The sequence below is a fragment of the Parasteatoda tepidariorum genome, chromosome 8 (genome assembly GCF_043381705.1).
Source record: "Parasteatoda tepidariorum isolate YZ-2023 chromosome 8, CAS_Ptep_4.0, whole genome shotgun sequence".
Classification (NCBI taxonomy): domain Eukaryota; kingdom Metazoa; phylum Arthropoda; class Arachnida; order Araneae; family Theridiidae; genus Parasteatoda; species Parasteatoda tepidariorum.
In genome coordinates this window covers 58996967-59141145 of record NC_092211.1, presented here as the reverse complement: position 1 = coordinate 59141145, position 144179 = coordinate 58996967, and the positions used below count along the sequence as shown (strand labels likewise).

Below are 144179 nucleotides of genomic sequence, written 5' to 3'. Positions count from 1 at the left end.
TAATAACTGTGTTTCATGCTGTGTTGCATGACCGTAAAATACTAAAATGCTAAATTTATTAATACTTTTCACTTGTTTTGAATTAAATTGGCAATGAAAAAGTGTAAATAATAATGAAAAAGTGATGAAAAATACGTTTAATAAAAATTCTGCGTCAAAGGATGAATAAGAAGAGAAATTATTTTCATAACATTCACAACTTTTGTTTGAAATCAAATTTTATCTAATAATCTTATCGAACATGTGCTTTGTTTTAAATTTTTAACTAAGCATCAATACTACCTGTAACGAACGTTTCTTATCACTTGCATGTGACAATTACATTGTATTAGTTGATGAGAATGCAATCAATTTAATTCTTTTTCACTATAAAAAAGGATAAAAAAATTTCGTTTTCTACCTCATTACCTTATATTACTTATCTGGAAGAAACAAATAACAGATACTTCCATATTTGGTATTGTGAAGAAAAAAATGAATCAAATTCATTAATCAGAAGTCATTTTCGCTCGTGGAAATAAATTTTAAGCTTTATTTTTACTATAATCTAGTCAAGATGCGTTGAAAAATGGGTGCTAAAGGTAGCGAAAAAAAAGTAGCGTATAGCAAAAAGTCGCCAAATCATCCACCACCTTTTTTTTTAAATATTTTTTATTTCATTTTTTAAACACATTAAAAATTAAATAAAATGAAAAAATAATTGAATTTCTTTGCACCCGGCTAATCAAAAAGTATCGCAAAAATGTCGATGCCTAAATGAATAAAGTTTTGAAACTATGCTTGAAAATAACATTATTCTTGAAATAAAAATAAAAAAGACAAAACATTAAAAAAAAGCAATTTAAAATAAAATTGAAATATTTCAGTACTGTTACTGTCTTCAACAAATTTCCACAAATTATTGTATAGCATAAATTAAAAAAAAAAAAACTTAATATACAGGGTGCTTATAAAGTCCCGAACCCATTTTGATGTTTAATAACTCATAAAATAATAAAGATAGATTAAAATTAATAACATAAATGGTTAGATAGATTCAAAAAGTTTCATGACCCTTATCAATAAACTTCCACGTGTGCCCCCTTCGTTGCACGGATAATATCAAGTCGATAGTCAATTTCTCGCCAGTTAGCGGCAAGCATGTCGGCATTCACAGAGGCCATTGCGGTTGCAATTCTGGCTTTTAGGTCATCAATGTTCGACACGATCCTCCTGTAAGCTGTTGTTGTTGTTGTTAATTTACGTCGCACTAGAGCTGCACAATGGGCTATTGGCGACGGTCTGGGAAACATCCCGGAGGATGATCCGAAGACATGCCATCACAATTTTGATCCTCTGCAGAGGGGATGGCACCCCCGCTTCGGTAGCCCGACGACCTGCGCGTGAAGTCGAGCACTTTACGGTAGCACAGTTTAACGAGGACCAATACCGCACACCCTCGGCCTCCTGTAAGCATTGTCCCTTATAAATCCCCAAAGAAAAAAGTCCAGCGTCTTTATATCAGGTGATCTGGGTAGCCAAGGAATTGGACCTCCTCGCCTACAGAAAAGACGGTCTCATCAGTCGTATACTTAGACATCAGTCGTATACTAGTTGTGGAAAACTTCGTATTTCCACAACTAGAAGAGCTTCAGCCATATGTCTTTTTGCAACAAGATGGTGCACCACCTCATTGGGGTATCATCGTTCGTAGCTCTTTGAATAACCATTTTCCAGGAAGATGGATTGGGCGAGGAGGTCCAATTCCTTGGCCACCCAGATCACCTGATATAACGCCGCTGGACTTTTTTCTTTGGGGATTTATAAAGGACAATGTTTACAGGAGGATCGTGTCGAACATTGATGGCCTAAAAGCCAGAATTACAACCGCAATAGCCTCTGTGGATGCCGACATGCTTGCCGCTACCTGGCGTGAAATTGACTATCGACTTGATATTCTCCGTGCGACGAAGGGGGCACACGTGGAAGTTCATTGACAAGGTTCATGAAAGTTTTTGAGTCTATCTAACCATTTATGTTATTAATTTTAATCTATCTTTATTATTTTATGAGTTATTAAACATCAAAATGGGTCCGGGACTTTATAAACTATAAACATCCTGTATATCTGAATTATTAATATCCCCTATATTAGTCCCTGACTATCCCTGTGGAACAAGTTGTAAAACAACAATTTAAAAAGTTTTAAACCTTTCAAAGTTTATTATTACTATCCTTCACAAATTTTCTGTCAAACATTCAGTCATAAAACGGCATTTAAAAATATTTTTTTACATGCTAATATTATTACTACCGTATCTTTAATAAATTACAGATGAATTTTGTAATCCAACAAGTCGAGAACAATCCAAGTCCTATCTTGTTCAACAGCATATAATTTTTTTTTTAATATTGTTATTAATTCTGAACGAATTCCGCTAAATTTATGAATCCACCAGGACTTTTAGAGTTAGTTATTAATAAAATGACAGTTATAATCTGTGTGATCTGACTGTTATATATACGTATCACTCGAAAAAATTGATGAAGAAAGCAGAATTATTTTATTCTTAAAATTGTATTTAAGTATGTGTTTCATAAAAATATCACTGATGAACAGTCAAAAGACTATGTGTCAGTTCACAACCTTGTTGGGATAATTTTTTTTAAATGTATTCATTTATTAAAAATAAAAAAATAAAATAACTATCAGCCTTCTTATAAAGTTTATTAAGAAAAGGAATTTACAGTAGTTGATTAAAAAGGTTCTAATAAATTATTTTCTATTAAAAATGCAATAATTGTTTTTTTTTTATTAATTAAAACGTTTAAATGATATTGGTTTCCTTAACATGCCATAATTTTACGGCAAAATAGTATATACATAGTTTAAAATTATAGCTTTGTAACAAAGTTTTCGATTTTCTTTGGCGATAAAGCTTCAAAAAACAATGTTAAATAATACACAAATGTTTTATTTTAATCCATTTTATGCCAACATTCAAATATTTTATTTTTTAAGGCACCAAATTAAGAAAATACAAGGTATTGTGCTAAGAATAGAAATTATCAATTTGAACCTTTTATATTAAAATAAATGTAGAATCCTGATGATGGCAAAACACGAGTACATATGTAGAACCTTGGCGTATTCTTCCTTGGCGTATCACGTATTATTTGGCCAAGTGTAGAACACATAATTTCCGATATCATTTATTTCAACAAGAATTGCGGATGTGTTGAAACCACGTTCTTCCGAAGTTTCTGTTTTAATGCTGGTATTATTATTTTGGGGGGATAGAAGAAGGAGAAGAAGAAAAAAAATTTGAAACTTTAAATAAATATTTTTAACAAATTCCGCTTTTAAAAAAATCCATTCGGTTCAGAAAAAAAACTACTATAGAAAAAAAAGAAAGAAAAATAACTTATTGAACCAAAATACAAGCCTCTTTTTTATCATTTTGTTAATTTTTTTCCCCGCCTCGTTCGTATTCTTATCAGCTGTACAACCATTAAAATAATAACTTTCATTGCCATAAAAAAAGATAATTATGGCAAGAATCCAATTTTTTCCTAGTACGAAGCTTGAACTTTAATATTTTAAGGCTCTAACCCTAGTATGAATTATGCACCAGTTTATTCCAGTCAGTTTATTAATCACGCAAGTTGTTATACACGATTTAAGGAGTAAGAAAAAAATGAATAATTCTGAAGTTTAAAAATGTCTGTTTTCTGGTGGTTTTTCTTTAAAATGATAGTAAAAGAAATATTCTTTATTTTTATGTTATGATTTTTCATCCCTTACTGAATTGATTTTCGAGCTTCTCACTATAATTTGCACCCTTTGTTAAAAAATAAATAAATAATTATTATAATTATTAAAAAATGAAAAAAATAAAGTTCTAGGAATTCCTTAGAAAAATGGGTTTCATTTAAGTTAAATATATTAAGTACGTCAAATGACAGTAAACATATTGGTTTTACATACAGAACTGCTTAAACACAATCTTGGATATAGAACTTCGGACAGAACTGTCCTAAACAGTGATCACATACCCCTACTTGAAATAGTTATACCTCGTTACCATAGTCACCGCCACCGGTCCAGACGAATGGCTAGGGGAGTTCTTACTTATAGACAAACTATATAATCTAATATTATCCTGCATTACCCTTTATAAACTTATCGTAAATCTCATTTCAAATAAATTTGTCTGACTGAACCGTGGTGACTCAGGGGATAGAGCGCTCGCTTCCTAATGAGGTTACCCGGGTTCGAATCCCAGCGGAGGCTGGTCTATATGAATTCCGCACCGGCTCGCATCGACCGTGAAACTTTAAATAAATGTGACGTAAAATATCCTATATATCCAGTGCTTACGTAAAATATCCTCAATTGTAGACGAATCATGGGTTAGAGTCCCCTTGCCATCAGGCTAACCGTGGAAGGTTTTCGTGGTCTTTCCCTCCATGTAACGCAAATATAGATTAGTTTCCTGAAAAATTTCTTCACGGAGAGGAATTTCTCCCAATTCTTTATTTAGGAGTTCCTTTGTCTTCTGAATTGGATTAAAAACTACAAGGCTACGGAGTTGAACAATTAGTAATCGTAAATTCAGAATTGGGTCAACTGTTCTAAGTCGGTCATGAAATAAAAAAATAAAAATATTTCTGACTGATTTGGATTTTAAAATTGAAAAATATTCAGGAACTTAAAATTGTCTGGAGTATAATTCAAGAATTTGTAATTATCTTGAATATATTAATCAGAAACTTATAATTATCTTGAATATTGTTCAAGAATTTGTAATTATCTTGAATATTATTCAGGAACTCATTCTTATAATAAAAAATAATTTCAATTTTGCATACCTAGAGCTATTTAGATACTATCGTTATACAGGACTTCGGATATATTCAATAAATAATCTAAGATTATCATCTATTAGCATTCATAATCATTTTTCTGTAAATCTCATTTTAAATAAATATGACTGATCTAAAGTTTGGCTATTAATCTTGAATGTTATCCAGTTTAATAGCCAAACAGGATTTTTATTATCTGTTTTCACTGATTTGTAATTATTATTATCATTATCTTCTCAAGAAATGAGAAAAATCTGTTTATAAGTTTCAGTACCTGTATGAGGACAACATTTTTCGATTACAATATATGGGTTCAAACAAGTTTTAAATGCTGACTAAGTTTTCATTTCATTTCGTTTCAATTAAGAACTATATTTTCGCATTTTCTCGTTCAAAAATAAATAAAAGAATGTGTGTTCCAACATTCTTATTCTTTTAAAAATGTTCCTGTGAAATAAAATAATTTCATAATTTCATTTTGTTTTGACATAATTTCAGGGTTTCATTTTTACATGAAAATTTCTGCTCTTATTTTTAAAAAGAAGCTAAAAAATAAGAATACAAATTCAGTATTTATTAAAAAGAAAAAATATGAATAAACAAACTTTTGGAATGTTATTTAATAAGTGGTAGTAAAATCATGTGAATTCTCTATTTCTTCTCTGCTTCGAAAGAGTTTGGGGAGGTATTTTAAATAATTAAAATTTATTTCATTTCGAAAAATATTTCAAAATTAAATTAGAATGGTTTAATTTTGTAATATTAACCATTTCAATTAAACGCTTCAAATTAAAGGTTATTTTCATTAAAAAAAAATTCATGAATTTAATTTTTTTTTCCAGCATCTTTTTAAATGCCTGTTCAATAATTAATATCTTTAAACCATCGTTTAACCAAACGATTCTTAAAGAGGCGTTTTTGTTTAGAGTGAAAAGAAAAATTAAGCTCGATTGACATGACGTCAGAAGTGTTTTTACTTTCGTGTAAAGGTCAGAAGAGGAGGACACGTCCGACTGCCCTATTTTTTTTTTCTACTTTTTTTTTCTTCAAATTAGCGCTATTTTTTATTTACCGTTTACGGAAATCGAAACTATGATAACTTTACAAAACTACATTGCCTGTTTAAACTTTGATGCCAATGGTCTAAATCATGAAAAAAGAAAAGAAAAAAATTAAGTTTTCGTTTATATTCCTTAAAATTATTTATAAAGTAAAAGAAATATATTCAAGTAATAATTTAATTAGATAATATTAAACTCTAGTTAAAATAAAAATAGCGGCATTACTCTGTGTCTCCCTATTATATATGGTAATTTTAATAATTTCATTAATTCTGCATTGAGAAAAAAAGTTTAATCAAAACTATCATGAGGTAAAATTTACCGTGCTTCTAGCTCTATAACACTAAAACCTTTTTAATTTTTACTGAAGCACTTAGGTAATATCATCGTACCTTTTGGTAATATCATATTACATTTGGTACTTATCATATTACTTTAGAGCATGGCATAAAAATCATTCATTCGGTTAAATTTACTTTCACTTTTGTATTTTTTTGCGAAATGTGTGGTAATAAGAAGTATAATTTTGGGAACAAGGATTTCCGGTAAACAATTACCACACGGACGGAAAAATTACCAAATGAATGCTTTTGTGACTTGATTCTTTAGATATAGAAAGATAAATAATATTATGTAAATTTCTTTAGTTGTAATAATATTTTAAACTGTTTGATTCTTGATGTTATTTTTAAAGTGATTTATGACTATCAACTATTGTGTTGATTGTTTGACTGTAGTAACTTTATTTCGATAGCAAAAAAGGTACTTTACAAGTTAAAATATTTTACATGTTACACACAAATAGGTACTTCCCATGTAAACACACATAGGTACTTTACATGTAAAGTACTTTACATTTCAAGCAATCGGTTTGCATCAGTTCTAACATAGGGTAAACCAACCAGTGAAGGAACACTACCCAGTGAAGGAACATTTCATATATATTGATTAAAAATAAGAATTTGAAAGCTTTTCTTTAGATGATTGGTAACAATAGCTTACTGCCAAACAATAGGAAGTCATCTAGCAATGTTTTGTATTACCTGGTCAAATAGACTTCTCTGGAAAAATGTTTGAATTTGTTATTATCTCCGCAACACCTTGTTTCTTTGAAAAAATTATAAGGTGGGTGTTTGTATTTATATGTTTGAAGTGCAATTAATTGCATGTAATAGTTTTATTTTTCTCATTGTGAAAAGGAGAATCAAAATATAGTTATTGAAGTTACGTTTTATTTTTTTTAAAGCATCATAGAATAATAAAGTACTGAGATAAGGGGGTGTTTATTCACTGGATCACCAAACGATGAAAAACCAGTGAAGGAACAAGTGTTACTTTACTGGGTTTTTTTCTAAGTCAATGAAAATAAAAGATAAACTTTTATTTTCTTGAACCTTTAGTGATGTTCCGCATCAAAAGTATGTTAAAAATACGAAAAACAACTTCTAACCAGTGAGGGAACAGTTATGCTCCTTTACTGGGCATAGATTTCTCAGTGAATGAACAGTATGTGTTAATATGTTGACACTTTAATTTCCAATTCATGATTACAAAAAGAAGTTAAAATTTTCCAAGTATTTATATGTTATAATTTCAAGAATAGGCTTGTTTTTAAATATTTGTGTGGCTTATAAATTCATAAAGTGCATTAAAAAATAGCCAAAATTAAGTGTTCCTTTACTGGGTGTTCATTCACTGGTAAGAGCTGTTCCTTCACTTGGNGTTGACAGAATTGTTTAAATCCAAGATAAAAAGTAAATTTCTAACTTCAGGAGATTTTCAAATATTTTGCTATTAAAGTGACAAATATGAATAGTAAATAATAAATAAGGTGGGAAAAAAAAGAATACTGAAGTCTTGGTCTTGAGAATAACAACCACTGTGTCATTTTTTAAATTTTTTTTTTCAAACTAGGTAAGCAATACTCAAACTCAAGTGTAATTCCATATGAAATTTTTCCTGTAAAGCTGTTTTTGTATTTTATGTTTTACTTACAACATTTTTAAAAGATGTTTATAATTTTTCATCTTGATGGAAGAGTTAACTTAAATTGTGTTATTATGAAGAATACTGCGAACTAAAATATATTAGGCCCGCTAACTAAAATATGTTAGTTGTCATTTTTTGCGGACAATTTTCGTAAAAATTCTATACGGGTTTAAAATACTTTTCTCGTTAATAAAAACCTAATTTCTTCGTTTCTGTAAAATTTATCATACCAACGATGCAAAAAAAACTATTTCTCAGGTTTTGCATCCTAGAAAATATTTATTCAAATACAGAAATCATTGTGTATGTTGCTCTTTTTTATTTCATTTTTTTTTTGTATTTTGTGAATATAATTTAGCATGTGCGTATCAAAACTTTTCTCGAAGAAATTCGCCGATTTAACTCTTTGAAACATTTTGGATACACAAAATATTTACACACACATTTGTAAATTTTAAATTTAAAATGTAAATATCGATTCTCTGGTGGTTGCAGCAGACAAACCTCAATTTTCTCATTGAATATTTCGTGTGCTACTATGTAAGTTTTAATACCTTAACAATTAGATAACATATACATTAATTGTTTAATGCATAGGTGCACATTAAAGTTATTGTATCCCGAATTTTTAGTATTTATTTATGTCTTTAAAATTATTATTAATAACAATTAAATATTTTTAAAAATCTACTTCTTATTTTAATTTGTAATTCAATACTTTTGTTTTGTAAAACTTGGTAAAACTCTGACAGTAATATTTAATGCTTCTTCAAACATAAAAGAGTCCTGCATAAAATTTTGATAAAGTTGCGGCCCGCCATTCGATTTGTGTTTTTAATGTGGCCCCCGGCCTCATGTAAGTTGAAAACCCCTGGTCTAAATCATAAAAAAAGAGAAGAAAAAAATTAAGCGTTTGTTTACACTCTTCCTTAAAATTATTTAGTTAAGAAAAAGAAATTTATTTAATTAGATAATATTAAACACTAGTTAAAATAAAAATAGCTGCATTACTCTGTATTTTCCTATTATATATGGTAATTTTAATAATTTCATTAATTCTGCTTTGAGAAAAAAAGTTAAATCAAAACTATCATAATAGGGTAAAATTTACCGTGCTTCTGGCTCTATGGGAACCCCAGAAACTTTTTAGTTTTTACAGAAGCACTTAGGTAATATCATATTACCTTTTGGTAATATCACATTACATTCGGTTTTTATTATATTACTTTAGAGCATGGCATAAAAATCATTCATTCGGTTAAATTTATTTTTCACTTTTGTATTTTTTGCGAAATGTGTGGTAATAAGAAGTATAATTTTGGGAACAAGGATTTCCGGTAAACAATTACCACACGGACAGAAAAATTACCAAATGAATGCTTTTACGAATTGTCATGACTTGATTCTTTAGATATAGAAAGATAAATAATATTATGTAAATTTCTTCAGTTGTAATAATATTTTAAACTGTTTGATTCCTGGTGTTATTTTCAAAGTGATTTATGATTGATTTTATCAACTATTGTGTTGATTGTTTGACTGTATTAACTTTATTATTTCGATAGCAAAAAAGGTACTTTACAAGTTAAAATACTTCGTATGTTAGACACAAATAGGTACTTCACATGTAAACACACATAGGTGTTTTACATGTAAAGTACTTTACATTTCAAACAATCGGTTTGCATCAGTTCTAACATACATGATTAATCAATATATTTGTTGCTTTAAAGGTGAGTGTTTCAAATCGAGTTATAAAATTTTTTTATTCGAAATTTTGAAAGTTAACTTATCACAAGTGTCTGCAACTTAAAGATGAAAACCTAGTTTTTTTATCAAGTAAATCTAGTTTTTTTTTATCTACTTCATTAATGCTTTTATAAGTGCTCTTTCTTTACCTGTTTTTTTTTATTTCAGCAACAAGTAAGCAAAATAAATACTTGAAGGCGAAAAAACTTAGTATATAAATAAAAATCATATTATTTGGCAAAATTTTGCACAAAGAAAAGAAATTGTCAATGAAGGTATTTTTAAATAATGAAAGTTATCAACGAAGGTAATAACAAAAGGTATCAACTAATCAATACTGTAGAAACTGAACTAAATCCCGTTTTTGTTTTATTGCCATTTCTAGACATTTTAACAAAGAAATTGAAGTAAAAGTAATTACTCTAGTACCCCACTTCAAGCAAGGATAAAACATGAGTTCTTTTATGTCTCAAATGCAAAACTTTAGAAATTTCAGCTTTGATATTTATAATAAAACTGGCGAACATTTGCCCAACTATGTAAAACTTATAAAACATATAACCATAAAGTAATAAATATGTGAATATGCTAGGTTTTCCTTTTCCAAAATATTGTCAAACATGCTTGAATTTTAACGGCGTTAAAAAAAAACTGTTTTTCTTCTTAATGAAGAGAAAAGAATATTTACATGACCTTTTTTCTTTTCTTTCTGTTCTTTAAAAAAAAAAAAAAAAAAAAAAAAAAAAAAAAAAAAAAANTGGGGGAGCATTTAAATATTCATAGCAATGTTTGCACCTCCCACGGTTTGTTTTTATCACCAACTTAAACTTTCTACGCGGAAGCGATTATCAAGTTTATACTTCCTATCCGAATTGAATGTTACTTGTTAAAGTATTTGAACTAAAACTCGTAAAATAAATTTAACATTGCAACGAAGCTCTAATCAACTTACTCACAGAGTTACAGTTAATCAACTCCTCATAGAGCTAATCAAAATCTAATCAGCCTATATACACGATTGTTATAGTATCGCGCAAATATTTTAAAAATGAATGCAGGCTTCGACACTTCGTGATTGCTTAGATTTACGAGTAAAACTGTAATAGTTTATTTTGATTAACGATTACAGGAAATCAATTTTTCTTTCAATCGTGATTACAAGTAATCAAAATTAACGATTACAACTTTAGTCGTAAATATAAACAGTCCAAGTAATCAAAATTAATGATTACAGCTTTACTTGTAAATATTATCAGTGATGAAGTCTTAAGCCTGCCTTAATTTTTAAAATATTATGCTTTTTTTTGTATCGACCAAGCTATCATGGATGCATTAATGATAGTGTTTGGATATGTATCTATAAATTGTGAAATATAGAAGTTTTTTTAATATTACGATACCGATATTAGAAATTGTAATTGTGATATACCGCAGATACTATATTTCATGCTGAATATCTAATATAAGTTTCGACGATAATACCGCAATCATTATTAACAATTTCGATTATAACTAGATTTTTTAGCTATGGTTAAAGTTATCAAATTGTTATAAGAAAGAACAATGTTTTTTTTTCTGAATTACGGCAATAAAAATATTGCCCAATCGAAAAATTACATAAATAGTAAAATTAAAAAAATACATTGATATATCGTTAAAATACAATGTTCAACGACGATATATCGTAATATTCGGAGTCGGACTTGATTCAGCGCCTTGCAATCAATCACCCAGCTTTAGATCTATCGATGCCAGTTTGTCTGTGAAGTAAAGGCGGCTTGTGAGCAATGCAGATTGTGACTGATCACATCTCCACACTCATGCCGTTATACTCTGTTGCAAGTTAAGAAAAATTCACTATCCCTATGGAAGCCTGTTTGCATCTAAATGCCAGCTAAATGGATGCAAAGCTCCAAGCGCGATCGACGATCAACATAACATCGCCTACTCTTGAAACGACGTAGCTTTCATATTGGTTTGAAAGCTCAATTATATAATTTGATAGCTAAATAAAACAGAATTATATGCAGTCACGCATGATTACTTTAATCCTATACCGTTATGGTCTTTTCTTAACTTGCAACAGAGTATAGTCACGAAACTGTGGAGCCTTGAACTCCATGGCCTTAAGCTCCTTGGCCAATACTGGCCTGTTGTGGGAATATTTTACTTTATATCGTGATACTAAAATTCCAATATCGGCAAGCTCTAACTATAAATTTTGGGTCAGGAACATATATTTTCGCAGCACATAAAATGTATGTCAGATGAAAATGCATGTATTGTTATGTATTCAACATTAAATATAACCTATGAGTTGAACTTAGAAGTAGCAAAAAAATAGTGTTGCGCATGTTAGAATGCATAAGGTAGAGAATATTCTAAACTTTATTTGATGTAACTTTGGCATGAAATCAAGTTCCCATTCGGGGAATTGCAACTTCCGTGTGCAAAAATCACTATTTCCGAGTTTACATACATAGATAATGTATGCAGATACAAACTCTTATATTCGTATGCGCTTACCATTACCGCTGCGCGTAAATAACTTCTTTTTTTCCCCTTTTACCTCTCCTGAACGTTCTAAAAGTTCCAACACGACATGTGATTTGTTGCCAGTCAAAAATAAAAATGTGGACTCCTGCTACTGTTTTCAAAAGCTCGAAGCTCCCTTCTAATTACCGCAACATCCATATCTTTTCTTAGCATTCGAACAACTTCCGGTAAATATAAATTGTGAACGCGTGCAACACACCGTCTCCCGAAACATTTCCGGAATGTTGCCGACAAAAATGTCTCTGTTCTCGAGAACACACGTGAGGATGTGAGGGATTTCCTGGAATTTGTCGGCATCCGTCATTTCTTCAGCAGACAGAATGTTGTGGTTTCCATATTCCTCTTATTTCGTCTTTTTCTATTATTATTATTGTGTTTTTGGAAATTAAGCTTTGATTGCTTTTTCATAAGCTTGCTTTTATAGTTATTGTGTGTTAACATTTTCTATAAGGCGTGAGACAATAAACTTCCATTCTACCAGAATAATTTTTGTCTTAACTACGCAATTAAGAACTTTTCATGGCAAATTCTTTTTCACCTCCATTGGTTTTTTTTAAATTTAAAGTTTAGTTTGGAGAAAAAGGAGTTTAGGTAAACCTAGAGTAAACGCTGAAGTTTCAAATGATGAAAAAATGTTTTCACAATTTAGTTTAGAGGAAAAAGAGTTCAGGTGAACCAAAATGCTGAAAAAATGTTTTCACAGTTTACTTTAGAGAAAAAAGAGTTTAGGTGAACCAAAGTAAACGATGAAGTTTCAAATGCTGAATAAATGTTTTCACAGTTTAGTTTGGAGTAAAGGTAGTTCAGGTGAACCTAGAGTAAACGATGTAGTTTCACATGCTGAAAAAAATGTTTTCATAGTTTAGTTTAGAGAGAAAAAGAGTTCAGGTGAACCAAAGTAAACGATGAAATTTCAAATGGTGAAAAAATGTTTTCACAGTTTAGTTTAGAGAAAAAAGAGTTCAGGTGAACCTGAGTAAACGATGAAGTTTCACATGCTGAAAAATTGTTTTCAGAGTTTAGTTTCGAGAAAAAAGAGTTCAGGTGAACCAGAGTAAGCGATGAAGTTTCAAATGCTGAATAAATGTTTTCACAGTTTAGTTTCGAGAAAAAAGAGTTCAGGTGAACCAGAGTAAACGATGAAGTTTCAAACGCGGAGAAAAATGTTTTCACAGTTTAGTTTAGAGAAAAAAAGAGTTCAGGTGAACCTAGAGTATTTCACATGCTGAAAAAAATGTTTTCACGGTTTAGTTTAGAGAAAAAGGAATTCAGGTGAACCAAAGTAAACGATGAAGTTTCAAATGATGAAAAAATGTTTTCACAGTTTAGTTTAGAGAAAAAAGAGTTCAGGTGAACCAGAGTAAACGATGTAGATTCAAATGATGAAAAAATGTTACCAGAGTTTAGTTTAGAGAAAAAAAGAGTTCCGGTGAACCAGAGTAAACGATGAAGTTTCAAATGCTGAAAATTTTTTTCATAATATCAAAATGCCAGGAAATGATTGCTGGATGTATGCTCCATTCCGTAATTCTGCAATAATTTGTTTGCATTTCGATATTTTAAAAACACTTTTTTCTGTATTTGAAACTTCGGGATTTACTCTAGAGTTACCTGATCTCACTTTTTCTATACTTTAAACTTTAAATTGCCACTAAAAAAATTTGCCATAAAGAGTTTGTCCCTCCGTAAAGAGAACAAAGAAACTTCTTTTTGCCAGCTTTATTTGAGACAGCAAAGTGCATTTGCTCTCTTTTTGTGGGAAAAAAAACACGCAAACCGTTAATTCCATTACATTAGAACCATGATTCATCTACCTTTTCCTTTCTTCACATGGAGACAGTTATTAGTATCAGTTTTGTGGTCAAATAGCGGGGGAAAGGGGGATACGTGAGGGAAACCCACAGCATCACTAACCAAAAAAGTGCTTGCCTCCTTAGAATTTTTTTTTTTTTTACTCTATCTTTAAAAGTTGAGATTCAGACAATTTTTTTATAGATATAGGGATTGTCTATAAATGATGTCATTCTTTCTATTGAAATATTTTGACCCCCTCCTGACATTTGTCGCTAATTATCAATTCTGCATACCTTTTTGTCAGATGTCATACAATATGATATCTATAAACATATGTTTTATTTTATTTTGAACAAACGACCCAGTTTTGGGTTAAGACTATCATTGTTCAACTCCGTAACCTTGTAATTTTGAACCCAATCCAGAAGACAGGGAAACTCCTGAATCAAGTATTGGGAGAAAATTGCCTTCGTGGTGGACTATTTGATAGAACTAATCCGCAAATGCGTTACATGGAGAGGAAAACCACGGAAATTTTCCACGGTTAGCCTAACTGCAAGGGGACTCTAACTCATGATCCTTCTACCACTGAGGACATTTTACGTCGGTACTGTGGTCGGTGCAAGCCGAATGGGGAATTCGTATCGACCAGCCCTTGCTGGGATTCGAACCTGGGTCAGCTGATTGGAAGGCGAACGCTCTATCCCCTGAGCCATCACGGCTCTATAAACGTATGTTAGCAGTTCAGAGAAAAAGCATGTTATCGATTATTTTTCAAATTTTATTTTTAAACTATAACTGAGTGTTTTAATGATATTTGTGAGCATAACAATAACAATGGTTAGATGTGTGCTTATTTTGTTGTAAAAAAATATAAAACAAATAATCTAAAAATAATTAATGAAATATTTTTTTAAAATCCAAAATATGAGATTCTACACTTCTCGTTATCTCTCGCTACTCCTTGTACATTCTTTCTCTGTATCTCCGCCTTTTCCTCCAGCATTGCATCATTCATGGAAGATCCATTAGAGTAATTGTAAATATACATTTTTTATGTAATTATTAATTATTTATTTATTTTTATTAAATATTTAATTATTTTTAATAATTAAATACTATTAATTATTAAGAATAAATGATTAATAATATTTATTTAATAATAAATATTATTTATTATTTATTTAATATCTTATGTGATTATTAATGATATATTATTATTAATTATTTATTAAATAATAAATTAGTTATTTTTTGTAATTATTAATTATTTATTTAAATAATTTATTTTATGCAATTATTAATTATTTATTAAAATAATTTATTAAATATACTTTGCTCAAAATTGGTCAAATAGTTCCTGTGCAGTAAATTTCGAATTTCGACTTTTTTTTAAAATTATTATATCTTAAAAACTATTTCACAAATTTAGCATAAATTTTCAGAATTTTCATTGTGAAATTTTATAGTTTAAGAGTTTACAATTTGTGATTTCTTCCGATATTAAGAAATTAAATAATATTTTTCAATACAATTCTGTCTACTTTTATTTGTTCTTCCCTTGTCATAGAATGTACTATCCTAGGCGTACAAATATTGGAGGGCAAATATTAGTAAACCATAAAAGAATTTGTTTTTTTTTAGACAAAATGAAACGGGGATTGCTACGGCATGTTTTGTGACATACCCCATCTTCTTTTAACATTAAAAATGTATTGAAATAAATCAGAAGAAAATCTTTTGCAATATAATTTGTTTAACATTCTGGCACATGGGAAGGAAAGCGTTTGTTTTTTCATTTTCTAATGAAACATTTAAAAATTAGCTTTTAGTTTTACACGAAAATTATTTATACAAAAAATATTTATTGAACTATTATTTTTCTATTGAACTATTATTAAGGAACTATTTTTTTTTCCCGTAAAACTCTAAATCAGTGTTCCTCAACATTTTTATCACCGCGGACCTGTCAGCGTTTGATAATTTGACCATGGCACTATGGGGGGCGGGGACGCTGATTGCTTTTTTTCTAGATTATTTTGATTTATTAATTTAAATTTAATTGTATTATACATGCCTTCAAAATAAAATAAAATTACACCAAAAAATAAATATAAAGTGATTTAACACTTTAACTTACTAGAACGTTAAATCAATGAGAACCCTGAGCTTGTTTCTTTGAAATGAGACGGTTCCATCTGGGGGTAATCGGAGACAATGATATATTATTATCATCAAAAAATTTATGTCACTACCTTCGGGGCCCCCTTTTTTTTTAAATAAATAAAATTTTAATGGAACACAGATATTTTTAATTTGGGGTATACGCCTAGGAATTTAAATTCAGTTTCAATAAAATGGGCTGCCCAATACTATTTGATCCACGGACCGGTGCCGGTTGGGGAACACTGCTCTAAATGATTTTCAATTGATTCAAATGGCAGAAATATTGTGATAACACTTGCTTCCCCCCTTTACCCCAAATGACACAAGAAATTAACTGATTATCTAATTCCCAAAACAAAATTAGGAAAATATACGAACGTACAAGTAATCACTTTACGAATATATATATAAAAAAAACTCCTTATCCGGAAATAGAATCCATCATTTAAGGGGAACATTTCTTTCTGAATAACAGAGACATGATAAAGTGAGATATGAAAATTTGCTGACGAGACTTGAGGAGAGGAGAAGAGGAGGAAGGGATGCGTCGGTTACCATGGACACCGACCACTGAGGATGTTCTGTGAAAAGCTTCGACTTTTTGTAGTAGTAAGCAACTCTGAAGTAAAAGCGAGGTGAATGACTCAGCTGAGAGAAGTGAGGGAAAGGTCAGTTCGCTGCGGATAGAGAATATTCTCCCCAGCCTCAAGAATGCTCACATGAGGCCAACTGGTAGTTAGGCTAAATTATGGGATGTTCTGGAAAGGGAGTAGCAGTGCAGTAAATACGAATAAATACAATATGAAAGAAGCAGTAAAAATAAATAAATAGATACAAATTTAAACAGAGACTACTGACAGATTTATTATTGATTTTTATTTATTATTTAATCTTTTACATATTTTTTTTACCTTTTTAAACAAAAATTCTCACTCAAAAAAATCAGCTCAACGCTGAACCAACTTCTCGATGCCTTGAATTCCTCGCTGGGTACCTTACTATTTGAGCGTCATTTTCGTTCAAGTTGTAACAGTAGTTATGTGCATTTAAGTTTAAGAAGAATGATAATATCGTTTAAATCAACAGTATAATAAGGTTGCAGAAATTTTTTACGATATCATGGCTTAAGCCGATTCGAAATTTCTAAACTTTTAACTGTTGGAAAAATGCAATTTGCTGCAAATTTAAATTGGTGTATCTATATGGTTCAACTTGAATGGAAACAAGGTGCAATTTAACACCTTATTAAGGTTTGAGTAAATTTGCTCCGCATTACCGTTCAATGTGCAGATATTATGGTTCAACGCTGAACCATAATATTTTTACCCTAAAGTACCATTAAATTTAAAAACATTCGTAGGATTACTTCGTCAGTTATACTAATTAGATGCTGGATATAATAATACAACTTACATTTTTTAATGTGATTATCTCGAATCCACGTCTCTCAACACCTTATTGAGGTTTGAGTCTATTTGCTCCGTATTATCGTTCAATGTGTAGATACTATGGTTCAACGTTGAACCATAATATTTTTACCTTGAAGTACCATTAAATTTACAAACATTCGTAGAATTACTTCGTCAGTTGTACTAATTAGATGCTGGATATAATATTACAACTTACTATCTTTAACGTGATTATCTCGAATCCACTTCTTTCAACACCTTATTAAGGCTTGAGTAAACTTTCTCCGTATTACCGTTTAATGTTCAACGCTGAACCATAATATTTTTACCTTGAAGTACCATTAAATTTACAAACATTCGTAGAATTACTTCGTCAGTTGTACTAATTAGATGCTGGATATAATATTACAACTTACTATCTTTAGCGTGATTATCTCCAATCCACTTCTTTCAACACCTTATTAAGGCTTGAGTAAACTTTCTCCGTATTACCGTTTAATGTTCAACGTTGAACCATAATATTTTTACCTTGAAGTACCATTAAATTTACAAACATTCGTNCTGAGATATTATGGTTCAACATTGAACCATAACATGTTTACATTTTAGTACTGTTAAATTTAAAAACAATCGTAGAATTACTTCGTCAGTTATACTAATTAGATGATGGATATAATAATACAACTTACATTTTTTAACGTGATTATCTCGAATCCACGTCTCTCAACACCTTATTAAGGTTTGAGTAAATTTTCTCCGTATTATCATCCAAGGAGCACTTAAGATAGCATGTATATATAAGGTGCAATTAAGATATCAACTGAGATATTATGGTTCAACATTGAACCATAACATGTTTACATTTTAGTACTGTTAAATTTAAAAACAATCGTAGAATTACTTCGTCAGTTATACTAATTAGATGATGGATATAATAATACAACTTACATTTTTTAACGTGATTATCTCGAATCCACGTCTCTCAACACCTTATTAAGGTTTGAGTAAATTTTCTCCGTATTATCATCCAAGGAGCACTTAAGATAGCATGTATATATAAGGTGCAATTAAGATATCAACTGAGATATTATGGTTCAACATTGAACCATAACATGTTTACATTTTAGTACTGTTAAATTTAAAAACAATCGTAGAATTACTTCGTCAGTTATACTAATTAGATGATGGATATAATAATACAACTTACATTTTTTAACGTGATTATCTCGAATCCACGTCTCTCAACACCTTATTAAGGTTTGAGTAAATTTTCTCCGTATTATCATCCAAGGAGCACTTAAGATAGCATGTATATATAAGGTGCAATTAAGATATCAACTGAGATATTATGGTTCAACATTGAACCATAACATGTTTACATTTTAGTACTGTTAAATTTAAAAACAATCGTAGAATTACTTCGTCAGTTATACTAATTAGATGATGGATATAATAATACAACTTACATTTTTTAACGTGATTATCTCGAATCCACGTCTCTCAACACCTTATTAAGGTTTGAGTAAATTTTCTCCGTATTATCATCCAAGGAGCACTTAAGATAGCATGTATATATAAGGTGCAATTAAGATATCAACTGAGATATTATGGTTCAACATTGAACCATAACATGTTTACATTTTAGTACTGTTAAATTTAAAAACAATCGTAGAATTACTTCGTCAGTTATACTAATTAGATGATGGATATAATAATACAACTTACATTTTTTAACGTGATTATCTCGAATCCACGTCTCTCAACACCTTATTAAGGTTTGAGTAACTTTTCTCCGTATTATCGTCCAAGGAGCACTTTAGATATCATGTATATAAGGTACAATTAAGATATCAACCAAGATATTATAGTTCAACATTGAACCATAGTATTTTTACCTTTTAGAACTGTTAAATTTAAAAACAATCGTAGAATTACTTCGTCAGTTATACTAATTAGATTCTGGATATAATAATACAACTTACATTTTTTAACGTTATTATCTCGAATCCACGTCTTTTAAATTGGCCAACTCAATGCTTGACTAACCAATGGAGCGATTTGAGTAAAATTTTATCAAGATGTTCTAAACATACACTTAGACAGTTTTATTCTGACTCATATGCGAATTACAATTACAATAAAAATCAATGAATCTCGTGAAATAAATGAATAAAATGGTTAAAATTATTTTTATAGCCATTTTTTTTCACGCGTTCACCATATTTGTCATTTGTTATATTAGTCAGTTTTTAATTTATATTCAGTTTCCATCATAACTATTAGAGAGGGAATAATAACAATAGGTAAACTAATTAATAGGTGATAAAAATTAATTTTATTGTGAAAATTCGTTTTTTTATCCACGCATTCGACATTTTATTATTTGTTATATCAGTCAGTTTTTTTTAAAATTTTATTTATTTTACTGTGAAAAATCGTTTTTTTCCCACGCATTCGACATTTTATTGTTTGTTATATTAGTCAGTATTTCTAATTTTATTTATTTTATTATGAAAAATCATTTTTTTTCCATGCATTCGACATTTTATTATTTGTTATGTTTGTCAGTTTTTTTAAATTTTATTCATTTTATTGTGAAAAATCGCTTTTTTTCCACGCATTCGACATTTTATTATTTGTTACATTAGTCAGTTTTCTTTAATTTTATTTATTTTACTGTGAAAAATCGTTTTTTTTCCACGCATTCGACATTTTATTATTTGTTATATTAGTCAATTTTTTTAATTTTATTGTGAAAAAACATTTTTTCCACGCATTTCACAATTTATTATTTGTTATATTAGTCAGTTTTTTAAAATTTATTTTCAGTTTTCATGATAACTACTAGATAGGGGAAACCACGATAACTACAACTGTCCAACAAAAAAGAAAATTGCAAATTTATTTCTTGTTTTAATTTTAATGTATAAATCTTTTTATTATTTCTTAAAGTACCTGAATACCTTCGGAGGCTAAGTTTTGAAATATATAGTTTAGATTTTTTTTGCTTTGATTTATTTATGCATTAAGTACTAATATCGAACTAATATCGAAATCATGTATCGAATTCATTCGTGCATCGATTTTTGTATAATTGTGGGGGACTGAGAAGAAAATAAGATTTTTTAAAAGACCAAAAATCAGTTGCAAATTATTATTTTTAAGTATTGTTTGCTCTGTAGCAGTGACGCCCCCGCAAAGCGTAAAATTGATAAAATTATGCAAAGATATTTTAAAACAGTGCGATTAATATTTGTTTTCCATTTCAGACATTCTATTTTATAATTATAATTTATGCTTCATTCATCATCATTATATTTGGCACGACAATCCAGGGTGAGCCAAGGTCATCTCCTGCAGATTAACAGCAACCGATTTTTTGATCAGGACTGTCAATCTTTTATCCCAATCATTCTAAAATCTGAGTCCACAGCCATTGTTGTTTTGGCCTTTCTCTTTTTCGAAGTGATGGATTAGTTAAGTTTGTTGTTACTTATTTTTTTTTTTTGTATATAACCGTCCTTGAACAGCCGACCCAATTTTAATGGTTTACAACTACTAATGTTTAACTCTGTAGCCTTGTAATTCTGAACCCAATCCAGAAGACAAGGAAACTCCTAGATCGAGTATTGAGAGAAATTTGCTTTCTGATGCAGCTAACCCGCATTTGCGCTACATGGAGAGGAAGTACACGAGAACCTCCCACGGTTAGCCTGACGGCAAGGGGACTCTAATACATGATTCGTCTCCCACTGAGGATATTTCACGTCAGCACTGTGGTCAATGCAAGCCGGATGCAGAATTCGTATCGACTCGTTTCTATTCGTTTTCTAGTGAAGGGCTTAGACATAAATATTTTCTTTACTGAATCTTTTTCATACATTCTAGAAATATGAACAGCCCTCTTTTAATTTTATTACTCTTGATGATATCGGGCTCTTTAAAAACTCTATAAACTTCCGAATTAAAACATCTTTGCCAAAAAGCCATTTTCTTTCAAACCAAAGAAGGGTTCTCAGAACCTTTCGTTCCAAAAATTTGTACTTTGTGTTCTTATTTACCCTTATTACTTTTAAATTAAATTCTGAATCGCGATGTGATGAACCATGATATAGTAAAAAAAAATTTCAACCTTAATATAGTGTTGATTTAAACGTTATGACCATGCTTCTTAAACTCGAGTACCACAATACTGCAATTCAACATGAGCGAAAACGAAGTTTCTATTTTAATTACAATACTCAAATTAATAACTATACTCAATTTCAAATGAAAAAAGTAATATAACGATTGATATTTTTAATAGTATAACGTATTTTTAATTAAATAAAGTTGTGCTTGATTAGTAAAACATTTTTACTATAGTACCACCACCTTATACCCTTTTGTGTTAAGCTGTGCACTATCGTTCCAAAACACTTTCCTTTATCTAATAAACGAAAAAAAGAAAAAGCTACATTAGTTCGGATTAAATTTTTTTTCCTTGAGAGCTTTCGTCTATGAGACTGTATGGTCGAATAGTTATACTAAAAAATATACTTTAATTCAACGTTTCTCAATATATAGTTAAAAAAAAGTAATCGTCGTATTCACGTTTCGTGTATTGTCATCGGACAGAAAAATCACATAATAAACTGACCATTAATAAACTGACCAGATTCCCAGCTTTCTCTCTAAGCGATTTTAGAAAGGGCCTCCTGCGCTTTGATTCCGATAAATGTGCCCCCTTTTTTTGCCCGATAAATGTGACCATCCCTTAAAAACACTACCTTTTTATTTTATTTTTTCAGGAAAAGGTTGTTTTCTTAACCACCTGTTTCAATGAAAAGTCCACTTCTGATTTATTTAATTATTGATAGTTATTTAACTTTAATTTTTAATTTTATTGCTTCACATTTGTAAGGTTTTTCTTGTGTTGTTTAGTTATGTAGTTAACATTCGTTCGGTGCCAGAGATATTCACGCATTTTATTTAGGCGAGGGGGTGTATTAATGAGTTTTTTAGTGATTTTAAATTTTACCGTTTTCTTTTTTTTTTTTTTTTTTTTTTTTTAATGAATACCTTTTACTTAAAAATGCACTTTTAAATGTTAAATTCCTTCCAATTTTCAGTTTAAAAAATAAAAAAAATTTCAAATTGTTTGTAAATTAATAAATTTTTTTTTAGTTTACATTTTTTGAAGAAAATTTATGCACATAGATTTTTTTTTTTTTTTTAAGCTTGCATTAATTATTTTTCTTAAACTTCAAATTTTTCTGTTATTTTAATAATGAGTGAGAATTACTATGGGAAATATGCATAAGAGGGTAATTAAAAATTAACGATCAAATTCAGTTATTACATAATATTACACGTTTTGATACATTTTAACGGTGGTAAGTGAGTGCCCTTTCAAAACTCAAAGTGCCCTTTTCTGGGAGGAGCCCCATTCCCTTTTTTATTCCCAGGGAGAACTCTGGATTCAGATGTCTTTGCCATCGGCATAGAACTAATCAAAGTTACTACAGTAGTTACCTATAAATTATTTACATACTCTAAATTTAACAGCATTTCTTATAGAATATCCTTTCTTAATATTACCCTCTGCTTTTATTGCATTTTCTTTATTGATTATTATACCAAAATCAATGGCTTAGTGCTAAAAGTGTTGTTCTCTTATTATATTATAAAGTAATCTTATTTTGGAAAAAAATTAGATAAAGATAAGGAATTACCGTTTTATTGCATTAAACCATAAATAAGTTATATTTAATTTTCAATACTTTGTATTTTCTTTGAAAATACATTTTATGTCAGTTCAGTTAAGGAGACAACGGATGTTCAAAAGAAAAGAATGCAATTTTTATTTGATCATTTTCAAATTTCAATAGAATATTGCAGTAGTCGAAGTCTGTGTGCAATGTTTTAGAAGAAAAAATATTATTAGGTTTTAAATTATAGCCAAAAATAAGGCGTTTAATTGTTGATAATTAACGAATTGAACGTTTTTTTTAAATTAAAATTTACCCAAATACGTTGTTTATAAGTATTTAAATAAATTGAAGTGCTTCTGGTAACCGTATTAAAATATAACGTAACTAGGCATTAAATTTTTATTTTGTCACCACAAAATTTGTTCAAAAAAAACGAATTATGTTTGTTCGATCATTAAAAAATTAAATTACTCTATTCATTTAATCAAATGTGTTTAAAATTAAACATGACACTTCAAAAAGTAACTGAATTTTTTTTTATAACAATAAAATAAAAAATGGGGAGTTAGAAACTTTTTTGAAGTTCTGAAAACATTGAAAAATTACGTTACGAAAAAAAGCAACTTTGTCAACGTATGGCTTTATGGGCTTTTACAAATTCACAATCTTATTACTCGGTAAGAAAACTACTATTTAAACACTGTTTGTTCCCTACTACTTAGGAAAGTGTGATTCTCAAAAACCAAATAATGGATTTTTGAAGGATTTTCTCCTTATGGGCTTGCAGTGTCCCCTTAACGTAAACTATTAAGATAATAAGCGCAAAATAAAACAACTATTTAAAATTTCAAAACAGTAATAAGAATAATCTGTTAAATCTAGGGGCCGGGATAGCCTGGTCGGTAGGGCGCTGGGCCCATATACAAGAGGTCGTGGGTTCGATCCTCGCCGGCCGAAGACTCCCCGTGTAGTAAATGGTGACTGATGCACGTTAAATCTGTCGAGTCTCAAAGTCCTCCATGTTCCCACAACAAATCAATACCTCTGGGGGTACTGATCCAGGAGTTTCCTTGTCTTCTGGATTGGTTCAAAATTACAAGGCTACGGAGGTGAACGTAAGTAGTCGTAAACCCATGAAATTGGGTCGGCTGTTCAACGACGGTTATAAAATAAAAATAAAATCTGTTAAATCTGCCGGGATAGCCTGGTTGGCAGGGTACTGGACCCATGTCCAAGAGTTCGTGGGTTCGATCCCAGACCGGTCGAAGACTCCCCGTGTAGAAAAATGGTGACTGATGCACGTTAAATCTGTCGAGTCTCAAAGTCCTCCACGCTCCCATAACAAATTATTACCTCTGGGGGTACTAATCCGGAAGTTTCATTGTCTTCTGGATTGGTTCAAAATTACAAGTCTACGGAGTTGACCATTGGTAGTCGTAAACCCATAAACTGGGTCGGCTGCTCAACGACGGATATAAAATGAAATCTGTTTAAAAATATCTAAAATAATCGATCTAAAATATTCTGTTTAACGAAAAATATTTAATGGGAAAAATTAAATATTAATGAAGAATATTAAAATATTTAATGATTTTGATAACCAAATATTCGATAGAGATTTAAAAAAATAAGTTTGCGAATGAAGATGCAATGGCAACCAAGAAAATAATCAGTTTTAAATTTTATCCTAATGAAACCTGAAACTAAATCTACAGAACCAAAGAAGTGTTAATACAATAATAAAAATCGAAATATTTTTACCATATAATTTTTAATTTCGATAAAACATTCTGTTTATCGCCAAGAGAGCAAAATAACTGTGAGAATCAACTGTGGAGGAAGGGGCTTCGCAGGGAAGGAATCTTCAAAAAATAAAGCAAAATAAATAAAACAAATTATTTTCTTATTCATTTAATCTCAAACTTAATAATTGACAGACTGATTTAACATAAAGTTTTAGCATAAATAGAAGTTAATCTCTCTAAATATAAATCATTTATGTGAAAAGTGAAGGAAAAAAAATAATAGTATATAAACTCAGTTTAATAGTCCGGATTTAAATTACTAGAATTCAGACCCTTTCATATCCTGCTGAGGATTTTAAAATTATTTCTCAGAATTACAAATATGAATAATTGTAGGCCCAAGGCAAAGGTCAAATATTTCCTAGAAAACATTTCACAACAGAGAAAAAAAAAGCTCATCGACCTCTCGGTTTAGTACGTTATACTAAAGGAAACGTTTTTCCGAACATTTAGGGCCTAAACGTTTTTTCTTTTTTTCCTCTGTTCAAGGACGTATTAGCATAGGTGAGAGGAAATGATCGGTTAACGAGATTATTCAGAATACCGCCTTTATTTTCATCGAAATCGTTTTCAAGGACACCATATACTTCTTTCCTATATATAGTAGGAAAATCAAATGTGTGGCCCGAGGCCTACGATAACTCCGATAAAAGTAAATATTAATAAATTTATTCCACCCTCATTTATCATTTTGCTTTTTTTTATTTTCAGCGATAAAACTAAAATTAAATTCATAATAAAACAATTAAATTTAATTAATTAATTATGAGTTAGTTATTAAATAATTAAGTCCTCCAGTGGACTGATCGTAAGGACACGGTGCCCAGTAGAACACCGAAGTTAAGCATCAGTGGCTGCGGTCAGTGTGCTGGTGGGTGACCACTTTGATCAGCCTACGTTGGGACCGAGGGTGTGCGGTATAGGTCCTCGTTAAACTGTTCTACCGTAAAATGTTCGACTTCGCGTGCATGTAGTCGGGCTACCAAAGCGGGGAAGTCATCCCTTCTGCAGAGGATCAAAATTGTGATGGCATGGAACATCCTCATGGATGTTTCCCAGGCTGCCGCCAATAGCCCATTATGCAGCTCTAGTGCGATGTAAATGAGGTACCTACCTACCTATTAAATAATTAAATTAATTTTTAATTGAATTAGAAAGATTTAACGATATAATCTATAGATATCCGAACATCTATTTAATTAATTTAAACAGATAATTTTATTTATTAATATCTAAAAATCAAATTTTCTTTATGACTAAAATCTGCATTAAACAATAAGTAAGAAAATTAGTAATGGGAATATTTCATAATGGGGCAACTTTCTAACGAAATCCTAAGTTAGATTTTTTTTTTAAATTATTAATAAAAGAAAATAGAAGAATAAATCGAAGAAAGCTGATTTTTAAAACTTTCTTTCATATTAAACTTTCTATTGTTTAAAAGAAGGAAATAATCATCGCAAGCTTTAAAAAAAAAAAAAAAAAAAAAAAAAAAAGAATCGTTGCGCGCGTTTCTCTACGAAATGAAATGTTTATTTATCGTGTTATGTTAACGCCTCCCACATGTTTGCTGATTACTTACATGAAGTCAGACATTTATCAGTCTAAAACGGATTTCCCAGTCTCGTTAAACAAATGAAAGCTCTCAATAAAAATAACGTGTTCGTCTATTTAGAAATAACAGATGCAAGCATTTAGTTAACAGTGATTTGTCGTTGTAACCGAGATATGTAAAAAAAATTAATTCACCTTCATTTACTTTGTTTTAATATTAATTTCAGTTTGATTAAAAGCGCTACAAATTGTATTTAAAAAAATATACTTATTTGTTTTCTTTATACCTTAGGACAGATATGGCTCTCAGCTTCACTACCCACCTCTGCCGGTCAACCACAGTAAATCTAGCTTCGGACCAGCTCACTGGTTTTTATTATTTTCTCCATTTTCCTTCATGTTAACATGGGTATTTGGGTCTCCCTTTTTTTCCTTTTGCCGTCTGGCGTCCACGTTAATGGAACTAATATTGCAGCTGGAAGCGTTCTTAAAAATTGAAAACTAATTTATTAAAAACATATTTTTACATGCTTTTATAAAAACATCTACGTTTTTGTGTGAAAATGAATAATTGTCTTAAGATAATTGTTCTCTTAATATTTTAGCTAGTGTGTGAAAAAATATTTCTTTTATTTAATTTTAGCAGTTTTATTTCAAACGTGAAAACTATTTCTTCAAAATATAGGACTCTATTGATTCACACTATCAATGATTTGACATGTATACAAGCTGTATGTTTGGCAATACACGCATATGATTGTTAATACATGTAAAGCTCCACACCTATGCCTATGAAATGTTTGGCTACATCACTCTACGTGAAGCTTGATACCCATACCTACGACCCTGCGAGATGTTTGGCTCAATCACTTTAAGTGAAGCTTGATATCTATACCTACGACCCTGCGGGATGTTTGGCTAAATCTCTCAACGTGAAGTTTGATACCCATACCAACGACCCTATGAGATGTTTGGCTCAATCACTTTAAGTGAAGCTTGATATCTGTACCTACGACTCTACGAGATGTTCGACTCAAACACTTTACGTGAGGCTTGATATCTATACCTACGACCCTGCGATATGTTTAGCTAAATCACTCAACGTGAAGTTTGATACCCATACCTATGACCCTGTGAGATGCTTGGTTCAATCACTTTAAGTGAAGCTTGATATCTATACCTACGACTCTATGAGATGCTTGCCTCAAACACTTTAAGTGAGGCTTGACATCTATAATGAAGCTTGGTATCTATACCTACGACTCTACGAGATGTTTGACTCAAGTACTTTAAGTGAGGCTTGATATCTATACCTACGACCCTTCGAAATGTTTCGCTCAATCACTCTACATGAAGCTTTAAACCTATACCTACGATACACGTATATGAGCTGTATGTTTGGCTCAATCGATGGTTTGACACATATACTTACGAGTAAACATATACAGTACACACTCGATTATTCGTGCTGGGATTATCCGGCTTACGGATTATCCGTGCTCATTCCGGAGTCATACAAAAATTATATAAAGAGAAACGTTTTCAAGATGAAAAAAATTTGATTCATAAAGTTATAAAGCTACCAAATTTTTGGAAAATAATATCCGTTATTGGATTGCTGTATATGAAATATCAGCTGCATGGTCAAAGGTAAAATCGTCGGCGTTATCACGATCGTGGAGAAAGATCATCGATGAACAATCTTCTTCAGATGTTCAAGAAGAATATGATAACAGTATTCTCGAACAAGCAAAATAAATCTAAAGTTTCGAAATTCTTGATGAAGAAAATTTAGAAGATTGATTTCAAAGTGTGAGCCTGGCTTCCAGTTTTTGACAGATGAAGACATCGTTACTTGTTGTTGTTGTTGTTGTGGCTTCTCCTCCAAATGTCAGACAAAGTCAGACAAGGTCCATCAGACCGCCGACCCTAGAAATCGAGGACCAGAACAGTATATTCCTTACTTGCTAAATCAAATAGTGATGATAGTAACTGATGTAGAAGATGTAGTAAATGAGGGAAATACAATTTCTCATTCTGCTGCTCTACAATCTTTGGAAACGTTATTAGATTATATGAGAGGATTTGATTACGGTGACATTACTGCTGTTCGTAAAATATGTGTCAATATATGGCGCATTACACATTTTTTTAAGCATCAAATGTTGAAAGGAAAATTCCTAGTTTGATGTTATACAGCATGCAAATGTCAGTAATTTTATATTTTTTGTACAGATATGGATTTTTTCTTTAAGAAAAGGGAGATTTCGGATTATCCGTGTTTTTCGATTGTCCGTGCGACCTGTCCCGGTGATTAACCCGGATAATCGGAAGTGCACTGTACCTACCTACGAAATGTTTGGCTCAATCAATGCATGTGAGGCTTGAAGCCTATTCAATTCGCTTAAATATGCAAATTGTTTTTTAATTTCAAACTAAACAGCTATATACTTTAATAATTCAATTAAAACAAAAATTTATGTTTGATGAGAACCAAAATTTATTAAACTTCTTAGTTTTAGAATTATTTTCATAAAAAGCTATTTCAAAATTACTTCTTTAAAATTATTTATGTTAATGCGAAGAAACGTCACAGCGAAATCCTTTGCACAGAGAAAAAATCTACCCTTTCATAGGAACTATCCTAAACCTAAAAAAAATTCTAATACCTAATCCTACTTTAGATCCTAGATCTAATCCTAAAAATTAACCTATTTCTCTGCGAAAAGTAGTTTTGATAGTATGTGTGATTGCTTTATAATTTTTTTTCTTCACGAAGATAGGAATTGTAAAGATCTAAATTCAGAAGATCAATATTTTACCTAAGTGCAAGATAATTGACTCAGAATATGAACCATTAATCAAAGCTATAAATAACGTCTTCTGAATGCCAGAACTCTTAAAGATAAAAAAAAACTGCTTAATTGTCTTTATAAGTGCCGAAATAGTTCCTACTTGTGCCTGAGGAATGTCGTAAAGCCTGTACCAGCGTCTCTAAACTCCAGATATTATTAATGGTCGAAGCATTCCTGGATATTTTAAAGGTCCACACCTATGTCTGACAACAGTTTTACGACACCACCAAAAACAGAACAAAACGTAATCAGTGCGTAGCCGATGCACCTCCGAGCAACTACATGAGAATGACACTTATGCTCGACAACTCATCTTCACTTTGTCTTCTATAAAAATGAGGATACATAAATATTTATGAGCAATCAAAACAGAACTTATGATTGGTCTTAAGAACTATTTCGCTGCCGTTTTGGACACTTAGAGAGCAAATAATTTAAACGATTTCGACGAGATGGCAATGTCCTTGGTTTATCATGTTGATATTGAAATGAGAAAGTCTTATTTTAAGAACGGAAAATAAAAGTAATTTTATTCACTTATTGCCTCCATTTAACATAATTTTTTTTCTTTACAAAATGGAATACATAAATTTATTTAGTATAATGTATTGAGAGAACTAGCCACTTTGTTTCCAGTCCATTGGAATCAGAGCAATGATTCATGTTTTTTAAAAAATTGGTATAATCTTGAGCTGTTCTATAAAATTGGAAATAAATTACACAGAAAACAACCGATGTCTTTTAAGGAAAACAAAGCCCTCTATTAAAACAAAATGATTCTTAAATGCAAATTTGAGGGTAGGCAAATGCTATGCAACAGAATATGTAAAAGAGTACTTGCAACTAACCATATGCTTGTGTTTTCTTCACGTGGTGTTGCATAGCGTGTTACGACTTAAGGGCTTGGGCATATTACGTGATAATATTCTATTCCATATTAAATTTAATTGGTAATAACCTGTAAGTGACGTCATGAATGTGTGTTGAACTTGATTGACTGACTGACCCATGCTTGATGTCGCTTGCAAGTATTCAATTGAAACTTTTGCAGGCAGCATTTTTAGAAAATATACAATGTTAAAATTTTCTGAACGTGTTGAACTACAACATTGTTTAAATTTGCTTCAACTTTAATATGGTGCTAAGTTGCACCATATTAAATTACTATATTATGGCCCAAGGTACCAAAATCATGTTTCATCATTGAACATACTTCCTGGGTCTAACAACAGCCTGAAATATATTTACAAAACCTCCTTTATTATTATTACCCGTTTTTGACGAGCTTGGATACATTTTAAAATTATCTTGTGAACATATAAACTTTATTTATTTATTAATTGAGACTTTAATTAATTATAAACTCTAATTAATTGAACTTATAAACTTTAATTGTATTCAAGGCAATGCACAACGCATCAGCACTGCCTAAATTTTTACTTCAGATAACATACCAAAATGAACCTAAAGAAATAAAGAAACCTAGGGTTTAAGCCATAATATCTTTTAAACTTGCTAGAACCCTAATATAGTGTTAATAGGATGATTACACAATACAAAAGATAGAGAAAGAAGTGATTTCTAAGTATTAATGGTGAATCATGAATTACCAAAAATAAATTTGATTCATAGGCGATTGAAAGGTTATTGGTGCGGAGTTACTCTTCACTCGGAATGTCACCTGTTCAAATGTGCTTCATCATTTCACGCAGCATTCTTTTGAGTCACGGCGATTACATGTCCTAAAGCACGAAAATGATTCTGGTTACATTCACAATTTAGAATCACATCACTTCGTTTATTTATGATTTTAGCATCCTCGAAGATTTCCTTTTTTCTCTTCAACGAGTATTCTGAAACGATAAAATTGAAATAATAATAATAATAATTGGTGTGTCCAGTGGAAGAATAAAAGACTGTGATCAAGATTGAACCTCACAAATCTATAAACCAACGTACTTTAATTTTGAATCTTAAAAAATAATTAATATAAAATAAAAGGCATTAACATGAATTACAAGATGAATTACAGATTAATATAGAAATGAAGATTTCCCTTCAACGTGGATTCTGAAACAATAAGATTAAAAACATTTAAAAAAATGATAATTATTATTAAGTAGTCACTGTATCTAGTGGAAGAATCAAAGACTAAGCACAAGATTGAGCCTCACTAATCTATAGACCAGTGGTGGCCAAGCTCCTTGATAGTCGAGCCATTTTTCAAAATTTGAAATTTTTCGCTAGCCGCAATTAAATACGGATTTAAAAGGTGTGAAAAAAGGTATTAAAAAATTTATTTTACATAAATTATATTTATTGAGAACATATAAGTAGAAGTACAAAATATGTGTATTGAATGTAAATATTAAAAATTAAACACATTTATTTGGCTTCTCTTGATAATTCTTTGAAATTTGGTGAGTAATTGGTGACAGCACTTCTCAGTAATTCTTTGAGATGCTGGTTAGTTAATACTGATCGGTTTTTGGATTTCACGACTTCTAAAGTGGAATAAAATGATTCACATAAGTACGTTGTTCCGAATATTGAAATAATTCTACAATCAGCCTTTTTTAATTCATGATGCTTCGATTCTGGTACAAATGTCCAAAATTCAGTAATCGGCGTCGACTTATATTTTAATTGTGGAGCTTGATCTTCTTGCATCTCTATTAATTTTAATTCTCCAGATGCTTTTTGGTTCATAATTATATTGGAAACGGAAAACTCACCTTGAATTGAACAACGTTGCACTTAGTCTTTCATATTTGTTCTCAGTAATTTAAAAGACATTTTGAAACACATACGGAACGATAATAATTTTCCAAAACATAATAGCACAAAAATTAAAAGGGAACTCGGGTACATTTATCGAGAGCCACAAATAATCCTTCAAAGAGCCGCATGCGGCTCGCGAGCCGTAGGTTGGCCATCTCTGCTATAGACTAACATACTTCACAAGATACTATCACAAGATGAATTACAGATTATTATAGAAATGAAGATTTCTCTTTTCTCTTCAACTTGGATTCTGAAACAATAAGATTAAAAACATTTAAAAAAAATGCTAATTATTATTACGTAGCCACTGTATCTAAAGGAATAATCAAAGACTACGCACAAGATTAAACCTCTTTAATCTATAGACTAACATACTTTTATTGTAAATCTTAAGAAAAGGAATCAGTATGAAAGTGAAGGCATTAACATGAATTAAAAGAATTACAGATCATTGTAGAATTGAAACTTTGCCCTTTCTCGTCAATGAATGTTATGAAACAATAAAATTAAAAAAATAATAATAATTGTTGCATAGCCGCCGTATCTAGTAGAAGAATAAAAGACTACGCACAAGATTAAACCTCATAATTCTATAAACTGACGTACTTTTATTATAAAACTTGGAAAAGAAATACATGTAAAAACAGTTGCTAACGTCCTGGGTCACATGTGTGGGCATCCGTGATTTCCTTCTTGAAGTGCAAGTACCTAATTGAAATGTTAAATCTTAATAGTTAATATGATGCAAAACATAATAGCATTTAAACATGTTATTGTTAAAAACAATACTTAAAATATCATAACCGCTTTGGATAAATTCTGTATTTGAAAGTAGAATTTAAAGGATGCATAAAGCGTATTGCCTTCATAAAAAATGATTTCTTTAAAAAGGTTATCTGAAGCAAACATTCTAAAAAAATCTATTATCAGCAATATGATTTCTTATTAAAAAATCATACAAATAAAAAATCATAATAATTTAATTCATAAAAAAAAAATTACAAATTTGAAGTCTATTGCAATTTTTTTTAATGAAAAATATGCAGATTTCTGAAAAATGTGAGGCCTTAAAGATGCCAATAATATAAAAATGACTAATCTTCATGATCAAGTTACGAATTCCTTGTTCTAAATCTGATGATGCACTGCTTGTGAAGTTCAAGATTAAGCTAATTCTAAATAAAGGAAATAAAAAACAATGACCTACATTTTTAAATATTATCATCCATGCATTTTAAAGAAAATTCTGATTAATGCGATTATCGACACTATTCCTCGATTTTAAAAAGCAAAATTAAGGAAGATTGATATTAATTTGCTTAAACAGAATATTTGAACAAATCATTAATCTTGAATAATGCATAAATGAAATCAAATATTGAAAACCGGCTTAAGGGTGTGTAATGTTTGGAAAATATCTGATAATAAATTCTCATATTAATTCAATAAATAAATAATTAGTTTGTATCTTAAAAGTGAAAAAAAAATTTTTTTCTTCGATAATTTGTTTTTAATGACGTATATAGATTAAAAATATATAATAAGTTAAATTCTTGTCTTTTATAAAGCATATTTGATTTAATGAATCATAAAATCCTGTTTTTCAAAAGTTTTTATAAAATTAGGTTACATAGTTTTTAGAAGATAATTTGATTTGATCAAATATTAAAAATGTTGTTTTTTTAAAAAAAAGAAGCAAATAAAAAATAAATAAAAATAAATGTAATAAATTAAAAATAAAAGTATAAAAAATATTTCTTTTCTTTCTATAAAGGAGATTTAATTTGATCTATTATTAAAAATACTTAGAATAAGATACAGTTAAATATTGGTTTTTCTTCCAAAGATCTTTTACTTCGATTTGTCTTGAAAAATACTTCATATACGCTTTTCATATGTCTGTGATCTCTTCTATTTACATCAAAATTTTTTAAATAAATAAATAAGCTTCAAATATATTATTGATGTAGTTTTCATTACATGAAGGATTTTTTAAATGTTATTTTGTATTTAATGTTTGATATAACTCAATAAACGTTTACTTTTATTATGTTTTTCGTTTAATATAACACCCTTTTGTCAACTATTTTTTTTAAAAGCATGGGTGCAATAGAAACTACATTAATAACTATATTTCTATTATAAACTATATTTCTATGTGTAAGAGAAATTACATTAATAATCAATTTCATATACATGATATTAAATTCCTAATTAAAAAAGTTGAAAATTCAACATGTTATCGCTCTAGTTAGGAGTGCCTTATGTTATTAACCATAATTTTGCAGAGTTCAAGCTCACGCGCATTTCACACAGTTAAAATAGTTTATTTATAAACTATTTCTATAAAAAAAATTATGTTTTTATTTAAACAATAAATTTTTGAATATTTTTAACTATAAGTAAAATATAATCACGCTTTTTAAGAGTTATTGCAAGGTAGTTTTAAAAGAACGCTGTCGAAATACTCAGTTTTATTTGAATTTTTTCACCTCTAATCAAGATATTTGTGCCAAAAGGTTTAATGATCTATTATCTAATTATTCTTATTATAAAAGTAGCAAATCAGATAATGGAGAAAATGTTTTTATTTATTTATTAAAGAATGAGGAATATTGGGTCAATATACTTTAAATCAGTTTGGCAACGCAAAAAAATACTACCATTGTCATTATCGCCTTACTGAGGCACATCCTTTCTTAAAGCCTTTCGTGTCATTTTATCTACCTAAATCGCGAATTCTGTTAATTGAAAAGAAATTTATATGTCGACCTTACTATCGTTTCACTTGACTGGCGTTTAGAAGGTCTTTTACCCCCGTCAAAAATGCTTTCGTTCATCATTTACAGTTCGAAGCAAACAATGCCTATCTTCCAATCGTTTGAAATCGCCATTTTTTATTGATTCCAATCACCGTTGCTTAGCAGACGATGAGAAGATTGTTGCCATTTCGAAGTTAAAAATATGCCATAAAAATCGTTTTCTTTCATGTAAATCGTCACGAAACAGTTAAATGAAGAAAAAAAGAGCAAGAATTTTATAAAAATACTATTTTTTTCCCTTCCATCTTAACCTATTTGATAATTATCTAAATTCGTAAGACAAGTGTCTGTTTTATTCATTTATCCTTTTCTTTCGCCGAGTATTAATCTTCCGACCTCATTCTGTTCAGTTTTATTAATTGATTGCCTGTGTCTTTGTTCTATTCTTATTCTCCAATTAGAGATAAGCTTTTATATTAGAGAACTGTTCGATTTCGCGGTCTCACAGTCAGAAATAGCGAAACTGAAAATCATTAAAATGTATCAACAGGAAATTAAACAATGATGCCTAATTTTTTATGCATGTTTATTTAAATATGAATTAGGAAAACTGATTTAATATTGGTGAGAAACTTGCGAATCTCAATTGTTAATAAATTTTAAATGTTTAAAAGTGTAACGCTACATTAAGAAGTGTAATCGGCTTAAAAATTTATGAAAACTCGAGAAAAGTAATTAAATTCCTCCTTTCGAATATAGTATTAAAAATGACTAAAAAGCATTTTTGTTATTTTGTTACTATTGTATTTTAATGGATTTTATAGTCTTACGAACAATACTTTGAGTACTTCTATTATTGTTAGAATTATTATAAGTTCATGCAAAACAGCATGCGTATAAAATGTTTTTGATGTTTAATTCAGCTGAGCTCTTAAACGAAGACTTACTACATTATGCTGCCAGAAGTAATAGTTTTTAATTGTTATTTCAGGCATGTAAGTCATTAATTTTTGAAAAAACGTTAAGCAATTAGTTATGGAACCCCAGGAAAACATAATCAATGGTACTTTTCGGTTAGTCAAGCGAAAACTGTTTTTAATATTTTTTTACAAGGAATTTCTTTGAATTTCATTTAATTTTTTTTTCTGATCGTCCATTTTTTTCGGTGCTTAAAAAAGTTAAAAAAAATTTTAAAAAAATAGTAATAAAAAAAAAATTGATGGTGGATCGAATTATTTTGGCGACATTTTGCTTCGCCCAGCCAACCGAAAGACAACCCATCAACAATTTAACAAACATAACGAGCATAATAGTGTATTAAAGAGCCGTGGCTGCTCGAATGATAGAGCGCTCGCCTCCCAATGAGGTGAATAAAAATAATTAATTTAAGCAATTTATGGTCCATCTAACATAAAGGCTTAGGTTGCGAGTTACTAACTATTAACTTAAACTGACTGTTTTTTAAACTTCTAAGCTGATATGTCATTTTCCTGGCATTCAAGATTTGGTGAATTTCTATTTTATTTATTTTTTCTCGAACAAATGTCAATAAACTACACTGCTGTCTGTAAGATATTAATAAGTGTAATTAAAGAAGTATCCAAAAAAAAATTTTAGATTATTTTGAAGACTTTAAATTTGAAGAAATTTTTTGGTCCGAATTGTCATGTTTAAAAAGAATCACTCATGTATATAAATATTCCTGCTTGTAAATCAAAAGATTTAAAAAAAATAATAATATGTATTGTGATGCTAATAACTTATTCATATACTAATCTTTCATTTTCACAAAAACCCTACGTGTCATCAGATCCCCCCCCCCAACGGAACGATGCTAAATAATCCATTCGTACAATCGAAAATAGTGTGCTGGCCAGGATAGGCTTTTCTGTAGGAAAATGATTAACAAGAAATCCTGATCTCCAATCCTATAAAAATGTTATGCTCTCCCCCAGACAGTATGTAATCCCCCCACCCCATTTACCTTCCACTGAATCATTCTTTCAATGCGAACGATCGATGAGGATTACTCAGATGAGTCACACACCCTCCTCCTCAGATATCATAGCAGAAAGGGGCCATGGCCAAGGGCGCCATTGTCAATGTGGGTGGGGCACCGGATTTGAAATTACAGCGGAATCCTATCGTTGTCTCCATTATACATTTTCATGCATTTTAAAACAATCTGATTGAAAATATATTGAACTGAGTTTCGATTAAATAATAGGAAAAAAAAACGTATTTGAGTTGATTTTGACTGTTAGCTCAAATGTAGAGTTTCATTATAACTTTCATATTTCAGTTAAGTACAGTTTAAATTATTAAGTAAGTTTAAATGTAAATAGCTGATTGATAATATATTGAATGGAGTTTCTATTAAATAATAGAAAAAAACGCATTTGTGTTGATTTTGACTCCTAGCTTGAATGTAGAGTTTCATTATTATAACTTTCATTATTTAAGTTAAGTACAGTTTAAACTATTAAGTAAGTTCAAATTGAAATAACTGATTGATAATACATTGAATGGAGTTTCTATTAAATAATAGAAAAAAACGTATTTGTGTTGATTTTGACTGTTAGCTTAAATGTAGAGAGTTTCATTATAACTTTCATATTTAAGTTGAGTACAGTTTAAATTATTAAGTAAGTTTAAATTGAAATAACTGATTGATAATACATTGAATGGAGTTTCTATTAAATAATAGAAAAAACCTAACCGTTTTATGTTTCTTTTGACGGTTAATATAAATGTAGAGTTTCATTATAACTTTCATACTTAGTTAACCCTTTGAGGCACACGAACATAAATTTTCATATTTTTTTAAAATTGAGAAACTAATTATGATGCTTAGGATCTAAGAATGGGAAAATGACATTTAAAAAAAATTCTGATTCATTGCACCACACAGGGGGTGGTGGTTTCGGTGGTTAACCAGTGTCCACATAGAACATTTTCATGTGAAAAAAAAATATTATCTTTTTNTCCATTATACATTTTCATGCATTTTAAAACAATCTGATTGAAAATATATTGAACTGAGTTTCGATTAAAATAATAGAAGAAAAAAAACGTATATGAGTTGATTTTGACTGTTAGCTTAAATGTAAAGTTTCATTATAACTTTCATAAAGTTAAGTACAGTTTAAATTATTAAGTATGTTTAAATTGAAATAACTGATTGATAATACATTGAATGGAGTTTCTATTCAATAATAGAAAAAACGTAACCGTTTTATGTTTATTTTGACTGTTAATATAAACGTAGAGTTTCATTATAACTTTCATATTTAAGTTAAGTACAGTTTAAATTATTAAGTAAGTTTAAATTGAAATAACTGATTGATAATACATTGAATGGAGTTTCTATTAAATAATAGAAAAAACGTAACCGTTTTATGTTTATTTTGACGGTTAATATAAATGTAGAGTTTCATTATAAGTTTCATATTTAAAGTACAGTTTAAATTATTACGTGAGTTGAAACTCGACAGTTTGCTGGGGAATCGTAAAATAAAAACATCAATATGTTTTAGATTTAGGCAAGGCCCGACTTACCTTGATTGGGGCCCGGGGCAAAAACTCCTCTTGCCCCCCCCCCATTTGCTTCCCTCCTTCAGTAATGAAGAACCGAACTTTATGGACGCATTTAAATTTTTCACCTCATTATAGATATATAACAAGAAAATTTACTATAGCCTTAAACAGTTATAAAATCCCCTCCACCCCACCTTCACTCGTCAGACAAAATATCATTCTGTCCATTTCATTGATTTTCTGATTATTCTATGTCCATCATTCGAAGGCAGTTTCCGAAATGCAGTTTTCTGATGGTTAACTTTGTCATTTAGCTGCGAAGAATTCATATCCTTGCTGACATTTAGGCGGAATTCAACTAAATTTTCACAATTACGATATTAAGCCAATCAGAAGCCTGTATTTTTGTAAACATATCGCATCTTGCGATTTGTAAAAATGCAGGGTTTTGATTGGCCAAATTAGCTCTAGAAAGACAATGGATTTACGAAATAAAGATTTTTTGTGTTCATACGATAGATTAATAAAGAATCTAACATACATAGAACTGACGGATTTTACACTGTTCTGATATTTTGTTTAACGAAAGTTCAATAAAGAAGGAAACATAAAATAAATTTTCCATTCGATTTGGGGCCCCCTCTGATAAGGGGGCCCATGGAGGGGGCCCCAGGGCAACAGTCCCACATGTCCCTGCCTTAATCAGGATCTGGATTTAGGGAAACAAATGCTAACTCCGGTTATTTTTCCACAAAAAAAAAAATATTTTTTAGCAAGATACATTTTCATGTTGTTTTTACGTTAAAAACACAGTTTTGAAAAAGAAAACGTTTTAATACGAAAAATAATGTAGAGTGCACACGAAATAAATAAATTCAAAACTGACCACTTTAAGCAAACCCCATAAGCAAACAAAATACAAAATTTGAGCAAAATCGGTCGAATAGTTACTGGGATATCGAATTTGGATCATACGACTTTTTTAAATTTCGATTTCTCAAGAACTATTTGACCCATTTCGTTCAAATTTTTTATTTTGTAGTGTAAAATTGCATTATTTAAAATGATATTAAAAATTGCATAGCTTACAATTCAAAATTTTTTCGAACATTAAACGAAATAATAAAAAAAATTGCCTGCAAAAGTTTTTTAATTCGCTTAAAATGTTCTCGACATGTAGCAAATTGAGAAAAAAATAAAATCTAGAAACGTTTCGAAGTGCAAGTGTGAAAAATAAATTTCTTAAGTGTAACGCAAAAATTCAGTTCTTTTACACCAAAAATTGATTTTGACTACAGTTTTCGGACTGAGTCTAAGTTGAACTTTCTTGGAAAAAATTCTTTTTAATATTTGTTCTTAAAAACCAGAAATACATATCGAAAATTTTGAAGGTCAGAAAAGGGTACATTAAGAATGTTTTTATATCTTCCTCTGAATAAATTATACTTCAATCGTCTGCATTCCACTGACTTACTGCTCTCAAACATGCTTCAATGAACTTTAATAACCAACAAAATCGTTTTTTCTCGCTCTTCATTGCAGACGATTTCTTCTTTTCTCTTTCAACTCAACTTCGCTCAGACAGTCATGATATACGAGTATCTTTTCGGAGGAGGGGATTACAATGTCACAGTCTGTCACTTCTTATATTCCGAATAACCTATAAATGTTAAGATGCGACTTCAGGGTATCCTTTTTAAGGATTAATATCGTCAAGAATGCATTGAAACCCTCGTTCTAACTTGCTAAATGAACTCAACCATGAACAAAAACTAGAAAGAGTAGTCGAATCAATATAAATTGACATAAAAATGTTCATTTTAGGCTTCAGGGAAAAGTGTCTCTGTTTCATTTTGAAGTTTTCTTGAAAACTTTATGCCTTGGGGAACAGAAAAAGAAGAACTGAACAGATTGTTTTCTTGTCGACATCTGGTTTTGGAAGCTATCCAAACTTACCTGCGTACGAACATTTTCGAATGAAATGTAATGGAACGGAAAGTATTTTAGTGAAAAATCATTGCGAACAAAAATTTTATCTTCTATGGGAAAAACATCACTAGGTTTCATTTCTTATAGAAAAATTTTGACAAGAATCGACTTTCGCGTTTATCATAACAATTTTATTGCCTGAAAGCTTTTAATCTAAAAAATATTAGAAAACCCGTGCTTGAATTATCTCTACTATTTTGTTGTAAAGAACGGTATTAATTTTAAAACGAGAAAATAGTCCATATATTTAAAAAGTTATTAAATTAAAAAGAAACCCGCCAATTGAGCGATATTTTAATTTTTTCACTTGCGTTAACGAATATTCTCAATTGTATGTTTTTATGAGTTCAAACAATGAAGCGTAGCAGTTTAAAATATTTTATTTTATTTTATAAGTGTTTAAAAAAAAGTCGATCAAATTTTTAGTTTACGACTATCAATGTTATACTCCGTAGCCTTGTAATTTTGAACTCAAACAAGATAAGGGAACTCCTGGATCAAACACTGGGACAAACTAGCCTTCGTGGAGGACTTTTTAATAGAACTGACCTGCATTTGAGTTACATGGAGAGAAAACCTTCCACAGTTAAAAGAAAAGTAAAGGGATTTTAACCAATTATCCATCTACTACAGTGGATATTTTCAGTCAGCACTGTACTCGGTACGAACCGGTTGCGGAATTAGTATTCGAACTCGGTTCACCTTATTGGAAGGCGAACATTCTATCCCCTGATCCACCTTGGGTCTCAACCAATAATTTTATGTTATTTTATAACCGTCGTTGAACAGCCGATCCAATTTCGGGTGTACGAACTACCAATGTTCAACTCCGTATTCTTGTAATTTTAAACCCAATCCAGAAGACAATGGAACTCTTGGATCAAGTATAAAAAAAATTTGCCAGCGAGGAGTACGAACCCGGATCACCTCATTGGGAAGTGAGCACTCTATCCCCTGAGCCACCACGACTCAATGCAGCAGAATAGTAACTTTTCAAACATCGAAAAATGAAATCCTTTTGAGTAATCATCTTCACAAAAATGTAGCTTTTCCTCATGTTGATATTTTGAGTCCCTTTTTGAGAAAACTATCTAGAAATAGACAAACTAAACTTAACAGTTTTTAACAACTGTTACGAACTTGCAACACTTATAAAAAATATCACATTATTTTCTGGAAAAAAAATGTTTTTCATGAAGCGAAAGAGACTTCGAAGAACAACTGGTGTGCTTATAAATTTTTATTACTATTTCATTACATATTCAATGAGGTTAAACGGGTTCAAACGGGCTCCTTTCAATGAGGTTAAACGGGTTCGAATTTCAGCGCTGACTGATCGATACGAATTCTGCATCCGGCTCACACCGACCACAGTGCTTACGTAAATCCTCTCTATATAACGCAAATGCGGATTAGTTCCTTCAAAAAGTCCACCACGAGGGCATATTTCTCCAAAACGTGATCCTGGAGTTCCCTTGTCTTCTGGATTCGGTTTAAAATTACAAAGAGAGTGGACGGAATTTAAAATGCCCCTTGACTGTGAGTCAAAAAAAAATTGTGAATTTAGAGACGCATGTAACTAATATTTAAGGTAGCCATTATGAATAATAGATAATTTATCACTTTGGTCACACTTTCTCAATCGAAATGTTTACTTGTGAAACACTGATGTTATTTTAAAAGAAAAGCAATATATTTTCGATGTACTTAATTTCTTGGAGGAAATAAAAGAGCATTAAGCCCTTAAGAAAATTGCTAATATTTGATTATCTCCTAACATTTCTCAAATTAAATATTCGCTGTCGAGAAAGGCATAAAATGTTGAAGGTTTTCTGAACTAATTATCATTTTATACTTTATAACCGTCGTTGAACAGCTGACCCAATTTTTGGGTTAACGACAACTAATGTTCAACTCCGTATCCTTCGAATTTTGAACCCAATCCAGAAGAAAAGGGAACTCCTCAAGTATTGGGAGAATTTTTTTATTCAACATGGGTGTAAATTAAGTTCTCCAGCATAGTTCGTCTCCCTAAATTAGGACTTTTTGATGAAACCAACCTGCATTTGCGATACACGGAGAGGAAGACCGCGAGAACCTCCCACGGTTAGCTTGACGGCAAGGGGACTCGAACTCATGATCCGTCTACCAATGAGGATATTTCACGTCAGCACTGTGGTCGGTGGAAGCCGGATGCGGAATTCGCATCGACCAGCCATCGCTGGGATTCGAACCCGGTTCACGTCATAGAATGGCGATTGCTCTATCCCCTGAGCCATCGCGACTCCTACTGAACTAATTGAAAATCAAATATTTTAGGATACAAACTGGCTCATGTGATCATGAATAAATATTTATTAATAATTCCTCATTTTTAATGCAAGCCAATTTTTTTTATTCACAACCATTTTGAACATAGGTGTAAATTAATTTCGACAGCAAAGTTCGTCTCCCTAAAAAAGTGAAATACCTACAAATTTCGATATTAGTTTGTAGTCACTATTTTTGGAAATAATGTAGTTGTAGCTATATTGTTAACTATATTTGTAATGCAGTAGTTGTATTTGTAGTAAACTACATAAATAATGTAGTTTTTCCGGCCACTGGTATAGAGCCTTACGAATAATTATATTATTTGATATTTATATCAAATAATATAATATTATTAGATTTGATTTATATAATATTTTATCTTCTACCCGTAAATATCTAAATGCTTTATGGCTTTCAAAATCCAAGCAAAGGTAGCTAGAACCAACGCATTTTATTATTAAATAAAAATAAAATAAAGAGTAAACTATCCCAATATTCCTCTTCAAGAGATGGTTCAAGGTTTCAAAATAAACCCCCACGCACACAGAAGACGGCGTCGCACTTCCCATAATAGGCTTTGAAAATAAATTGGGTGAAGCCTCGATTGAGGTTGCGTAAAGAAGTAGTTAGGGTGGGGATTTAAGCAAAAAAGAAAACGATAATGAGTATCGATGAGTACGCGCAAAATGCAATTACAAAATTTCATAGTTTCTAAATGCTGTAAATTAATATTTCGAACTATCGATATTACATGAAGTGCAGAATGAAAATTTTTAAATTATCTATCTGCACTTAGATTTAAGATAAACAGTGCTAAAAAAAATGGAAGACCCTGAATAACTTTTGATCTAATGAACGGAACTTCACCTTCTGGGAATCAATTTTAAAGGTTCAAGGGGGTGACCTCAAACATGCTAAATAATTAATGCAGACGATATTATGAGTTACGAAATCATACTTTCTATGAATAAAACCTTCTTTTCGATGAATTCGGATTTCTGTCTCCAAAAATATAGGGGGTAGTCGCAATCTGATAAATTAAGTCCCCATAGTTTGGTCAGGAGTGTGATTTTAGACACCTTAATGTTAATTTTAATTTTTAAATAGTGTTAATTTTAATTTGCGTATTGCACCATATTTCGAGGAATGTTATTGTTTCTAATGCTACTTGCCAATACCAGCAAGCCGGCTTGGTGAAACAAAACGAATTTAAGGCAGAGGGTGCGTTTCGCTTGTTTTCAGTGGAGCAAGCGATGGCCAAGAATGCGTCTTCGGCCACACAAGCGTCACAGAGCGTTTTTACAAAGCTGGCCCCATTCATACATTCCCAGATCGTACTTCTGACCTGAAATAGAGAACGATCAATCTCCAATCCAGTAACCCCAGAGGTATTGATTTGTTATGGGCACTTGGACGACTTTGTGGCACGGCAGATTTAAAGTGCACCAGGCACCATTTACTACACGAGAACTTTTCAGCAGCTGGGAACCAACACACCACATCTTTGGACATGGGCCCGACGCCCTACCAACCCGGCCCTCTCGAGAACTTTTTAGGCAAATCGAAAACTTATTACACACGATCGTAAAATTCGTTTTACCAAAGATAATTTCATGCAAACTGTAACTTTCAGTAAATATTTATTATTTTTTTATCAATTTATTTAACAATAGACGAAGAATTTTTAAACTGCAACATATAAATTTTTTTACATCATTTTAAAGGGCGCAATTTTAAATGGCAAAATACAAAATTTAACCGAAATCGATCGCTCCTGAGAAATTGAACATTGAGCAAGTATTATTTTTATAATTATTAATTAATACTATTGAACAATAAAGTATTGTAAGATTCACTGTACGAATCATTCGAAGAAAACACCCTTAAGATTATAAAATGTTTAAAAAGGATTTAAATTATAGTATTCTATTAACTTTTTTTCTTTTGTATTCCTCTCTTTCCCCTGTTGCATACCCTAATACCAAATTTGGTCTCAGCGACACACATCGTTTTTTTTTTATTCATTTCATTTTAATGCATAAAAAATAAACATTGTTGCCAAGTATTTAGAATTCCAGATCAGTGATTCTTTATAGTTGTGCTCTCTGAAAGGAAGTGAAGAGATAGATATCGTCTGCATCTTCCTACAGGAAATTTCAGTATGATGACCTTTTTTCTTCTAACCTTGGCTATGGATTAAAAGAGCATGACCGAAACGTAATATTCAGACAATTGTACTAGCATTCAATAACTGAAAGAAGAAGAAAAAAATCGGAATAATTTTCCAAAAATATTATTTGTGTATTATCCAATTATGTTAAACCGAAAGATTAAAAATAATGATTTATAGAATAAGGAATAATTTTCTGGGAACTAAATTACTCTTAATTGTGAACGAAACAATAGTAATTACTTAAGCTGAAGTAATTACTGATGTTTATTGTTTGTTGTTATTTTCCACCCTTGTGTGGTTATTGTTCTGAAAAATGCTCTATTTTTGTATTTTTATGTTTCGTTTAATGACAAATAAAATTTATTTTTGCCCCATATTTTCTTGTCTGTGGTTATTTCTATTATAAAACTGTGTTATTTATAGAAAAGGCATACATTCTTTTAATGGACATGTTTACCACAGAGATAAGCGATTTTGCCCAGGTTTAAATACTATTGATTGACTCTGCAATTGGCATTATGCCGTAATAACATTAGACAAGCATATTGCATCTATCAAATTATTATGATAATTTAATAGATTTCATTTTATGATAAATGAATAAATTTAGGAATTTTACCAATAATTCCACGCTATGGTCAAAACAATATTTTTTTAAACATGTTTTATTAACTTTAAAAGTTAAGTATTAAAGTATTTAAGATATAAAGATAAAGTATAAAGCATTTAAGATATAAAGTATTTTAAGATTTAAGTATTTGTCAGGACCTGGGTGACCAGGCTGGATTTGTTATATGAATTAAATGCTTTGATTTGAATGGACATTCATTCAATTTACAATTTTTTTTTAACAAGTCCTATTTTTATGTTAAGACAGAAGATTAAAGCAAGAAGAAAATCATCTATTCCTTTTTAAATATAAAAAAAATTAGACCTCAAACGCTTTTCATTTTCAGAAAACTGTGGCTTTTCTCCATATTGTCGTTTTGCGCCATTTTCGAAATAAGCGTAGACAGCGCTGACTTTAGATAGATTAAACGTAACATAACAGTCATGAGTAACAGTTGCAAACTCACAGCAGTTATAAAAGTAGCATATTATTAGCAAAAAAGCATCATTTCATATTACGACGGAGGCTTTGAAAAACACCCATAAGGGATATAATAAACGGCATTTTCAAATTGCGCCAAAGAGTGTTTGTAAGAGCGTTTTGATAAATAACACCTCGATTTACATAACAGTGCTTTTTGCTGGAGCTGTTACATAGATGAAAGTCCTGAAAACCCGTAAAGTTCTTTCTGGAAACCAACCTACTAAGGAACAATTTGGTGCAAAATTCTCACTTTCGGAAAAATGTTCTTTGTCACAATAATTCCTAGCTTCCGCTAAACTCTTCATAAATACGCTCCGAAATATTCATTTTTAGAAAACTCTTGAAGTTTTTTAAAAAAAAAATCAAAATAAAAGATTTTTAAAAGAAAAACGTTGACACTTTATTGTAAATAAACAGATTTTCTATGATTCCACAACAGCTAAATGGAAATTGGATTAACAGTAGTTCGTATGGAACAAATGATTTTTCTGAAAATTTTTTGATAAAAGGTTGAAGATTACTACGTGCTTCTTATGTTCTTTTGATAAGACTATGTAACTTCCTCCAAGTGATCGAACTTTGAAAAAATAATTCTACGCGTTATTTTATACGTCTAAATGTTTTCAGAAAATTTAAATGATGATGATAATAACAATGATAACGTAAAAAAAAAATTATTTTTGGAATAATTTAGTTGTTTTCCTCAAAGGAAAAAAATAAAAGAAGGGCACGTTTTTAAAAGGGAAAATTCGAAAAAAAAAATTACAAATAATATTTAATTTCTGTAACTTTTTCCTATGAGAAATTTTTTTTAAATGCATCATGTGGATTTAATTCCTCAAGGTCCCAGATGAATCGTCTGGCGAGTCAACTATTTTATTTATTTTTTGACTCAGTCTACGCTGCTGAACACCTGCTGTCAAAAATCCGAACACTAATGTCTGCGAGTTTAACAACACAGATATGGAACAGATGTTTCTTGGCTCAGCTTTCCCCCCTTCGTCTTTGTCATCGTTCTTCACCAACAGAACAGATGAATCCGACCCTTGAAGAAGGAAAAAAAAAAAGACATAAGAACTCTCCTTATGAAATCTTCTTTATACAATTCATCAAGAACAAACATTGATTATAATAAATATACAATTAACAATAACAATGCAGCATCCTTTATTTTCATGATTTTAATTGATCAGATGTGTTAGTAGCATTGTTTAACCATCTACCCATTAGCAATAAACGATAATGTTCTTAATTACAGAAATCGAACTTTCAAATGGCATGCGAATGAACACGAACCATTGAGAAGAAGTTTATTTCTATTTGACCTTCAGCATAGATTGGAATGCGTTTAGTCGCCGACAGTAGCAATTAAGGGTCTAATTTTTGCAGGACACATTAGCGTTATCATACGATCTCGACTTTTCCATTCAAATGGATGACAATTTATGAAGATTAAAAGGAGGATAAGGTAAACTATAAAAGAAATAATGCTAATACTAGGACCTCGTTTTTTTCTGTCTTCATTTAAGAAGATTGTTTCGAGTCATTTAATTCGAAAACTTGCTATTAGCATAAAATGCAAATTTGAATCTTGAGATTCTTATCAATGTCAACCAAGAATACTTTATTCCGTTATGTTGTTTATGCATAAACAGAAGAAGAAAAAAATATCAAAACAATTTATCAATATTTTAATTTGTTCGATCGAAATGCTTGAAATAATAATGCCCTTCTTTATCTTGGAAATTTTGTTCTAACAATAAGTTCAGAAACGTTTTATAATATGAAAGAAAAGGACAGAATGACAAAAAGTGGGTTACATATTGAGCTTACTCATGGGCATGAATGGCAAATCATTAATTTTCATTACGATGCGAATTGTCAAGAACACTTAAATCATACAAAGTTTTATTAGCCTCATTAATTAAAAATATATCTGAAATTTATGTTTAAATCTCGTTTGTGTGTTTACCTGTTCGTGTAGGTAAATTACAAGGATACGAAAGATTGACTAAGATGACAATTTTTAATTTATAGAGTGACTAGGTAAGTTCGAAGTTAATAATGTTATTTTTATATGCTAAATTTATTTACTTTTTTGCTAAGTTTTTAGTAAGTCACTTTCGCGTTTGAGACAGTGTAATCTTGCAATAATAAATTCAGCCACTTTCCGTTTTTTTTTTTTTTTAAGTAGCGGTTTCCAATTTACTTCTTCGGCTAAAGATCTCTAAATATTCGAGTTTTTTTCTTTTTTTTTTTCTTTTTTGTCGGAACTCTGACTTTATAAATAAAGTTTATTAGTACTGTAAATACACTAAAAAAAAGAAGAAGAAAAACATTGTTAATTATTTTGAAAGTATGAAATTATTTTGAAATTGAAGAATGAAATTTTTAAGATTATGTAATTGTCCTTGGTATATGAAAATAAATAAAATAAGTTGCATCATGGTTTAAGATGTCACAAACTCAAAATTGAAGCAAACAAGACTTGTCACAAACAAAGAGAATAATTATCAGAGAAACGTATTTAAAACTTCCTTATTTAAAACTAGTAGTTATTATGTTTGGAATTTTTAATAAATTTATGTTCTTTTCATAATTTTTCAAATATTCTGTGCGACTATCTTATTTTATTGGCATTTAATATAAATAATTTCACATGAACATTCGAAATATTAAAGAAAATTTGGGTGGTTTATTGATTGGATGTAAGTATAATTATTATTGGTTAAATGAATTCTAACTCTCGAAGCCCCCTTTAATCATTCCGCAGAACCCCAGTGTTCCTCTGAACATCTTTAAAAAACCGCTGATCTAAAGCTCTCAAATCTAATCTCTAATGAAACTTTTATCAAAATTTTATGGACAAAAAGAATTTATCATCAATCGAAATTTTGACTATTGTCTAACTAGCTAGAATGCTTCAATTTTGAGTCGAGCTATCTGCTGGGTGACAATTTAAGTTACTATAGGTTCCTGAGAGTTACCAGTAGAATTTATATCTAAATCAAATATATCGTCAATCGAAATTTGGACCACTTTAAGAATATTTATAATTCTTAATTTTAATTTGAACTATAATACAATTTACAATTATTTCTTAATGAGAGCAGGTTTTAGCTCCAATCGGAATTTCGACCACTTTCTGACATAAATATAACTAAAAAGAAGAAACTAATGAAATTGTTTAGTTCTGCCAATAATAGACCTGATTCTCTTTTTTAGTTTCTAGATTACGTCTCTCAATTATTAAAAATAGAAATGATAAAAAGTTTCCGACGCAATATGCAATGGTAAATAAAATTTAATATTACAAATAACAATACAATCTGCACAAACAATTATAAGGTAATAAAAATTCATATTAATAATAAAAAAAAATTTTTTCATTATAGTAACTAGATAAAAATATTTTTCTTTAAAATTGAAAATAAATTGTTTGCGAATCATTTTTCATATCTCTTCAGTGCAATTTTCTTTCCTTTTCGTAACAATTTTTTAAACTTTTGTTCTGAAATAAAGTTTGAAACAAATTTTACTTCAAATAATGTGAAAAATGTATGTTTACATAAATAAAAAATAAACAAAGTTTAAAATTTTCATGAAACTTTAAAAAAAAAAATTTTCTTATTGCAGAAAAACAAATCTATTTTAAATCACGAATTGAATTCTTTCATATAATTTTTGTTCTAATCCTTATTTGCGATCAAAAAATTTGAAAATTAAAATTATTTTTAAATAAATACTGCGCAAGGTACATTTTTACTTATGTACAATCAAATAGTTGTATTAACTAAGATAGCAAGTTGGATATAAAGTACCCTTTACTTTATGCAAAGTTCAAGCAAAATTATTTTATCATCTGTATAAAATATTATTTTATCATCTGTATAAAATATTATTTTATCAACTGTATAAAGTAATAAGAATACGTAATATTGTTTATTTTTAATGTCTCCGCATTCCTCTTAAAACAGATAAAGCTGGAATGATACTTTAAATCGGGTATTATTTGTGTTTATGTATAATTTTAAAATACTAAAATTTGATTTACTATCTTATTGCCCTGCTCGAACCTTGTTATGACTAATATTTTAGGGCTCTAATCAATTCGTTTTTTTTCTTCCTTGTATCTTTTTCTTTTTTCCCCTTTTTTTATTGTTATTTTTTTTCGCAGATGTGTTATAAACGAGCAGACGGTTACTGAGAGCATTTCATTTAACGCTTCGGCGATATAAGAAAACCTCATGCCGTGACATTCTCATGAATTCGCCTTGAATTATAGAAGGAACAATGAGAGAGAGAGAGAAAAAAAATGGCAAAAAAAGAAAGTTTTTATTTTACTTATTTATTTTTAGGAATCATCCGCACGGAAAGGTATGAGGGAGTACCTCATGTATGGCAGTTGGATGTTCCAAAAGTTGAACACAGTCAAACGATCTTTTTCACTTCACTGCACATCATTCGATAAAATTTTTATTAATTTATTTTTTCTAACTATCGTTTTCTTTAATTTTTTTATAACATTCGCGGTTAAGTGGTTTTCACATGATTTATCTCACCCTTTAATTTTGAATTGAACTTTATAATGTATTCACTAGAGAACTTATAGAACAAAACTGATTTTTATCACTTAAAATAATACAAAATCATTTAATCTATTTAGCAAAAAACTGTGTTCGAGGATGTGTGAAAAATTACTCTTGAACCACGCGCAGCTGATTGAGGTACCATCAACTTTTGAAAACTTTGGATAAAAAGTTTTCAAAAGTATCTGTTTTTTTTAAACTTGTTTTTTTATTTTTTTATCTTAGCATATTTTATTTCAATTATTTTTTATACGATTTTGAAACTGATTTTCCCATTAGAAGCATGTGTTTGCCTTTGAGCTATTATTGTCTAACATGAGATTTTTCAAACATTTACTTTTTTGAGAAATTTTTAGTGATCAAGTATTATTATATTCCATTAGCAAAACCTCCACTGCCCGATGTAAGTTTTCTATGATCTATATTTTAATACGCATTCATTCAAACATTTTTATTGCCACAAAAAATAAATAAATAGAAAAATAAAAAACAGATAAAGGAGAAGGAATAGCTTTGGATAAAATAGTAATGATAAAAGGCATTTAAAATTTGCTTCGATAAATTTTTTTTAAAATTGATATTTAAGACTTATAATGTAAGTAAAAATTAAAAAAATTTTACATTAGAAAATTCTGCTCCTGTTATTTTAAAACAATATTAGTTAAAATTCTGAAATCGATAATGGATACTAATTGGTATTGCAGCGTTTACTTCAGTGTAGATTTTTTCTTCTTCAAAACATTAAAAAAATTCTAAATCTAAAAAGTTCAAGGTAATAAGTTCGATATTTTGCAATCATTCAAAATATTATGTTTGAAATAGAATAAATGTTTAAAAAAGAAAAAAAGCTTTTTTTTTTTTTTACCTTCATAGTTAGGTTTCGTAGATATGATTTTTTTATTACTATTATTTTTAAAATGTTTGTTAAAATAATCTTTGGAAACATTTACTTTATATCATTTCAATATACACTCATGGACAAAAAAATTTGAGCTCCAAGAAAGAGCCACCAAAATGAAACGAAATTTTACATACGTAATGACTTCTTTGATATAAGTGAATGATTAGAAAATCAAAGAAAAACGATAATCTTTGATTTTCTAATCATTTACTTATATCAAAGTAGTCATTACGTATGTAAAATTTCGTTTCATTTTGACGACTCCTTCTTTTTGTGCTAATTTTTCTGTCCATGAGTGTATTTCTAAATTATAACTTCTAAATTCTTCTTAACGCAGAGTGAACAACTCTTATCGAAGGGTTTGAATTGAGCCCTTGTACTTAAATCATTATCATTGTTATTATTTAAACAAGGCAAGTTAACTGACAAATCTTCTGTCTATCAGTTACATAAGAGCTGAATTACCTACATTGGTAAAAAAAAATATGACTAATAAAGTGACATCACTAGCTCGTCATTTAAAATTTATGCCATGTTATGTAAAATTATGTTATTAAAATTATTTAAAATAGCATTAAATGCCACTGTTTCTTCTTGTAGTTCTGAGCAGTTTATAACAGAAGAGAGCCCCTAACCGAGTACTACGACATTTCCAGGCTAGGTTTCCAAAGCAATTTTAATCCTGATGATGTGCCCTAACTCCTCTAGAAGTTTGTCGCACCATTTAGGTTACTTCCTGTTATGCATAACGTTTTTAAATTTCTGCATTCGACAAAAGATAGACTAAAAATGCAATTTTAAAAATAATCTGTAACTTGAGGATCAAAATTAATTTTAGATTTCAAATCCCCACATCCGAATTAGTGAGGATCAAGTGTTTGTACAGAGTTCGTACAGGAAAAAATTAATAACTGGTAAAAATTTTGTTATAAAGCTAAAATTTCATAGCTAAAGCTGGAAGCTAAAATTTCATAATTTTAGCTTCCACAATGGAATTAAAATTTCGTATACGCCACCATCGGATCTATGGATATTTACTTAGAGAAAATAAAACATTTTGGTAGCTATAAACATAATAATATTTTTAAAAAAATTATATTAATATATTACTATCACTTTTTAATTTTTTCCAGGTGCGTATGAACCTTGTTGTATAAATGTAACAAAAAATATGTTACCTAGTATTATCCAAATCGTAATAAAATAAGTTAATGACTTTTTGCTCCAAATGAACTTATTCCACTTAAAAAAATTATCGTTCGTATTTTCACAACTGTTCCACTTATTATTTTGCTCAAACAATTAAAATAGTTTTTATCAGCCTCGTTTTTTACAAAGAAATGAGACAGAATTTTCCGTTCGTAAAATCACTAAATAAAGGGTTAGTATAGCGTAAATTTATAGGAGTGGCTAGACTAAAAATAATTTTTGTACTGCAATTAAGTGCTTCCGAAAAAGAACAGAATGAACGATTTGTAGGAAAAGTGACTCACTTCAGATTCTCCACTTGAGCTTTATTTGAGCAGTGTTCTCTATCTGGGGAAAAAAAAGTGTTTGATTTGTATGACGTATTCTAGAACTCCGGAAGTAGTTACCACAACCTTATTTGGATAGAATGTTGATTTTATGGCTCTGAGAGTTGAAGAAAGTATGATAACTATTTTCATCATTTCATGAGTACTTGTAATGTTATTCAGGGTGAAATATGTTAGGAATTAATGTTTATTTAAACTGAGTTAAAATTGTTTAAGAAGATTTTTGTGAATTAAATTTATTTTCCAAAATTTTGTTTCTAGATTTCTTTATCTTTATGCGTTCCTGATATTTTTACTAATATTGAAAGAAAAAAAATATTTTGTAATTTGCCTTGTATTGAGAAAGACGTGAAAAATTTGTCACATTTATTGATGAAATAATTTTCTTTTAATAAACAAATTTATTTGCCATTCTCCAGGCATCTGATTTAAAAAGTTTAAATGTTATTATCCTTTACTCGGTATTATTAATTTCCCTACTTAAAAGAAGATATGAAAAACAGAATTTTATTGAGGGGAAAAAAATCGAATGTGGACTCATTCTGCGTATATATGTTTTTAAAAAAAGATTAAATTTTTTTTATCCTAAATATGACAATATTAATTTCACTGCTTAGAAAATGTGTATGTAAGAAAAACGGTTTTACAGGGTAGATTTTAGTGAAAGGCATCGAATTTTGTTCATTCTGCATACTATGCATCTGATTGAAAAGCTTAAATATTTTTATCCTAAATGTGATAATATTATTTCCATTGCTAAAAAAGAATGCATGTATGATTAACAGAATTTTATTGAAAGGGAAATAATCGAATGTGGACTCAATTCTGCGTACATCCGATTTTTAAAAAAGTTTAAATGTTTTTATCCTAAATATGACAATATTAATTTCACTGCTTAGAAAATGTGTATGTAAGAAAAACGGTTTTACAGGGTAGATTTTAGTGAAGGGCATCGAATTTTGTTTATTCTGCATCATATGTATCTGATTGAAAAAGCTTAAATATTTTTATCCTAAATGTGATAATATTATTTCCATTGCTAAAAAAGAATGCATGTATGATTAACAGAATTTTATTGAAAGGGAAATAATCGAATGTGGACTCATTCTGCGTACATCCGATTTTTAAAAAAATTTATATGTTTTTATCCTTAAACGTGGCAATATTAATTTCACTGCTTAGAAAATGTGTGTGAAAGAAAAACGGTTTTACAGGGTAGATTTTAGTGAAGGGCATCGAATTTTGTTTATTCTGCATCATATGTATCTGATTGAAAAAGCTAAAATATTTTTATCCTAAATGTGATAATATTATTTCCATTGCTAAAAAAGAATGCGTGTATGATAAACAGAATTTTATTGAAAGGGAAATAATCGAATGTGAACTCATTCTGCGTACATCAGATTTTTAAAAAAGTTTAAATGCGTTTATCCTAAACGTGGCAATATTAATTTCACTGCTTAGAAAATGTGTTATGTAAGAAAAACAGCTGATTTAGAGGGTAGATTTCAATGAAAAGGGAAATAAATGGAATTGGGTTCATTCTTCTTTTATCCGATTTTAAAAAAGTAAAAATGCGCTTTATTAATTTCACTACTTAGAAAAAATGAGTGAGTTTTTTATTTTTATTTTGTGTAGGTTTTATTGAAAGAGGGGCATTTATGTTTAATACTATTATATGTTATTAATTAATTGTAGTTTAACAGGTCAGGTTTTACATGAATTTATCGAGGAGGGATGTAAAATTGAGTTATGAGTTCATTCGTTTATCTGATTTAAGACAGAAAAGAAAATTTAATCTAATATTTTATACTATAATATTATTTTCTCAGGGTAGGAAGAATGATTTAAAAAGAATTACAGGCAATATTTCGTCAAGAGCAAAGCTTTTAGTAATTTAAAAATTTGACCGTGTTTGTAAAATAAGCATTCTACAGACGGCGTTGAATGTTTGAAAGAAAGGTTACCACGCAGGAGTAATTTTGCACGAATTTTCCTATCTACAGACAACAAAATAGGGCGTAAAAAAAACTTACTTTATTCTATTTTTTTTACCTATATATAATATTTATTTAATTGTTTTAAAAAAAGGATTGTTTTATGGGGCAAAAATATAAGCTTTTTTTACAGATCTGAATTACGACATCTCTATATATTTGCCTCTTTATTATTCAGAGAAAAAAAATTTATAAATAGCTCATCTAACTGCCTACCTTTTTGCACAAACATTTCTTTAATTTGTATACAACAGTACTATTTTAAAATAAAAGAAATTGCAACAAAAGATGTATATTATCATGAAAAAAAATATTTTAGAGCATTAAATTAAAAAAAAAAAATAGATGAGCGCCGTTTGTACGTAATTCAATAAAATCGAAAAACAAGCTAAATTTGTATTTTAGTAAATAACATATGTTCAAATGAAAATTTCCAACCAAAATGAAATCGATGTAATCCACCTGAAATTCATCTCGACTTTTCTAATAGAGTCTTTCAAGTTCAAATCAATGAATAGTTGGCGACGTAATTATAAAAATCGCCAAAAGAATAAATCTCGTTGTAACCCTGCGAAGCATCCGTTGCACTGAATGCGAGAAAGGAGAAGAAATATGGAGGTTCTTCTCTTGAAGGAAGAGGTAGAACTTCAACAGGTGTAGGCTTAATATGCATCTTAAATTCGTGTTCGTTATTTGCCGCTTTTTAAATTTTCAGGGTCATTTTCTATTCTCGTAAATGAATGAATTCCCCATGTTTTTTTTCTCTTCATCTTACTTTGAATTGATGAATTTCTTTTATATAATTTTTTTTTTCTGATGCGGAAAATAAATTGTCTTAACTCTTGATTAAATTTACGAGAACTAAAACAATTTAATGAATGTCTCATGATTTTTTTTTTCGAATAAATTTTTTGTTAAAGAATTTTATAATTATTAAGCGATTTTTTTATATTGATGTGTAAAATTTATTATTTCAATTCTATATTAAATTATGACACCTAAATATTAAAAAAAAAAAGTGTAATTTTCCATGGGCTTTCATATTTTACTGTTTTTTCTAAGCGAATGGATTTTGTATTGATATCAAAAACAATTTGAGTAATCTACTGTTTATATGTTACCTTTCGTATTATTTAGAATTTACTCTTAATTTAAAAAAAAAAAAAAATGGAGTGTTCTGAAGCTAAATTATGTTATCGTTGTGAAAGTTGTTAATCTTACTGTTGGAAATTGAGTTAAGCAAGTAATTGTGTACTTGCAAATAGAGAAATTTTACTAATTTTAGAATCAATTTAATTTATGCGCTGAATATTTTTAAAATATTTCAACCTTTTTTTACAGGAATCGCAACTTAAAAATGTCTCCAAATGTTATGAAACATAGACATGTTTTTGAAAATTTGTAAAAGTATTTTCGTTGTAAACTACAAGTACTCATTTTTTTAACAGAACAATACGCAATTCATAATAACAGTAAAAACACATAATTCATTAATTTATTGTTCTGAAATTTAGAAGAAAAAAACGTTCGAAATTTCCAATGTTATGACAGTTTTTTTCTCTCACTTCAAATGGAATTTCATGTGAGGGGAGAAAACATGATTGGAATATATATTTATCTAGGTAAGTTTTTTACCCCTACCTTAAACTCAAAAGTAAAGAAAATAACTGAGTTTCTATTGGTTAATATTTTTTACATGTAAAAGCCAATGGTCAAATGAATATAATCTTTAGTATTTAAAGTCTTTCTCTTTAACTTTAACTAAATGTATTTAACATCCAGAATAAATATTTTAATTCCAATATGACAAATTCTAAACTTTTCAGTTTTGTTAAATAAAATAAATAACTAGAAAGTATGCATAAGTTTCATAGTTAATTCATCTAAAATCTGTACAATCGATATAGTATTAAATTTATCACTGCGTCTCCAAATCGGTTGTTGTTAATTAACACTTTCTTTGCCAAGCACTTGAAATCGCGACAAGAAATGTTCTCTACAGTTTGTGTCAGTAAAATAGATCAAGTGTTTGCACCGATGCATATTATCATCCAGGTATTTCAGCAGGAAATATTTGTTCTCATTGCAATAACATATTGATTTCTTAAATGATTTTTTGTAAAATTTAGAAACCAAAATGGATGCTAAAATAAAAAAATAATTAACTTGATTTTACTTTTATAAATTACCTTTCTTCAATGATAAATATAGTATCAGCTGACAGTGAACGTTTTAAGCCCACAATCAAGCATTTTATTTTGAAATAAATGTTATTATACTCAGTCCCTTTCTATTTTTTTCCAAATATGTATAAATTTAAAAAAAGAAAATGTGTACAAATAATACATATTTTTTCCAACTAAATCAGATATATTTAAAAAAAGAATTCTAGAAAATTTATATTACATAAGGGGGAATTTCTTAGCGATTTCTCTCAATTACAATTGAAAAAAGAGAATTTTAATTTATGGTTTTATTATGAACTGTTTGGCATTTGACATGTATCGGGGTAGGGGTGTGGAGAGATTATAAAATTTTCAAAACCATTAAAAACTAATATTAATCCAATAAATTTTTCTTCGCATTTGGTTTGAAGGAATATCTAGATATATTTGAATTTTAATTAATAATTTTTCTTTTAATTTTTATGTCCGAAAAAATGTATTAATTAGAATCATCAATTTAATATAATCAATCTTTTTTTTTCTTTCCATTTTATATAAAAAGGTATAATTTGAAAATTTAAAAGAATGCATACAAGTGGAACGAGAATGATAGCCATTATTTTTTCTACAATATTTTATAATCTTTGTCAATAATGTACGCGCATGACGGGTCAAAAATTAATATTAAAGCAAGGAAGCATATTAAGGGAAAACTTTAATGAACACTCTGTATATTCTAAAGAAAAAAAACAATGTGATTAAAGCACAAATGAAAATACGTTAATAAAAATTTTGCTTTAATCACATTGTTTATTGCTTTCCCATAGCACAAAGTCCACCCTATCCTTTGTTGGACTANAATGTTACTATACTGAGTCCCTTTCTATTTTTTTTTTTAAAATATGTATAAATTAGAAAATGAAAATGTGTACAAATAATCCATATTTTTACCAACTAAGTCAGATACATTAAAAAAAAATTCTTGAAAATTTTTATTACATAGAGGTGAATTTCTTAGCGATTTCTCTCAAATATAATTGAAGAAAGAAAATTTTAATTTATGGTTTTATTATAAACTGTTTGGCATTTGACCTATTTCAAGTGTTTGAAAGTATCGGGGTAGGGGTGGGTGGAGAGATTATAAAATTTTCAAAACCATTAAAAACTAATATCAATCCAATAAATTTTTCTTTGCATTTGGTTTGAAGGAATATCTAGATATATTTGAATTTTAATTAATAATTTTCTTTTAATTTTTATGTCCGAAAAAATGTATTAATTAGAATCGTCAATTTAATATAATCAATCTTTTTTTTTCCGTTTTATATAAAAAGGTATAATTTAAAAGAATGCATACAAGTGGAACGAGAATGACAGCCATTATTTTTTCTACAATATTTTATAATCTTTGTCAATAATGTACGCGCATGAGGGGTCAAAAATTAATATTAAAGCAAGGAAACTTTAATAAACACTCTGAATATGCTAAAGTAAAAAAACATTGTGATTAAAGCACAAATGAAAATACATTAATAAAAATTTTGCTTTAATCACATTGTTTATTGCTTTCCAGTAGCACAAAGTAAACCCTATCCTTTGTAGCACTATGTATATACTTATTATTAGGGGGACCGGAAAGTAATGTCATTTCGGCGTATTAAATATTCGTTAGTCTAAAAAATCAATTCATTTTTTCTACCCACCAATGACAGGTTGTTGCTAATGTGGGTGAATACATTATTGATTAAAAATAAAATCTTGATAACAAACATCAAATGCACCGAAACGATATTACTTTCCTGTCCCCCTAATGCATATATTTCCGAACTAAAACAAGGTATATTATCTAAATAATTTTCTTTTCCTCGGAAATTTTAAACACATTATTAAAGTACAAATTAAAATCAGTAATTTTTTCTCATAAATTTAGTAGAAAAAAAAATAAAGGATTTTAATTTATGATTTTATTACGAACAGTTTTGTTGCGGTTTGTAACCTATTGCAAATCTTTTTTATGACATTAGGGAACGGTTTCCGGGAGTAGGGGATTAAGAAAATTTTAAAAGCCATTAAATCTAGATTATATCTCTAATAAACATATTACTATGGGGTCGATTCTCTCATTATGCAAATTTTAGGGGTGAAATTAGGCAGCTCTCCCCTGTCAATGTTTGCCTAAGGTGTGTTATTGTCAAATATACACGAAAGCGCTAAGGATCATCCTTTGTTCATTAGATTGCGTGAGTCAGCTTAAACTTACTCATGTTACATGAATCATCATCAACTATACCCGAGTCGGGAACAGCTGATTGAGATGAAGTAATAAAGGTGCCCAGTCCCTTTGGCGTCATGGGTGATTGTGACCATATGGATAATAAAGTTCATGTTTATGCCAGGCTCTAAAAACATAGCATGGGATTATATTACGTAATTTGCGCTCTTGTTATCTTTTAAGTAGAAATTTATTTTTCTTTAATTATGAAATCTGGGTTGATTTTGCTGATACAGTTTGTAGCTAATTGCCTTTTTTTTTTCATTTTTTTTTCATTTAGACTTTTTCTCACTCTCTTTTTTAAATTTTTTTATTTATTTATTTATTTAACTTACTTATTACCCATTCTTGGATATTTTGCTTCTTGGACATTATGGGCAAGAAATGTTATAAAAAATAAAATAAATCTGTATTAATAAAAAACTACGCTATAGTGCACATAATTGGAAGGGTAACTTAAACCTAGACAGATTAGAAGAAAAAAAGTTAAGATAATAGTAATTTATAATTATAATTATTTATTGTCTTTTCCACTGTGGTTTTACAACATTATAATATTAAGAAAAGAAGTTCAACTTAAAAGAAGAAAAAAAGATTCCAAGTTCAGTTCAAAACAAAGAAGGGCTGACATCACACCGTATGTATATATATATNGTGTTTCGATTCCTGTGTGTGGAGTGTTTTAATGTTTTCGATGTATATTTCAATATTCTAAGTTCATCTCCGATTTCAGAAAATTGTTGCAAATTCTAACTGAATTATGAGATATCTAAACGTTCCACCATTAGAAGTTTTAGTTCCAAGCCCATACAACAGCCGAGTCAGGTAAAAATTTATGAAACATTCTTTTTCCCGCTAATTGCTAAATCAATTATATATATATATATATATATACACGGTGATGTCAGCCCTATATATATATTTTAAAAAACTAATTTCACGTGAAATAGGTATATTTTTCGAAAAAAAATATGCATGATGTATGTCTGCCTATAAATATATAAAGGACATTTTGAAGTATCTTTTATTTTAATTTAATGCAAGAACATTGAGCTCATCAGGGGTGCTAAGATCGCCATTTATATAATATGTTTTAAGTAAAGTGGAAAGCTATAAACTGCCTCGCTATAGAAAAATCACGGAAAGCGACCAAAATAAATAAAGTAAAAATTGAAATTTTTATATATTCAGCATTTCTTTATGACAGTCTATATATTGAATTTTTTTTTCTTTTTCAAAAATCATTTTTTTAAGCTATTTTTCGTATTTTAGGGTTGATAGTTTCAACAACGGAATGAAAACATTATATTTATCAAGCTGCTTTTTTTGAAATTCGCATATTGTTTCCTCAACAGGCTTCCGTTTTAAAAAGTTAAAAATTTTTTAAATATTTATACACCTGTGAACACAGTAGAGATCGACATAGTCTTAATTCTTTCCGAAATTTCTCATATTTATTTAGAAATATTTTATGAACATGTGAAATCGAGAAAAGAAATGAGGCGTACCTTAATTTATCTACTTGCCTTACTACCTCAGTGCCTTATTTAGTACCTTACTTTAGTATTTTGATTAAATTGTTTAATTGAGCCTTCTTATTTGATATTATCTTCTGATTCATTTAAATAGTGTCAGTTTTTAAGTCTGTTTCCTATATGGGTGCCCTATATCCCCCTATTATATAAACTGTGTACAGTAAAAAATTATTACCTTTTTTTTAAAAATAATATAAACAAAGTTTTATGATAAATATTTTCAGATACTTATCAGAGAAACAAATCGATCTTTACGCTTGCAAATAACCGAAATAGAAGATGATATTCAAATTAAGAAATTTACAAAGTTTGGTATTATTTTATAATACAAAAGATAGTTATGATTTAGTGCTTCGGTATCAATGTAGAACAATAGCGCTTACAAGTGATTTGAATAAGTAAATATTCACTTGACCATGCTCAACTGTAACATTTCTCATGGCCTTAGAGTCCCGCAGTGGACTGATCGTTAAGACACGGTTCCCAGCAGATCACCGAAGTCGAGCATCACTGACTGCGGTCAGTGTGCGGATGGGTGACCACTTGGATCAGTCTGCGTAGGGACCGAGGGTGTGCGGTCCTCGTTAAACTGTTCTACTGTAAAGTGCTCGACTTCGCGTGCAGGTCGTCGGGCTACCGAAGCGGGGGTGCATTCCCTGCAGGGGATCAAAATTGTGATGGCATGTCGTCGGATCATTCTCAGGGATATTTCCCAGACCGTCGCCAATAGCCCATTGTGAGACGTAAATGAACTACAAGAACAAGAACATGGCCTTAGCGGTATAGTTGGTAGGCTCTTCACATTCAATGGCTTATTCCTTGAAAGAGACAGGTTTGACTCTCTGGGTATAAACACAAGGAAATAATTTAAATGAGTACCATCCTATTTATGCATCTTTTATAATGATAATGACTTTTTTGAAATTGAATCTAATGGAGTATTCTCACTGTATGCGATCTCCAGACAATTTGCACTCGTGTCTAGGAATAATATAAATGTTCCCAATTGCAAAATCTCCAGCGTGACAATTTCAAAACCGGAGAAATCCAGTCAGAAGTTTTTAGGGAGCGTTGGTGGAAGCGAATGATAACCCTCTACCTTAAGGGCTAGTTTAACTGGATGCGATATTTTTTGCATGCGAAAAAATCTTACGGAAAATTAATTGGGAATTTTTCGTGGATAAATATTTTTAACCAATCCAGTACTCTTTGGAATGTTCAGACACTCAATGTAAGACGAACTGCTCGTGCATATGCGAGTGCTCTATTGCATGTAGCTTCCAAATATTCGTCCCGCAGTGGACTGATCGTAAAGACACAGTTCCCATTTGATCATCGACGTCAAGCACCACTGGCTGCTGTCAGTAAGCGGGTGGGTGACTACTTCGATCAGCCACATAGGGACCGAGGGTGAAGGGTATCGGTCCTTGCTAAATTCTACCGTAAAGTGCTCGGCTTTACACTCAGGTCATCGGGCTACTAAAGCAGAGGAGCCATCCCCCTACAGAGGACCACAGTTGCGATGGCATGTTTTTGGATCATCCTCAGGGATGTTTCCCAGACCGTCGCTAATTGTCCATTATACAGCTCCAGTGCGACTTATTTGCCTCACTGCATGAAAATTTTTAGATACTCGAATTAGAATATAATGGGTTATTTTTTTACTTTTTCCCATTAAATTTGTTTCACCAATTAGGATCTCGATTGAATTCGCAAATGTAAGTTTTTTTTATACAGCGAAAACGGTTTCTAAGTGTGAAAAACTTGCTTTTTCTCCTGAGAGATAAGTATAATATAACTGTAACCGTTTTTAAACTGTAACCGTTATACTGTTTGTTTACATCTGTTCTCACTGTTGCAGACAATATAATTTTCTAATTTTTTTAATTTAATTAACGATTTTAAATTTCTTTAACTGATTTAAAAACAGATCCAACATGCCTGAAAAGAGAAGTGCAACCGATGGTGTTATGGTGCCTTTTAAAAAGCCAAGAACCGACGTAATTCCTGGAATCAATGATGGTCCTGAGCCTGCGGTAAAATTAACATAGTTTAAATTTTGTATTTTATCAATTTTATGAAGAAAACTTTAGCGCCTAAAATAGGGTTTGGGGGACTATTTTTATTTTACAGTACTTATTCGTTACCTTAATATTGAATGCATCTGCAAAATTTAAAATTTTAACTACTTGTACCGGTGTTTTCGAATTACTTTACTTTCTAATTCTTCAGTTATATTAGTTTATTCAAAGTTTATGTTTGAATTTTTATAGTTTATCACATTTTCAATTAGATTATGTTAAATATATTAGTACTATTTTAAGGTTATAATAAAATTCCGCAGGTTGTATATAGTTTAGATATTCCATCATTTGCTGATAACAAGATAAAAGGTTATATTTCTGTACTGGTACCTAGGCGCACCAATTACCATCGCCAAGTTGCCAAATAGATTTTAAACTTTGAATTTTTTTTAAAGAAAACATGTAGATATTTGTTCGAGGGGGGCTATGAGTTACACCCTTCAAGTTGGTCCCTTTCTTTGATGTTTTTTTTTTTTAGTTTTTCGCGGGCCGCTGCCCGGAACTTGCCAAGACTTGGCGATTATTCCTCTATAGATCACGATACCGAAATCTCCCCTTTTTACCTGCTAAAATTTAAAAAAAAAAATTATTTGTGCGTCACTGCCAGTTTTGCTAAAATTTGGCAGTTTCTGTCTTTGTGAATTCCATATAGTATCCCATGAAAAACTGGAAAAAACATAGTCAAGGGGAAAAAATCAGCATCTGTTTGCACCATCTAGCACAGGCAACGAGGGTACTTTTTTTGGCTACAAAAAAATTGAAAAAGTATGTATTTTTTTGCCAGAGATTTGCTATTAGTCATAACCTTCCTGTTGGTCCTTTTCTGTGATGTTTTCTGTAGACCAAAATTTGGGGACTTTTATGTCACAGGTACAGAAATCTTCCCCTGACCATTATGGGAGAGTTACGGATAGGGAAATTCTCCTAGGTAAATTTGGATTACTATTGTTCCATGAAATTTCAAAGTAAAATTTTATTCAATATAATAATTGTAGCAATATTTTCTTATTTAGTAGCATTTTTATATATAGTACTATATTAAATTATATATTATACTAAATATAATAATATATTAAAATATAATATAAGTAAATTAAATATAGTAGTATTTTATTTAATATAGTAATGTTTTTTTTAAGAATTTAGCTTATATATTAAAATTATTTCTTCATAAATTTTTTTTTATTTTACCTATTGTTTCATTACAGGGGCCTCACAGATCATCAAATCTTCTTGCTCCAATTATGCTTCTTACGGGTCACCAAGGAGAAATATTTTGTGGTGCATTTCATCCAGAGGGGAATTTTTTAGCTTCAGGAGGCTTTGAAAGAGATATATGTAAGATTTCTTATTTTAAAAAAAATTAGCGTATTTTTTCATGGATTCTTAGCAAAATTTATTACCCTGTCATCTTCATGCAGGCTGCATAGTGTTTTTAAAAAGCGCTTAAAGGTGCTTATTTTGGATTTTAGTTTTTTAAAAGCCCTTAAAAGTGCTTTTTTCATTGGGTGTTTTTAAAAAGAGTTTAATTTTCCCTTTTTCAAAATGAGATTTTCCCTTTACCATGTAGATTTTAGCTGCGAATTATGCAAAAAGACTCAGTTTACATTGTTCTATTATTACGTTTTCGCAATTCATTCAACCCCAATCTATTTCGGCACATTGTCAGTCCGTAGCGTATGAAAACGCCATTCGTTTTTTATGATTCAAAACTTCCATGAGTTTTAACAATTGCCAAAAGTTTTTTTTTTCTTTCTTTTTTCGACATGATGGTTAAAACAAGATAAAACTGTCAATTGTCAAGATTTTTCAACCTTGCCCAATTATAATATTTTTTTAAAGTGTTTAAAAATGTTTTTTGAGTGCTTAGAAGGTGCTTATTTTTGTTGAATAATTTGGCTACGCACCTTGTCATGGCTAAGTCTGTTTGATGATTTCTGTAAATGCAAATGTACGTTAATATCTGATAGCATAGTTTATATTTAATAAATTGTTTTTTCTTAGTTAGTGAAAATAAAACAAAAAGGAAAATTAGTGTTAAGGGCTCCAAAATTTCCATTGCTCTCCTGTCTGAACTATTTGCACCACATTTTTCAAATTGTAGTTGACCCCAATATTTTTAGGGTCAAGAATCCAAATCCTTTGAAAAGTTCGGAAGAAGTATATATTTTTTTGTCTAATTTTGTAAGTTTAAATATCATTTGCAGTAACAAATCAGCATATTTAAAATTAGGTCTACAAACCGTTAAAATAGAGTCCTAGTACATGAAAATCCGATTGTTAGATCAATAGTTATTACAGATCTTTGCTTTTTTATATTGCGTCCTGTACATCACCAAACTTTGATAATTTCATTGTTTCCTTAATGATTTTATTTATGTTTAAGTACATTTTAATATTTAAAGAATTTTCATAATGAACTTAACATGTAGGTAAAATTATATAATGCTATCTTATTAATTGGTCAATTAGCAGTATTGAATTAAAAAGATTAATGATTTTATTCATTGATATTTTATTTATTTATTAACTTGGCATTTAAATTTTGTTTTAATATTTGGTTGTGCTTTGCTCTATTTTTCCACACTTTTTGATGGGTCTTATGTAGCAGAAATGCCAAAAGTTCCATCCACTTTGTAACACTGAAATAGAATGAATTTTATATATATGTATTTTTAATGTTTTTGTAGAAGAGAACTTAAAAAGTTATTTATTTTAATTAGTGTAAAACATTCTTTCTAAAATAAATAAATAAATGAAGTCACTTGAAATCTGAGATCATAAAAAGTGTTTTTTTTTAAAATTTGGTATATTGTGTTACCACTGTTTTGATTATTATATTTTATTATAGTTTTTTGGAACGTGTATGGTGAATGTGATAATGTTGCTGTATTGCCAGGACATACAGGAGCTGTTTTGGATCTGAAATTTTCTACAGATGGCAGGTAAAAATTGTATTTTTAAAACTGATGCTAATTTCTGGAATAAAACCTTTTTAAGGTTTAGAAAAAATCTAAAATTTAAAATGAAAATTCTATTTTCTTTTTTTAAATTAAATTATATTTTTTATGCACAGTAGATCTGTTTGTTTATGTATATAATTATTATTTTTAATACTGATTACTCTTTTTTTTTAGGTATAAATTCTGTTTAAATACTCAGTTTCCTTTATTTTTTCTGAATTTTTAACCTGTTTTTATTTTTTGTAGTTTTCTATTTTCTGCATCCACTGATAAGACGGTCAGTATTTGGGATGCTGAAGTCGGAGTACGTATTAAGAAGCTTAAAAGTCACACTTCTTATGTAAACAGTTGCAGCCCAGCACGCAGAGGACCACAACTTATTTGTAGTGCAAGTGATGACTGTACTGTTAAAGTAAGTTGAATTTATGTGTTATGTAATAAACAAGTGGCCACAGAACGGAGTTTTCACAGTCTAAAAAAATTTGGGAAAATATCTGGGAATTTAACTAAAGTAGTCAAATAAAATTAATCTATAGTAGTTGAAGGTATCTAATGTGCTTAGTATTTTTTCCAAAACAATTGATCTTGTTATAATTTAAAAAAAAATTTATTTACATTCAACTCTACTGGCAAATATAAATGTTTTGTAGCATATTTTATGTGTAAGAATAAGGCACATCTGAAAAATTAATATTAAAATTTATGCCATTGGTTACAAAAATCAAAGAAATTTCTTTTTTTAGAGTTTATGGCCACCTGCAATGGATATTTTCTTCAGAATGATTTAATCTTAAAATGTATTAATTTAAAATAAAAAGAATTAGTTTTTTTTTTCTCTCTCTCTCTCTCTCTCTTTAATACTTGATGCAATTTTATCTTATGTGTGTAGGTGTGGGATGCAAGAAAAAGAGGGACATTGCATTCTTTTCAAGATACTTATCAAGTTACAGCTGTAACTTTCAATGATACTGCTGAACAAGTTATATCTGGTGGTATAGATAATGTAATAAAGGTAAATGCATAGTGATAGAAGTAAAGTAGTTTTTCCCTTGTAATTTAATTAATTTATTTTTTGAAAAAATCTTCATGCTTTCTATAGTAGTTGGTTGTATTTTAGGTCTGGGATATGAGAAAAACAGGTGTTTTATATAAAATGATGGGCCATACTGATACAATTACAGGCTTAGCATTAAGTCCCGATGGTTCATACATTTTGTCTAACTCAATGGACAATACTTGTAAGTGATGCATTGTTTAAAATATTTAATAAATAAATTATATTTAATTAGTGTGGAATTTATTTTTAATTATTTTTTATCTTTTATCAGTGAGAATATGGGATATTCGACCATTTGCTCCTCAAGAAAGGTGTGTTAAAATATTCCACGGTCATCAGCACAACTTTGAAAAAGTAAATAAAGTTATACATTTATTGATATCATTTTTCCTGTATAGAATGACGTAATACTATAATTTCCTGTATAGAATGATATAATAGAATGACATAACTCAAAAAGTTAAATATTTTTGGACATTGAGGTTTTGAAACAGCTTGTATCTAAGAAACTATACAACATAAATTAACTTCTATTGTGTAATCTAACATGATCTACTATATTGAAATTTTGAATGAATAAAACTTGTAAACTATGATGACATAATAATTTAGCATGTTGAAATAGTTTAATTTCTTACTTGTTGTTCATGTTCATATAACAATATCCTTTGCTTGTTAAAATTAAAATAATTTCTTTGTTTAGTGGTTACAATCTTTGATATTTATTTTAAAAGGAATATGTTAACAGATCCATGCATTTATATTTTGTTTTAATGCTACTGTATATCCTGATGTATAAGTAAACTTTTCTAACCCCCAAAATTGTACATAAATCAAAGGGATGACTTATTCATGGTACTAAAGTCTGACTTCCAATAATCATAAAATATCAATGCTTTATAAACAATACGATAGATACGATTAAATGTATAGTAATTTACTCCTTTCAAAAATTTCTTACTGTGTTATATATAATTTGTTTTGCATTTTCCCTCATATATTCTTTGCGTGTAAAAGTTTTTTTAGAAACGATACTTTAAATTACATTCATAGAAAAAAACAATATCAACAAAAATTAAGATAATTAATTATTCAAGAGTATTAAAGAAATGTAATTCATCATTCGAAAGCTAAAAAATTCTGGTTCCCCATCTGCGTTAGATTTAATAATGTTTAGAAGCGTAATTATACAGATTCCACTCTGCAATGGATTTTACTTTATTCTGATCTGCTGAATCTCACAAAAAATTATCTTTTTCTGGTCCGAAACCCAATAGTTGTAGAATATTGTTTTGGTTATTATTGTGCCCCTACATAAAGGTTACATTTTATGAAGATTTTATATACACTTTTAAAAATAAATGTTATTTTTTAAGCTCATACATATACTTTCATTATCTTTTAAAAATATACAAAGTGTTAAATTGAAAGCAATTTTTTTAATGTACTGTTGTAATCTATATAGGGCAAAATCAATGGTCACCACCAGCCACAGGGCGAATAAATATACGAAATGTTTATTAAAAAATTGTCTGGTAGTCATCCTCAGATTGACACTGTCTTCTTTGAAACCATGTGCATATCATTATTATTTTTTTAAAATATTTTTTTACATTCTGAGAATTATTTTATTTCACCCTCCTTTCTTAAATTTTTTTTTATATTTCAGAAATCAGCCTTGTAATATTTACCATGTTTTTAGAAATGGTTTTGAAAAAAACACTCTACCTTTTTATTATTATATAATACATTATAATTCATTATAAATATAGAGTTTTTTTTAATCTTTTAAAACTTTCAGTTTTCAAAAAAGTGACCTCAAGTTTTAAAGTGACTGCTGTTAAAAATGCTACTACTAGCCAGCAGCAAAGTGACCTAATTTTGACCTATATTATCTGCCTACTATATCTTTATAATATGAATTATTTTGGCTTCTATGTTCTATTTCTTCAGAGTTGAAAGTAAGGAAATTTTAATTTTAGAATCAATATAAATTTCGTAGTTTTGCATTGATGATGAATGAAAGAATACCTATTTTATGGCTGTATAACTAGATACTGTTGAATATTTTCAGCTTCTTTTTGTGGGATGTTTCATTATATGTGCTGGCAAATATCAATGTATGCTGGAAAATCAGGTCACCATGCTATTTAAATTTGTTATTATTTAAATTTTTTTTTGTTAAGTTCTTATTGGATCATTGCCTGAATTAATAAATATGTTCTATATTTATTTCTATGTTACAGAAATGCAACTATAGTGGGTAAAAAAACGTTGCTCGAATTGTCTCTCAAGTGTAATTTTTCCCCCACAGTGTATATGATCGAAAAAATAAAATTATTTTATTATTTACCTCCTGTAAAAAAATGGTCTTCATATTTAAAGGCAGGGAAAGTGTCTTACTTGCCCCAACCTGTAGCTAATGCCTTTGACTCAGTAATTGTGAAATTCAGAGTTTTAAAACAAAATTTTCAGATATGAGGCATATTTATTTGCTCTGCCTCTTAATATTTCTTCCAAGCATAATTTTGATTTCCTGTTTCAAAACAGATTTTTTTTCAATTGCAATTTTTAACTTTTTATTTTATTTTATTTTAAACAGAATCTTTTGAAATGCAGTTGGTCCCAAGATGGCCACAAAATCACTGCTGGCTCGGCTGATCGCTTTGTCTATGTATGGGATACAGTTACAAGAAGAATACTTTATAAACTTCCGGGGCATAACGGATCAGTAAACGAAGTTAATTTCCATCCTAAAGAACCAATAAGTAAGTTTTTGCTTGAGTCTAATAGATCAAGTATTGCATGTATGTTAATGAATGTTATGACTAGATTGTTTTTTTTTGCAAATTAATTGTACTTCTACCCTTGTACCATTTTTGCAAATTAATTGTACTTTTTTTCATACCTGTTCTATTTGTACAAAGTTTGCTCATTTAAAATAGTTTTTGGCTATTTGTTGCATGTTTTTAATTCTTTTTTATTGTGTTTTTTTTACTGCAAATTTATTCAAAATTTTATGTAGATGCCAAAATTGATATGTTAGTCCCGGATAATAATTATATTGTAACTGAAAGGGTTAAAATATTTGTAGTAAATTTATTCATCTATCTAATATTTGTCTTTTTTCCTTCTTTTTTTTAACTGTGAGTTTGTGCTAAATTCCATTTATATTACAAAATTGATATGACTTCAATTCTCAGACGATGATTAAATTGCATTTGAAATAGTTAAATACTAATTAGTTTTCAAATTTTATTGACTTAATGAAATCGTTTCTTATGTGTGATAAAAAGTGAATGAAAAAAAGTTTGTTTTATTCTAAGGTGCCATTTTTTGCATGTTTTTGACAAGAATTTCTTAACTTTTAAGCTTTTTTAATATCATTCTTTTGTAACTATGGTAGCTAATACCACATGGCAGTCATAATATGTAACTTGTGTAGCAGTATAGTATCATAGTATTGTGTAGCAATGTAGCCGCAAGCATAGTATAGCTAGTATCACTTGTTCAGCAAGCACAGATCCAAATATCACAGATCCACTATTTCCTCTCTATATTAGGTTTTGTTTTTTAAGTTTAATATTTAAATTTGGATTTTTTATTATTATTTCAGCATTCACTATTAAACAATCACCTCGGCATGCATAAGTTATGTGGAAAATTTCTGGAATATCATTTCATAATTAATGTATATATTGCATAACTTACACCAAAGGGTCTATTTTAAAGAAATATTTTAAATTTCATTATGCTTTTATCAGGTATTATCATGATCTCTATGACACTAGAAGTAGAATCATAATAATTTCCATTTATTTCTCAGAGTAAATGAATATAGACAGGTTTGACAATAGTAGGCAATTATAATATTTCTGGGATAATTATGTTTTCGATTTAAGTTCATTATCAATATATATATATATATTGCACCACACTATTAATTTGAAGTAATTTCACAGATAAAGAATTATATTTTCGAAAAAAATAGGCATGATGCATGTCTGTCTATAAATATATGGATTTAATATGAAGTGACTATAGTGTAAAAAAAAGGAACATATTTTTTTTCTTTATCTTACCTTTTATTTGGAACCCTGTCAGGCAAAAATCTTATTTCACGATTTTTAGAATTCTTCCACTTTTTTTTATTTTTATGTGTTTTATTTTATCATTATTAATGATAAAAAAATTTCTATATTAAGAAAATATGACACATATTTTAGTAGATAATGATTAGCAATTTATTTGTTTGTAAAGAAAATGAACATTGTGAAGATTATCTTCATAGTGAAATATTTAAGGATTAGATGAGAAAAAAAATTAATGTAAGCTTCAAAATAGCTTATAGTTTGAACCAACATGGAATGATTAGAATGTGGACACCTTTCCTCATTGAACAGAGATGTTTACCTTTGTCAAAATCACTTTTCATTAGAAAAAATTGCGAGATAAGAATTTTTCTAAAAATTTCTTTAGAGCATTTCAGTGACATCGTAACTTTATTCAACACCCTAAAACCTGCAAAAGAATTTTTGTTTAAATGTAAAAAAGTTTTTTAGTACTTTGTTATTATATTAATGTTTTGCTAATTTTTGTTCCACTTGTTAACCCATATTAGTTAAAGTTTTGAAAATTGTAACCACTTCTTTCAATATCTGTGCCAGTATATCTGTGGAAAAAATCCATTTTCTTCATTGAAACATAAAGAATTAGCATTTGTCTGAATTTTTAAATGTATTCAATGGTTAATGTATATGGGTATTTGTATTTAGCAGTATAATTTAACTTAAATCGCAGAAAAGATTAAGTAAAGTTTAAATCTATTTAAAAATTGGATTTTTAATTGGAAAAGTTATTTTAACTTTCAATTATTAATGTTTTTATGTTTACATTTTCAGTTATGTCTTGTTCTAGTGATAAACAAATTTATTTGGGAGAGATTGAAGGAAGCTGAAGTCTTTGACTTATCATATTTCACATTTGTAAATAATCATTGTTGTATTGTAATGTTTATATGCTTTTGTCAATTATCTGAAAATAAAATACTGAAATTTTCATAAATGTTTTTAGTTTATTACATTATATAGAGTTTTAAACATATCTGTATTTCTTGTAGGATTTTTTAATTAGCTTAAAATTTACATGTCACATGGGTTTAAATTNAAATTCCAATGCAATCAATTTTCTATATTAAGAAAATATGACATATATTTCAGTGGATAATGATTAGCAATTTGTTTGTTTGTAAAGAAAATAAACATTGTGAAGATTATCTTGATAGTGAAATGTTTAAGAATTAGATGAGAAAAAAAATGAAAGTAAGCTTCAAAATAGCTTATAGTTTGAACCAACATGGAATGATTAGAATGTGGACACCTTTCCTCATTGAACAGAGATGATTACCTTTGTCAAAATCACTTTTCATTAGAAAAAATGCAAGATAGGAATTTTTGTAAAAATTTCTTAAGAACATTTCAGTGACTTCTAAAAAATATTTATTCGACACTGTAAAATCTGCAAAGGAGTTTTTGTTTAAATCTAAAAAAATATTCTGTACTTTGTTATTATATTAATGTTTCGTTAATTTTTTTTTCTGTGCCAGTATATTTGTGTAATAAGTCCATTTTCTTCATTGTGACATTAAAAATTAGCATTTGTCAGAATTTTTAAATGTATTCAATGGTTAATGTATATGGGTATTTGTATTTAACAGTATAATTTAACTTAAATTACAGAAAAGATTAAGTAAAGTTTAAATCTATTTAAAAAAAAAATTCATGTATATTTTTGATTCGAAAAGTTATTTTAACTTTCAATTATTAATGTTTTTATGTTTACATTTTCAGTTATGTCTTGTTCTAGTGATAAACAAATTTATTTGGGAGAGATTGAGGGAAGCTGAAGTCTTTGTCTTATCGTATTTCACATTTGTAAATAATCATTGTTGTATTGTAATGCTTTTGTCAATTCTCTGAAAATAAAATATTGAAATTTTCATAAATGTTTTTAGTTTATTACATTATATAGAATTTTAAACATATTTGTATTTCTTGTAGGATTTTTTAATTAGGTTAACATTTACATATCACATGGGTTTAAATTTTATTATGAATATTAAATAAATAATTATTGCAAAACATATTATTTTATAGCCTGATCAAAAAGTTGAAGAAAAAGGCATGTTTGTTTCTATACTTGCTTTTTTATTGCTGAATCGTTTTTTGCTTACTTGCTTGTTTAGTGGCACATAGGATGCTCTGTTTATTTTGCCATTTCAACTGCTTCTGACTAGCCTTTCCATGCTTGGTTCCTCTCAACTCATCCTCCAAAATTCTTCTCCGTGTTAATACAGGTTTTTCTCTTCCTCCCCTTTTCTTTTTTTCTTAAAATACGAACAATCCCCTTTTTTTCTTGAGTTTTTTTATGAGCAGTTTTTGTTATATATGTAAATCTATCAATATCTTATTAAACAGTTGAGCATTATATATATTTAAATCTATCAACATCTATTTTGCCACTTCAATTTTTACTGCATTTCCATACATGCCAAGTCTCCTGTTTTTAAACGAAGACTCCTGTATTTTATGACCATCTCCTGTTTACCTGTATATTCTCCAATTTCTCCTTATTTGTTGAAGAAATTAAAATTTTTTTTTTTTTGCTGATTAAATATCTGCTGATGGCAAAAATACTTCTTTAATTCCTCAGCAAATGGTTCTATTGGCAGTACTGCAGTATGTTGAGTGTTTTTAGTTTAAGTAATTATAAATAATGGTTTAAAAAAATCTTCTTTAGATTAAGATTTATATATATATTTTATACTTTGGTAAATCTAAGTGCGTAAATTATTTCCAATTTTGAATTTTTTTTTATTTTTACTTACATGATTATGCATTATGTATCAAAACTTTGCTCGTGGCTTAAGGAATACTGCTAGTAAAATCACCGTTATTTTATTTCTCAAATGTTGGGAGGTATGCATTTCCCAACATATTCTCATTTATTCCTTTGTTTATTGATTTATGTTAAATAATATGAATTTTTTTTTTATTTCATTATTTAATCTGTAAACCGAGTAATAAGTTTTTGTTCAACTTGTTTCATAATGGGACTTTTTTTTCATAGTTGTAAGTAATATCATTGCACCTCAAGTAATTTCCATGACCAAAAATGTCGTGTCCAATGTAATAGTATTTAGTGTATGACAGAATAGTTCTGCATACCCAGTAAACAGGTTAATATTATTTTCCTAATGAGGATGATTGTTTTAGAGGATGAGAATTAAACTTTTTTTTAAAGTATGTTGTTATGATCGGTTAAGTATAAGTTTAATTTTTGATATAAAATGTTATGATTTTATATTTATTGTTACTATTGAGTTACACGATGGGCTACTGGCAATTGTATAAGATATTTGCTTAGTTAATATTCAAAAATAATTGAACATGTATATCAATTTAACTGCTCCATTAGAATTCTAACAGGCTTTGAATTTGAGCAATTACATTGTCATAATATTTTAAAAAAGGCACCAATTTGAAACAAGTATAGATGCCACTGTCACTTAATGTACTTTTAGTACAGGTATTTTTCTATGTTTAAGTTTACGCTGACATAAAGACAGTTTTGATTCTTGTTAATTTGAATACTCTTGGAGAAAAAAAAGTTTGAGAAGAAAAAACTTAATAAGGGCCCCAATTGGAAATGTACAATTGTTGTTTTCTCTAGATATACCTCTAGTAGATAAAATAAATTTGTAATAAATGAATTTGTATTTGCAATCACAAAATTTGTCAAGCTTTTACAATATTGTATTAAACAGTCTGTTAACCATGATAGAGTCGTGAAAAATATTTTTATACTTCTACAAAAAAAAATTAATGATAAATAAATAAAAATTCTTGTCAATTGGTCCTTTCAGTTGTGACAGACCCTATACATTAGTATAATGATGAACCTTGAACTATAAACCATTTTTTCTGCTAAAAATATTTAACTATACTACTTTTCTGTTAACACTAGATTGCCCAAGCAAGTCATTTTGACTGCTTTTTAATTTCAAATAGAAAAACAATGATGTATGGATGGGTGGCCTAATGTAAACAATAACAAGCGTCCTTAAACCGGAAGAAATTTAGAAAATTTCCGCTGTATCCCTCCGCTTATGTTATGACTACGAGGCGATGTATGAACAAGCCTAATATTCTATGCAGTTTTGTTATTGTAATTTGGGTTCAAATCTAAACATAATTGTACCATTCATAAGAGCTTTCAGAAATGTAGTGATTCTCAGAGGTCGAAAGGCCAAAATAAAGTTTGGAAAGTTAATATCTCATTGTGAATAATTCTTAAAGTTTGCCATGTTTTGTATTTTATCCCTTATTTGGCTACATTTGAATAAAATGTCGCCAAAAATATCTTTAAAAATATCTTTTTAAGTTAGCCTAATTAGAAAATATTCTAATGATTATAATATTAATATGATAATGCTGAAGTTTAAAGGCTGAAAAAAAGAACTCGGTACATGTGAAATACTGCAAAAGATATGATGCAATATGATGGTGCGTTTTTTCAATCTGCGGCGTAAAAATATTTCGGAAGCAGTAACCCGGAAGTCTTGTGAGAGCAATTTAACCACTAGCGCCACCACCCTTAGCTTTACATGATCACCCATCCATATAATGACAAAATTTCTTAGAATTTTGTCACTTTTTGTACGAAATATAATATTTTTTATTGTTAATATTTACTAATAACTTGTTATATAACTGTAAATATTATAAGAAATATTAAAAATTAATTTTAAACAAATTTCTTTACACATTAGTTTTTTTTTCATAATCCAGTCATTTTTACTACTTTTGGGCAATAAACGTATATACTAAGTTTCAGTCTTTCTAGTGTTAAAGATATTTACTGGCAACTGAATTACTGACTATACAAGCAACTGAAAATACTTTTATAATTAGCTTGCTTTTAATTCCGTACATAAATAGTACTAAAATTTAAAAGCTTATTATGAAGTTGCAATTAGCCACATGAAAAAAGTGCTTATACACTTATAATTTAGTGTAAGTGAATAGTTTGTTGCTTTAATTAGTTTTTAAATGTCATGTTAGCAAAATGGTAAGCTTTGACATAATTACCAGGGCATATTAAACAAAATGGTTGCCTTAATAATTGTAAATGGTACACATTTCACTATTAAATTTTGAATAGAAGAGCAAATGATCTGAGGGAAAGCGATAGTTTACTACCCTCGAGTACGAATTTAGTTTTTGTATCCCCTTACGGTATGATATTAAAGTTAATAAAAGGAATCATGTGTCTTGGAGCCTCTTTAAGTTTTAGATTAAGTAAAAGCTGAATTGTAAAATGTACATTGAATGTTCAAACTTTAAATAACTCGATTACTACATAAATAAAAGATAATATAAGTTAAGTACGTAAATAAGTTTTCGAAATAGAAATTTGTATTTTTACCTTTGCAGTCAAGTAAAAAGAGCATAAAAATTGAATCGAGATCGTGGGCATTGTTGGCGACACAGTGATTACATGTCCCTCTCAATAATTAGAATTTTATAAATGTCTCCAATATTTCGGATAAATAAAGAAAATTTTTGGGCATTATCAATTCGATTTAAATTATCTCTTTTAAGTTAAAAACAAAAAGAGCTAAAAATAATCTTTTTGCAGATATTTAATACAATTTAATTTTTTCTCCTTATGTGTAAAATTTAGAAAACTATTAGGACTGTGTAATTTTATTTCGTTCCCCCAAACATTGCGCCCCTGCGATGCCCATAATCCAGATGTTGGGCTCAATAATCTCTATAGCTTGATCTCTATAAAGGTTTAACAGAATTTGAAATCATTTTTGCATTTCTTTTGGTTTTACTCGTGATTTATCCTCTGATGCACTACAGGCGTGCCTGGAAGAGAAGATGGAACAATGTTCAAAGAGAAAATTACATAATAATTACCGCATTCACAATATTTTACAAAACATGCTGTCAGTAATAATTTATTGATTTTGCTTACATCAAGAATGATAGTTTCGAAACACATTGTTAACATACAATTAAGCGAACACTCAATTAAGGTCAGTTTTGCAATCAGTAAGAGGCCATTCTTAAGAAGGAGAGACTGATGAGGGCCTGGCAGAAATTTATTGCAAAAAAAATGGTGTTTACTAATTAGTTTTTTAAAAGGAAAATTGCCGAGAATTTCATTATATTTATATAAAAATTACAATTTTGTATAAAAGGGTCTTCAAAAAGTTTGAAAAATGTGAAAATAACACTTATTGTGCTTTGAGGGGAAGAGACCCGCAAGAAATTTCGTTCCAGCTCCCATTAAACCTTTGTTCATCTTTGCCATTAACTAACACTAACAATATGAACGTGATTGGTGAAATGTTATCTGTGAAAATCTCAGCGATAGGAGGTGCGTGAATCGCATGCAGTGAGAATGAACATACAACTGCTTTCTTGAATGGATCATTCTCACTGCACTGCATTTACGGATTTTTTTGTGAAACTAACGCGCATGTCCATCCAATGTTTCTAGCGAAAATAGTGCCATGAATTATTCGGTTTTATGAATGAATCAATTTTGCCGTGACTACTTTCGAGCAGACAACAAACAAAAAAGTTTTAGTCATATTTTTTGTGAAACTAGTTTTTCGCTTTAATTGCGAATAAATTTATAATTAAATAATTGTTTTTTTATCGACAAAAATTTCAGAGTACAAGTTATATATATAATGTCCTTATATAAGTAACGTGTGACAATTTATTTCACGTAAATTTTTATATTTTTAGTTTCGGTCCTGCTGATCCGTTAATTAATATAACCTTTAAGCTAATATAAAATGTTATATAAATTTAAGGTGAATAATGATATTTTTTTGTTAGAAAAAATTGTTTAGTGTTATTTAAATAAACGAATAATGGACTATATAAATAAATAAATAATTTGAGCTATTTAAAGTATGTTTAGTATTAAACTAAAACGTGTTTAGTTAAGTTTATAAATAAAATGACTTTTGAAAAATTTATAATTAAAATACTCTTACTTTGAAATGAATGTTGAGTATTATATTTTTAAGTTTATTACAATTGTTGTGTGTTCCCCCCATGTGTTTAACTTCTCAGCTAATAAATTTAACTTAATTCTATGTGTAAAGTCCACAGGCACAAAAAATATTAATTTATGCTCCTCAACTTGACAAAGGCAATTTACAACCAAGATAATAAGAATTCAGATATTCAAAGTTCTGCTGTATTGAATTTTTCCTTAATATTTAATGCATATTTTCGTAATGTTTGAAAATGTATTTTATTATTTATCAAATGTTTAAAATTCCATATTTATTTTTTATAACTATCTTCTTGTTTAGGTTGAAATAAATTGTTGATGTCTGTTTTATAAACTTCTTTTGAGAATGACTTCTTTAAGATCTGCATTGAATTGGTATCATAAGAAAGTGAGAAATATTATAAATTTTTTTTAGTAATTATTTTAGGTATAAATTTAGACAATGTTTAATGTTATATGAAATAGGTTTTATTTCTAGGGTTTTAGTTTTGTTGTGTTGGTTTAAAAGGTATATATTAACAGCAGCAAGTGATTTATTAGCATTATATCTAGCATTTACAAACGAAAAATTAAATTCAAACATATACTTAATTGTCAAACAATATCTTAGATTTAGGAAAATAAAAAATAATTTGTTTTACTTTTTCAAACAACAGTGAAATCTTGGTTATAGCTGAAATCGAAATTAATTGGATAATCAAAATTTGCTAGATACATCATTTTAAATAGTTGTGTTCGTCTATGAACTCTGAAAATTAAAGTATCTTTTAATTAGAGTGCTAGATAATTAAATTTAGTTTTACTGTGATAATTCTATTTATATCATCTTTTTAAATACACATATTAGTACTATAAAGATATTCTATTATGAAATTGATTTAATTTAAAATTCCTAATTTTCTCTGAATAACTTTATTAGATGTTGATAATGTTACATATTTTTGTAAATTTCTCATCTTTGCAATTGCATAACATTATTATACTTTTCTTTTATAATTTAAAATTAAAACAATCTTCATAAATAATTTTTTCAGAAAATATTGATATTGGAAAACATGTGTTTTGTGGATCAAATATGTGAAATTTATGCCTTAATTGTTCTTTGCAAGGTTAAAATTAAGCTTCATCTGACTTCTGTCTATAATGACCATTTGTTTCTGATTATTATATAAACTTGAGCAATAGTTATTTTTTAAAAATTTTATTTCTTGGTAAACTCTCTAAAAAGATTAGTTTTGGAAAAATTGTTTTATACTATTATTTACTGTTTTGTTTTATTTCTATCCATGATTTAATCCATTAAATTTTTATGAAATTTAGATTGGTGCTTATGATAAAGAATTGTGGGAAAAATCTGTTGATAGACGTATATTGAGGGTAAGTTTTTTTAAAAAAAATTTGAATGTTTTTCATGCATAAATTCTTTCAAAGGATGGTGTTTTTTCTTCACTAGGGAACGCTGCAAGCTCGGTACCGCCTAAATTTCCGGGTTACTGTTTCCGTTGTATTTTAAAGCCATTTGGCATCATTGTGTTTTGAGATTCTTGCAAACAATGTATTTGATTACTTATTACTTGTGTTTACAATGCTAACAATACTGGTGTTTACATTGCTAAAAGTGTTAACACTAACGTAAGATGGTGCACAGCTTGCAACAAGAACAAACAGTAATAAACTTATGGAAAGAGGCCGTATCAAGACTGCCAAAAAGGGAGTTATTCAAAATCTAGCAACCTTGTCACCTTTTTTAACAATATATCTCTAAAAAACTAAAACAAATGTTCACTTCAAACTCACCAGAATTACATATTAGCATTAATATCTTATGAAATATGGCAGATTTGAGCTCAGAAATTATCTAATTTATTTCTTTTATTGAAAACAAAATTATCCGTTTGAAAACATCGCCTATCAGAATAACATGTAGTAAGCAGCTGCAACCTTTTTAACCGGAACTAGAGTAGGTGCCGAGCTCGAGATTGTTATTGTTTACATTTCTATTGAAAACACCATCCATTAACAAAAAATATTATTTCTTGTATTTTTATACTAAATATTTAAAAAAATTTTACTAAAATTATTAAATTTTATGTTAGTTTTTCTTTTATTCTTAGATATATCTATTTTTAAATCAGAATTTAGTTTTTTACTAATACTTATTGAATTTTAATGATTTGAAAAACATATCTATATTCTTATTTATTTCTAAATTTTAAGTTTATTGAATAAATTAAGATAATATGCAACTCAAAATTTTTTCAAAAATGTATGTAGGCATTGCGTTCAAAAGTAATTGTTTTATACTTATTATTACATTTGTATTTCATTTATAGTAAATAAATTTTAATAATTTTATATGACCCTCCAATTTGAGCTTATTGTAAACATTAGTATTTCCATTCAGTATTGTTATTTTCCTAAGTACCTTAGTACAAATTGTATTTTTTTTTTCAGGGTGTGTGTGCGATACCACGGAAAAGCACTAGGATAAAAACAGAGCTTATAGATGTTGATCTTGTGCGTGGTTAGTTTAAAACATTGCTACTATATTTATTTCATGTTGTAATAATTTAGTTTTTTAAAAAGTCATATCAAGACGGTCAAGTTCATGTCCTTTTATCATATGTTACCATAGCTAACTTTTAACTGTACATCAACTGAAGGGCTTAAAGTAAGCTAAATTTTTTTTATGCCAGACTGTTCTGTATTTTGCTTCCTGATAGGTTCTTAGACGCCCGGTGGATAAGTGGTAGTGCTTTGGGCTCTCGTGCCACAGGTCCTGGGTTCCATCCTCGGGTCGAGTAGGTTTTACTCAGCTTTTCATCCCTTCAGTGGGTCAATAAATTAGTACCAAGCATGCTTGGGAGCTAAACACTAGGGGTTCCTCATTCAACTGACCATTTAACCGGAACATCTGCTCCTATACCCCAGAGCCCAAGGTCAAGAAACTGAGATGGAATTTTTATTTTATTTCATTTAAATATTAAATTTTGGTATTTGAATATTCAAAAATTGACATTTTCTAAATAGAGGTTAAACTAAGCATGTTCCTGAAGGCAGTGTTCTTTACAGTTCTCTATTTCTAGAAATAAAAATCATGAAGTTAGAAAGTATAATTAAAAATTTTTCAGACGATTACTTAAGAAGAAAAAATTGTTTCTAAAGGCCTCAATTTTGATGCATCAATGGTAAAAAGCAAATGGATAAAAAGGGAACTATAAATCAGAATTTGAAAATGAATTGAAAAATAAAACAATAATAATCAAATAAATTTTTTTATTTTTTTTTAAATTTTTGTTTATAGAAATAAAAAAATTAAAAAAAAACTTATTATAAATTTCTATAATCTTAGGAATAGGGAAAATTATGATAGATTTTTCTTAGAGACTTGCAATTTAATTTTACCTCAGTTATCACTATTGATTTTCATATATTTTTTAAAATCTCTATATTTTTGATACAATATTATTTATTACAACACGTGAATCTCAACAAGGACATTTAATTAACTTCTTTTTGACACATCCGATTTGTGTGATTTCATCGTACATGCACGTGGTATTACCATCAATCTTTTTTTCAGTTAATGCCTTAGATTTTGCGGTTTTAAACTTTTTTTGATTCTACAACAGCTTGCAAAGTGCGAAAAAGAATGAATACATAATATTTTTAAATGTTTATATTCTTCTATGTGTTGATAAAAAAAAATTGATCAGACAAGCAGAATATTTTCTTCCTTTTTTAAATTTATAGATGTTGCTTTTTTGCATAAAAATGAGTCTTTTATTTATTTTTTGTGTACAAAATTGAGGAAAGAAATTTCAGATAATTTCTTCTTCTAGCAATCTCGTGTCCCATAAGCCATTTCAAAATGCTGGCGATTGATAGACTGTTTGAGAGCAACAGATTTAGTTCTATCTCTTAGGCTGGACATCTCTGTAATAATATTTTTATCTAAACTAACTAATGCTTTGATTTTAGGTTCTGCATTTGCTAAGGCAAAGCCTCAACATAGTTGGATTTCGGCTACAATTGCTGGAGTGAAGCGTGTTCTTTTGATGCCATTTTTTTTCTCATGGTAATTTCATTTAAGGAATATATGTGTATTTTTTAAAATCAATTATTGAAAAAAAAACCTGTTTTAATAAAATTAAAATTTTTTACTCTTTTTAGTTGGAACAATAACTTTTTATTTTTAGAATTTATAAAATTGTTGTATTAAACCCATTTTCATTCATTCATTGATTCCAAAAAAAAAAGGTAATATCTATGAAGAAAAAAGTACTGTCATTCCATTGGTCTTAAAATATCAAAACCTTAACTATCATGAGTTTTATTTTAATAGATTCTAGGGCTTTATTTTAATTGATTAAATGTTTTCGAGATGTGGAATATTAATCAAAGATTTTCTTACAAAAACAATAACTATAGAAAGACTACAATTCACTGCAAATATTTGGTTGATGTTTGCAATCAGCCAGATTTTAATGCAAGTAATTTGGTTATATTTTTATGCTAATCATGTGTTTTTCTTTAACAAATATCTGCTAATATGAATTTTTTTTACATTGCTTTTGTTGCATATTTTTAATTGCATTGTATTTGTATCACCAAATTTAAAGTATACAAAAGGCATTTGTCTATTTCCATTGGTTTATATTAAATTTTAAACTCAAACTTATATCGAAACTAATGTATTTAATCTAGGTCTATGAGGCCAAATCCAATTACAAATATAAAATAAACCGTTTTTATTTATTAATTTTTTTTTAAAATTTAAAATGCAAGTAGTTTGTCATCTATTACTCATTAACTCTGGAATGACTTTGCAGTTTCTTTTTGTTATCTTCACTTGCTTACTAGATAACAAAACATTGCAGCTAGTATTTTTGATGAAGCAATATGCTCATACTTAGATCAAAACTGTCTAGTATTTTAACAGTACACGGACTGCAAACTGTGATCTTAAGTTATTGAAAACAAGAATACATACAATAGTTAATATAAATATTGATATTATTCTTTTATATAAAAAAATATTAAATTTACCAAGTAAAATGATGATAATCTTATTTGTTTTCTTTTACGAAACGAATTGAGATCGAGAAAGGCTGTGTTAATTACAAATAACATCATTATTTGCAACTGTTATGTAATAGGTATCAGAAATTAAAATTTAGGTCAATATGTTAATTAAATTCTTGCTTAATGCTTGTTTGTCAAATTATTAAATAAATATTTGACACTAAAAATTGGTGTTTTCTACATTTGCTCAAAGATTTTTTTTCCTTATATTTATTATGCGCTTCATTTTCAGATAGTTTATTTTACCTTTAAAAGTAAATTTTTTTTAAAATCATGTTTGTTTTTCGTTAATCAAGCAAAACATCAAAAATATAAGTTTCAAAATTATGTTAGTTATAAGAAATGCGTGACATGTAATTACTCATATTTCATTAATCTAAATTTAAGAATACATTATTCCTTCAAAGGCCAATTTAGGTTGGAGGTCAACTTGACTGATTTCACTATTAATAAAAAAATGGTCTTCATTGACTTTAGAGAAATATGTCCACTTTACGCTCCGTCCTAATCAATAGTATAATTCTTAAGGAATTTATGTAAAATATATGAAAATATTGTAACATTACGTGATGTAGGTGTCAAGTGAAGTATATTGTAAATGTCAAAATATTGATGTATCAATTAATGATTTCATTATTTTTTATAGGTGGAAGGTCCAAACAAATTCTCTAGTCAGTGGTGTACTTGTCTTTTTATATATTTTACAAATTGGTGCTCTTTTACTTTATTTCTTTGCATCTGATAAAGATTTTTTAGTAAGTGAATTTTCTTTTCCAATTTTTAATTTTTTTTTTGTATCTATATTAACTTATTAAGAAATATGTATATGAGAAGCAGTTTGTTGTTTAATCTGACTCATGATTATGTGTTATTAAAATATATTTCTTTTATTATTCAAATGTAAATATATTACTAAATTTTTTGACTTGATTCGAATCATAAGTGATCATTAAAAAATGTTCAGATTCTCATCTCTGGGAAAAGGAAGGAGTTTCATGTAAAAATAATTACAAAATTAAGGAAATTACTTTATTTTTCATTCTGTTTTATTTTTTCATTCTGCTCTTACAAGAATATTTCTTCATAGGGAATTCTAAAATAATATTAATTAAATAAACTTGTTATGTTGCAGTGCATATCACATTAGTTTTATGTTGTGTCCAATTAGTTATCTAAATGAAATCTTTGCATGAAAAATTAGCTTTATTCTCGACTGAGATAATTAAGTGTACTCAGACTACTCCAAAGCAAAGAAAGTCAGATTCATTGTGGGAAACAGAATATTACGACAATCTTTTAGAAGTTCTTTTGACATGGTTTAGTTTCTTAATTTGATTTTTGAAGTTATAACCTCTATGATTCTAAAAATGTATGATTTTTGAATATAGTAGGAGATTTGTTTTTCAGACATATTAAATACCTGAAATATCATTAAGCCTATTTCTGAATTATGTGAAAATTTTCTATTTATGAGTGGAAATCCATAGACATTTGCACTAAGTGAATATTTTCTTCTTTTAGCTACCACATTAGTCTCTATTCAGTAGTAAGCTATTTGTATTATTTTTTAAAATGCATATCAAATTTTTAATATAAATATATTATAGAGGAAACAAACGTTTTGCTTAGTGAAGATACTGGCGATGTAAGAAATTTTACATCGAGATGTATCATCTGTTCGACATCGCAATATAACGATGTATCGTTAGCGTAGGCAAGGATCCTCGCGTGTAGTATCATTAAGCTGCGATCGTTGTCCTATATCGACAGCTTAAGTCAGATTTCTGATGCCTCGCCTAAAATGAAAGTCACTATATCAGCCTGCCGATCTATGTATTAAATCGATATTTCGCGATACATCGATTTATCACCCAGTCCTACTTATAATTAACTGATAATGCTATGCACTAATGTTTTGACAGTCTTTCCTTTGGGAGTAAAATGTCAGTTGAAATGCGTTTTATTAAATTACTAAGTTTATAAGCACCTTCGTGTCTTTCTTTGTTTTTAAATATTTTTTCGAGAGACATTGGAAATAGTAAAATAAGATGGTAATGTGTGGTGATTATAAAATATAATTAATTGATGAAGGGAAATTCTAAGGGTTAAGTTATTTACAAAACTTGTTTTGTTTGAAATATTTTGCAATGATGAGATTTCCAAAACAAAATTTTGATAAGAAGGAATCTAGACAGAAAACAGGAAAAATTCTTTCTGTGAATTCAAGTTTTTCTGTCTTAAGAAAGTTATGAAATTACACAAATGTGCTTTATTTTTCAGAAAAGTATAAAACTGAAATTCTAGAAACTTGTAACTATTATTGTTAAATAAATTATGTATAGAGGTAAAAAGAAAACATGATAAACATTTTGGAGTTGATTCATATTTGTGCTTATTTTCTTAAGAAATGTTAAATAATATTGATAATGGTTTGAAAATATTAAATAGTTTTAACAAAATAATTTTGTAGCAGTTCATAGGAGTTGGTAGTGAGTGATGTGCAATATAGATTGAATTATGGTTCTAAAATACTTACTTTATAAAGAAAAAAAAAACTATCTAAAGATTAAATTTATTGTCTTTAACACTAGATTGCCCAAGGAAGTCATTTTGACTGCTTTTTAATTTTAATTAGAAAAACAATGATGTATGTGACACAATTTTTTAGAATTTTGTGACTTTTTATACAACGATAAGAAATATTAAAAATTAATTTTAAACAAATTCTTTACACCTTAGTTATTCTTACACAATCCAGTCATTTTTACTGCTTTTGGACAACATAGGTATATACTAAGTTTCAGTCTTTATAGTGGTAAAAATGCTCATGTCAAGAAATAATTTTAGTTGCATATAGTATGTAAGAATAATGGAGTACTTTTAAAAGTTTTTTTTAACATTAAACACATTCAGTTATTATATTAAATCTTTTCACTTTAAGTTATTTGTTTATATTGCATTGTATAATATATTTAATGCATAGAAATTAAAAAGCTATTATTAAATTTAGGATAATAATTTAAATAATTCACAAATGCTTAGAAAAATGATAAAATTTTTATTTATAATGTGGTGACCCATAACTATTTTCTCTTTTCTTTATGCGTCAATCACAATTTTCGCGAAGTGAAACTTTTAATTTGAAACTGAAACCCAAAATTGGGAACTGAAACTAAAATCTGTCTATCAAAATTCTAATCCAATAATATAATTTCTCAAATTAAATCTAGCCAATCATTGCACATTGAAGGTGTGGCTAATTAATTTCTCTGGTGAGATCCGAACCGAACACAGCATCTTTCTCTGCTAAAACTCATTGCAAAAGGACGTGTAGTCCTATCTCTCTATAATCTTATTATTTTGCCGTAGCGTATATGTTTGTGATGTGGTTCATAAAATCTTAATGTTTAACCTGTAAACCTTCTGATACTTTAAGTGTACCTACACACCACAATACCATAATAAACATTTTTATTTTTAGGAAGTTCCTATTCTTGAAATATTAACACCTGCAGCTATGATGTCTATTCTTGGAATTGTTTTGTCCCAAATTGTTGCAACGTTTACTAGTAAAAAAAGACGCAAGCATCTTGCTCGAGATAAAAGGTTTATAATATTTGCCATTTCTTAAGTTTCATGTTTAATTTTCTCAAATAATATATATATTTATTTTTGTTATGAATAGTTACTTTATATTATTTTAAAAAATGTTTGTAAAAAACTTTCACAATCAAAAACGGAAAAAATGGTAGCAGAGTTAGGAAGTCTGATATGACACAAGTGAACTTATTTTCCCGATATCATTTGTACGAATGGAGTCATTGCTCTCACTGGCTTGTGAAAAACTGGAACAATTAATCTGTGTAAAAAATTGGCCAAATGAAAAAAATTTAAGCAAAATAATTTCTCTTCCCCCAATTACTTGATCTGAATGCAACTACTATCGACTATTAAAACTTCCAAAAATATTGCTATATATTTCTGAGCATAAGCCAAGAAATTTTTGAAAATTTTCAAAAGTTAAAATTGGAGGGAGAGAGGCGGCTTATGGGATCTACCAACTTCTAAAAATTCCAGAAGGACATTGCAATACTTCTCCTCTTGTTGACCACTACTGATAGTCAGTAAATATCGTGAAATGATTTGTTATAGAGCTGCAACCCTACATCTTATTTATTTCTTATTTATTCATATTAATTAATTGAATCTCCAATAAAGCTACAATAGCAATTGCTTGACATTATTGTATATTCACTAAGGGTTTTATTAGTATAGTATTTTAGGAGCTAACATTCCATGCTTGTAAAATTATGTGTCTTTTGTTAAAACTCTGACATAGTTTAGAATGAATTAGAATTTGAGTATGCTACATTGTAGTATGAATATTTTCTTTTGAATCAGAATTATGTTTTATGCATAATAATTATATTTATTATTAGATAGTCAAAAAATTTATAATTTAAAAGCCAAAAGCGTTGCTGTAACCTTTTATTCTCTGAGCAACCTTTCACACTTTTAAAACTGTGTGTTGGTTTTGTTATAGAGCTGCAACCTTCCTTCTCATTTATTTCTTATTTATTCATATTAATTAGTTGAACTTCAAATAAAACTGCAATAGCGACTGCTTGACTTCATTCACTTTAGGGGTTTATTTGTATATTTGTTTTATTATTTGCAGAAGGCGAATTAAAAGTAAACAACCTAAGAAACAAGTTAGCTGTGATTTAGAATCTAAGTCATCTGCAGAATCAGCATCAGATTGCGGAGAAGATAAATTTGATGGAACTCTATTCAAAAACATCCCTGCCTCAAACAGTCACAAAAAACTACTAAGATGCAACTGCTTGAAGACTTTAAAAGAAGGTAAAAATCAAATTAAATGAAAAATATTGGTGGACTAATTATGAAATTATCACAAACCACAGAAGAGACTACGTTTCAAAAATTTGTAAAAAAGCATCAAATCTGGTTCATATTTTTATGCGTTTGTACTTATATTCAGTAAAAATTCATATGTAGTAAATTAAACTTATAAGAAAGATTGCCTTTAAAGAGTTGAAAAATGTCTAGTTTATTATTGCTATTATTATAAATGACCTGACTGATTAATAAAATTAGTGCTTTGAATAAGAATAAGTTGTTCTATTCTTATTTAAAGAATGGAACAATAATCTAGAATAAGTTCTTTTTATTATATGTTATTGTGTTTATGACAATTAATTATTATTATTTGTATTTCTGTAAATTTTAATTAAGTCCTCGTGCTAAAAAACTTAATTAGCTTTTTATTAAATCAGTGTTAAATTTGAACTGTCAGTAGATAAATTTATGGCACTCAAAAGCAGCTTGATGTTGTGCATTTTGTGTTTTTAAAATAATGGAGGGCTTTTAAACGCAGAACTACAACTCAAAGTCCCATATCCATTTGCAGAAGGGTCTATTTTCTGAACACTTTTTAACCATCAAAATAAACTTTTTTCTTTTTTTCAAAGAAAAAAAAAAGATTTTTTTACACTTTCAATCTGTTAAAAAAAGTATGAAGGGAGGAAAATCTGCTCTCTTATGATTTTAAATTTGTTTTGTAATATGAGAAATTTTTTTTGGATATCACAGAAACTAAATCTGGAGTTTTGCGGTTTTAGAGGCATTTCATTGCAGCATGAAAAATATTACGTATTTTTCTCTCTCGTTTTGCATAAAAAGATTACTACCTTTTAGTTTCAGAATGCACAAAACTCCTACATTTTAGGAATATTGTGAGTTTGAGATAAAATTGTCAAGAGCGTTTCATAAAGTGATTATTTAAAAGCGCAATATGAAATATGCAGATCGTAATGGTGTTAGTATATCAAAAAAGAAAGCAAAATTTTAAAACTGTGTGGAAATCCTAACCTGTTGAAAGTAGGATCACCTGCGTAGAAAATAAAATTGTCACAAATCCAGTGTCTGAAAAAATGGTTTGTGAAAAACTGGCAATAACGAAAATGCGATCAATAAAGCCATGTGGTTTTATAGGTGAATAGTCATTAATTCTGTGCCTAAAAAAATGATTCTACAAATGCACGATTCGAAAATCGTCGAACAAAATAATATATTAAAACATTGAAATTTTTAATACCATGAGGAAATCTGGAAAAAAAAACGATAGAGAAAACCACTCAGATTCACTGTAGATTTGTGGCTAATCGAGTGGGTCGAGAAATATTATGAAGTAAATGCTTGACTCGGAATTCCCGCCATGTTATAATGCCATATTAAAATATCGAGATTTTAAAAATCAGGTGGAAATCTGTAATGATAGATGCCAAAATTGCTATTGGCAAGTGTTAATTTTTATTGAATATGGATATTTTGATGTCTGTTTACCTTAAAGACCTGTTATCCAAAAAAATCAATTTTCGAAACTTGTTGAAGTCCCGTCAATTCCGGAAATGGGACAGTTTACTGTATCTCTAGACTAAGGAGTTTTCAGTAACCTTTACATATTCTCTATCCGTAGTGCCTTTAGGATAAAAAATCATTTAGAAATTTACATTTTTGCTTATTTTATTGATATAAATGAATATACATCTTTTTTCTTTTTCAAATTTCGTTAAATACATATTATATTGTTGCTTCCTTTTTTTTTTAAATACGCAACTTTAGTGGCTCTAAGAAGTGAGGAATTTTGTATTTATATGCCCTGCTTAAATAATTTTAAGTTCCTTAAATCTTATAGACTACATAGTTTGGTGTATATGAAGTTTTTATGTGTGCAGCTGAATATTAACAGGCAGATATCACAACTGTTATATTGCAACGTTTTTCGAATATCACCTGTGCTGGGCAGTGGTTAAATGTCCTGCTTGCCCGTCCTAATTATGATCAGACAAATAAAGAAATCAGTTTTAAAAGTAGCTGTATCATGATGTATGTGGGACTAAAAAAAACAAACATTTTGATTCTTACAATTACATAACAAAACATACATTGCAAATATACATTATGACAGCAAAAATACATTTTGATACTTTATATAGCTTACAGTTTTGTTGCAAAACCAGATTTCTTTATCTAATGTTTGTTCAAAGCTTGTTGATTTTGAAGTGGTGCCCTTCAGTTAGTTTTTGATTTTTCTAAAAATGTGTTAATGGAGTTATCTTATTGATTTTTGAACTTTGAGTAAAATTTCAAACTATTTTAACTTTTTTTGTTATCAAAATACTTAGTTAATTGTTTCTAAATTTTCTAACCCTGCTTTATTTCTTAAGGTTAGTTTTTAATGAAATAGTAATATCTAAGGCAATGATATCTTTATAATACTTGTTTTTGATATCTTTATGAAACTTGTTTTTGATATCATTATGATACTTGTTTTAAATTGCTCGTGTTAAAAGCAATTATTGTAATTGATGTCTGATTGTAAGTTTCTTAACCAATTTTATTTTTTAAAGTTAAAGGAGATCTTATTTATTTCATGATGTATTTGACTCATTATGATGACAAAATGTATTTATAATTATAATTCATTATGAATACATGTGGAAATGATCTTATTAAACTTTGAGATTAAAAGAATTCTTTCAATTTGTAATTGTTCCCTTTTATTTTGCATTTTTAATTTGCATTTCTCCTTTTAACAATGCAATTTAATAATCATTTTTCTTTTAAATGTGCTACAAAAATTTGGAGTGATTGTTGTTCGCATTTATTTCTAGGTCGCAGTCTAAGGTTTTCCCTTGCTGATCAGAACAAAACAGAAAGTACTAATGAAGAAAGTGAAATTAAAGATTCAGATTCTGCACTTGTCCTTGAAGAATCCAGCTCACTGCTTTTAACAAATAAGAGCAAAAAGTTGCGCAACCTGAGTGAAGAAAGCCAGTTTAGTCACATATCTAACGATTCTGCCTTCCAAGATGGTGTAGATCACCCACCTAATGAAGAAGTAAAAACTGTCAATGAGCTTTCAACTGAGGCATCAAAAGTTCAGACGGGTGATTTAGATGTTAGAACACATCATATCAATGGTGATGGTAATTTAAGCTCTAGTGACGACTTTTTTGTGACCAGAAAATCCTCATCGTTGCCTGGTCATCTAAAAAATTATAAATTGGAGGAACAAACCAAGTGCTCAACCTCCAAATTAGATTCTGGTTCATATAATATTGCTAACAGGCGCTATTCTGATGAAGGGATTGTGCAGAGAAAACAGGAAAACTATGGTACATTCTTATCCCTTCAGAATCACAGATTATCTGCAGATAATATATTGACTCAGCGCAGTGGCGTTCTTAAACAGTCTTCTGATGTGCCGCTGCAGAATAATCAGAATGCAGCTACAAAATGCAACTGTAATTTTGGATCCATTATTCGAAAGAAAAGGCCAAAATTACCCGGCTCACTGAAATTGTCCATGAATATTCCGAGTTATTCAAGTTCTTGCGAATCTGAAGCAGATACTACTTCCCCAAATACACCATCTCAAGTATGTATATGTTTAGCATTTGCTTCCAATTCTTGCTTTGAATTTATTAGAACTTTGAACATTAGAGTAATATTTATTGTATTGATTTGATCAGCTTTAGAAAGTGTAGAATAGTAAATTATGGTGTATTGAATGCAATAGTTGAAGATCTTAGTTTTAGAACATGTTAATTGACATTGTACTGATTTGAGAAAATCGGCTACAACAAGTTGTCAACAAGACATTTTTTTAAAATTAAAATAAGCAATTAAAAATTTTGTTTTGTGTAACCTTGCAGTTGACCATGACATGCTGTTTTTAAACTTTGAAGTTTTAATGTTTTCAGAGTTTTAATTGATATTTCTTACATTCAGCTTTTTATGTAAAATTCAATCGTTAAATTAAGTTACTGTTAAGTCTATAATGAAGGATACTCAATGTTAGTCTTGTTATAAGGAAGATATGATGTGGTCCTTTATAGTAGAAAAATCTCTTGTTAAAGACCACTGTGTCTTTCTTTAATGTCAAAATTTTTTGATGTGTAGAAACTTTACTTTGAATTTCTATCTCAAAAAGGCAATTTTCTATGACAGGATTGGGAAAGAGTTAAGAAAGAGGAGGAAGATGTTTAGTTGGAGGATTTCTTAAATTATGAAGATGATGCTTAACAACTGATGGAGATGAAATTTATAAATTCATCTTCAGCAGTTGTTAAGTTGAATAAAAATACATGAAAAAAAGATAAAGAAGAAAGAAACATGAAATAATAAATGAGTCACTTCTGGTTCCTTAATAACAGATGCATCTAATACTATTGATGTTTTAAGAAGATATATTATCTCATCCAATGTAAACTTCTTCTTTCAAAAAACTGGAGAAAAAGTTATTAAAACGAAATCACAATTGAAGTAACACATTTTTTTAAAAAAATTCTTGCATTAATATAATTTATGCAATAGTAGAAAATAAAATCATGGACCATGGTCAAAAAAGAAACAGTTCAGCTTTTTCAATGAATCCTACAAAGAGACTACATCTCGTCCCTACAAAGTCGCTGTACAGTGGACTATTTTTGTTATTTTATTTTAGTTTTACTTAGTTAAATTTTAATTGTTATTTGCTTAGTTTTTATATTTGAGTTAATTTTAATTCTGTTCATATTTACCTTTTTATTTATTGGAGTTAATTTTATTACTTTTCTATCAAAGGAAAAATGCACTTTTGTAATCCTATAATTTCTATTAAAAAATTGCTAAATTTATAAACCACACAACTAATTAACATTATGCTACATTTTCAAATTTGTGATATTGCTGTCAAATATTTTCAATGATAAGTAGCTTAGATTATATGATGATTAGACCCTGCCTATTGTATGTTAAACAGGGTGTGCTTTAAGGCAAATTGTAAAACTAGAATACAAAAATAATAAAACACAATTAGAAAGGAGAAGCATCTTTGCTCGCTGCAGGATTTGAACATATATTTGTCTCTTAGTTCAGCGAACTTATAATGTACTGTACCAGCTGTTTCTGAAGCATGACTTTACGAATAGCTGGTCTATTAATAGACATATTGGCAAGTATTTTGATTAAACTAAAAAAACTCACTACGCGACAGCCCTAAGAGGGCCAAGGCCTACTTTGCCCATCTCATTTTTTTTAACCTTTGACTCTGGGGTTTAGAAGCAGACGTTTTGGTTGGGTGGTCAGCCGAACGTGGAATCCCGGAATCCCAGGGATTTAGTCCCCAAGCATGCTTGGTACCCTTTTTATTGACTCTGAAGGGATGAAAGGCTGAGTCAACCTTGTGAGAATCGAACCCAGGATCTGTGGCACGAGAACACGAAGCGATGACACTCAGAGTCTGGTTGTCAAGTATTTTAATTATCATTTGATTAAAAGTATGCATATATTTTTAAAATGATCTGGTTCAATAGGTTGAATATTTTTATAAATTGCTGCATAAAAATCAAATAAAAATTGCTGAAAATATGATTTCTTTTAATAGTTTATAATTTTGTTTTTCATTTAAAGTATTTTTATTATTTCTTAGCCTCAGCAATCTGATTTAGATTGGCCACTGATCACTAACACAGACTGTAACAGCGACAGCACAGATTCTTCTTCCAATTGTTCCGGCGGAAATAGTTCAGACATTTCACCTTCAGAAAACCCTTTTGCATGGGAAATTCATGAGGTATGGCATAATCTATTTTTTAAAAAAAATATCACAGATTTCATATTTCAAACAACAACACTGCTCATGTAACAGTTCAACAGTCCCAATAATTGTTCATAATATAGCACGAAAATCACCTTTTACCACCTTTTTATATGCTATTATTTATTCTATTTCATTTTACAATTAACTCTTTTTTATGATTTTTTTGAAATTAAAATTCTCATATTTAACTTGTAACCTGTTTTATTATTCTATTCGTATTATAAATTTGTGTCAAAACAGTTTCATAGATTTGTGAAGAATTATTTTCTGTTGTCTTATCCAAGAAAAACAATGAAAAGGTTTTAAAATATCAGAAATTGATTTTTGCAATAAGTATTGCAAGAAACTCTTCATGATTTAAATAAGTCTCTCATTTAATTGAAGGAATTTTTGTTGATTTTTTTAGATAAAATTTTAATTAAACTTATTGATAAAAGTGACCGTAATTTTTAGCCAAAATACAAATCTTTTTAACTAATTTTGACATTGCTTGTTCTTATTTTATATTAATAAATTTTTATACTATAGAGTATGCCTTTGACCACCCTAGGATAAGATTAGGTGGCCCTGACACTATTTCTTTACTCATAGATTATTCAAGATGTTTCATGTTTATTGAAATGCAAAATCAAAAGAAATGGAGACTTGCATTGAGTCTCTAAACCTTTCATCTATTAAAAATGTGTATTTTGAAAGTGCAAAAATGTTTTACACCTTTTTTTGGATTGGTTTTCTAGAAATTAAATAAAATGAAACAAAACTTTGGTTACTATATTGAAATGCCTAGTTCAATTAAGATGTTATTATAGGCATTTGAAACAAGATTGTGTCTATGAAATAGAAAGTGTGATTTTGTGCATCAGTTATTATGATGGAAGTATCACAGTAATGATAGGTTGTTGTAAAGAACGTAGGCAGTATTTCATATAATTTGCGTACTATTTGTATTTCATATAATTTAAAAGTTTGTTAATTATACATTTTATTATTTTTTTAAAATTTAAATGCTTTGGTTCTAAATTTTATTATGAATATTTTTTAGCCCTCAAAAAAAGTGCCAAGTGTGGGATATATTGGATTAGATAAAGGTATCATTCTTTTCCTCACTCTTTTTTTCCATAAAAAGAATTTTTAATGTTGCATGTATTCACTTTATGTAGTTCTTTTTTTCAATATTTGGTTTATGTTTTCATGCATTAGTTATTGCAAGCATTGTAGTTCTTAGTTCCTTTTTTTGATCCTTTTCCTTATCCTTTGTTTTTAGGTTACCGCCCAAGAGCAGGTGACTGTTCGATTTGCTCTGATATAAAATGTATAATATTTCATTTTATTTTATTACATTTCATTGTTATGATATTTTTGTAAATTTACCTTTAATTCTTAGCAGTGACTGATTTATTTTAAATACACAGCATTTTTTTTTTACTTGTTAGGAATTTTATATTCTTATAACATTTTGAATATTTTTAGCAGTTTTCACTTTTTAAACAAATTACAGTATTTATTTAAAAAAAAAACTGTACTGTAAAGTTATTTTTTAAAGGTATTTTTTCTGACTTATAATTTGGCAGCATGATATTAAGTTAGTTTAACACTGCTGCACTTAGATTTAAAATTTATTTCCCTTATTATATATGTGCATGAAGTATTTTTCATAATTTTTTTGAATGTGAAAAACATGTTTTTTTAAATATTTGGGGATACAAAACACAGTTCTTCAATACGAAAAATGAAAACATTAATTTGTTTTCATTTTACCCTTACTGTGATAAAAGTATTATGTTCATAGTTAAATGAATCTTGCTACTGATACGAACTATTTTAATGTTATATTGTTTTTCTCATTCAGGTAATTATTTGTAATCCCTCGTTTGGTTTGATGTTATTGAATTACACCTGAAAAACAAAATACTATCAGCTGCTATCCTATAATAACATAAAAAGTTAAAATTTTTATGTTATTATTTAGCAGTTTTTTATCCTTTATTATGTAGTAATTTTTTTTTTAATTCTTTTAAAAAGGAGGTGTAGTTTAGTTTTTAAAATTTTATCCTTAATTGGTAAGAACTTTTTTTTTTAATCCATAAAACTACCCAGATAGTATAGATTGTCACAGTGACATCATAAAGTCAAAAATAATCACAATCACTGGTGACCATTTTGAATTGTCACAAGGAAGTCATAATCTGACTTAAATGTTACTTTATCTTGAGATATCATATGATAGTTCCCCTGAATATTTATTGCGACTTTAGTCACTTGATAGTCACAGCTATACTTTCCTTAGGATTAAAGTCACTGAGGAAATTCATTGCCACTTTGATCCCTTCAAATTCATATGGAAACCATTTCATGACTTGTCTTTCTAAAGTCTGAGAGTTATTTTTCGCCAAATTTTTTTCGTTGAAGTCATATGTATGCTTTATGCAACTTGTTTCACTAAAATAATGATTCCACTATATTTTATTTTATAACCATCCTTGAGCAGCGGACCTAATATTTGAGTTTACGACTAGTGTTCAATTCCATAGCCTTGTAATTTTGAACCCAATTTAGAAGAAAAGGGAACTCCTGGATCAAGTGTTGGGAGACATTTTCTTTTATGGAGGACTAACCCACATTTGCGTTACAGGGAGAGGAAGACCATGAGAACCTTCTATGGCCAGCCTGATGGCAAAGAAACTCTAACCCATGATCCGTCTACCACTGAGGATAGTTCACATCAGCACTTTGGCTGGTGCAATGCAGATTCATAGTGACCAAGTAGTGTTGGGATTCGAACTTGGCTCACCTCATTAGAAGGCCAGCGTTTTATTCCCATTGCAATACCTTGCCATTGCGACTCATGATTCCACTATATGTTTTAAATTTTCATAACCTTCAATTTATTTTCCCTTCAAGGAGCTTCTTTTCTTTTTTTTAGATAAATTTGGTTTCTCAAAACCTGAGGTGCCCTAGTGAATTTTCCATCTTCGTATTTTCTCTTTTTTTTCACTTCACATAGTTTATAGCACTGTTTGATTTGAGTGCGCACTTTGGAATGCATTATTTCATAAATTTTATGCTTTGAGCTTGGTGCCCCATATCAATCAATCAAAGTATCAGTTATTGATGTTTCACTTATACAAAAAAAAGTTTTAGTTATTAATTAAAAAAACAATTAAATCTCCATATTCATTTTCTATGACTTTATTTTTACATGAATCCTTAGGGTTACCATAAAATTAACATGAAAAACATTTTTATTCCATTTCTTTAAGTATTTTATATGAGTGCTCAGTTTTATTGCAAACCTAATGTTAAAAAACATATAATTTAATTTTTTATGTATTTTTGTATGAGTGCTTAGTTTTACTATGAATGTAACATTTAATATATAGTATACTCTCGATATATCGAACTTCTATTTCTTGAAAACCTTGTTATGTCAAAAAAATATTTTTCCCTTTTGGCATAACATATCTACCTAATATTAATTTGAATTCCTATGTCTAAGAGTTTTTTTCTTAAAACCTTGTTATGTCTAATATTTCTCAAAACACAAAATTAATTTTTTCAGAAAAATCACACTGTAAGTTTATTGTAAACCAATTCTTTTCTATTTAATGCATAATTATTTTTGCCTTTTAAAAATTATCATTGCTGTATTTAGACTTATGGTCAACTATCATTATATACATAGTCGTTACATGCATAATTATTAGTAGTTATTCTTATGTTTCATGACTTTTTGGAGTACTATTGTAGAATATATTTTTCTACTTTTTAGAATATATTTTTCTACTTTTTAGAATATATTTAACTCCGAGTTTGTTATCTCAAAATTCTTCCCTTTCCTTAACTTTGTAATATCGAGAGTATACAGTATCCATTCTACCGTGCTAGAGAGTATACTGCATTCGTCTTAATTCCATTCTTATAAGTATATTATATGGGTTTTTAATTTAAGCGATACCATTAACCTAATTTAGTGGCTGGGTGGCGCAGTTGGTTTGTCGTCGGCCTTCTGAGCCCAAGTCTGCGGGTTCGATCGCTGGCCCAGACACCGGATTTTCGGGATGCAGGAAATCCTCAGCGGCCATGTCGCATGATTATGCGGCATGTAAAAGATCCTTGGAGTGCCTTATTGGCTTTTGGCATTTCCGGCAAAATTAAATTCCCAGTGCATTTTAGCATCCAAATAGAGTCTTGGTGCTGCCATCTAGTGTGGCAGAAACTAGACGTCCAAATTAACATGACCAACAGTATCTCACCCATTGTGGTGGTCCTGAAAGAGTGGATACCACCTCTGGAGAAGGCACTAGGTCTGCTCATCGGCAAGGCCGATTGTGCAGCTCATTGGAAATAAAAATATAAAAAAATTAACCTAATTTTAAAAATATTTTACTTCATTTCTATTTGCATTTTTTTTACGAGTGTTTACTTTTACTATGGGCCTAATGTTAAAAAACTTCTACTTGATTTCTTTATGTATTTTTCATATTTTCTTTATGTAACAAAAATCTCTATAATGTGGTTCTGCTCGATTAACTTTTTCTTAAAGTGAGCTGCACCATTTGGCAACTCAATGAATGCAAGAAAGTTGATTTGACTGCCCTGGATATCAGCTCTGCAATTATACACAAAGTGGACTCTTCCAAGCACCACTCAGAGTATTTATACATTGGTGTGCTTTGTGCGACACTTTTATCATTGCTTCCTCTACTTTTTCGTCTGCGGAATGGACTGTCTGTGTGTGATGTACCGACTGTTGCCACTGATATCTTGACTTTGAATGTTCCAACAACTGAAGAGGTTGTCAAAATTACCGATAGCTTCCTGGATATAGTATTAGGACCAAACTTAAAGTATGTTTTTGATTTTTTTGCTATTCTAGCATCACTAGTGGCTCATCCATGTCATTTAATTTATGTTACTCATTGTATAAAGTTGATTTCGTTTATTTATTTTATTTTTACTTCATGAAGAAGAGAAGAATTGAAAACATTGCATTGATTATTTTTTGTTAAACTTTTGTCTTTCTACAAGTAATGTAACTGTTGAACGAGTGTTTTTCTATTATTTTGTTTTATTCACTTAATTTCTGGGAAAAGAAAGAAATTTAATTAATTTTGACTTTGCAGTATCTTTTATTTTTAATTTCAATTTCTTTTAAGTGTATAATGTAATTATAATTTAAATATTCTAGATCAATGCCTTTTTATTACAAAGCATCTAAAATAATTTTATTCATGTGTATTTTAGAACATGAAAAATGAAATTTTATGGATAAAAAAACGACTCTAAATACTTTTTCTACTAAACAAACCTTGAAATTTAAAACTTAAATATTACTCTTATAAATAAATAATAAATTTTTTAATATTAAAAAACAGACACATTTTGTATAAACATTATTATTTTTATTTAGGGGAATTTTTCGTATTTCATGCATATACTTTCTAATGCAAAATTTGTCAGTGCTCAGCTGTATTCAGTCCAGTAGTTTGTTTAAAAATGGTGCCTCGTTTTTTTAAAACCAGAATTCATCATTGGATTACAAAAATTAAAAACTTTGCTTGGGATTTTTTAAATGTTTTGTTAAAAACAATTTTATTTATTGCTTGTTATTTTTCATCCAGTATTAGATTTAATTAATGATTATAGAATTGTTTTAATGTTATTTAAGCATTTCCACTTTAGAAATTTTTATTTATCATAATTCCTTCTTATAGCCCCGTCAAGAATAAATTGCTCTAAAAATGTATGTGTTTGTTATTCAGTAGTAAAGCATATAGTTTGGCAGAATGAGCATTGTATCAAAATTTAAAGCAAAGAGCGTTGCAAATATTGTTTAATTCTTTTTATGTGCATTTTCCATTTGAATAATCAATTGCTTAGGAGTTTTACCTTTTTCTGATAAAGGCAGAAGTTTCGTCAAAAACTTTTTTATTTTGTTTATTTGGTTCTCATTATTTTTTTTTCAGTATGTTTCTATGGCAGTCTACATGAATATCATATCATATAATTTATTATCTTTAATTATATGATATGATATTTATGATAATATTATAATATATGTGATATTGTCTTTAATTTGTTTATGGTAAAACTTGTGGTACTGATTATTTTGCTTGAAAGATTTGTACTTAGTCTAGGATGTTTCTTCTTAATATCAGTTATCGTTATATATGATAATATTATCTTTGCTAAGTTTAAGGTAAAGCTTGTGGTATTGATTATTATGCTTGAAAGATTTGTACTTTGTCTAGGATGTTTCTTTTTATTATCAGTTATCTTTATATATGATAATATTTTATCTTTAATTTGTTTAGGGTAAAACTTGTGGTAATGATTATTATGCTTGAAAGATTTGTACTTAGTCTAGGATGTTTCTTCTTATTATCAGTTGCTGAAAAAACCTTCACCCAGGTAATATGAAAACATATTTTTGAATTCTAATTTCTTAAAATTGAAATTGTGATTTTTAATAGTATATTTTTGCACTTCTTTCAGCGCTTTCTGTATGCCAAACACTTTTGTTATCTTACCTCTTCAAGGAGAGCTAAAAGATCTGATTTGCCTCATTTTCGTTTGAATAAAGTTAAGAATATTAAGATATGGTTATCAATAAGGTCTTATTTAAAGGTAAAAATTCTATCAGTTTAATTTCTTTTCAAATTTTATTCAGTTCCTGTTCTTAACACGAATGAAATTTTAATAAATCTAAAAATATTAAGGTATGTTTGTTAATCCAGTCTTATTTAAAAGAAAGAAGTCTGTTAAATTTTTGTTTTATGCAATTTATGTTAAGTTCATGTTTTTCACAATAATAGAGTTTGCATGAAGTTAGTAACGTTAAGATATGGTTATCAATAAGGTCTTATTTAAAGGTAAAAATTCTATCAGTTTAATTTCTTTTCAAATTTTATTCAGTTCATGTTCTTAACACGAATGAAATTTTAATAAACTTAAAAATATTAAGGTATGTTTGTTAATCCAGTCTTATTTAAAAGAAAGAACTCTGTTAAATTTTTGTTTTATGCAATTTATGTTAAGTTCATGTTTTTCATAATAACAGAGTTTGCATGAAGTTAGTAACGTTATGTAAAGTTTTGTTTCATGTAAATTATGTTCAGTTCATGTTTTTTACAAAAATAAAGATGTTAAAACATGGTTATCAACCCAGTCTTACTTGAAAGTAAGCTTTGTCAGTTTTTTTTGTGCAAATTCTGTTTGTTTACCTCAACAAATTGGTAAATTTGTTTAATTTATGATTTGCTTTTAATAACTGTATGAACGCTTTTACTCGTTTAAATTTAATGTAATTTTTAAAAATAAATATTAAAATCTTTCTTTTTTTCATGCTTTAAAAAATTTTATAGTTTCAGTAGTTTCTAATGGAGATAGCTTTTGATATAGTTTATAGTTGATTTGTATTTTGTCTTACTGTATTGAAATAAACAATAATGTTTTTAACCATATGCTAAAATATATTTAAAAAAAAAACAATTGCAAATTTTAGTGTGCTATAAAATTATAGATATATTCCCAGGGGAAAAGATCTCTAAAATATTGAATTTAATGTTCACCATTTATTCACCATTTTTTGGTTTTCGAAGCAAATATGTAGCAGGAGATCGTTAAATAATATTATACAGTATCAGCCACTGATAAAATCACTGGACTTGAAAATTGACCGTTTTTTAAAATCAAATTTGCAAGAATGGAATCATTACAATATCGAAGCATGCTAAAACAATTCTTTAATAAATTCATTATCATCGTTTTTTTGTTAGGCATATGTTTTAAAAATAAAAAACTCTTCTACCTGAATAATTATAATTTTTTAATTTTCACAAGTTTAGAGGGATGTGTAGCATAGAAATAACAAATTTAATTTTACTAACTATGAACAAAATGAAAGTTACAGATTCGGATAACACTTTTTAGAGAAATTGGTGGGTAAGAGTTTAAAAAATATATTAGAGGGGAGTGTTAAGGAATTGGGATGAAAACTGCTTATGAATGGTGAAAAGCTATGGGCCTATCATCATTCATTGTCAATAATCATCACTTACATAATTATTGAAGTAGGTGAATCTCTGAGCAGTGCTTGATATTTTAAATTAAACTTTAGAGCAAAAAAAAAAAAAGAACGAAATATTCAAAGTTACAAAAACTTTTATAATTTTTTATATCTTGCTGAATCTTCAAATTTTGCTGATCAAGCAAAATGTTAACATTTCACTTTTGTAAATTTATAATTGTACCTCGTGTACAACGAGTTATTTACCAAATTACTAAAACATTTTTATAAGTGTACTAAACTTTTTTGGCCCATGTGCCCTATTTTACTCTTTGACAGATATTTTTTTAATATTCCATATTATTTTCATAGTTTACATAAAATGTTTAATTTGGCACTTAGAGCACATTATAAAGATTAGGATAGCCTGGTTGACAGAATGCTGGACTCACATTCGTGAGAATGGGAGTTTGAATCCAACCTGCCGAAAACTTTCCGTGTAGTAAATAGTGACTGGTTCACGTTAAATCTGTTAGTTCATAAAGTCCTCCATGTTCCCTTAGCAAATTATACCTCTGGGGGTACTGAATTGGAGATTGATCGTTCTCTGGTTTTGGTCAAAATTACGATCTGGGGATGAATGAATGGGTCCATCCTATGAACAGATGTGACGTATGGGTGTGGCAGAAGTCGAATTCTTGGCTACAAGTGGCGTTACTGGTAAACAAGACCAATCGCACCCCTTGCTTTAATAGCCTACGAAGACAACAACACATTATAAAATTTTAATTATTGTTTAACATTTAATGTTTTTTTTTATAACTAGTTAAAAATGTGAATGAATAAAAAAAATATGAAAGACTTACTTGGAAAATTGTTTGAGATAAAAAGTTGAGATTTGAGGAATGAAATTGAGTAATCATAATATTGCACTCCCGAACAAAATAACAACTAAATAGTTCCCTAGTTCAACTTCACATAATTATGTGTTGTCAACTAGTAATGATAAAACAAAAAGTCTTATTACTGGGACAGATACATTTTGATAGTATATTTTATTCTGTCTCCATGCTGTATGGAAATAATATTAGTGGGACTTAAATGTCATGTCGGTACATAAAAGGCTAATTAAAATGTCAAATGTAAATTAAATGAAAATAAAATGTAGTAATCAATCTAACTTTTAGTTATTTTAAATTTGATGCATTTTTCCCTAAGTGTAGATTGGCTTTATAAAATTAAACATTTTCAGAAATGACATGATTTTAATATGAAGCAGGCAGTCGTCTGTTCATAAAATAGTAAATATTATGGTATCAAGAAAATTTTTTCATAATTTATCTGTGAAATAAGGTTTAAAAATTATAATATTTCTACCTTGCTTTCCTGTATTCATATTTAGAGTAGGTTTTCCTTAGGCTTTTTTATTTAAAATTTTCTGATAAAATTCTAAAAATGATTTATGTTGTTATAAACAGCTATTTTATTCCAAATTATGTACAAAAGTTTGAGTGCAGTAAAATAAATTTTCAATTCAGGACAAAAGTAATCATGAAAGTATTGTTTGTTAATATGGATCTTTTTAAACCTTTATTTTTGAAGTTTTACTCGGAAGTTTTTTTTATTTTTTTTATAAGTTCTTTGTTGCTAATTCGAGTTTATTATAATTAAAGTTGAAATAATACATTATTATTTTATCAAACGTATACTCAAACTTGATTTTTTATCTATTTAAGATTATTTATTAATTGACAATCTTTTTCAGAAATTAGGACCTCAACGTTCAGTTGATGTGATTGTGTCCATCACATTTATTATTGAAGTGTGCATAGTATCATTCCTTTGCATACAGGTAAACAATTTTTGTCAATCATTTTTTTTTTCTGAAATTTCATGTAACATATTGTGTTTGAACATGTTATATCAGTAGAAATTGAGATTTTATTTTGATTACTATTTGAAATTATTGTTAAATGCAAAAATGAGCAAAAAATAATTTTGTCAATTGGCAAATTTTTTTTTCTTATTAATTTTTTCTAATATTGTTCAAAATATCAATGTAGCAATTGTCAATGTAAATTTTTTACAATGTGGATTCCATATGAACAGTTTGGGTATACAGTGTGTCTTTCTATAAACTGTAAGAGAAATATTTGCAGACAGGAAAATCCCACACAATTCTTTGTAAAATGGTGATTATCTTGATTCTTTAGATGAATTACATTGCTCAAACAAACAACGAGATGCTTGCTTTTTTGTTTCAGTAAGTTGGACAGCAAGTTGGATAAAAACGATTTACTTTTCTCCTGCATATTGGAAAATATTAACATTCCTTCCAATATGGCAGATAAATGTGAATCGTTTTTCAGCTGCAACCTTTGTTTCACATAGTCTACAAAATAAAATTTCAATTTCGAGATTAGACGTTTTCAGCAAAAATCAAAAACGAAGTTCCGTAAAAAATGACCTAATAAAAAACCCACAAATGTCAAAAAAAGACCCTAAGTATTTAAAAATGAAATAAAAAAACAAAAAAGTCAAAAATGCAAAAAAAAAAAAAAAAAAAAAAAAAAAAAAAAAAAAAAAAAAAGAAAAAAAAATTATAGAAATTAAAAATGTCATCAAAATTTGAACTTTAATAATGTTGCAAGTAAAAAATGAATAGTATAAACTGTTATCCAATTTAGTGGTCTGTTTCTAAATTTTTTTAAAGAATAAATACTTATACAGTAACCATTGAATCTGTATTGTTGTGTTACAATAAACATTAAAATTAGTCATATTTTTTAACTTTCATTTCTCAAGAACTAATTGACTAATTCTGTTTCATTTTTGTATTTTGTCATTTAATATTACATAGCGTGAATTATTGTAAAACTGTAAAATATTGTAAAACTATTGTATACCGTATAATTAAAATTATTTTCTTTCTTTTTCAAACTAAAACAATAATAAATGATAAACTATCTTAAAATTTTTATTTTTTCGAGAATTTATCTTTGCATAAAAGAGTTTTATGGTTCTATAGTTAGTGAATTTATGATTGGTTGTAATCAGAGCCGGATTATACCTTTCGTAGGCCCTAGGCACAGCCGTTTTTGGGCCCTCCCCTCCTTCCCCCACTCCTCCCCTTTTTTCAAAATATATGCTAAAATTTTCTTGCACATTTTTTTTTACATTTTTATTAATATGGATTTTAATTTAAAAATTTGTTTATCGAACTTTATCTGCAATTCGACAGCATAATACAAGATTTCGTTGAATCCAAAAATCGCAAAAAAGTAATATCTTAGATCATAAGATTCTGCAAAATAATTTATTACCGAAAAATATTATATTTTTATTTGTATCTTCATAATTTTGTGCAAAATACACCTGTTGTTTTTAAAGCTAAATTATTTTTGCCAACAAATTTTTTTCTCCCAAGTTTTTCGTAGGCTCCTGAATTTCGTAGGCCCTAGGCATGTGCCTATAGGTTAATCCGGCCCTGGTTGTAATGCTTCCATAGATACTGTGTTAAGCGCGAAAGAATAAATTAACATTAAGGGGATTAAACTTTTAATTGAATTCCTGTCTAAACTATTAAGACAAGATTACAGCTGCTTTCCTTATTTTGAAGGTTAGGCATCCAATATTTTTGGGAAAAAAGGTATGTGCATTCAGAGAAAGTACATTTTTGTTTCAGATCTCATAACTTTTTTCTACTCTTATTTAATTAGCATGCTTAAGATAATCTCTTTAAAACATTAAGAATGCTTGTTAGTACATTATCTGATCATTAGATCAAAAAATTTTCTGACTCCCTGATCAGATCATGTACTAATATGCAATACTAATTATTAATTTGCTACTTATGATAATTTATTCAAAACATTAAGAATGAATGATAGTACATGATTTGATCATTAGATCAGAAATTTTTCAGACTTAATGATCAGATCATGTACTAATATGCATTATTAATTTGCATACTTATGATATTTTTTTCAAAATATTAAGAATGCATGTTAAATACATGATCTGATCATTAGATCAGAAATTTTCCAGTTGAATAGACATTGCGCAATGTCTATTCAGTTAAATACTACTCTTAAAAAGATATAGAAAAAGCTGATAAATTTTATGCAGATATAAAAAAGGACTGTTTAAATATTACTTTAGCAACTAAGGATTAAGAGCATGCGATTTGTTTATCTTTTATACAAGTTTGTTTATGCCATTAGGAAATATGAGCAATGTTTATCCAATTAAATTCTTTTTAACATCAGAGACTGTTAAAAGTCAAAAAACGTGAATAACATGTTTGGTAAAAAATCGAGTATTAAATACTTTTTTTGTTGCTGGTGTTTCTAAAAACGAAAATAATCTGAAAACGTGAAGAATTATGTTATGATAAATTACATAGATATTTAGGATAAATATATATCTTTAGGATAAATTTATCATTCTGTATTAATAATGTCGTTTAAGTAAGATTTTAATGAAATTTATGAGCATTTAATTTAAAAGCAATATGTTTTAATTAAATGTTCATAAATTTTGGAACCAAGAAATCATTTTGGCCTTTTTTTTATTTGTAGTTCTTAAAGGAAGAAGGGCAATTCACAGATCAGTTGTACTGCTGGGAGCTTTCGTTTTGGACAATGACACTTGGTCTTTATCTGCTGCGTTTTATGGTTATAGGAACTAAAATCAATAAAAAATACAGGAATTTATCTGTACTTATCACTGAACAGGTATGCTTTTAAATTTTATAAACTCCATTTTATGTGTTTATAGGTAAGATTATTGTATATCGTTTTAATATTAAACTCAAGCATCCATAATTAAAATTAAATAATTTTGTTCTTGTCGACAGCCCATTGCATTTTTATTAGAAAAATTCCTATTTGTAAAAATAATTTTTATTTTAAAGAATGATTATCAGGATTTTTAAATATGGTGTGATACACGTCTAGTTTTTACTAGGATATTATAAATTTATAAAGTTAAACAAAATGAGATTTGAAGGCATTTTTGCATATTATTGACAAACTAGCCCAACTCACAAGATTTTTAAATGTAAACAAATTGGTAGTAGAGCTAGAGAGTGCCTAAACCTTTATTGCCTGGAGTCCATTATAGCAGATTTAAAAACTGTTAGTGTATTGAACTGGCAAGATTGAGTCTGAGAAGACCAGTGGTGACTCTTGATTGTTGTATCAATGATGATGACAACGACATGTGAAGTTTGTACTGATAGAAGTAATGTAGATAAAATAACAAACAAAATTTTTTGTCAAAGGAATTAAACTTTAAAAATGGCATGGCAATATGCTGGCCATAAAGTTTGAGGAACTGTTGATCACTGAACTTGCAACATCTTAGGCTGATATTCTCATGACATCATCTGACTAAGAAAATAATCACAAACAAGATGGCCTTATAAAATTAGAAAAACAGGAAACTAGAGCGAAAATAACATCTTTTTTTAAAAAAAAGAAAAAAGTTCAGATAAGCCTTTTCAATTGATAATGGTTGTTGGTAATGGTGAAGAAAGTAAAATTTTATTATTAAATTTCAAGTGTATTAATTTATTTTGCTTTGTTAGATTTACTTATTTTACTGTATTTTTTCCCTTTCAGGTCAAAATTTGTTACGTTTTGTTGTTTTGTGTTTTTAAATTAAAGTTATGTTTCCTTTCAGGTCAAATTTTTTTTTGTTTTATTGCATTTTTAAATTGAAGTTGTTTTTAATTTCAGGTCAAAATTTGTTACATTTTGTTGTAGAGTGTTTTTAAATTTTATAACTTTATTAACAAAGTTTATCTATTTTTTATAGATAAATCTTTACTTGCATATGGAACAAAAGCCTCATAAAAAAGAAGAGTTAATATTGGCTAACAATGTTTTGAAGTTGGCTGCAGATTTATTAAAGGTATCATTATGGAAGTTAATGCTATGTTATACTGAAGTGTTTCATTACTGTTTTTAAAACTTATTATATGGATTTTTGAGAGTGATCAATTTTCTGTTTGTAAATTCTGCTTTTAATTAGTTTTATCTAATGAGGCCAAAGTACATTTTCAGATTTTAATTTCGGAAGTAGTAAATTAAAAACTTTTATATTTTCCCCCCTGCTTTAAGTTAATGTATATTTGTTTTGAAAACTGCATTAGATGTTTTTCTATTTAAATTGTTTGTAAAAATAAAATAATATCTGAAGAGATTTTAGACTGAAAAGAGAGGGAATTAATATAAATTTTAAGACTAGACTAATTGATCCCAAGTTTGAATATATAATCAAAATAATTCTCTTTGATTGTGGCAAATACTTCTGAAACAAGATGCTAGCTGATTTCAGCAATCACTTGCTCTCTGATTTTCTTGAGCATCGTAATTCTTGACAGATTTGTATCACTAACTATGCCATTCTCAAGTTATTCTTCTGTTTAATCAAAGTTCTCTTTGATTGTAGTAAATATTTCTGGAATAAGATGCTAACTGATTTCAGCATTCATTTGTTCGCGATGCGAATATGTTAGGGCTTTCTTTACGGTATGACTAAAAAATTCTGTATTAAAGGGTAGTTATATGAAGTACCCTGTATTTGCAAAAATATTTCACATGATTCTCGTATTAATAATATAATATTTTGTCTAAACTATAATCAAGAATTTCTATCTTTTTTAGGAACTCGAGAGTCCATTCAAAATATCTGGATTGTGTGCAAATTCATATCTTTACAACATTACCAAAGTTATAGTGCTATCAGCATTTTCAGCCATGCTAACTGATGTGCTAGGGTTTAAATTAAAGCTGTACAAGATCAAGATAAAATGATGATTGTAGAAGTTAGCTTAAATTTCAAGTACTGAAGCCTGGAATATTTGTAACCTAGAATGTTCTTTAGAATATTGCAACTTATCTCACTGGATTTCTCACGAATTTTATGATGTATTTTTAAATGAAATCACCTCATTCAGTTTTTGCTCAAGGAACATTAGTCGACGAATTATGTTATATACTTTTATTTATTTATTTTTATACTTTATTTATTTATTGAATATGGACTTATCTACTTATTTAGTTAAAATATCAGAATGTTGGTAGTGTTTTTCCACAGATTTGTTTGCCAAAAAAAAAGAAGAAAAAGTCTATTTTCTCTATAAGTCTTTTGTTTCCTAATGTCAAATTTATATTAAAAGTAACGTTTTAAAATACGTTGTACAATTAGAATCAAAAACTTTATCTGGGATAGTTTTCTGTCCAAAAAGTGTATTGTTTCTAATTCTATTAAAATAAAACAAAATCTATTAAAAATTGAAATTTAAAAATAGTGAATGATGAAAAAATCTGCCTTTTAATTCATTGAATTATTTCCTTTTCTAAGTATTAATCTCTAATCAAAAATGATATAGCAAAATCTTTGAGTCTCAAGTTATCTTGGGGCATGCAAAAGTCTGACCAGAATATTTTTGTGACATTTTTCAGCTTTTGCTGTTTAAATGAGGGAAAAAAATAATTTTTATTTTTTGTTATAACCAACTTCAAATAATATCAAATTATTACTTATTTATTATGAAGATACATAACCATAAATACTAAAATAATCTACGATACTTTTTGGTTCAAAAGTACGAGGCTAGATTATGATTTAACTTTAATAAATTTTTTTTTAATAAATCGAATCGAAAATTCAATATTAAAATTTTAAAAGGATCTACTGTTAATAGTTTGTAGCCTTGATTTTTGCAGCAAAAACACAGAACGACAATTACCTGGCATAGTCTCAATATAATGTTAATGATGCACATTTCTAGTTTTAGTTGCAAACATGGAAATGAAAGGTTTTTATTTGACTATTGATCCTATTTAATGTGACATTATATTGTTTCCCATAAATATATATATATATGGGATTAAGGTCGGTAAATTGCCTTGAACACTGTAAAGCATCAATATTGTTACATTAGTTTTAAATGTCCAAGTTAAGCAAAAAATACTAAATTGACTGGTCACTTTTGAGCACAAAAATAATGTAGCTTATTTTAGTTTCAATGATTACAATTGTTAATGCTCATAAAACTAATTTGATATTATTTAAATTTGTTAACATTAATAGATTAAAAGAAAATTATATGTTTTTCACTCATTTAAACAGTCAAAAGCCAAAAAAAAAAAAATTGTAAAACTGAAGCTTTTGAATGCCACTGTAGTTTATAAGTTATACAAACTTTGATAAGTTAGCTTTAACATGTTTCTCATAAATAAAAGGAATGCAAGTTTTCTTGTTCTTACACAATATAAAATAATTTTATTAGAATTATTATTCATATTTTACAATATTTATAGCCCAAAAAAGTATCTTAATATAAGATATTGTATAAAAAGCAATTTTCAAATTTAAAATTTTTAAAAAAAGGTTAACAAAATTTCAACTATCACTGAATTGATGTTCAAAAAATGGTGTACTTTAAAATATATTTAATTAAAGAAAGAAAAATTTGACATATCAAGGTTCTTTTTGAGTTTCATATTTTTCTGTGGCAAAACTTTGTAAGTTGTATAAAATTTGGAAGCTAATTTTAAGACATTTCTCATGGATTATGTCAATGCAGAGTTTCCTGCATTGGCATTACTTTCAGTCTTTAACTATAGAAAACAACAGCCTTAATGGTGTTTTCTAAAGTTAAATCGTAGGAAAGAATCCTACATTGATATTTTCTGAATAATTGGCTTAGAGAAAGCATTTGAATATTGCATCATTTGTTACCCAAATGTTTATTCTAATATTTTAAATACAAAAAGTTTAATATTCAATAATAATTTGTAATATAATGCTTAAAAAATATTCAAAAATGTGTCATTTACAAAATTATAGCACTCTGTTAGTTTAGAGAGCATGTTGTAGTTTAGAACTAGAAAACAAAGGTTTTGAAGAAGAAAATGATTAACTACTTTCATATGACTGCAGCTTTATTTTTGTGATATTTTAATGATCTACTTAACTTAAAAGTTATGAAGCTTTTCATAATTAAATGCTCAAAAATTTTAAGAATACAAGTATGTTGTGAAAGCAATATGAGATAATTATTTTTTTCTTGTGTGTTCAAATCAAATCTTTATTATTGGTTTTATATTATCAATTTATTTATTTTTTTGAGATGTTAATACTTATGAAAAAGAGTATTTTTCATATAAACTTTATATTTATTAGTTCTATTGTTAAATTTTTTATATTTATTAATTTTATTTTTTACTAATTTTTTACCCTAACATATATTTTGTTTTCATCTGTGAAAGGGTGAGTTTCTTTCTATTAACCTTTTTTTTTGTTGTTTGTTATAAATAAATTTTTTTTCTGCTCAAGTGTTAAAAATATTAAATCCCATGTCTAGTATATATTTTTAAATTCTTAAAAATTATTCAGGATCTTATTAAAATTCTATGAATTATAATAATTTTTTTTTAGATTACTTTTTAAATTTTATTTGATGACTATTTAAATCCGAAGAAACCATTGGAGAATAACATTAACTTCTTAAAAGTTAATTCTTTAAAAAGAAAAAAATGTAAGAGTATATAATTGTCAGTTTGTAGTTGTGTTTGATATTCATTATCCATATAACGCAACTTCGCACCAATAAATTAGTCTGTTTATTTTGATTTTGTCATAAATTGCTTGAAAAATTTGTATTTTTGCAATATTCTTCCAAAGTTTTTTCTTATTGAGTGTTATCAAGTAAGAGCTAGAAAAAAAGAAACAAAAAGAATAGGGTACAGCTGATAGTTTTTGTGTTTGATTTTCTTTTACCATTATCAAACAACTTCGCAATATCAGAATAAAAACTTTGTAGCGTGTTATGCTTCGCAATCTCTTTTTTATTTTATTGTTATTTTTTTTATTTTTGAAAGAAAAATTGGTATTAACAAAACACACAAAAAAAAAGCTAATCAGGCATCAAAATTGCTAAAAATGTTATTTTTGCTCTGTTTACCATGAATTCATTTATTTATTTTTTAAGAAAAGCTTACATATGATGTTGCTAGTAGTTAGGGGGGCATCATTCAAAAATTTCTTTTATAAACATAATTTTGTTTAGAGCTTATAATGAAAGCTAAAAAAACAAAAAGTACAAGAAATATTTTTATGATAATCTAAAAGAACACTTTTAAACTCATTTCATTTCTTAAAAAGTTAAATGAAATGGTGTTAAATTGCTCCTTTTGCGGTAATTTAAATATTTTTTAAAATCTAAACAGGTGAAATTTAAAATAATCAGGTAGAATTTTTTATATTAATTACTATTAAATTTCTCATCACTTTTTATTAGAAAGAATTGGATGGTTATTGATAACAGCTTTACAAGCTTACCCCTTATAAGTACTGTTTTTGTGTTTGTAGCTTTTAAAATATTTGAAGCAGCTTTAATTTATATCTTTTTAAATTAATTTTACGATTATTTTAATTTTTTGAATTTTCATTTTATGAATGATTTGTATTGGAGCTTTGTTGTTTGTAGTATATTTGTAAAGGTTTTGTCTAAATACAATTTTTAGAAATAGTAATTTACAAAAGCGTTGAGGCCTTGGCAATATTTTTAGAGACAAAAAGAAACAATTTTAAGATATTTGTAAAATTCAGAGAAAATGAGATTTTTTAAAAAATAATTATGTTTTTGAATGTTCGACTTCTATTTAAAGCAATTTCTCATTTTTAGAATTTACCATTAATTTGAAAGGAAAAATAACTATTCAAGTGCAATAATAAAATTTAAATTGCACAGTGTTAGGACCACCAGTTGTTTCAATTCAATCAGTTGTAGCTAATTTGAGGGCTTTACAAAAACTACAATTTTTAACTGTTGGAGTAAATCTCGCTATACATGAGTTAGTTTTTAACATTTCAGTTTTACACACATGCCCTATATTTAATGGTGTAACCCGTAATTGATAAGGATTGAATTAAAAAAGTTTTCCTAAAAAACTATAAAATTTTTCTTTTTTTAATTTCTTTTCACGTGATATAAACAATTGTATCAGGCATTTTTATGTCGATAAAACTTTTGTTTAAGTTGCTAAACATTTTTAAAACGTGAAATGCTTAGATAAATAATATTTCATTGTAATAAGTCATTATAATCAATCTTATAGTTCTCTATATTGATTAATTCCTAAGTATAAAACTAATAAATACTTGACTTTCTTTCATTTTATATTTCATTTCACATTATATATGATAAAAAATTCATATATACCAAGAAAAATTTGTGATAAAAATTAATTAATCTCATTTAAAAAGATTAAAAGAAAAAAGAACCCTCAGTTGTATGAGAAAAAATTGTTTTTGATGCGTTATTTTACATTATGCAATCTTTTATTAGGTAATAATTTTTTATTCTACAATTATGTATCATTATCATGTTTTCGTTGAATTAAAAAATTTCTTATTACTATATTTTATTTCTCAGCATATTGTTTTATCATTTCATATTGTGTTTAAAAAGTTCTCAAAAACAACAAATGATTTAAAAGATCAATTGAAGCATGGAGAAATATTTGGTGTACAGTATTCTGCTTAAAAAATTAGGCGATTAATTCTTTCTATGACCAATGGTTTAAAAAATCAATTGAAGGACAGAGAAATATGTGGTTTAATTCAATTGTTCAAACGCTTGCAAACACAGATGGCTCTGCTATCTAAAAATCTCTGAAACATATTTTTATTAAAGAAAATAAAAGAAAATTCATCATTTGCATCAATAAGGTGAGGGGTAGTTTTAGAACGAAATTAGCAGACGTCAATGCAAATATTTCGGTTGGAATAGTCTGACATATGGAAGGTGTTTTCAATATAAATGTAAACAATAACAATCTCAAGCTCAATACCTGCTTTAGTTCCGGCTAGAAAATTTGCAACTGCTTACTATAGCTTATTATGCGAGGCGATATTTTCAAACGGATAATTTTATTTTCAATAAAAGAAATAAATTAGATAATTTCTGACCTCAAATCTGCCGTATTTCATGAGATAATGTTATTAAATAATTCTGGTGAGTTTGAAGTGAAAATTTGTTTTAGTTATTTATAGATATATTGTTAAAAAAGGTGACATGGTTGCTAGATTTTGAATAACTCGCTTTTTTGGCAGTCCTGATTTCGCCTCTTTCCATTTGTTTATTACTGTTTGTTCTTGTTGCAAGCTGTGCACCATTTTACGTTAGTGTTAGCACCTTTAGCATTGTAAACACAAGTATTGTTAGCATTGTAAAAACAAGTAATAAGTAATCAAATACCACATTTGCAAGAATCTCATAACACAATGATCATATTGTGAGCCAAATAGCTTTAAAATGCACCACAAACTGTAACCTTCCCCTGATGTATAGGTGATATGGAGCTTGCAGCGTTCCCTAGCGTAGAAAACACCATCCATAGCAGAGAACATGGTTTTGTAGTTTTTCAGTCAGTGGCGCCATCTGGGGACGAACTTTGTACCTAATTTTTAAATTCAAAGAGAATAAATTATCTTGTATTCCAAAGCAAAATGCAATAAATGGACATTTCTACAGCCTTCCAATTTTCTTGAACTGATTTTTCAAATTGTCAACCGTTTTTGGAACAAATAATGGTTTATTTATTGTCAGTGTACTTTAATTGACCTAGTCTCTTTATCTCAAAATGGAATTTCTTTTATTTTCAGCTTTTAGACTAAAAATGGAGACAAAATAAGCATAATTACTGTTATTGCCATTTTATTTTAGTATCTTATCTTTTTTGTCAACACGGCTAGTTTAATTATTTATTTGTTTTTTTGAAAAAAAGGAGGTCCTTTAGATGTTTGTTTTATTACGAAGAATTTTAATGACTGTGATTCTGATATATACTTACTCTATATTTAGATTTGTAGATAAATGTACTATTTTTATAGTTTTTTCCTTTTTTTGCTTTAGACGTTCTAGTCTAAAGTTTTCTTAGTATATTACAGTAATATATAAAATTTTACATATTTATCTGTTTTGTTATTGTTGGTGATAGATTTTTGAAGTGATTTGTGAAACATTGTGACTGTGAAGTTGTGGATCAACTGTAATTGAAGTGTTTGCTATCGCACATAAATAAAAAAAGAATTAATAAGTAAACGTTGTTTTTCAGCCTCTTAAATACAACTGATTTCTTTCTTTTCTATTTTCGCCAGACTTACTCCGCTATAGCCCGAGCAACGAAATATATCGTACAGGGTATTTTATAATGACTACTAGTACTGGACCGTCGTTGAACAGCCAATTTTGGGTTTACAACTACTGATGTTCAGCTCCGTATCCTAGTGTTGTTGAATGTTGTAATGTAACTCCGTAATGTTGAACCCAATCCAGAAGATAAGGGAACTTCTGGATCAAGTATTGGGAGAAATTTTGTCTTCGTGGAGGATTTTTTGATGGAACTAACCCGCATTTGCATTACATGGAGAGGAAAACCACAAAGACTTTCCACCGTTACTCTGACTGTAAGGGGACTTTAACCCATGATCCGTCCACCACTGACGATATTTTACGTCTGCGCTGTGGTCGGTGCGAGCCGGGGGCGTAATTCGTATCGACCAGTCATCGCTAGGATTCGAACCCAGTTCACCTCATTGGAAGGAGAACGCTCTATCCCCTGAGTCACCATGACTTTATTAGTATTTATTTTCAAAATCCTTGGAAAGAGTGAATAAAAAAAAAGTATGCGCACTAGGGGTCACAAATTAATACCGTAATTTCGAAGATACGCCACCCTGTGATATACACAGCACAAAATTTTACTGCTTGCTCGATCGCAGAGATAACGCATCTGCTACAGACAAGTTATATATAAAATAAATGATTAAACTTTTAAATAATCATTAAAATAATTATGAAATACATTATAAATTAATATATGCTATCTTATTTAAAATCAGAAAGTACTTATTTCGATAATTTTCATCATAACTTTTCAAATGTATGTAAAATTTTACCATGTGCAATTGTACGCAATTCAAATGGAACACAATCGCAAAAGCATTACGTTCATATATACTAATTTAAAATACTCTAATTTTATGTAAACCAAGTGGTTAAGAGCCATGTAATAATGTATCAAAATACAATAAATTGATAAAAAAGAATATTACTAGGTTCGAAATTGTACCATATAAACAATTGCGATTGCATCACATCGGTTCGTGATTTTATTATTAAATCAAATAATTAAACAGCTGAAAATACTTACAATAATTCAAAAAAGTAATAATAATAATTAAATAAAATGAAATTAATCTTGTTTTGAGCAACATTGTACTACCAAAACAATGACAAACGCATCCCGTTTCCTTTTTACTAATTTTAAATTCCTAATATTTTAACATATCAAACTGTAAACAGCTCAAAACCTTTAAAATAATTATTAAAAATAGATGTAAGAAATAGACAAGTAATCTAGTTTTGTTCAAAATTGCCATTAAAGCATGAAATGATTACGAACGCATTTCTTTTATAATTGAATTAGAATATCCCAGTTATAAATAAATCCGATGATTAAAAAGCTGAAAATTGTTTAAAATAAACATTAAATATAGAATAAATAAAGCAGTTCACGCATTCTTTTATCCACGTGCTCATTATATTGCATAATTTTACTCGAACATCTCGAAACTTCCGAGAGTAAAAATAATAAAGTTGACCTTCATTTGTAAGTGGGGATAAACTTAACCTTCAAGAATGGTTTGTACATTTTTCTTCTTTTTTTTCTTTTCTTCATACCTACAGCCTACCTAGCTAGATGGTTATGAACCATGTAGATCAGGGGTGTCAAACTCAAAAGCTAACTTGGGCCAAATAAACAATGCTTAACTTGAGGTGGGCCGCAAAAAAAGAAAAAAAATCAGTGTTCATAGAAACAAATATTTTTATTTTGAATAGTACATTGTAATAAACATATATAAAGTTAAATTATTGTTTGATACTTGACATCTCTTCTCTGCTACTATCTTTCCTATTTCGGGAGAAATTTTATTGGCCGAGACTACTTTCAAAATTGACCCAACGTGAGCGTTATTAATACGGTTTCGGACAGGAGATTTATTTCCATTCATAACAGAAAATAATTGCTCGCACTGATAAGTACTTCCAAACATGGAAATAATTTCATATGCGAATTTTCGAGTATTTTCAAACCTTGCCGGTAAATATTTGTAAAATTCAGGCACACTCACTTCAATGAATTTTGCCTTCAAATTTGAGACGCACTGAATCTCAATCACTTCCATTTGCATATTACTGGGTACTGAGTCTATATTTATTGAGAAAATCGAAGAAAACAAACAAAATTTGTCTTCAAAGAATTAAAATCTTTAAACCTTTGTCCTTGTGGATGAACAGTACGGAGGAACAATCCCGCAGTGGACTGAACGTTAAGACACGGTTCCCAGCAGATCACCGAAGTCAAGCATCACTGGCTGCGGTCNAGAAAACAAACAAAATTTGTCTTCCAAAGAATTAAAATTTTTAAACCTTGTTTTAAATTTTGTTCTATGATTTGAAATTTTTTCTGCGTATTTTTGATGCGATGCAGTATTCCTGGAATGGCAGGTGCCGCAAGCCAATTAGAATTTTACATTTTCGTTAAACTGTGTTTCCGTGAAGTGCTCGAAGCGAGGGTGCCATCACCTCCACAGAGGATCAAAATTGTGATGGCATGTCTTCGGATCATCCTCCGGGATGTTTCCCAGACCGTCGCCAATAGCCCATTGTGCAGCTCTAGTGTGACGTAAATTAACAACAACAACAATTACATTTTCGCGCGTACAATTTAATATGATCCGTATAGTTTATATATAAAGTATATTGTAATTTTATATGCTACTTTCCTTTCTAATTAACATTTCTATTTTATTTTTACTTTTCGTCGGATATATTGACTGGGCCGCAAAAATATTAATCTCGGGCAGCGAGTTTGACACCTCTGATGTAGATGGTTGAGGGACAGGAATTCATCAACGGCTTCTTCGGATTAGGGTCTGTTGCGCTATTATTACATTTTCAAATTGTTGTTAACTTGCATTGTTAATTCTTTAAATTATTATTGAGACTAAGTTATTAAATTAGATCGCTGCAAAAGATAAAAAAGGGGAAGAGTAATATTGAAATTTTGGACAATCAATTCAACAAAATAGAATATTGAAGTAAAAAAAAAAAAAAGTATAGGTCGCCCCATCAGATACGCTGCACATACCGTAATTTAATGTTTAAAATCATAAACGCCGCTCCCGTATCTCCGCGAAATTACGGTATTTATTGAGAAAAAAGCAAAACTGCTACCGAAGTCTGATGATTACATTTCCGTAGAAAACGGAACTGAAAATATCAAAACCAGTTAGATTGCTTGATGGAACTCTGAGTTTGTTTCAGTTCCTCTGTTATTTTCAACAATAAAATAGATTATGATTTTTTTTTGTGTCTCAACTTCATTGGTAATGGTTTGTCAAATTGATAGTGTTTTTGCTTTATTTGAGACACTATAAATTTGAGATTTTTAATATTGCGTTTTTTACCTTATTCTGTACAAGGGAAATATATAAACCATCCCGTAGGGAATGACTAATATAAGCCGCTGTGGTATACTCGGTAGGGATTTTAAAAAAAATTACACAAGCTTTAACGTAATTAGCATGGTCAACATCCATAATTTCTGTCGTATGCATAGCTTGAAATTTTCGCTCTTCTCAAACATAAATTGCACATTATATTTAGACTGTTTCAAAAAATGGCTTTGGAATAAGTATAATACGCTAACACGTTGAATGCCATGGGGGTCACCGGTGACCAGCACTGAGTTTGTTCGTAGCACCACGGGGGTGACCGGTGAAGCCAAGATTATTAGAAACACAATTCGAGTAAATTTTTAATGCTTTTAAATTCTTTTATATTATTATCGTTACTAAAATGGTTTAATGAAATTAATGCAATACATAAAATCATTTTGGCCAGACGGGCAAGCCATGTAAAATTAGCGTGGCATTCAACGTGTTAACTAATGAATTAAAACTTGATTTTTTTTAACTTTTTCAGTTTGTTTCATATAAAAATTCGGTTAAGAAAAGAAACTTTGTCGATTATTTTTGTTGCTATTTTCGAGCTGTTCAGGGTCTTTTCCGTCTTGCTACATAAGGCCTTTCAGCCATGTTGCTGTTATGTGGTGCATACCTTCACATTGATATAATTCACTTTGTCTTGAAGAACAACGTATTTGAAAGAGAACTTAAACTTTTAGAGTGATAGTTTAAAATTTAATTGAAAATCTTGGTATTTACAATTGAAAGTAATATGTTATAGTAGTAGTTTTGTGATAATGTTGTATTTTAACTGCTTGGTCCCGCAGTGGACTGATCGTTAAGACACGGTTCCTACCGGATCACCGAAGTCAAGCATCACTGGTGGTCAGTGTGCAAGCGGGTGACCACTTGGATCAGTCTGTGTAGGGACTGAGGGTGTGCTGCATTGGTCCTCGTTCTATCGTAAAGAGCTCGACTTCGAATGCAGGTCGTCCCTTCTGCAGAGGATCAGAATTGTGATGGCATGTCTTCGGATCATCCTCAGGGATGTTTCCCAGACCGTCGCCAATAGCCCATTGTGCAGCTCTAGTACGACGTAAATGAACTACAACTAACTGCAGGTACTCAACTTTCGTTTTTTACCTCGGAAGATGCAGGTAGTGTTGTTCATTTAACGTTAATCCAGTTAAATGAGCAACGACGGTTTTACAAACATTTATTTTAAAGTGGTTGCGCAAATCGATGCATCCAGTTAAAAGAGCTAAAAAAGAAAAAAGAAAAATTAAAGTCTTAAAAATATACGTTATGCAACATCGCTTGATTAATTAGCATATAATATGCACTTTAAGTAAATTTCTAATTTCATACATATATTTTGTGAGTAGAACAATGCATAGGAAGTTTAATGGATTTAAAAAAAAATCAACATTAGCTAATCAGTTCGGGAGTAACTTGTATCAAAAAATACCATGCGGGTGGCTCTACAGGCTACAGAAATGAAACTACAGAGTTAAAATATAGCATGTCGATTGTTTATGAACTTAATATAAATTTTTCTTTTTTCGAAAATCAAATTTTTTTGTAGCAATTTTAAGCTTTTTTTTGTTTTATGTTGCATTTCGTTTTGTTGAGGCAAAATTATTGGAATTTTGAACTTGAAATTACGAAGTTGTATAAAAAATGTACAAAATAGTACGATGGAATCGTTCGCACCCATCTTATACATTTAAAATATACAAAGGTTTCTAGAGTTTTAAGATGCATATATTTGTCTCATCTCATATGAGTGCCTTCATGAAAACAATATTTATTTATTTAGAAATTAAGGCAATTTTTTTATCATGGCTTCTTTACATTTGCAGGTTTGTGTGCTCAACTAAGGTTTATGAATTTTTATTAAGTCTAATAACAAATAGCACAATACAGAAAAGGATAGCACGGAGATACATTCACTGTAACAGTGCGATTCGAACCTGCTACCTCCACGCTTACGCTCAGTGTTTGACGGAGCATACCACTTAGCCAAGGAGGCATTATAAGAGAGACAAAATATATTAGATATAATATATTAACGGCATTATAAGCGATGTTTTGTTTTCTAGTTAAAAATTTAAAACTGTTCTCTCTCTTAAAATAGAAAGGTTGTAATTCATACTAAAAACATTTTACTTTTAGATCAACATTTTTACCCAGAATGAGTATTAATTCAATACTTAGAATATCCCGAAATCATAACAATACAACACTTAAATGCACGCATTCATGTATCTTGTTTGTAAATACTTAAACAGGCAAGCATTGAAACAAACCTATGGATTTCAATGTCATAACGTCCAGCTGATCGTAAAGACATGATTCCTAGCAGATCACCAAAGTCAAGCATTAGAGGCTGCGGTCAGTGTGTGGGTGGGTGACCACTTTGATCATGACTGCTAAGGGACCGAGGGTGTGTGGTATTGGTCCTCGTTAAACTGTTCTACCGTAAAGTGCTCGATTTCGTGCGCAGGTCGTCGTTCTACAGAAGCGGAGGTGCCATCCCTTCTGCAGAGGATCGAAATTGGGATGGCATGTCTTAGGATCATCCTCAGGGATATTTTGCAGACCGTCGTCAATATGCTTCTACGCAGCCAATAGCATAGTGCGTTGTAAATAAACAACAACAATCCTTTCTTAGTCTTTCTTATAATTAAGTGCTTGCAATTGCTAAGGTTTTTCATTAACTTCAGGACAGAAATCTGAAACTTTTGTATCACTCCCGATTTTTAGTTCTTAGGATGGCTCACGGCTTACCAGTTTTCTTTTTTTAAATTTAACTACAAAGCGCTAATTTTCGGAGAAGCTGAGTCATTCACCTGATATCATGAAATAAGTTTAAAACCAACAAGTTCGAAGTCTTAGTAATTGGGCAGCCTGTTCTGTTATCATATCGAACCACAGCATTGTTCTAATATCACAATCAAACGGGCCGGGCTAGCCTGTCTGTTAGGGCATTGAGCCCATGTCCGATAAGTCGTGAGTTTGATCTTCGCTGACCGAAGACTCCCCGTGTATAAAATGGTGACTAGTGCAAGCCAAATTTGTCTAGGTCACAAAGTCCTACAAGTCTCCTTAACAAATCAATACTTCTGAGGGTACTGGATTGGAGATTGGTCGTGATCTGGTTCTGGTCTCAATTACGATCTGTCGGAGAGATGGATGGTATTTGTAAAATGGGATCATTCTCAGGTATGTTTCCTAGACCTTCGCCAATAGCCCATTGTAAAGCTCTAGTGCGACGTAAATGTATCCGTAAAAAGTACCTAGTGTTACCTAGTGTACCTAGTGCTAAAAGTACCTCCGACGTAAAAAGTACCTAGTGTTACAATTAAACACTTGTGTGCTTCTCGCTTATAAATAATGAGGTTCTTATGTGAGTTCGAAATACGAACCTATTACCTCTTTTGCCACCATCCGGGACATTAGTCGCTCGGCCACCTTGGCTGTTTTTATTACAGATTCGATACAAATTCAGAAAATTTCAGAATCATAATCAATGAATCATTCAAAACTGCCTCTGTTACAGTCACTGGTTTGCTGTTAGTTGTGGTGCGAGCAACTTGTGAAGCGGCGGTTTTTACCAGACCAGAAGCATTCTTTTAATTTTTTATTTTGGTTTTAATTCGATTTTAACTATGGCCCTCGGTCACGTGGACGCTCTCGCTTACATCTCCGCGAAAATTATGGCAGACGACGAAGAAAGAAAAAAACGTGCGGCCGCTGCCGAAAAGCGAGTTGCTAGTTATTACTTGAAAGAAAAATACAGTGACAGCGAGTCTTCTTCTAACAGAGAAGAATTACAGTACGTACTTAGTTGTCTGAAGTATACTGTCAAAGACTACAGGGACGAAGAGTGCGAGGAAGATTGGAAGGTGGTGTCAAACTGTGATTTGAAACCTCGCGTGGAGGATATTAAAGTTTTAGTGAAAAGAGCCATTTCTAACCATTATTCAGCAGTAAAAGACAATGTGGTAAGTCTCACTTTTACTCTAATTTGACTTGACAGAGTATTGTGGAAATATTTATAATTATAGGATTATGTTAAAATCACTAAATTTTTACTGTTTAAGAGTATATTTTTAGAGAGTATTGTGGAATAATTATAGGGTTATGTTAAAATCACTAAATTTGTTCTGTTTAAGAATATTTTCAGTGTCCTTTGCTTACAATGAGATACCTGTAAGTGACGTAGTGTGGGTATCTTGATCCGGATACGTTGTTGAAACGTGGTATTTGTTTACGTTAGTAACTGTTTTTTCCATTCTGTTTCGAGTAAGCCAAGCCCGTCAAATATTCTCTTAAGTGACACATTCTTAATTCTTTCAGATTCTTTCTCAAAGATTTCAATTTTTTGTCTATATTTACAGACTTAACAAAGACAGGCACGGAACCATGAGGAACATAAAAAAACTAATCGAAGTTTCCAGGTACACAAGACAAAAATATATTACTCTTACAATAAAATACATAAAATAATAAATCGAAGTTAAATTAAAGAAGTAGACGAGAAAGAATTATATTTCAACTAATTATATGTGCGATACTGCTTAATTAAATTATCGTTAATTAACAAACTTATGTAGAGAAACTTAGTACGCTATTTATAGTGCGCTATTTTGCTGCTGAAGAGTAGCTGGCGCAGACGTCATAGATCACATGTGTGGGTATGTAAGGTCTTCTTGAAGTGCTCGTACCCAATCGAATATTATGGTCGAAATTTTAAATGAAAAGCAATGGTGTATTTTATTATCAAGTTCATAAGAGAACGATTCATGTTTGACAAATATTTTTTCCACGACAGTAGATTTAAGTTAGAAGTTGAAATATACTTATGTGGTGTGTAATAAGCTGTGGGAAATCGTGGTTATAAAGAAGGGGGAAAAGTGAGAGTGGTTAAATCTCGTAACCGTGAGACGCCAACTTTCGAACTCTCTTTTAATCGATGAAATATCCTTTATCAAAAGTTGCTTCTCTCACTGCTGCCACACAGAAAAAGCAAATTTTGAAATTGAAAAAATTCGTCTACTTTAAGAAAGCGAGACTAAAACAGTTTGATATTAAATTGCATGCGAAACATGTACAATGAGTCTGTCAAATCGGATTTTCATTTGATTGGTAAAGAATTAACTTTCTGAGAAATACAAGCTCATGGCGCGCTCCTGTTTTCGTTGACATAGTAGTGTGTAGAAGCTTAATCTTGCTGTCAAACTGTGAATTAGCGAGTTTGATTTTTATTGCTTTAAACAATTTGATTCTTTTTGTCTTTGTATCAAAGATTTTGCTTTCCTTGTAGAAATTGTATATCATGCCTTTTGGTTTTTTAGCTTTCTACGGATTGTTTCTCCTTAGCAAGCAATACCTTTTATGCGTATTCCAAGATTTCAAAAATATTTTTTTATTTTGGATTTAATAATAGCGTTAGATTTCTTTGCTTTAAGCGTTATTTTAGCCCTGTTTCGGTGATTCAGACTGTTGACTTTTCGTCTGTCAACTCTGTCTACTGTAGAAAGCGCTTTTATTTCAGCGAAATTTAATTCAATTGCAGAACAAGTAAAATCAAAATATGAATTATTTTTTTGGGACGTTGGCGTTTTTTTTAATAAATTTCAAATTTGGGCTAGTGCGACCGTTTGCGAACACTTTAAAACTTTTCTGAATTTTTTTAAGAAACTTTCAGACCACAACTATACAAAACGTTTGACATTTTTAAATTTCGGCTCAAAAATTTTTGAACAACGCCTTTGTAATAAGCTAGTAGTATTCTTGAGTTTATAGTTGCAAAAATACTATGAAATTTCACAATATGAAATGTAAACATTTTGGATTATTCTTCTAAGCTTTTTAAAATCAGTGATTAATAAAATTGCGTTTGGTTAGAAAAGACTTTACTTTAGACTTTAGCTAACTAAAACGTATTATCACACAAAACTTCGCAACTTAATAAAACGAAAAACTTAACCTAATCACCATCCTTATTTAATTTTAATTCTTATGAAAAGCAAAGCATATGTAAGGGTTCGTAAATTAGTATTTAAGTGAAGAAAAAAAGTTTAATAAATTGTGTCTGAACACTGAAGAATAAGCGTCAAAACCAGTTTTTTTAAAAAAATATTTTCTAAGTCGTTGAGCAGCAAACCCAATTTTTTGGGTTTACGACTATTAATGTTAAACTCCATAGCATTGTAATTTTGAACCCAACCCAGAAGACAAGAGAACTCCTGAATCAAGTGTTGGGCGTTCGTGGAGGACTTTTTGATGGAACTAACCCGCATTTACGTTACACGGAGAAGACTATTAGAACCAGCCACGGTAGCCTGACGGCAAGAGGACTCTAACCCACGATACGTCTACCTCTGAGGATATTTCACGTCACTGTGGTCTGTGCAATCCTCTTACGGAATTCGTATCGACCAACCATCTCTGATTCGAACCTGGGCCAGAAGGTGAACGTTCTATTCCCCAAAACCAGTGATTTTATTTTATAACCGTCGTTAAACAGCCGACCCAATTTTGGGTTTACGACTAATAATATTTAACTCCGTAATTAGACTCCCAGAGGTTCGATTTGCTGTAAGAACATGGAGGACTTTGTAACCCGACAGATTTAACGCGCACCAGTCACAGTATACTACACGGGGAGTCTTCGGTCGGCGGGAAAAACCTGTGATTGTCTAATGAAACTTGGAGATATTTCTAACAATAAATTTAACTTTGTTTCCTCCGTTAAATAGATTTTGATGTTTCAAGTTTCGCCTTCGGTTGTGATTTGCAAGATTTCGAAAGTTTATTAAGAGACTTCATGGCTTTCTCCAGGTTTGGTTGAACTCACTCTATCTGTAATTTAAATTATGGAGATGAAAGAGAACTTGCGATGAAAAGTTTCTCCCATGGTATAGTGTCCTTTCAATTTGAAAATATGTATTCTTGTTTTTATTTCTATCAGATTCGAAAAGTATTATGAGTGGTTTTAACGGTGATATTTAGCTGTGTAAAATTGCGTAGCAAAAAATTATATAAATTTATAATAATCATACGATAGTGAGAGCTCCGACACAGACGTGGTGGCTCAGGATAAGCACTCTCCTCCGAATGAGGTAAACTAGGTTCCAGAGATGGCTGGTCAATACGGATTCGGTCCCCGGCTCTCATCTATCACAGAGCTCACTTATAAACATGCTCAGAGTGGTAGATAGATCATGGGTTATTCTCCTTGCCGATAGGCTAAACCTTGGGAGATTCCCGCGGTTTTCCTCTCCATTTAACGCAAATGCGGGTTAGTTTCCTCGAAGTTCTCGACGAAGACAAATTTCTCCTAATATTTGAGCCAGGAGTTCCTCGTCTTCTGAATTGGGTTCAAAACTAGAAGGTTTCGGAGGTGAACACTGGTTGTCGTTAACTCGAAATTGGGTGGTTGTTGAACGGCGGTTATAAAATATATATAAATTTTAATAAGCTCCAGTAAAAGTTTGAGACGTTTGCTCCCGTTTAACTATCTTTTGGATAAATTGTTCAAAAGAGCAAGTTACTTAGCAAGTTTGACTCTGCAGGCTTGACTGGGCAAGTTTGTAAAAATCGGTTCATTCACACAGGAGCAAAATTTATTTAAATATCAATGAATTTAAAATCACTCGCAAGAAGGTCGAATTATTTCGATACTATTGAATATTGCGGCAGATCTTAATTTCCCAGGTTTAGGTTTTGTTAAACTTATTCTTTTTGAAGCTCTTTAAATAGTTATGTAATACTCTTCGTAAATAAGCGGCTCAAGATTAAGCGATTTCCCCTACTAACCAAATTTTTCTTTTCTCAGTTACCATGGTTTCAGCAATTTGGCTTTATTTCTATGGCAGTATGTTTCAGTAAGAAATTAGAATTTTTTCACTTGGAGGGGAGAGCGACATTTTCCTAAAGCAGAAGCATGTTAAGGGGAAAAGTGGAGGAAATCTCTGACATTGAAACTCTTTATTTACGAAAAGTATAAGCATTTCACTTTTAAACCTGATTTTTAGACACCTCGAATCTCTATGGGTTTCCAACTTATAAGTGCCCGATCGCCACAATCGAAAACACTTGTACTCCGTAGTAAGTTAAGACCATAGTGTTATAGGATTTAAGTATTCATCAGCGACTGCATATAGCTCAGTTTTAATTCGTTGTCAAATTATGCAAATATGCTTTCGAAAACAATATAAAAAGCGATTAAAGGTTAAACACGTTGGATAGAAACTTAATTCAAGCAATCTTACAATATATATCATAGAAATATTCAAAAAAGGTTAGTTTCTTATTCTTGCTGGAATCCTAGACGTGGCGGCATATTTCGATAAATAAGTAAAACTTTCGCTTTTGAAAAGAAAACAATTATATGACGTTGCAAGAGGATTTGATGTGATTGGCCACTAAAAATGTCGCATCCTCTGACACGCTCTTAACAAATCAAACGCGAGACAACTAATTTTTACTTTTGGTTTGCTGTAGAAAAAAAATCGTCTGCAAGAAACAATATTCTTTTATCAATTTCATTAAATTCGAGCAAGACATTTGTTACGATTTTTAGATATCCTTGTTAATTGATTATTCAATAAGTTTTTTGTTTGTTTTTTCTTTTTAGGAGCTATATCACAACATAAATACGTAACAATATATGATTTTGATAGTATTATAAATAAAAATGCTATCTACTTACAAAACATAATTAAGCGTATTCAAAATGTGCTTTTAGTGGTATCGAACGGCGATGGTACATGCAGACCGTCACCATAATGTATTGAAAGTCTATGTAATTTGCAATGCGGCTTTATATCGTGGTTTTTGATTAAAATTCTAAGCAGAAAAATCACACACTTTTGCAAAAGTACGTCCTCCCGAACATGAAGGTGAACTTCCGGCTAAATTCTTGCTGATTTGGAAATTTTTTGTTCATGAATTTGAAGAAATTTTCTTACTTTGATTTAGTGAATGGAGGAAAAACTGGAATGAAAGAAGTAGTTTTCAAGGAAACTGCGAAAATGGAATTTATTCAGCAATGAAAAGTTTGTAAAACAGACCATCAATTGAACTCTTTAGAAACTAAAATCATTAATAAACATATTTTCTCACGAGCCGCTAAGAGATTAGCCCAAAAGATTAGTTAGAAATCAGTTCTGTATCCAAATATTCATGAAACTGTTTTTATACTCCAGAAGTGTAACTTAATATCTTAATCTTGTTGAAAATTTCATTAAATATTCCGAATTTATTTTAGAAATAACTTTTTTAATCTGTGACGGTCAAAATCTTAGGAATCTCCTTTCACCATATTGAATTTTAGGTTATATTTTTGATTTTCTTTTCGATGTTGGTTATTTTTAATGAGACTATTTATTCCATATTACCTTAAAAAAAAAAAAATCAAGACCTTTCTAAGTTATATAAGGTTGAAAATTTTTAGTGAAGCTGCTATGGGTTTTTTCTAAAATTTAAAACAAATTACGCTGTTAATAGTTTTGAGTGAATTGTTTAATACTGTTCATTCATATGTATTTAAAATTAAAATAAATTTAGTTTTAATAAAACTGAAGAAAACCGATTTGAATGTTGAAAATTTCTTTTAACGTAAATAACGCGAAAACGATATTTATCATAATTCTAATATCATACAGGACCAGTGCTAAAGATTTCAAATTATTACCCAGTAAATTAGCCAAATATCAAAAAAGTATTCGCAAATTTTGGAAATTCTTCGCGAAATGCAAATTTAACAAACTATTTTACGGTAGTTTTTTACAGGCTTATTTTATTTGAACCCAATTCTAATTGGTTATGCGGCGCATCTACGAAGATTACAGTAATCTAATAAAAAATACTGATTTGTTTAGAAAAATTCAGTTTGACGTAATTTTGAGGTTAGTTAAATATATTTCTTTTCTGTGGAAAAAAATCATTCGCCAATATTTTCGCCAAAACTCAATTTTATTCGCTGAATTTACGATTTTATCGAATTTTTTGGTGAGGTGACGAATGTTCTCTGTATCACGTTAAAAATCTTTCAAAAATGATTTCAGAGTTATATTGATGTTATTTTTCATGAATAGTGAATCTTATATAAATCATGTTATAAATCAATATCAAATTAATTTATATTAGAAATCTACGGCTATAAAATGTTAATTCCCCACTAAAAATACTATATGTAACAAAATTTAGTTAAATATTCTTATTTTGAAGAACTTTAAATAGATTGTCTCCAAATATTTTAAATGATGTCTTCATTATAACTTTGGACCATGTGAATTGTAAAGGAACTCGCCTTCATTAATCTTTCTATCACTAATTCATGGACTCTGAAAGATTCAAAATTTTGATTGGAGAAATTGAACATTTTAATGGAAATTCTGTTTTTTAGTTTTCTGCGTTGGCGTACTTTTACGACTTAAAATATTTAAAAAAAAAAAAAAAAAAAAAAAAAAAAAAAAAAAAAAAAAAAAAACGAAGCGACCGGTTGTTTATTTTAGATTTTTCTTATTGACTCTCTTTGGAATGGTTATTCTCAGTTCTACAGTGTGCTATATCTTATTGGGTGACTGACTACCTAGTCTTTTACAATGCTTCGAACGATAAAACCCAATAAAATATCTAACCGAAGTAGAAGAAAATGAGAGAATAACTTTATTACCAAGATCTAATCAAGGAAAAGTTTGAAAATAACAGCAGTAATTTTTGAGAGGACTAAAAATATGTCTAAAAATTATTTTTACGTACAAAATATATTGTTTTATTTAATATATTTGTAATGACTATATTCCATGCAAATAATTACACCAGATTTTCATAACAATAAACTTAACTTTATTTTGAAATTAAAAGAAACTAGTCATTATACTTTATACTCAGAGCCTCCAGCTCTTAAACAACCAAGGGAGAACCTCTATAAACATACCCAATATAAACATACATCTACCTCGATTTCTAGCATGCCCCCGAAGGGGTGACACAATGCGCCAAGTGCGCCTGAACGATTGCCAAACAGTTGCCAAACATTACAATATTTTCAATTTTCTTGTATTAATTATAACTTGTTTTAGAATTTATATTTTTATTTTCTTAGGATGATGCCAACATCTATGCCAATTGCCTTCATTTATTTTCAAAGGATTATAAATGCGAGGTAAATCAGTTTTCATTCAGTTTTTATTAAACTAGAAAAATTTCCCTTCAATTAAAAAAGACTAAGCCTTACTTAAGTAAAAAAAATTTCAAATTTATGATTCTACACTATAGCAAATTTTGCGAGTAAGAGTGCTTTTTGATTATCAAACTTTTCACATGTATTATCAGAAACTAATTTTCTGAACGACGCTATTCGTGTTCATAATGTATGAAGTAAAAGCATAGTGAAAATTAAAGGTAAACTTCAGATAGGCTTAGTGTTTATTTTTTATGTGAAATAAAAATGGAACATTTATTAATTAGCATGTATTTAAAATTTTTTGCTTTATCTGATCCAGTTTAAATTTTAGTTTTCTCTCTTTCCATCTGTAACAGATATGTTTATTTTTACTATACATAAACTTGTTAAATGTTTTTGATGTTCTGTCAAACACCCATTAATATGATTTTTTTAGAATAATTAAAATAAATGAAGTGAAAATAGTTTATACATTTGGGATATTAAATATATAAACTAGAGAAAAAGAACTAATCAATCTGTTAGATCATTACTGATAGTTGAGACTTGAAACAACACGACGATTATTACAAACGCCTGCAAAGTATCAAGCAAAACTCTTTATGATTTTCATCTACACAGATGTTGATAGTGCTTTGTTTTTTATATTTTGTTTACTTTAATATTAATTTAATACCTAATGTGTATATTAAGATTCTGTATTAGAAAACATCACGCTTTTCATTGCCTATTCACTAAAAAGCTTTCGTTAAAAAACTCATCCGCAGAATTTGAAATTGTGGCTTATTATCAAATAGTTTAATTTTCTTCATTGCTATTATTTTCTTCAAATATTTGGTCTTTTTTTCTTTTTAAACATTCTTTCCGAAGACGCATGTTTAACTGTACCTTAAATGTTTAAATTGTAGATAGATTTGTCAACTTCATAACCCCTCTTGCTGCTGCTTTCATGCATTCGAAATTCTGCGAATCTTTAATTGGATAAATATGCTCAAAGTAATTGCTCAAAAGATCTTCCGCCACCTGCTATGTACCTGCGGCGCAGGTAATGAAGTACATTTGAGATAACAGCAACTTTGAGTATCTATTCGAGGCCGAACAATTCTTTCTAAATAAATTACCATCTCTTGTCCTTGAGCAGTGGTAGTTCAGGGAATAGAGCGTTCGCCTTGCAATGAAGTGAATCGGGTTCGAATCCCAGCGATTGCAGGTCGATACGAATTCCGCACCCGGCTCGCACCGAGCACAGTACTGACGCAAAAAATATACCCAGTGGGTTAGTCCCCTTGCTGTTAGGCTAACCGTGGGAGGTTTTAGTGGTTTTTCTCTCCGTGTAATGCGGGTTAGTTCCATCAAAAATTCCCTCCACGGAGGCAATTTTCTCCCAATACTTGATCCGAGAGTTCCCTTGTCTTTTGGATTGTGTTCTAAATTACAAGGCTATGGTGTTGAACATTAATAGTCATGAACCTATAAAATTGGATCGGCTATTCAACGACAGTCCCGGATCGTTGCGGTTTGACTTAATTTTAGCGGTGCGAGGTGGTGACATTAAATATGCTAATTAGTGCAGTCTATATTTTAGGTTACAAAATCAGACACAAAAACCTACTTTCTCAGAATGAACATACCTTTTATTCAACGGATTCGGATTTGACCCCCAAAACCGCAATCTGAAAAATATGGCCCCCATAGTTTGGTCAGGTGAACGGTTCAAAATTTGAACCCCCTAATTTTAATTTTACTATTTTCATATTTCGCCGTATCTCAAACTTTTTAAGCGAATTGAAGAAATTTTTTTTTCGCGCAATTGTAAAATTCGTTTATCCTAAGACAATTCCATTCAAAAAATATTTCTTAGTAAATATTTATTTTATTAAATAATAGTCGAAAATATTTTGAAATGTAAGGTATACATTTTTTATATCTCAAAGTATGCAATTTTACATGGCAAAGTACATAATTTGAGCAAAATCGTTTGAATAATTCCTGAGAAATCTACTTTTAACAAAACGACTTTAAAATTTGATTTCTCAAACTATTCAACCGATATTTAACTCAAATTTTGCATTTTGCCACGTAAACTTACGTACGTTAAATGCAAGAAAGATGTAAAAAAATTTACATTTTTACAATTCAAAAATTTTCGATTAACAAACAAAATAATAAAAAATATTTACGAAAATTTATTTTTTGAATGGGATTATCTTTGAACAAGCTAATTTTATAATTGTGCGCAAACACATCTCAATTCGCTTAAAAAGTTCTCGAGATATAGCTCAGATATTTCCCAGATTGCTGCTATTCCTATATTGCCTGGGTCAGAAATCCGAATTCATTCAAAAAAAAGGGTAGGTATTTTTATTCAGAAAAAGTGCGTTTTTGTGTCCGATTTCGTGACTTAAAATATAGTTTGTACTAATTAGCAAATCACAATCTCGAACTTTTGAAATTGAATCATAGAACGTGAAGATCTGATCATTAGATCAAAAGTTACTCAGTGGTCCTTTTTTCCCGCACTGTGCACCATGTCTATTCCCGCGAATAAAGTTTTCTGAAGCATATTTTCTCATTCCTGTTTTAATTCTTTAAATGCGACAGTGGGAAACTACCTTTTAACTGCTCACTGCTAGTGTTCCTCATCATACATTCCATGACTATTGCTCCAGTGAATGTTTCTTATCACCCAGTAAAATTTTGCAGTCTTATTCAGAGTCATCCTTTATATATAATTGTGCATAGTTTTTGTTGATTCTCCCTGCATATACAATTGAGTTAGAAAATTACATAAATTATGCAAGTTATTGAATTAGCATGACTATTATTGCTTCTGTGAATGTTCCTTATCACCCAGTAAAATTTCGCAATCTTATTCAGAGTCATCCTGTATATATAATTATGCATAGTGTTTGTTGATTCTCCCTGCATATACAAGTTATTGAATTAGCAAATTATTGACTTAGTAAATTTAACTTATTCAAATTTTATTTTAGATAATAGAAAATCCAGGAGGCGCTTTGTCTTGGAATTATCCTGTAAATATAATCGTCCCAATGGGCCTCCCAGAAAATCCAAATCAATTGGACAGGTAAATAAAGCTCTTGGTATAAAATTTTTACATGATACTCTTTAATGATGGATTGATAGTCTTAAATATGAACAAGCAAATTTGAACATTTGATTGCAGCAAATTTGCTAATTTTAGAGAATAAGCCGCTGCAGACGGGGATATGAAAGATTACTTCAATTCTGTATCTCGGGCAATTTTCGTAAAGCAATAAAATAACTACTGAATAACATTACAAATATTTACCATAAATTAATGCTACTGTGGCGAATGCATACTGTTTGCAACCAAAATGGAAAATGTTACTTATCCGTTATAACTTATATAATTAAGACACAAATATTAAAAGCCGGCGAGGTGTCCGAGCTGTTAGCGTGCATGACTGCGAAGGCAATGGTTGCGAGTCCGAATCCCACTCAGAGCATGAATGTTTCTCTCTGTGTTCTCTAGTCCCGCAGTGGACTGATCGTTAAGACACGGTTCCCAGCAGATCACCGAAGTTAAGCATCGCTGACTACGGTCAGTGTGCGGGTGGGTGACCACTTGGATCAGTCTGCGTAGGGACCTCGTAAAGTGCTAGACTTCGCGCGCAGGTCGTCGAGCTACCGAAGCGGGGGCGCCATCCACAGAGGATCCAAATTGTGATGGCAGGTCTTCGGATCATCCTCCGGGATGTTTCCCAGACCGACGCCAATAGCCCATTGTGCAGTTCCAGTGCGACGTAAATTAACAACAACAACAACTCTGTGTTCTCTATGTGAATGTGGCTCACCCTATAAACGGGTATCTGTGGCAGTGTGGCGTGGGTAATGCTGGTCGCCTCCGTGACTTAAGTGCTCAGGTTCCCACCGGGGAATGTTAAATGAACAGCACTTTCAGTCTGTTCAATACCTGAATTTAAAAAAAAAATCTTTAAAATTCTTTATTTTCCTTTCCTTTTTTTTTAAAGTTTTTTGTTAAACGTTTTTAAACTTCATAAGAATGATCTGTTAAAATTATTAATTTTAAGTAATAAATTCGCTTTAAGTTAATTCAATTTGAAGTCGTTAATTAGCCAAAAATATGTCACTGAGCATCTAAAACTTAATTTCTTTCTAGTTATAGTTGGGAGCCAGAAGTCTTCAGAGACGGAAAATTTCAAGAATACAAAGAGATGCTGAGTCAAGCGCCCATAGCTAGGTGTCGCAACAGATTTCCTGTACCTGTCATCTTGTGTGGTGAAAAGGTGAATAAATGTTTCACGCATTACCAAAGTTAAAATTTTTTATGGTTTTCCATTGCTGGAACAACGTAGTCTTGATGGGAACTGTTAATTCCATCGTGATCTTTTTGATTGTAACCAACATAAGTAACAATCACCCCAATGTAGGAATTCGGACTGATTTACGATGGTCCAACATAAAAATAGGAACTTGTTTTGATGGTTTGTTCATTTAGAATGAATCATCAGAAATTTTCTTCATAGTTTCATAGAAACAAAATGTTAGAACGATCTTGAACCACCATCGCCCCAATATTGGAATTCGGACTGATTTATGATGGCCCATCATAAAACGCAAATATTTTTGATTGTATATTCCGCACAACCAAAAAGAATTATACCATGGAAATGTATAGTTGGAACAATCGTGGACTATCACTTATCATTATGGACTATTGGTCAATGAGAATCAAACTTCTATTGATAGTTAACCATCATTGTATCAAAGTAGCATTTTCCATCATGGTTAAGGTGGAAGTTTGTTGGCATGTCTAACACCATTAACGCATAATGGAAAATATTGGATCATCATGAATCTCACTGAAATCAACATAAACCATCAAAATGTTTTGACTTTGGAAGGGTTAAACTAGATTTTATATTTGGAGTCTCGTTTTTAAGAGTTAAGACATATTGAGCTTACCAACCCATTGTATAATGCATAGTTGAAACTACCAAGCGGATTAATGAAAGCAAGGTTCCATATGGATTCCACATTCATGGTATTTAAACTAACATTTATTTCTACGAGTAATTTCCGCGCAGGATAGGATTGGGAGTTAGGGGCCCTTGTGAAAGAATGAAATGTCCTCAATTTTTTGGAAATATTAATAAAGCGTTAATTTCGCTTAGTACATAACTTGATTTGCAAAATTCATAAATTTTAAGCATTCTTTAGTGAGCTAAATATTTTATATTTAATTTTAAAGCGTTTTTTTGTCGACGTAGTTTATTTTAGAATTTATTGTAAAAAATTTCAGTTTGTTAGACCTTAATTTTATCGATAAAGTGTGTGACAGCGAATTTGTTTGGTTTTCAAAAATCTTTTATTTTTTCCTCAACCTTAGATTGCTGAAACAGTTTCAAACTTCGCTTAAACTAGTGTAACCCAAAAAATTTCTTACGCGTTTCGTTTTTCTCAATCAATATTTAGATTTCCTGAAACAAATATTTGTCATAAATTTTTGTAAATGTTTCTCATTTCCTTTTTTCTCTTCCTATTTGAAAAGTCGGTAGTTACCAAAACATAGGAAGAAAAGAAGGAACTACAAAATTTATTGCTTAAATTTTCTAAAGATTTTAATTTTAAACATTATGTTGGCTTTAAAGTTTTTAAAAATACATATTGGGGAAAAAGACCTACACTGTGCGCTCATCAATGAATTACGCAAAATTGGCTGTGAATGGCGTATTTTTTTACCCAAGCAGTTCAAGCTTTCAATTCTTAAATTAATGTTAGCAGGCTATATAAATTTTATAATATACAACTTAGTTTTTTTTATTATTGGGAGTTAAAATAAGTTTCCTCCATTTTCTATCAAAAATTAGCAGTTTATTGTGAAAAAACGGCAAATTTTTTTAATTCAAAGTATTCTCCATTACTGGACACTACTTTTCCTTATATTTCTGGGAGCATTCGAACACCACGTCGGAAGAACTTCATCTTTCGAGGATATCAGCGCATCGCCCCATTCCTTTGTTTCTTCAAATGATGTCAATTTCAGCTCAGGCAGACCATGCGCCATCTACCGGATTAGGTGATAATCTGTAGAGGCAAGGTCTGGGGTAGGACTTCCCATTGAAGAGTTTCCAAATAGCAAACTTTTCACACAAAATCTAGATTCAGTTTCTTAGCTTCAGTTCGTATGGAACCCTACTTCCTTGTTTTTGGATCGTTCCCAATGATTTTAAACAATGTGAAATTGCTTGGTGAGTCACTTGGAATGTAAGAACAAATTCTTTTCTTTTTTTTTGAGACGAATCTTCCAATAATTCTTCCAATTCCTTGTCTTCGTACAATTTTATCCTTCCAATGTGTTCTTTGTCTTCCACATCAAAACTCAGTTTCTAAACTTCTGAAACCACTCACAACAATTTCTATCTCTTAAAGCAGCAGGCTTCTCCAAGCAATCAATGCTCCTCAGCTGCAGATTTCTTAAAATTAAAGAAATTACTCAAAAGTTCCCATAAATGACGCTTATTTGTCGCAAAACTCGACATATTTGCACGAAAACAATTACGCAATGATAATACGAAATCACTAATCAAGGTTATGTTACCAGATGAACAAACTTACAATAAGACGTTTAACAACAATCAATTTACATAACCTTCTGGGAGTGCCATCTTGTGACGAACGACGGGAACTTATTTGTACACCGAATATTAAAATATAAAGCAAATTAATAATCGCCATTAAAGTGTTAAATAGAAATAATTGTGCCGCATTAGTATGTTTTTTGTTTCGTTCTTCATTGCGAAGTTGGAAGTATTTTTCCTCTTTCCGGTTTTAGCGTGGGCGGCTGATTTTAGGATCTCCTTGGTTTCGAACAGTTTATAGGTAGGGCTCCGATTGGAACAACGAAAGACTTTCTAATTCAGAATTTAATGCGCATTATCATGCCGCAATATTAAGTATGTTTTTGTTTTATAATTCATTACTGTAAATCTGTATCATTTAGGGTAGCAGTGTTTTCTTTCTTCCATTTTTAGGGAAGAAATTTCTAAAGCCCCGTGGTTCCAAGCATTTTGAAGGTGGAGCCGGTTTTTACAATAAAGTTTAACTCAGAATTTAATGCGCAATATTAAGTATATGCTTAATAATTTATTGAAGTTGAAATATCATTTTGCGCAGAAATATCTTCAGTTTTTTTTCTTCCATTTTTTGAGGGGAAGATGTTCTAAGCCCCATAAGTGTAAAACATTTCGTAGGTGAGGCCTGGGTTTGTACAAGTCTCAATTTAACTCATAATTTTATGTAAAATATGCGGCAATTGTAAGCACGTTTTCTTGTTTCATAATTCTTCCTCTCAAAGATGAAAGTATCAATTCGCGTAGAAGCATTTCTACTTATTTTTAGAAGGGAGGGGAGCTGATCTGTAAGGTACTTCTTGGTTTCAACATTTTATAGGTGAGGCCCTAGCTTTTACACAAAAGTTTGTAAACTCCATTTTATGCACATGCATTAGGCTGAAGATACAGTTCCCTATAGTTATTTAAATTGTGTTTATGACGCACTTACGTTCAGACATATCTATTAATCAAATAAAATTCTAAATAAATATTTTATTCATAATGCTAATAATAAAACAAATTACGACAAAGTGTATTTTAAAACTATGTTTTCTTAAATGCTTTTTTTGTTCAAAAAACATGCCAACAGAGGGCTCCACTCATAAAGAGGGCACTTTAAGACACCTTTTTGGCTGAGAGCTATTACTTTCACGTTTATGGCCACTTCGATCCTGGCCGCGATCCGGAGTTTTTGGAGCATTCTCAAAATGTCTTAATATTAGTTTTACGGTTAACGGTTGATTAAAAAAAAATTTTTTTTTTTAGATTGATTAAAGTCATAATCTTTATGCGACTTTATTAGATTTTTCAGTAATATTTTAAATAATTTTTATCAGAAAAATGAACTAAAATTTAAACGCTAAGCTCTTAAAGAATAATAAAATGAAATTCACGAATTTTACTAAAGGAATATTCAATCTGAATAAAGATTGACCGTTCTACTTGAAATGTCCCAATCAAATTCTGTTTCTTAAATTTTTATTTTGATGCAAGTGACGAAATATTCTCGGTGCGTCATCTGGAAATATTTCCTATTAAAATGAAAAACTTGTGTTTAAAACATTTGACTTCTTCACAAAAGCGTTTATTTATAACAAAGAGGTGGAAAACTTCCCAATCTTATCTTAAAATTAAAACAGTTTAAAATTTTCAATCTATTTTCAAACGACATTGTCAGAACAAATTGAAGCGAATTCGAAAAGTTTCGTGACGCTTCCGTGTTTTTTTGGTTTTCTCATTTTATTTTTTCATAGTTTCTAGGGCTTCTTAATTTTGTATATTGTATTAAGTATTTAATAACTTCGATATTATTATAGCCGTCTAATATTTCTTCTAGACTTTAGAAACCTTTCTATGGCATATTACCAAATTCGGTTTACTACCGTACTTTTTGTCCAAACATGACTAAGATAAAAGTATATTAAAATTTTTCATGCTTAGATCATGCAACCTAATTACTTGAACTTCTTAATATATCTTTAATTTTCCAACAATGTAAATGTGGCTCTTTAAATTAATCATTGGTTATAGAAAGAAATTTTGATTTTTTCCCCAATCTCTATATATTTATTTTAGGAAGTTCTAAAATTTCCATCTGAAAAAAAGTTTTCTTTTTAATCTAGCTGTATTAGCGAGGAAACAATTTATATATTTTAATAAATTCGATTACTTAGTTATTTCAGTCCTTAATATTTTCTAGTATATTTGTCGATCTGGAACTCTAGCTGTTCGTAAAAGTGCTGCTTATGAAGCCCTCACACAAACAAGGGAGCCAGAAAGTAAGTTCGAAATTAAATATTTGCTTTAAGCTTACCTTTTCTGTTAGTGGTTCACAGTGAGTGACGAAGTCAACGTTTCAGCTTACTGCGTCCTCTGCGAAAGAGGTCACAGTTAGATAGTTGAAAATATGCATCCTGAGCTTGCGCACTGATCGCAATACGCTTAGACGTTGATATCGTTGACTATGAGAACCCACCATATTTACAAATTCTATTCAATTGTTTCTTCTGACCCTTGTAGGTAAAGAAGTTCCCGAAGGTGCTTTATCACAATTTTGGGATGGCGTCAAGTATGTACTTTAATAATTTAACATTCCTATAAAAACCTCTAAAATCTGGTTTAAAAGGTTTATTTTTGAGGTTTCAGTTAAAAAATTCATTTCGGGACTTAAGTATCCCAGTGGTTGGAGAGTCAAACTCCAGTCAGGAGGATCAGTTGTTCGATCATTGACTCCACTGAGACCAGAGTATATGCTGGAGCTCGTAAAATCCGTGGAATTGAAAATCCTGTCACTGAGCTGTACGATGGTTACAGGATATAAGGAAAAAAATTTCCTTTCCCTTCAGAGGTATGTCTAAATTAAAGTGGCCATACGAAAAAGTGGTGCTGCCATCTATCCGTGGGGTTCTGAGCTAAGACTTACTTTCACCCTTGCGGTGCTCTATTATTAAACGAAAGACGGACCTTCCAGACTAAATTTTCAAAAGGCCAATGGCCGATGAGCTTGGCTTGTTCAAATGTCAAAAAGCAATAACAAAGCTCATTGCTTTTTACCAAGTTATAAACTTATTAAATAAAAGTTTAGTTTTAAAAAATTCTATATCACAAATGGAAAATTATTTTAAAGGATATCATTTATAAAAATTACTGCTCTTTTTAACTGCGTTTTTAACTGTTTTTAACTGAGTTTTTCATTAAATATCGGCTCTTAAGGCCTGGTTTCTTAGGACAGGACGCCGTCAGCTGGAAATCAGCGCTAACCTCTGATTGGTCCATTTGTGAGTTTGATAGTATACGTCATCGAACGCTCATCTTGAACTACAATTGCCGTCCAACTCACCTGCAGTTGGATTACAACGTGACGCTAACCACAGGAGCAATGGCGGACAACATCCAACAGCACATTGAAATCAGCCAAGATTTTGATTTTGACATTAAACATAGCTTCTTCATTAAACATAGCACTCTTCATTTAGCCCAGCTATAATGTGTTTTTTCTTGGACAAAGTCATTATTTGTTCTCTAATACACTGGTCGACAATAATAAATCAGTACAAATTCGAAATAAATATTTGTTTACGTTATTAATGCATGCGTAATGAGAGAGAATGTCTGCGTTGGACCGACTACTCACGCTGAGCTAACAAAGAAGTATTTTTTTGGCGTTAGCTCTACGTCAACTTTCTGCTGACGCCCGGATAAGGCACTAGTTCTTAGAAACCAGGCCTTGAGCTAACAAACCAGTATTTTGTTGGCGTCAGCGCGACGTTGACGTCCCGCTGACGCCCAGATAAGGAGCTTGTCCTAAGAAACCAGACCTTAAGAACTAACTTCAAATTTGGTAATTACTGAACTTCAAAAAAGAATTCTTTTTTTTTTTAAAGATTTATTAGTGCATTACAAATTTTTCAAATTATTTAGTTTGCACAAAGTTACCATAGCAACAATATTTACAGTATTAGCAAAGAAAATGTTTCCTTTATAGTGAAGCCTATTTAAGTTTATTACGCTAAGCAGTCATTCTATAATTGAGAATATTCATTCATGAATTTATTAGCTCTATAGATAATTGGAATGTGAAATTGAATGCTTGCCATTTAATAACATTTTAGAGTTATTTAATAAGTTGTAGTCCTTTTACGATTTTAAAATTGTCAGTGTTTTGTAAAGATGGTTTGCGCTGCAACTATAAAACCTTAATCAATTGTGATATGTTCTTTAGGCTTTGGTGATAAAAATAGAAAATTTCAAACTGTTTAAGTTTGAGAGATTTTTAAAGTTCTACAAAATGCCATTTTATTACTGATTTTTTTCTTTAAATTTTAGGACTGTGGCTAAGCGAAGCAAAGCATCCATTGTAAACTTTTACAATGCTTTGGATATGTTATTGTAAGTATTTAAATTATAATCCTCTTTTCGTTTCCCCAACCAACTACACTTCAGTTTCCACCAATACTTAATGTATGAATTAAAAACAGTATATTAAAGCCAGATACTGTAACTTTCTTTAACCCAGAGGTCGCCAAAGTGGTCTATATAGACCCCCAGGGGTCTATTTAACAAAAGCGGGGGTCGATCTGAGACAAGGGGGTGAATGGGGGTCGATCCGAATCGGAAGGGTCGATTGTGGGTCGAAAAAAAAAAAGTTCTCAATACGCAAATCACACATACCTAATTAAGTATGTAAAATTTGTGAATTTTTTTTATAATTGACTCAATATCAGTTTCTTTATAAAACATAAATTAATAAACGTATATTTATTGGGGTGAAACAAGTATTTACGTACCACCGCGCAGTGGCACGAACTCAGCGCAGTTTATAAGTCATATGCATATGTGCGCTTGTCCAAATGTCACGTGTGACGAGCATTGACGTTACAAATGCAAATATCATACGCAGTTTCAGCTATCTTTGCAAACTGTGTTGAATATTTGCAGTGTCATTATTAAAACTTTTATAGTTTTGGATAATTAGTTATTGTTTCGATAAAACCATTCGTTTGGTTTAGATATCAATTTTAATTATCAATGCACAAAAAAGAAGGTAAGCATTAATGATATGGATTAGTACAGCCCGCGACAAAACTATAGCACACTTTGTATTTTTTTTACGAAAATTACAAAATTGACCAATTTTGACGAAAATTAAAATTGACCAATTTTGAACCCAATATAGCGAACCTTGCAAAAAAAAAACAGGCACACCCATCTCATTGATCAAGAAGCAGTAAATCTTTAGTTACTTTACTTATTATATCTACTTATGCATAATTACTTATTATTTAATAATAAGGTAGTATTTAAATTTCAATATTAATATATTTTTCATAAAACTATTGTTACACAATGTACTATTACTTTAATAAATGTTTAAAATCATAAAATAAATGTACAAACACAGTATCTAATAGAGTTTTATTTTAATTAACAGAAAATTACTTTTGTGGGGGTCGATGTAGATTTCGAAAAATTATCTAGGGGTCGATGATCAAAAAAGTTTGGCGATCCCTGCTTTAACCTGTTCGCTTGATAGAAATTTAGCAGCAGCCATGGATCAATTGATATTTTGTCACCGCTAATTAACTATTAACAAACCGTATCTAGCGAATGTTTTGCATTTAATCTTTAATTCCATAATTTTGTAATTTTAACTCTCTTCTGAAGGCAAGTTGACTTATCAACGCAGATGACTTTTTAAAAATCAGAACTTAAAATTACACTGGTTGTAAATCAAACACCTATTTCCACTGGAAAATTTTTTTTAAATGTATTTTTCTTCGGTCGGTTGACGATTGTTCCAGTGGGTCGGTTGACGATTGTTTCAAATAAATTTAGTTTCGAGTTTTGTGATCAATAGTTCATATAAATAAAATTTTGCAACTATAATGCATCAATGCCAGGTCCATGATTGTTTCTTTTCCGTCATTTTCAGCAGTCACAAGTACTAGTCTAACCCCTTTACTTGTCGATCTACCCTAATGTGACTCATGTTTTTAGAGCAGCAGCCAAAATTCATCTTTCATAAATTGCAATTTCCATTATTTATATTGAAAGTAGCATTAATTTCTTTTCTGGCTCAATACAAACAAATTATTTTAATAAAATAGTTGAATTTATAGTATGTTACTAAAATATTTTGATACGAGTGAGCAATCTATTTATAAATTGAGCGCGAAAGTTCACTTGTTCATATTTGCCGCGATACGCCATGAAAATTTCGCTACGTTATTTTTGCGAAAATCAATTCAAAATTTTGGTAAATAATCTTGAGGATAAAATATCAAAATTTTTAAATTTTTTGAAAAGTTTACTGTTTTTAGACTGTTTATGCATTTAATTCAATCTATCAGTGGAGTTTGGAATTTTGATATCACCGAATAAATCGTCGAAATGTAACAATAAAGAGGACTTTAAACAGTATTCTCTTATTTTATTAACATAACAGTTGGGCTGAAAAGTTCGCAAGCTAACATAGAAAAAAAAATTTTTTTTGATAAGATTTTATTTTATTATTCAATATAGTTGCCTTCAAGGGCGATACAACGGTTATAGCGGTCATATAATTTTTCGATACCATTTTTATAGTATGATTTGTCTTTCGCCTCAAAATAGGCCTCAGTTTCGGCGATTACTTCTTCATTGGCGCTAAATTTCTTTCCAGCGAGCATTCTCTTAAGGTATGAGAACAGGAAAAAGTCGCTGGGTGCCAGATCTGGAGAATATGGTGGATGCGTAAGCAATTCGAAGCCAATTCATATAATTTTGCCATCGTTTTCATTCACTTGTGACACGGTGCATTGTCTTGATGAAACAGCTTTTTCTTCTTCAAATGAGGCTGTTTTTCTGCGATTTCGTCCTTCAAACGCGCCAATGACGTTATGTAATAGTCGCTATTGATGGTTTTTCCCTTTTCAAGATAGTCAATGAATATTATACCATGCGCATCCCAAAATACTGATGCCATAACTTTGCCAGCTGATTGTTGCGTCTTTCCACGCTTTGGAGTTGATTCATCTCGTGCAGTCCACTCGGCTGACTATCGATTGGACTCTGGTGTGAAATGATGGAGCCATGTTTCATACATTGTCACATATCGACGCATAAATTCGGGTTTATTACGATTAAACAGTTTCAAACACAGCTCAGAATCATGAATTCGTTGTTGTTTTTGGTCGATTGTGAGCCCGCGTGGCACCCACTTTGCATGGAGCTTTCGCATACCCAAATATTCATTCACGATATGTCCTACACGTTGATTTGATAACTTTAGAGTCTCAGATATCCATATCAACTTCACTTTACGGTTATCTAAAATTATTTTGTGGACTTTTTTGATGTTTTCGTGGGTAACAGCCTCTTTGGGGCGTCCACTGCGAGCATCGTCGTCGGTGCTCATTTCGCCTCGTTTAAACTTAGCAAACCACTTCTCAACTGTTGATTTTCCTGGTGCAGAGTCCGAATAATGTGTATCAAGCCAAGTCTTGGCTTCAGCAGTATTTTTTTTCGCTAAAAGGCAATGCTTTATTAACACGCGAAATTCCTTTTTATCCATTGTTTTTAAACTAACAGTAGTTGCTTCACTAAAAATACTATATCTCACAAACTAATAGTCCGACAGCTGTCAAATTTAAACACGTGTCTTTCGAAAATTAGAACTAACTAAACATCCTATGGATTTAAAAATAGTAGCACCCTCTATGTGTCAGCCTACG

General features: G+C 29.6%; 3 protein-coding genes and 2 long non-coding RNA genes across 10 annotated transcripts in view; 3 read left to right on the top strand and 2 right to left on the bottom strand.

Annotated features, from left to right (window-relative positions):
* Nucleotides 1-29975: 29975 nt before the first annotated feature.
* Nucleotides 29976-37174, bottom strand: LOC139426196 (uncharacterized). The gene is made up of 2 exons (XR_011637395.1): nt 32867-37174; nt 29976-32510 (listed from the first exon to the last, which is right to left on the bottom strand). It is a non-coding gene; the product is annotated as an uncharacterized lncRNA (long non-coding RNA).
* Nucleotides 37175-44870: 7696 nt separating this feature from the next.
* Nucleotides 44871-53232, bottom strand: LOC139426198 (uncharacterized). Its single transcript, XR_011637397.1, has 3 exons — nt 53111-53232; nt 46917-47172; nt 44871-45112 (listed from the first exon to the last, which is right to left on the bottom strand). It is a non-coding gene; the product is annotated as an uncharacterized lncRNA (long non-coding RNA).
* A 9691-nt stretch (nt 53233-62923) lies between these two features.
* LOC107443504 (U5 small nuclear ribonucleoprotein 40 kDa protein) lies at nt 62924-73229 on the top strand. 2 transcript variants are annotated; one of them, XM_043042971.1, is made up of 9 exons: nt 62924-63157; nt 64414-64543; nt 66057-66150; nt 66415-66580; nt 67058-67180; nt 67286-67406; nt 67497-67579; nt 69828-69993; nt 73075-73229. In XM_043042971.1, the coding sequence occupies exons 1-9, from the start codon at nt 63059-63061 to the stop codon at nt 73128-73130; spliced, it is 1038 nt and encodes a 345-aa protein (XP_042898905.1). In that variant the 5' UTR covers nt 62924-63058; the 3' UTR covers nt 73131-73229. The 2 variants fall into 2 exon arrangements, with proteins under 2 accessions (XP_042898905.1, XP_042898906.1); XM_043042972.2 differs by lacking the exon at nt 73075-73229 and adding an exon at nt 72127-72289 and having other exon boundaries at nt 62928-63157.
* A 4618-nt stretch (nt 73230-77847) lies between these two features.
* Nucleotides 77848-109391, top strand: LOC107443498 (putative homeodomain transcription factor). Of its 5 annotated transcripts, none has more exons than XM_043042977.2 (19): nt 77848-78007; nt 78630-78716; nt 79649-79705; nt 80783-80852; nt 82310-82406; nt 84060-84168; nt 86895-87019; nt 88092-88276; nt 91111-91877; nt 93912-94055; nt 95125-95170; nt 95347-95394; nt 98626-98929; nt 100397-100493; nt 100578-100709; nt 103856-103942; nt 106671-106826; nt 107911-108006; nt 108762-109391. In XM_043042977.2, the coding sequence occupies exons 2-19, from the start codon at nt 78675-78677 to the stop codon at nt 108909-108911; spliced, it is 2712 nt and encodes a 903-aa protein (XP_042898911.1). In that variant the 5' UTR covers nt 77848-78007; nt 78630-78674; the 3' UTR covers nt 108912-109391. The 5 variants fall into 5 exon arrangements, with proteins under 5 accessions (XP_042898911.1, XP_071040164.1, XP_042898909.1 ...); XM_071184063.1 differs by having other exon boundaries at nt 77854-78119; nt 95347-95364; XM_043042975.2 differs by having other exon boundaries at nt 77854-78119.
* Nucleotides 109392-122096: 12705 nt separating this feature from the next.
* The window catches only part of LOC107443501 (phosphatidylinositol-3,5-bisphosphate 3-phosphatase MTMR14), a 33317-nt gene continuing 11234 nt past the window's right edge, over nt 122097-144179 (top strand). The window contains exons 1-7 of the mRNA XM_043042980.2: nt 122097-122651; nt 129767-129826; nt 132841-132935; nt 134013-134139; nt 138668-138746; nt 138988-139036; nt 140794-140856. Of these exons, the coding sequence (XP_042898914.1) occupies nt 122316-122651; nt 129767-129826; nt 132841-132935; nt 134013-134139; nt 138668-138746; nt 138988-139036; nt 140794-140856 (809 nt within the window). The 5' untranslated portion in view covers nt 122097-122315. The remainder of the gene's footprint in view (nt 122652-129766; nt 129827-132840; nt 132936-134012; nt 134140-138667; nt 138747-138987; nt 139037-140793; nt 140857-144179) is intronic.

Bases quoted from the DNA above. Each gene is read 5' to 3' on its own strand.
- LOC107443498 (XM_043042977.2), top strand. From the start codon at position 78,675: ATGACTTCTTTAAGATCTGCATTGAATTGGTATCATAAGAAA. The intron at 78,717-79,648 runs GTGAGAAATATT...TATGAAATTTAG, and splicing joins TGAATTGGTATCATAAGAAA to ATTGGTGCTTATGATAAAGA. The intron at 100,710-103,855 runs GTAAAAATTCTA...AATCTTTTTCAG, and splicing joins CAATAAGGTCTTATTTAAAG to AAATTAGGACCTCAACGTTC.
- LOC107443504 (XM_043042971.1), top strand. From the start codon at position 63,059: ATGCCTGAAAAGAGAAGTGCAACCGATGGTGTTATGGTGCCTTTTAAA. The intron at 66,151-66,414 runs GTAAAAATTGTA...TATTTTTTGTAG, and splicing joins AAATTTTCTACAGATGGCAG to TTTTCTATTTTCTGCATCCA. The intron at 67,181-67,285 runs GTAAATGCATAG...GTTGTATTTTAG, and splicing joins GTATAGATAATGTAATAAAG to GTCTGGGATATGAGAAAAAC.